Raw genomic sequence first — 131381 nt, 5'->3', positions numbered from 1 at the left:
TTCAATCACTGTTTAATCAGAAGACATGAATAGGGCTCATACAAACTGTGCCTTAAGTAAAAAGATTAAGCCGGTAGCCCAGTAATAGTATATTCAAATAATTCTTTACAAGACATTTGGAAGAAGCAAGAGCTCTCCTAGCTTTTCCACACTATTAGTCTTTAAAATTATTATTAGAGAAAAGCTGTTGCAAAGTTGAAATATTCTGGGATCTCTTTAGGAATCTCTGGAGCTAAAAGCATAGTCACAGTTTAAACTGATAGCAAGCGGGCTGTCAGACTCAGAAGTATACCAGACTCATAGCTTCTGTGGCTCTTCTGCATAAACACAACGAAAGCTGGATCGCGCTGTCACACCTGTAAAATGACTGCTTATGAATTCCTGTTATAATAAGGATGTGCAAATAAGCAGTATCAATTTTAGGCAAGTTACATATCTATTACCTTTTGGAAACAGAGTCTCTGCTACAGCTGAATATTGCATGCAGCACTGGACTCACTAAAATTTCTGTGATCTTCTGGCTACTTTGAGCAGGTTCAGACTCAAAGCTAAAAGCAGAAAATGTTAGGATAAATACAGAAACCTCTGCACTGTCTCTGTTTTACCAGAGAATCCCCATGCTCAGAAGCAACTTTTCCAGGCTGGAAACGTAGGGAAAAATCTTGGTCCCACTGCAGTGAATATTACACTGACATTGGCAAGTCCAGAACATTCACCTCCCATTTAGCTGATGGAAAACATCACAAAGTAATTTTTCTTCCTACGACAGTCAGGATCACAACATGTAGTTGCTCAGCAAATCTCAAGCAATTATCTCAAGGTTCTATGTCTGACAGAAGGCTGGATTTCTGAAGGAAAATAGCATATTTTAGACATGAAGTGTCTTGGTTATCAGCAAGAATTTGCTGTTGGGATTTGGAGGATGCCAAAAAGCATATATGCCATGCATGAATCCTGATCACTACAGACAAGAACTGTTCCTGAGACACCTAATACTTATTTACTGAATTCATATATTCAAATCTGATAGGCAAAAAGCAAAGCCTGACCCTTCAGCTTCAGATAACAGAAAATGCCAGCATCATTCAGCTATGAGCAATCATAGGAAACAGAAATACTGCCAGACTTGTTTTTGTTGTTATCCAATGCCAAGAGATGCCACACATACAATATCACCACAGCACGACATGTATTGATGATCCCCCCATTCATTCCAACATTCCTCTCTAAACAGCAAAACCTTTCAGTTTGGGAAGGTATATATTAAAGGCTGGCCAAAACACTTCCTAATGCCATAGTTGCCCTTGCATGTAACTCAGAAGAGTTACAAGTCCAGTCACATATATCTTCTGATAAGCTTCATTACATTCTAACACAATAACGCTCATCCACATCAGATTCAGTACGACTTTTTGCATAATAGCTGGTCAGAACATTATCTTTTTACTGAAAAATGTATTTTTTTCTGTTTTAAAAAGTGTTTCTCATTTAATTGAAAAGGAACCTATCTCCTTGGTCAGCTCTGACAGGAATCCTTCTTATGCAAGCCAGAAGCACCTCTTAACTGGAGAAGCATCTCAAGCAAAGAGACAAAAGCTCTTAGTACGAAAGTCACTTGTTCTGCCACCCCCACACCCCCCACCCCAGTCTCTTACACCCCTTCTTAGTATCTCACACTTTTATAGCATCTTGACTTCTCTGGAGGGGAAGTTGTGCTCCAGCACTGTGCTGCAGCTGAGACTGTGTGTCTCTGAACATATCCCCAGATCAATAATTTGGTAGTTGAGACAGCAGAGAGTGGGAAAAAAATGAAGTTTGATTTCCACCGGTCAGTCCTTTCAAAAAGGTTGAATGTAGCAGTTTCTCAGGTCTCACCTGCTGTTCTTCTGTGTCTGATTAGAGGCGTGTCATCTGCCCCGCAGCCCTATTGTCAGGGCAGCTAGGCTGTCTCTATTTTATCAGTGTCCCAGAGGAGAGGTGATCCAACACATCACAGATTTCTTTCGAAGAGCTAACATAAGGACCCCAAGCTGGTCAGCCCAAACTAGCTTCCAGCTTGCATGCAGCAAGTTTTGAGGCTGCAACCCACTCTTCCTCCTCAAAGGCCCTGCTGTGCTTGTTCCAGCACATGACACATTTACACATGCAATTAGGGGCAGGAAGAGGTGGGTGAAGGGAAAAGGGAAAGAAGGCAGCCAAAAGCATGCTTCCTCTGCCAGGCCAACTCTTCGGGTCCATTCCCACCCACACCTGTGCATGCCTGAGAGGCACTTGGGAAAGACACGGTTGTGAAGTGAGTCACAGAATTAGGGTCAGAGGGTAGACCGGTGTAGGCTGTTGTGGTGAGTGTCTGCTACAGACTGCCTGATTAGGAAGAAGAAGTAGATGAGGCCTTCTTCAGATAACTGTAAGGAGTCTCACATTTGCAGGACCTGGTCCGCGTGGAGGACTTTAACCATCCCAGATTCTGCTGGAGGGCCAATACAGCAGGGCACATGCAATCCAGGAGGTTTCTGACATGAATTGATGGTAACCCCCCGACAAAGGGGATCAAGGAACCAACAAGAAGAGATTGTCTGCTAGACCTCACACTTACAAACAAGGAGGAACTGATCAGGGATGTGAAGGTCTGTACAACTTTGGCATCAATGACTACAAGGTGGTAGAGCTCAGGTTTCTGAGAGAAGGGCACAAGGCAAATAGCAAGGCAAACAGCAAAATCACAACCTTGAACTTCAATGGTACACAGACCTGGAGAGAAGAGGGGTCCAGAAGAGCTGGTTGATTTTCAAGGATCACCTCACTCAAACTAATTTCCTGAGTAGCAGGAAATGAAGCGTGAATGAACAAGGAGTTCCTGACTTAACTAAAATGATAGGCACACAGTAGGTGGAAGCAGGGACTGGTGACCCAGAAGCAATATAGAAACACTGTCTGAGCATGCAGGAATGGTGTTAGGAAAGCCAAGACCCATCTGGAGTTGAATCTGACACAGGACCTGAAAGGCAACAAGAAAGACTTCTGCAAGTACATCAGCAGCAAAAGGAAGACTAGGGAAACTGTGGGCCCACTGCTGAATGGCGCAGAGATCTGGTGACAAAGAAGAACATGGAACAGGCCAAGGTACTCAATGCCTTCTTTGCCTCACTCTTACTGGTAAGACCTGCCTTCAGCAATCCCAGGTCCCTGGGAGACCAGAGGAAGAGTGTGGAGCCAGGAAAACTTGCCCTCCATGGAAGAGGATCAGGTTAAGGAACATTTACACAAATGGGACATACACAAACTTATGGGCCCCGATCAGACACAGCCACGAGTGCTGAGGGAGCTCACAGATGTTACTGAGAGGTCACTCTCTATCTTTGAAAGGTCGTGGTGATCAGGGAAGGTTCCTGAGGGCTGGAAGAAAGCAAATGTCACTCCCATCTTCAAGAAGAGCAAGAAGGAGGATCTGGGGAACCACACCTTGATCCCTAGGAAGGTTAAGGAGCAAACAATCCTGGCAACCGTTTGCAAACATAGTAACTACAAGAAGATAATGGGGAGCAGTCAACATGGATTTACAAAGAGGAAATAATACCTGACCAACCTGATATAGTCTTCTACAATGGAATTACAAGTTTGGTGAACAAGGGGAAGGCAGTGAATATTGTTTACTTTGACTTTAGCAAGGCTTTCAACACTTTGCCATAACACCCTCATGGACAAACTGAGGTGTACAGGCTGGAAAAGTGGGCTGTAAGGTAGATTGAACACTGGCTGAACTAATGGACTGAAAGAGTTGTGATCAGCAGCACAAAGTCCAGCTGGAGACCAGTCACTAGTGGAGTACCCCATGGGTTAATACTGGGGCCAATACTGTTTCATTACTGACCTGGGCACTGGGACAGAGTGGATCCTCAGTAAGTCTGCAGAGTTTGCAAAACTGAGAGGAGTGGTTGATACATCAGAGGGTCATGCTGCCATTTAGAGGGACCTCAGCAGGCTGGAGAAATGGCCTGACAGGAACCTTATGAAGTTCAGCAAAGGGAAACGCCACGTCCTGCTCCTGGGATAGATCACCAAGCTGAACATGAGCCAGCAATGTGGCCTTGTGGCAAGGAAGGCCAACAGCCTCCTGGGCTGCATTTGGCAGAGGGTCATCAGCAGATCGAGGGAGGTGATCCTTCCCCTCTACTCAGCACTGGTGAGGCCACAGCTGGAGTGCTGAGTCCAGTTCTGGGCTCCCCAGGACACAAGAGACATGGACATACTGGAACAAGGCCAATGAAAGACCAGAAAGGTGATTAAAGTATTGGAGCATGTGGGGAGAGGCTGAGCAACTCGGCACTGCTCAGCATGGAGAAGAGAAGGCTCAGGGGGATTTTACCAAAGTGTACAAATACATTAGGGTGGGAAGTAATGAGGAGGGAGACAGGCTTTTCTCAGTGGTGCCCAGTGACAGGAAGAGAAGGAAAGCCCACTAGCTGAAATGCAGGAAACCTTGTTTAAACAGAGAAAAAAACTTTTTATGGTAAGGATTTTCAAACAGTTCAGAGATCTTATGGAGTCGCCATCCTTGGAGATGTTCAAAACCCGACTAGACACAGCCCTGGGCAACCTGCTCTAGGTGATCCTACTTTGAGAGGGGGTTTGAACCAGATGATCCCCAGATGTCCCTTCCCACCTCAGCCATCCTGTGATTCTGGGAATTGTTTGCCAGTAGCAGGCAACTTGCAGCAAATCTTTTCCCAGAAAGAACAGTAAAATCCCTTTCCTTGCTCATCTTCTGTATACAAATGCATAAAGAGACCAATACTTGGAGAAAGATCAGGCATGTAAAAAAGCTGCAAAATTACTTAATGTGCTCTCCAAGTACAATTACATGGCAAGAAGGACATAAAGCATACTATTCTCACTTGTGAAAAGAGACATTCAGATTCCGATTTTGGCTCCAAACTTCAGATAAACTGGGTGCTAGTAACTTAGTAATTGAACTATGGCAAGCTGTTCACAGAACATGAGTTTTCTTTTGCTCCATGCTATGAAATTTTCCACAGCAGTCTAAGCAAGTTCCTTATACAAATCAGGCAAAGGCCCTCTTAGGTCAACCTGAGTCTTATCCACCCAGGAAAGTGCCTCAAGCAAGAAGCCGAAGACTGTGCTGGGAAGGAGGAGGAGGAATGAGAGCATTTTCTCCGTTTTCTTCCATCATTGTGAAATCCCAGGCTTGAAAATCTCCAGTTAAATAAAAATAGTGCAGTTCCGCTAAAAAAATCTGGGTTTGAGACTTTCCAGGGGAAAAAAAAGGTTTATTAATAATTTTTTCTTCAGAACAAAGTACTTTAACTGACAAGCGGGGAAAACCAGTGTTGAATCAGTCCCTGTGTTTTTCCTTTACTTCTTTGATACATTTACCTCACTAAGCAGAATGTTTAGCTCAGATTTGTTTTGTTTGGGGATATCTACAACTTACAAAATTAGGCCCATAAAAATGATTCTAGCTCATTAGTTGCAGATAAGCATTAGGCATTCTTTTGTGGGAACAAGAATCAGAATGCCTATACTTGGAAAAAATTCCCACTAAAACCAGATGGTAAAAAATTGCCTTCCAGTATCATCAGAGCTAACATGCCAAGTTCCCAAAACTTTGCTTTTGGTATTTATATAGTCTTATGAATGCAAATCTTAGGCAGCAAAGAGCTTTCATCTGATCTTATGGTTGTACCTTAAAACACACTGCACTATCCTATCTATAAGAGTGCATACACTAAGTTTTGTAGCATTGTCTTTCAGTAAGTATACTCCCTTGTAACTGCAACAACCTAAGACCACTACCTAGGCAAATCTTATAGTCAGCAGGAATAAGAACAGGAATAAATGTCTTCCAAAAATGTTTCTAAACAATTTTTGCACAAAGAAAATTTCAACTATTTAGCAGGCTCTGGCTAGACTTGACTAACAAATTCAGAAAGGGTTAGATATAGTTGGAAATTTTTTATATAAGAAGAATGATCATTAGACAAAAAATAAGATCTGCAAAAAAACCCAAACAACCACCAGATTTGTTTTCAATTAATTCTTTTTCTTTAATTCCCCCTTCCAAAAGGATTAAAATGATATACTTGAAAGACTTTTTGTGGAAAAAAAGTCCTATTGTTAACTGTGTCATATTTAGCATGGGTATGAGAAAGTCTTTTATTTCCCACCAAAAACATCTTTGCAAAAAATAAATAATTTGAAACTTAAAAAAAACCAAACACCACAAACAAGGAAAAGGAGCGGGTTGTTTAATTCTTCTTTCATTTGGAGCATAGGGAAAGGTAGGCTAGAGCATACATACTCTAGTATATACCACTAGTTTTGTGCTGTGACACACTGCCACTGTAAAAAGGGATTCAGGAGACCTGGTTAGCCCTTCTGAAGTATCCTGCTACCAGGTAAGTTTCAACCCCTGTTAAAAGAAACTGAACTGTCCCTATCCACTGGAGTGGCCAGACGGAGTGATCAGGCATTTACACACCCAAAGTACCTATCAGCAAGGCTGTCTAGGAAAGCATTGGTTTCAGGGGAAACATAGTTTTTTAGGTTTTTCTTTCCCTCAGAAAGTGCCATCTTGACTAAACTGAGACACTGGAAGGTGGTGGAAGCTTCAATGGGAAAAGTAGCTCTGCTTCAGATAATAGCAATTTTTGGTCAGAGTGAAGGAAGGACCTGTTGGTTCCAGAAGAACAAACAGCCTCCTGGTGGTTAGCACGTCTGAGCTCACCCTGCCACATAGACACCAAGCAGCAGACCACAGTGCCATTTTGCCAATGACTAGGGACTCTTATAAAGGATTTTTGAAGGGTTTTTACATCTTTTAAGATTGTTATGATCCCTTCCAGAGTGTTTCCTTTGACTTCAGTCTTTTCTTCTCGTTTAATGTTTCTGAGCACTGATGGCAAACACTGTAAGCCACTTTAATGGCTTTTGTTAATGTTCATTGTCTTTACTTCATCAGATGCCTTCCCCACAAGCCCTGGCATCTGTTGCCTAATACCTCCAAACAGAACAGGAGGAGACTGCACTGCATTCCAGTGAAAAATGGGTAGGCTGGAAATAAACCTTTGTTACTTTTACTACTAGCTGATTGTTAGTTAAAAATAATGTACAAGTAGAAGAGTTGCTCACTTATTTTAAAGCAAATTCAGTTTTCATAGCCAGAATCATGATGCTTCACGCATCATGAGCAGCTTCATCAAATCATTTGTAAAACAAAGAATGTAATAGGAAAAGATGACAGAACAGTGTAATTGATTCAATCTGTATCACTCATTTGAGTTTCTGGAACTGTACTTTTCCATGTCCTTAAAGCAAAGATTGGGGTTTCCCCTATGCATTTGGACTTTTCCTATTTCTTACATATTACTAGGAAAGACAGTAATAAAACTAACTGCAAAAGGTATCCCTAGCACAAAGCATGACTTCATGAGAAGTTCTTGCCATTAAGTCCAGCTTCATTCTCAGAGTTAACACTCCCAGCACAGAACCAGGAAACTCAAACTGCTTTTCCACTTTTCTTCATTTATTTTTGAAGTGTTCTAAAATAAATCTAAAATAAATCTATTATTTCACAAGAGAGAATACAGCTTAATCCTGTGTTTATATATATATACACACACACACACATAAATATCACACACATATATATATATATCTCCTAGTCAGGGTATCATCACCTGACACACATTTTTAAGCACCCATTCCACTCTTCCCTCACTTCAGTGTAAGAAAGTCTTTCAAAAGAGCCAGAAGGGCTCTGATCACATACTCTAAGGTAGTCTTGAATCCTTGAAGCATTGGCACTGATCAGAAACAAAGACAAGGAGCTTTCACATTACAGAAAACAGATAAATAGAAAAGTATGATACAAGACCAATGTTTGCTCAGCCAACTAAGTTCTTTCACACATACTCAATCCTAAAACCTATGTGCAATGCAGTGATCACTTATTCTAGTTGGAAGATCACCACTCACCCCATTCCACACACCAAAAAATTATGGTCTGGGTTTGGTTTTGTAGAAACAGTCCTAACTTCTGTTTGTTCAGTGTGGACCTCATCCATGGGATGACAAAGCATAGTCGGCTCTAGTTTTGGCCCTTCCTGCTAGACGACACCAAGTTGGGGGGAAGGGTCAACCTGCTTGAGGGTAGGGAGGCTCTACAAAGAGATCTGGACAGGCTGGATCGATGGGCTGAGGCCAATCGTATGAAGTTCAACGAGGCCAAGTGCCGGGTCCTGCACTTCGGTCATGGCAACCCCATGCAGCGCTACAGGCTTGGGGAAGAGTGGCTGGAAAGCTGCCTGGCAGAGAAAGACCTGGGTGTGCTGGTTGGCAGCCGGCTGAACATGAGCCAGCAGGGTGCCCAGGTGGCCAAGAAGGCCAACGGCATCCTGGCCTGCATCAGAAATAGTGTGGCCAGCAGGAACAGGGAGGTGGTTGTTCCCCTGTACTGGGCACCGGTGAGGCCGCACCTCGAGTGCTGTGCTCAGTTTTGGGCCCCTCACTACAGGAAAGACATTGAGTTGCTGGAGCGTGTCCAGAGAAGGGCAACCAAGTTGCTGAGGGGCCTGGAGCACAAGTCTTATGAGGAGTGGCTGAGGGAGCTGGGGCTGTTCAGTCTAGAAGAGAGGAGGCTGAGGGGAGACTTTATCGCTCTCTACAACTACCTGAAAGGGGGTTGTAGCGAGGTGGGTGTTGGTCTCTTCTGTCAGGTGGCTGGAGAGAGGACAAGAGGAAATGGCCTCAAGCTGAGGCAAGGGAGATTTAGGTTAGATATTAGGAAAAATTTCTGTACTGAGAGGGTTGTCAAACGTTGGAATGGGCTACCCAGGGCAGTGGTTGAGTCAGCATCCCTGGAGATATTCAAAAAGCGAGTGGACAGGGTGCTTAAGGAGGACATGGTTTAGTGGGCATGGTTAACGGTTGGACTCAATGATCTTGAAGGTCTTTTCCAACCTAAATGATTCTATGATTCTATGATTCTATGTTTTTGTGGCCCATTTTTAAAAGTGTCTGGTAAGGGAGACTTCACAGTCTCCCATGGCAGAGTTTGTGTTCTACCAGGCTCATAAATATGTTACTGTTAGAAAGTTTTTCCTGAAGTCTTCCTGACCTGTCCCAGATGGCTCCCCAAAATGAATTATCCCCTTCCTCTTTGCAACAGCCTTGAAATAATAGATAAAATGCTGTTATATCCCCTCCTACTTCTACCTCCAAGCTAAAGAACTCCTTTTTCAATATTTTTCATTCCTTCTTTTTAGGTGGTATTTTCTCTAGGCCCCCCAACCCTTCATTTTTCTGCATCTTGGACTTTGCCTTTTAGTCAGTCTTCTCAAAGTTGTGGCCATGACCTCTGCAGCCCACGGGCACAGATCTGTGGCTTCTCCCTCTCTGCTCATGCAGCTGGACCCCTCAAGTGGCCAGGGCAGCATACAGGGTCCTGAGCTCAACAAGGAGCCTGCTGGGGCACAAACACACAAACCTCTGATATCAGTCAGCTATGGTCTCACCACAAGATACAGAATGTAGTTTCTATCAATCTTTAGTATTTCTCTAACCCACCTATAATTTCAGTGTGGCAGCTTGAAGACTCCCATTTATTGCTAAATTTATTGCACTTCTATCACCCACCACACCAGAATGATTTGAGCTTTCAGGAGATGTACACTGCAAGTTGTACATTGCTCTGCAAGTAATTGGATATAATTCACCTTTGAGCCATCACGATATTGCATGGAGAAGTGGTATGCTAGACTTCAGGTCATTCTTTCTGAACAATTCTCCCAGTGAGATCTTCTTTCAAGAGAAATTTCACATTGTACTTAACAGTTTGCTCTCAAATATGCTTGACACAGCTGTGAATTTTACCACTTCAAGAAGATCTCTCAATTTTCCAGGACTTCCTCAAAAACCGAGTTAGTCATTATCCACAGACTTCTTTGTGTTCTTCCTGGAAAAAAAAAAAAATTATGAAAGGTATCATGGGGAACAAAATTAATTTTCATAGGTCTCACACCAGCTGGGCATGCAGAATCACACAGATAGAAGAAAGAATTTCAATCCATAATGAAAACTCTTTCAGAATGTTTTGAAAAACATCACTGCACATGGGGAAAAGTGTGTGTTTTTACCAATCACTTCACAAACATTGGTTAGGTTTCTGAAGCATGTACTCATACTTTTCCTGACCTGAACCACTAACAAAAGCAAAGCCACAATGTAGGACATGCACCTTCTTGTTGTCATCCATTTAAGAAATAACCAGGCATACACAAAGCTTTTGAAGATGCCAGGGAGCAGGAGCTGCCATCTCTACAGATGCAAAATTTTAGTTCTGGAGTTAGTCACCTTCAGTCAATTGCTCTTTTCATTTTACATTTTTCACACTACATCCATTCAGTCTCCTTATGCACTATACAATCCTTGTTACACCGGTGCTGCTCCTTAACCAGGCACAAATTCAGAAAAAGTTCTGCTTGCTTTTTTATTCTGCTTATAAAAACTAGAATCTCTCTGCAGTCACTGGTGGCTTTGGAAACAGGTAGTTTTATAGATTTTCCTCTCTTTCATCAAAAGCTTTTTTCCCCATGTTTAACAGAGAGCATTAAAAGAGACAGTGGGTTATAAATGTTAGTACCTCATGCACTGAACAAATTGCCATGCCTCCCAGCAGTTACACTGCTGACAGATAAACGCTGTGCAGTGCTCAGAGAACAGGCAGAACAGGTGCCTATGGCCCCACCAAACAAGCCCATTTTCTCTGAACAGCAAGGCATTTTAAAACTTTTCTTTTTTTAAATCCCTGCCTAAACGAGCAGTTAACTCACAGGCCCCGTTGGGCTGCTTTTTCCTTCTGTATCCATTATGTCTCAAGAGCTACTCCATGCCAATACTACCAGTGAGACAACTCAACTCTGCAGTCAGCAGTGTCTTCTGTTCCTTACCCAAATGAAATATGAAGGGCATGCCAACATCCAAATCACCCCGTTTACCAACTATGCACACAATACAGCCTAGCTGCCTCTGCGTACTGCTGTTCTGCCAGGGCTGGGGAAGCTCCTGAAGTGTAGGAGATGGGAAGCGCCACAAGAAAACCTGACCATTCTCAGCAGGGATCTGGTACAGTCTCCGTACAATTGCAAAAGGCATCATTTGAAGATGCTTGCACAAAGGACAAATTAATTGTGAAACAGGCCCAGCTCAGTGGTCCACAACCTCAAGCCAGCAAATCAGTTCATAAATGACAATTCTCTCTAGAAGCTTCATTGTTCTGGCATTTTGCCCACAGAAAGTAATGGTAGACATAAAGTACCAAGAAACAGGGAAGAGGCTGGGAGTGGAGTTACAAGCAACTTCTTTCTTCTTGTAGGGAATTTTCTATACCTTTGATCTTTACCGTGCCTTTTCTAGTTCTGCTGCATAGTTCTGGGGATGCGGAGACCAGAACCACAAATAGTACCAATATATTGTGGAACCGCACAGCGAAATAATTAATTCTCTATTTCATTTTTTCTTTTTGATTGCTGCTAAACACGAAAGAGGAATGACCATTAGGACTACCAAACTCCTTTCTTGAGCTGTGATAGCTAGCTAGGTGGTCCTCAATGTGTTTGTATAATTGCTTACTCCTTACTTCACACTCAAAGTCAAATTTGTCTTCCAGTACCATGATACCCATTCATACCTCTTCAGAGCCAGTTTTATTCTCACCATTTACCATTTCCAAATAAAATGACAAAAGATTTATTTTGTTTGTCTCTTCTCTCCGAGTCCCCTCCCAGGTTTAACCTATTTATGAAGGGTGTGGAAATATCCTGTCCTCCTCACCTACCAGTCAAAATTCCACTCCCATGAAACCATCCTGTACTTCACTGATTAGCTCAGTACCAGTATTTTACCAGATATGTCTGTCGCAGTCTAGGGTCACATCTACCTCCTTCGTACCACTACTAGAAACACATTATGCATCCTCTTCCACAGAGGGAAAGATGTGGATTTATTCCCAAGAAGTGAGGTCCCAGCTGCCACCCATGCACTGCCATCACCAGGCTGGTAGCAATACCTGCCATAGCTTGCTTTCTTTCTCTACATTAAACTGCAGGCTGGTTTTAGACGGTTAAAATTTACTAAGGCCACTGTCCATAATGACATGTCTCTCTAAATCAAATTTGAAAACTTACAACAAACACTCATTAGTTCAACCCCAGCAAAGTCTCTCTTTTGAAACCGTCCTTTCCTGCTCGCCTAAATGATTTTTCACCAAATAACGTATGTTTTATCCTTGTGATTTTTCCTCATTTCTTTGGAGCTTATAGCTGTTTTCTTAGAAGAGGTGTTCTTCACACACGCTTTCACATCTGTCTTTGCTGACCAGGAAATATCCTTCCCCATCCGTAGCTGAGTCACAACTGCTCTCACACCAAGTCCATCAGCCCTTCAAAAGACTTTACTTTACACCAAGGCTTAAGACATTCAGTTTTCTCCCTCAAGCTCTTTACTTAAATAATCAAGGGTTTCTGTTGTCTCATTTACTTTGTCCAGCTTCTTAAAAGGACAGGTACAATCTTGCATTTTTTTTGCATATTTTGCATTTTTTTTTCAGTTGGCACATTTTTGTACTTTAAAGCCAGGTATGAAGAATATACATCTCTTCAGCCTTCTCCCTCACATTCCTTTGTTAAAACTTTTTATTGGCTGTAGTATCTTGACTTTATAGGACTTGCATCAAACCACAGGAAAAAACTATAAAGAACCCTCCTTCCATGACCTTCCTCCAGGGCAGCTCTGACAGAGCTCCCAGATCTTCTTCATGGCATCAGGCTTAGAGGCATTTGCTGCCTGAAGATTCCTTAATATATGGAGTCTAATTCCCTGTGATTTAAGGGAGCATTTCTTATGTCTCATATGATATTTTTGTTAGCCCTGAGGTCTTGCAGGATGCTTGGAAAGCTGCTTCAAGGTTTTTCTCACAAGTGGCAGTTTCTGGAGCTCTAAGAGGTTCTTGATACTTCAGTGATTCCAGGCACAGTGCCATAGGGAAACACTACAGGGCACTAAAGGGAACCTGCCACACACCTACATTAAACCATGTAATACATTTCAGCAAAACTAATCCCATCTGAATTATATCTCCTCCCAGGTATTTCCATATCTGTTCTTGAAGAATTACTTACTCAGTTTTGGGGGGAGAGGAGGATGGTGAGGCAAAATAGAGAATAGCTTAACATTGGGTTTTGTCTCCTCGACATATGTCTTTAGCCACCTCAGCTAATTCTCCTTTACATAGCGGCCTCATTCCATACTCCGGTTTCTCTGCCAGAGTAAATTATTTGCAATTCCCCAACCTAAAGGAAAATTCTGCTCACAGAACGTCCTTGTTGCATCCTGCACCTGGCTGAGGCCATGCACATCCTACATGTGGCAGACAAGGCTTTGCATCCCACTGCCTGGTGGTTACACACTTTGAACTAAGTCCCTGTCTACAAAACTTTTTAGAGCTCTGAGAAAGTCTGCCCAAATGTGCGAGTAGTTGTGCACAACTGCCACATTTCTCGCTATCAGCCAACAGATCTTGCTTCTCTGTGTAGAAAAAGCTTAGTACCTATCGCTCTGAAAAGTGACATTATCCCTTTACCGTATGACAGGTTGAAGCAAAAGCCAAGGTCAACACAATTGCCAGCACTCACACTTTGCTGGTCGTTATCTTTATCAGATAGTTTAAAAAATGTATGCATTACTGGCCCCTACAGATCTTGCCTTGTCCCAGGATTGTAAACACTGTGATGACACCAAGCTTAGTTAACTAAAAATGGTTGGATTTGCAATATTCCCCCAGCACCTCATAACTTCTGAAATATATGGGAATCAAACTAGCTCAGAATCACTTAGCAATATCACTGTTAAACAGTCTTGGTGTACAGTGCATGTCCAAATCCTTCTGGTTGTTTACAGGGCAGCAACCACTTGTTCCAAAGCAAAGATAAAAGAGATACCTCCATAAGCCACTAATACTTACAAAGGCTGTATCTCACAGTGCTACACAGTGTCCGTATTCAAAAAATTATGTATTTTCTGACTACCAGTGAAAAACTGAAGCTGGACTGCAGACAAATATCAAAACCAGTTACCTATTGCTATATGAGAATACAACCGTACTTCTTGGTGTTTAATTTCCTTTTCTGAAACTACCTTTCTAACTAAATTTGTTGTTTGAACTGAATTTAGATATGCTGTTCACAAAAAGCAAGTTGGAAACTCACAGCTGAGATGTGTTTAATAGCTAAGAAACAGTTTTTGTTTCAGGTCAAAGTATAACCAGTTTATGAGGTGGTGAAGAAACGAGGAACAAATCCATCTCCTCTACCTTCACTAATCAAATCTCAACTTTGCTAACAAATATTCAAAGACTCAAAGAAACCATTTTCTAAGCTGTCACAAGCAGCAAGACATTATATATACATATATATTCAAAGCCACTGCAAAAATAACAAATTAAATTGGCCCTTCTACTGACCTCAGGAGCACTAAACACACGCCCCCAAGAATCATTTAAATTTTTGTAGATTGTGAGATTTTAAAAGAGCAAACTCCAGGTTTTCATTCTTTGCCTAATGCATTGAGAGACTGAGAAATAATGCACTCTAGCTTTTGGCGCGAGCTCAATGGATAGCAGCCTACTTAAATTCAATCTACGGTTGTCCTGTAATTCCCTGAACCCCCGGAACCGACATTCCAATCGCGGCGATGCCGCAACGCGCGACAAACAATCCGCAAGCGTAGAGGATACGCGAGACGCATAGCTGTTCCAAAGCTCCATCGCTTCCACGTCCCCATCACAGATCCAACGCATCTGACGATGGGGCGGTGAGTGCCCCCTGACCCCTCCGCAGCAGGAGCGCCTGCAGAGCGACCACCAGGCCGGCGGCAGCGGACCTAGAGCCGGCGGGGCGAGGGAGAGCGTTCCCGGCCAGGGACACCCCCGCGGCTCGGGGCTCCTCTCCGTCAGGTGCGTACGCCCGGTGAGTGCTCTGGCAGCCAGAGCCCCGTCCCGAAGTGTTCGGCGTTGGAACAGCCCGCCCCTCCAACAAGCCAGTTAGCGGGACGCGCCGCCGCTCGACCTGAGTAACTGGCGCTCCCCCGCAGGTTTGCGGGGCGGCGACGGCAGAGGAGGAGAAGGGGAGGGAGCTACTCGGGGAGGGCCGGTCCCCGCGCCGCGGAGCCCCTCGCAAGCACCTGAACCCTGCCAGTCCCGGCGCCCAACGCCCGGTTCCCTCCCGGCCCCCGCTCTCCGGGCCGGGGAGCCGGGCAGCCCCCACCGCGGCACCCCGCCGCCTCCGCCGGGGAGCCGGCAGCCGCCTCCCCGCCCTGCCGAGCGGCTCCCCGCGGCCGCCCCCGGGCCCCCTCCGGCCCCCGGCCCCCTCGGGGCCCCGCCGGGTCCCCTCCGCGCCCGCTCCTGGCCCCCCACCCGTCCTCTGACCTCAGCGAGGTAGAGCCCGGGTGCGGCGCGGCCAGGCGGCACGCCGAGTCCTCCGAAGTGCGGCGGGAGAGGGAGACAGCAACGTCCCGCGGCGGCAGCCCGAGCAAGGGCTGGCCAGCTAGAGCCGCCTGAGGTCCCAGCTCTTCCCAAACTGCCGGGGTGTTTTGCCCCTAGACCCACGCGATGTGGCACACGCAGCAGAGAGCTGTAGCCGTCCCTCTCTCACTGGGAAAAATCTCAACCCTGGACTCCACAGCACTGGGGTAAAAAAAAAAAAAAACAAAAACAAACAAACAAACAAAAAAAAACCCAAAACGTTACCTTCACCATAAAAACTGGTGTGTTCTCAGTACTTCTTAAAAGCCCATCCCTAAAAACCTTCTTCCGCATACAGAGAGGCAAAGAGGCAGCCTATCTGATTATAAGAACCGAGGCAGATCTAAAGCACACTTGATTCAGACTTTGGCTCTCCCTGTTGCCACAAAGGGCTCTGGGGCTCCCCGCACCTCAAGCCTGTTGCAGTGGAACCAGGGCTGCTTCACAGCCTCTGCAGGGACCCAAGTCTCCACAGGCACCTGAGCAGAAGTACCCTGGGGTCTGCTGGAGCCAACCTCTTCTAGCCTTCCCAGCCTCCACAGGAGGCCACCAGGTCAAATACAAGAAAGCTGTAAAAGTAGTGCACACACATCCGCACCCACATCTGGCACCAAGCACGGCTGGATTTGTCACACTTTCAGCTCAAGCCAAACCCAAAATGTCTCTGCAAATAGAAACTGCCCCCGAAACGGCAATGCGCGGGCACTGAGGCAGAGGACGGTGGAGGGTGGCATGTCAGCAACGCCACCAACCACACAGCATCATTTCTGAGCATCCTCTAAGCCACAATTCACAAGGACTGAGCTGAAATTCTTGCTCCTAATTAGCCATATAGTTCCAAGAAATTAAAAAAAAAAATCAATTTTAAAAAGCCCCTCTACCTAAAACCATTCTTATGCAGATTTTTGTACAAAAAAATGCAACTATTTTCTTTAGAGTTCACTTTTTTTCCCATCAAAATATGATAGTGAAACAGAGGAGGATGCAAATCAAAGCCTTCTCTCCATTCTTTATTTTTCCTCCATTGAGATATGCATTTATATTAATTCATTCCCATTCCTACAAAGCAAGAAGTCACATAGACTGTTGATGTTACAAGCATAATTACAGGGTAGTATACAATTCCCAAATACAAGCACATCTCCCAGAAAGCTTAAAGCTATTTTTCAAAGCTAATACACACCTGGAAACTGTTCTGACTTGACCAACTCTATCAACTGGCCTCCAAAATATCACCAGTCTCTGAACTTCAGCTTGCAGATCTGCAAGCACTCTTTAGCTGCTGTTCATAGAATACAAGCATGCTAAATATTTAATTTCTGTACCTCCACACTGGTTGTTACCAGAGCCTCTCCAGATTCCCTGATCTCCAAGACTACTTCTCCTTACCTCAGTAACCCTTTATACTTGCTCCTGCCACAGAGGGGCGTGTAGCTTCCTCCTCAACCACTGCAGCTGCAGCAGTCACTACTCTCCTCTCCATATCAAACTTCAGCAGGCAGAAGGTGAAATTCGGCTGCTCAGGTTGTATTTGAATAGCTGTTCCTCATCCCTTCATGAAATGAAGGAGGACCGGATGGAAATACCTGTATGGCAATAGGCCATCCTTGCTATCCGTAACGAGTTTATCAGTGGTTACTGAACACTGGCCTGCGCAGCATTAAGAGGAGGCAATGGAAACCCTGATGCCATGGGTGTTTTTCTCAGCATTGGGTTCCACATGAGTTTAAAGCTGATGCAAAGCAGTACAGCTGCAGAGCTGCCCCATCTCGTGGGGAAGCAAGCCTATTCAGAGAATTCAGGCCATTGAAAAACCTGTAAGAGCAACTAGATCATCTCCCTGGAACAGCTCATTGAGAGCAGGACCACAGCAGCCTTGGCTCTGCTTGGGTTGCTGGACAACCACATCCTTTCTAGTGAAACTGCTTCAGGTGGTCCCTGCTCATTGCACAACAGAAAAAAGGCAGAGTCCTTTTAACCTTGCTTAATTAATGCTGTGATTTATCACAGAGATCCGCAAAAGTTATCTTGTACAACTAGAAAAAGAAGCCAATGGCTTCAGGAGTGTATAGAGGGTTTAAGCCAGCTTTGCCAGTATCCAAGGCATTTGTGGAATAACAGCCAGAGCGGAGGGCAGGCGCCTCCTCCCTTCACACTCCTCCAAGAGCCACAAAGAGCGCTCTCAGAGCTGATCCTTGGCAGCACACACCTCAGTTTTGCACTTTCAAGCACAGAGAAATGCTGTTTCACAAACAGAGACTGATGCTGTACCCATTTAAAGATCTACCATTGGCTTCATTAAATGCAGAGTTAGGAGGTTACTGCACTCCGGTTTCTATCAGGAGTAATTCAATTGAAGTCAATGGTATTTCATGTGAATAAAACAGATGCGAGACTCAAATCAAGCACATGGCATTCAAACATTGCTATTTATTTGTCACCTTTGCACAGTTTTACTTCTTGAAATGCAATTTGGAAGGCCATACAAATAACCTGAATATCGTTTAAGTCATTTCCTTGAAAGTAAAATATCTAAAATTAGCCACTGTGAGAACAAGTCTTTTTACTGTAATGTTGCTGTAGCCAACAAACACCCTGAACTTCTGGGACAGCAATCTAGAGAAAAAGAAGTTAGATTCTGTTTTTTAAAGCCCTTTGGGAGATAAAGGAGACTATAACTTCTTAGTAAGTTTTAACCAGTTAACAAACCATTGCTATTTAAAAAAATTGTGATGTGCTCCAAAGAATGAGGCCATGGACCCACACTAGATCCCTCAGAGTAGCCTGTGTCAAAGGACAACTACATCATATCATGATGGACAAGGGCTGAGTATGTTTGATAAATGGAAGAACAAGATTATATTTATTGCTGGTTCTTAGGTAATGTGGGAGGAAAAATGCTGCAGGCAGATCTGGCAGGAGCCAGACTAACCCTGTTTTCCAGTTAGCCATGGATGACCTTAGTTTCTTGTAAAATAAATGGTACTTTTTCCTATGTTTGTAGATAATTACTTACATAACTGACTTTCCCATTGGCATAACTTGAGGTTTCGTTTTCTTACTGACTTCCACTTGACTCATGCAGTGCTAATAGGATCAAAGTCTCCTACCCACATGTTCCGCAGTATTCAAGAATAAAATGGTATACGTCATGGAAGATGTGTATGGTTTATAGTCTTGTGTGATCTCTCTCATTTGACACGTTTACATTTTTCAAATGTAAAATCAAGCTTAAAAAAAAAAAAAAAAAACCAAACCAGAAACAGAAACCAAAAGAATGGGATATATCCACATTATTTCTACTGTTAAAATGTATTAATGTAACTGTCACTTTATTCTCATCATCCACCTTTGCTGCATGCCTTGATGTTCCATGAGGACATTACTGGGACAGTCTTTCATTTACTTGAATGATTTTACCATAGTTTTCACCAGCTGAGGATCTGTCTCTGCCAAATGCAGCAAATGAGTAGACATTTGGCATCTGAAGTGATGATTTTTGGATATGAATTAAGTAGACTATAGTAAATGACAATTCATTGCTCAAGATATAGCAAAAATGATACTGTATTTATTCCCTTTGAGGCACCTCAGTGATCCTAAAGTCAGGGATCTGAATTATCATTTCTAGACTTTCCTCCTGTGCCCCAACCACACACATAATGTGAAAGATAGCAACGTCAGGTAGGGATTGGCAGATTTCCCTCAGGAATATATGCTAGATATATCGCTAAATATTTTAGCAACTGCTGGGGTAAATATTTTGAATTTTTTTAGGTGCCCAGTGAAAGGTAGATGAGATGCAAGCAAACAAATCCTACACAGAGAAATACACACTCCTTGTGCAGAATGAGTATAATAAAAGCACTTTTCCAGACTAACTGCCAAATTCTGTCGGTAAAGTTCTGGAATAAAAACAACAGTTGCTGGACTACTCTGTCAGTAAATATAAGCAATTCTGTGGGGTTTTTTTTGCTTTATTGTGTGGATAAAATTAAAGCATTCTCTTGATCCCGAACATTAGGTTCCATGGCTTTCTAATTCTTCTTTTAGCAAACTTAAATGGATAAAATAAGAGCTTGAATATACACATTTCCCAGGTATGAGAATCAGTTTTTTCTTATAAACTTACCGGTTTTGAAAGCACTATGCCATCAAATTTAAGGTACCACATCGTCTCAGGAGACACATCTGGGGTTACAGAAGTGAATACAATTTTATGGCGGTACTAGAAAGAGCATGTATTGAGTATTTAAATAGTCAGTGCTCTTTATTTATCAGGCTCTTAATGTCATTCTTCAACTACCCATTTTACCGGACTTACACGTATGAACACAATGTGAAATGAGACCTACTGGTTCCTTGGACATCAGGGGTTACATACCTCCATATCCATATACACATTCTCCACGAGAACCAAGAACGAAGGCTGGTATCATCATCACAGGCATTCATTCAAAATGTGTTAATTTTAAGCTCAATATTTATTCATATATAGAGAAGTTCTTGTTTAAAGACTGCAACACAACATTGTTCAAAGTGGAATGAAAAGACCTATAGATACTCACTCATCCACTCTGAGTAATAAGTATCCTTCCCAGTGAGACAAAATGCCCTTCTTATCACAGAAGAGGGTTGTGTATTACAACAAATTCTGCAGTGAATAATTTGGCATGGATCTTTCAACAGTGCTCATCATTTTTTTCTTGATTGGAATAATTGAAAAGCTGCTGAAACATACAGTTGAGAAACTGAAGATTTGGGGGTACTACAAATAAATTTAGGAAGCTAGATTTTCAAAGCACCATTTAAGCATCTAAAGATGAAGAGAGGGGCCTGATAGATTGTCGTGGTTTAACCCCAGCCAGCAACTAAGCACCACGCAGCCGCTCACTCACTCCCCCCCACCCAGTGGGATGGGGGAGAAAATCGGGAAAAAGATGCAAAACCCACGGGTTGAGATAAGAACAGTTTAATAGAACAGAAAAGAAGAAACGAATAATGGTAATGATAACTCTAATGAAATGACAACAGCAATAATGAAAGGACTGGAACGTACAAATGATGCGCAGTGCAATTGCTCACCACCCGCCGACCGACACCCAGTTAGTCCCCAAGCGGCGATTCCCCGCCCCCACTTCCCAGTTCCTATACTGGATATGACATCCCATGGTATGGAATACCCCATTGGCCAGTTTGGGTCAGGTGCCCTGGCTGTGTCCTGTGCCAACTTCTTGTGCCCCTCCAGCTTTCTGGCTGGCTGGGCATGAGAAGCTGAAAAATCCTTGACTTTAGACTAAACACTACTTAGCAACAACTGAAAACATCAGTGTTATCAACATTCTTCTCATACTGAACTCAAAACATAGCACCATACCAGCTACTAGGAAGACAGTTAACTCTATCCCAGCTGAAACGAGGACATAGATTTTAAAAAAAAACAAAAAACAAAAGCCCCTGAAAAGATAAAGCACCAGATATGCATTGGAAGAAATGGAATATGTGTGCCTACAAAACGTATTTTTAAAAACTGTTCTTCTGTATCAGTATGTACCAACATAGTTTGGAAATATGACCACACATTCAGCAATAACTTTTAAACAGCACAATCTAGAAGGGTATTAATGAGAAAATGGATTATGACCTCAAAAGTATTTTCTGCAGTGGTTCATAAGGCTAAATATTTTGTCAATATAAAATATTGCAATAAAATTTCATTGGGCACTTCGTCAGAAGTTGCCCTGTTTTGTTGCTGAACACACTTGTAAAAATCCGCCAATTAGAAGTGTAATATTTGTGCAAGGTAGCACTAATATCATAAAAGACATCTGTTTTGTTATAATATAGTTAAAATGTAAGAAATAAGACAGACCAACGATGAATTTTTTCATGCAAAAGATGTTAGGTAAGAAGGTGAAAGGACTCCATAAATCTAAACATTCTTTATTAGGAAAATTATTTACTGTGAGGTAAACTAAAGCTACAACTAAGGCCAACCTGCAGTCACATACACAGAAAAGTGTAACCTCTTCGCTCAGTTTTTATGAAGACTCCAACATCTTTTAAAAATTTGTTAAAACAATTTGTTTAAGAATTGTGCGCACTCTTATTTGAAATTGTACTTAATCTTAATCTAAACAGAAATCTTAATCTAAACAGAACTTCGTACATATAAAATAGGAATGATTTAAGAAAAAAAGATTCATCATGCACCATTTCTGATCATTAAAATGTAATTTTAAAAATCCAAATAACCTAAGTATCGATGAATAAGTAAATTAATATTATGGCCCTAAATGCATCTGTGAATCTAGGCCTACCACTCCCATTGAATTCAGCTGTGGGCAGCCAGACTAAATAGAGCTTATCTTCCTGGAGAGCAAAAGATTCATCAGCTTCAGTGTAAATACTATCCTAATCAGACTGGTTTAATAATTACCAGCTACCACAAATGAACATTCCTGGAAAAAACTATGAAGAAGCTTGAATCCAAAACAAAATTAAAGTTGCTCATTGAAGCCAAGTTTAACATCACAGTCCTTCTTCATCGTGGGATTTTGACTCCACTGCTGCTTGTACTGTTGAATTTGAGATGTTTTGGTGTAGCTAATAGCAGTGGGACTTTGATCTGCTCACGCAGGACTAGTGGCCTCTGATCCAAGGTTCTTTTCCTGCAACACAACTCTCATTTTAGAGCGGTGTTCCTCCAACAGGTCTTGCTCTATCCCTCCCTTAGGCTGGGGGGGGGGCTGTCTAATAGGAAGCAGAGCCTTAGATACAGCTGTTCCTATGCTGGGTGGTTTTGGCCTTCAAAACCATCCCTGTCCTTGAATGGCTTTAAAGGAATGGTACAACACTGCTAAGGCAAACCGAGCCTGTCTGCTTTTGACATCAGTATTCCAGCTGCTTTTATTGCTGAATCTCTTCCCACTGCTTTTTTGGATCCCAGGAGGAATTAGCATTGCACAGCTTCCTCTTAAGTGCTGAACCATATGATGCAGTGCAATACAGTTTGCTACTGTTGTTTGAATCAGGGGCTACCACTTTTTTCCATTTCCTGACCACTCTTCTCAGTAAGACCTCTAGGTTTACTAGATACATCTCATGACTCTCTTCCTTCAAAAAAAAAAAAAAAATCTCTGTTATCCTGTGATTATTTGTGCCCAGCCTTACTCCCCAACAAGCAGGTGATATCCCTTTTCTGCTCCTAACAACAATTCTTGTTTCTTTAAATACGTATGGTCAGTAGCCCAGGTTTGCTCCAGGACTCAGAAATTTCTCAGTGTACATAACTGGTATTTCCAGTCAAATATTGCTGTTTATTATGACTGTGGGAATTGCCCTGCAAATGGCTCAACAATCCAGGTGAAAATGAATTGGTCAGTCTTGTAAAAACATTAATTGAAAAAATACCAGTTGAATGGCTGACAGCTGCCACCTGCAGCATGCATCTCTTGGCTAGGCTAATCACATCATTCAACTTAATTGTAACTTCTAACATCCTCACTCAATACAGGGTAGCTTTTTTTCTTCTTAGGGTAGCTGTAGTAACCAATTTGTGTTTTGGTACTTCACATATCCTTTGTCTTGTTGCTTGTAGACCAGACATTTTTGCTTCTAGCTTTCATATCACTTCCAAGTGTGTGTGTATATATATATACACATGCCACTCCATAATGACTTCTTGGTCATACTGGCTGTGCTCTGCCTTTTTGGGTTCCTTCAATTTGAATCCATGTATCTGTCCTGTGTTAGTGAATGCTATAACTTTGAGCCAGTATCTGAACATCAACAGCCCATCATTTGGAAGTACTTCTCCAATGTCAGAACTGTTGCTGTCAATAGCATGGTATCTAGGATCTTATGTCCCACAGACTATACTGTCTTTAGTGGGGAATGCCATGCCCATATTTGCACACGGGTATCAGATCTCAGCTTAATCTTATGTTTCATTTGTAGGTTGTTTTTTGTCATTTGAGTCTCATTCTGCAGCCACAGTACAAATCAAAGCCCAGCATTTGGCCTTTACACTAGCATTTAGGATATTAATTCTAGCAATAATGTTTCATTTCTCAAATAATTTCTCTCTCTCTTCTAATAAACCTTGACTTTCTTTTCTCACGTTTAGCTCCCATGGACAGCTCTGTTCATACAAGATTAGTTTTTGCTTGCATTCTTGTGCAATTTCCTAGAGATTGAGGATGCATTCTTCATACATGTCTGTTCTTCTTACGTATGCCTTTGCCTATTACCATACTCTTCCTACTAGGTAGGAATCCCGTCAGCACAAGTGCTGCATAGCGTTTCATTTACTGCATATTCTGGGTCCAAAGTTAAAGGATACTGCAAAACCAGCATCATCTTATTGTTAAAAGGATAATTTCTTTTCATCTGTTTCTGATACAGATTAGCATACAGTGTCCTCTCCTTTTATGTCCTTCCAGGACCTTGGCAACTGTCTAAAATCTCCACAGAAGGATTCAACAAAATACCAATTTCTGGCAAGGTAATAATATGCAGCTGAAATACACTCCTCCCTCCAAAAAATAGAACCTTCAAAGAGAACTGGGTTTCCTAGGAACCTATATAATGTCATTGACACTTTTGACCTGAACAATTAGCATTCAGGAAATTTGATTGATTTTCACTGATGATTAAATTGAAGTAATACTTTGGTGGAATGCTAGTGGTTTACCAAGGGAAAAAAAAAAAAAAAAGAAGAAGAAAGAGAAAGAAAAATCAGGGAGACCTTTCTTTGCCCTCTGCATGTAATAAAGACAGAATACCAGGAACCCAGAAAGTCACCACCTCCCCTGGTTCTCAATCTGCCCCTTCACCTTTTGAAGTTCTGCCAAAAACCTGCTTGCCTCAGATTTTTGTCTGGGCCACAATACAAATACTTCTTCTTCAGTAACTTTTAGGTTTGTTTTGCCAGCTTCATTTTGTCCTTATGGAAGACAGCCATCATGAGCAGCAATTTTAAAAAGATTGTGTTGTGTGATTATCCATCAACCATTGCTGGAAGCCATCTAATCTTCAGCTTCATATTCTCTAAAGCAGCATAAAGGATAATAGAGATTTAGTCTCCAAAACAACTAAAATCCTGAGGCCTTCTGTAATAGGACACAAGTTAAATGTATACAAGTGGATTAGCTTCTGAAAAGCGCTATCAGCATTTTCTTCAAGTTTTGCTAGAAATGGCCACCAGAGCTATCAGCCACCACTGTTCTTTCCTGATATTTCTACAGGAATCCAAGGGAGAGGGAGCCCAAAGCTTTTATGCTCCTCTCCTGTTCCCATCCAAGTTGAGGAATGGTGGTTATATCTTTATTTCTTCCATTCTGATAACAAAGTGGGAATGGGTGATTTCAAATAGTAAATCTATAGCACCTTTCAGATACCATTTTCCACCCTTTTCTCTTCTTAGGACCCCAAGTGCAACCACTGCTCAGACTTCTCATTTCCTATCACTTCCACTTAGATTCAGTATCAGGACACTAATGTTTCAAAAAAAATGCAGAATAAATTTAGTTGGGATTAAATATTTATTTGTTTCCCCCCAGACCCTTTTTACTTGTCTGGTGACAGCTTGCCTTACCTTACCAAACACACTAAAATGAGAATTTTAGAACTTGTTTTAAGAGGGTTATAATCACTATGCCATATATGTCATACAAGAAACAAAAATTACTCTGAACTAAAAATATACTGTTTTATCTAAAACATATCACAGTACCGTGCCTTTACAAAAATTAACACCAAGTATAAACAATTATAATCAAATATGAAATAAGAACTGACAAAAGCCAGTTCTGTTTCAGGAATCATATGTTATTAGCTGTACGTCTGTACATTCTTAGTAGTATAACATTTAATAAATTTAAAAACAAATGCAAAAATGTGCTTCTAGAAAAAGGCAATTGGGGATTAAAATTACAGTTTAATTAAAGGATCTATTTGTCTATTTTATAATTTATGCTCAGAATATGTTCTTTTTTGTGCTTTGTTATAATCTTGCACAGTCAAGAATTTTCCTATGAAAATTCTTGATTGCAACAACAAACCATTTTTCCTCAAAAATCTTATAAACACTATGGCTGATTTTTTCAGAGAACCTTGTCTGTTTACAAAGTTACATCCCCATACAACATGAAGAAAAGCAGTGTAAGCTAGTGAAACATTAAAAATACTTGACTATAATGAAGATGTTTTTAATATCAGCCTCCTTCTTGTACCTTGACTAAAACAAGTGTTATTAGTAATGTTTTACCACTTAAAGCATGGATTGGAACCATGAAAAAATTAAAAATTATACCAAAAATGAAGAATTATAAGCAGAAAAAAACCCCGAAGATATTAGGGAGAGAAAAAGAAAATTGCTGGAGGCAGGGGAATGATCATGTCTGTTTATTAGTCCAAAACCTAAAGATTTTATTCTGTTTTTACTCAGACAAATCTCCCCTTGACTTCGACAAAATTTGAACTCAAAAGGACTTGGGGATTTTTGTCCTTGCTGCTTAAAGAAATATGGCAAACTTCATTTCATAGACACAAAGACTCTATTAATCAGTAGTATCCAGTGTCAAACCGCGGTAGTGTGTCAAACAGTTGGTTTTGTACTCTTCATGCACAAAAGCAGCATTTTGAAATGAAGATATTGACTTTTTTTCTCCTCAGCCAGTAGCCAGTGCCCACTGCAGTGCTGTCAATGTTGGATCTATTTCTCATTTCAGTGTCTTGGAAACATTGCATAGGTCAATGCATCCATCATACAGCTACTGCCTAAATAACCCCATGCTGGAATTGTATTATCATTCTTAAGTAGCCATACCTGACTAAACACCCCTGATGAGAATAATTACCTATTTAACAAACTTAACTATCTACAGCAGCATATAGGATTTTTACCAAGATAGTTGATGCAGGGCATTCATAATGAGCAGGACCAAATATACTTGCAGGAGACAATTGTATTTGGTAACCTGCTCTGATTAACAATATGGAGAGCACAGTCCCCTTTTCATTTGCCACCAGACAGCACAGGACCATAGCTCTTTGAGCAAGCAGAGGTTTCTGGACTGCTGTTCTATCTGCTCCTGAGGATGCTAAAGTTGTTGTGTTGGTCCCACAGCTGGCTCTGGGATTGTTTCATGTGATCAATGAACGAGCAGGTGTTTGGGCTCTTGTTCCCATACTCTTCTTCCAGAGTTGCTTGGCACTGCAGGGCTTCCGCAAGGCTGGCACCTCCCTGTCACTCGGTGTCCTTGCTCACACTGAGATACAGAGCACTGACATCTCAGGCAAAGCATCAACTCACAGAAAGGCTGCTAGTTTCAAACCTATACACTTAAATTTAACAAGTTTTCCTTGTAAAGTTTCTGTTCAAGACAAAAAAAAAATATATATATATATATATGCATGCCATGAAGCTGCTCTTTCACAGCTGCCCCTGATTTCCACCAATACCTAGCAGCCAAAGTGAGGAAGATGGCAGTGCAGTGAAGAAGATTTCCATTACATACCTGCCCTTACACTGTCATTCTTATGCATACATTCTCATTTGTCTTGTGTAACAGAAGCATATCACTGTGCAAAGCCCTTCACTGAAAGGGGTTCAAACTTCCCATTTTTAATGGGAAGTTCTCAATGCTAAGAAAATTAATGTATTTTCATGGCAATCTTCATCAATGTCAAGTTTCACACCCTCAGAAAGGATATTGTAAAATCCTAAAAATACCTAAGTCTTCAGAAAAATTCTAGCCAGTAGCCAGTTTCATAACATACTGAGCAAAACTATAGTATTGCCTTGGACAGAAGAAATCTTTTCTGAGGGTTATGTTCAGCACCCACTCATGTTTTCTGAACTCTGGCTTGCAGAGGAAAAAAACCTCTTACCTAGTAGGAAAAAATGCAGTGACAACTAACAATAAAATATTACCTATCTCCTTGTAAACTTTTATGGCTGTGTTATTGAAAAAGTTCTACATATTACTCTAAAAATACATATATTTCTAAATGGCATTTCAATAAGTTCAAGAAACATTCTCCTCTAATTTGCATCTATAAAAGAATAATTAAATTTAATAGTGTTTTTAGTGTAGCTGAGGATACAATTCATCCAGAATGCTTAGGGCTTCTTTGACCTACAGATGAAGAGAGTGGATTTGAAAAGCAGCCAGAAACAGAACATGAACCTTTAAGGCAGTGACATCTCCCCTCTGTGGTCTGGAGAATAAAAACTATGATCCTTAAGGACAGATACAGATGTTAAGAAGAAAAATGGTATTAGCTGCGATTCCTGAGCCTTGTCTCCTTAACTCGACTGATGCGCTCAGTCGGTTCTGTCACAGCAGGAAAACTTTCTGGGGCAGTCTTTCCTCATAGGCCTCCCACTGTTCCTCCCAAGCAGAGCCAGAAGTGCTCTGAGCTGCCACTGCCCTTTCCTTTCTCCAGCAGCTCCCTTCAGCTGCCCGCGGCTTTGCAATAGGGAGGGATTTTGTATTGTTTTGTTTTATTTTAAACTTGTCTTATGGCTGCAGAGCTTTTGGCACACTCGGATCGTGTTTTTCAGCGTTTCCCTGGCACCATGAGAGCCAGCAGTGCATATTACAAAAAGCTGAGTCTCAAAGTATCATCTGGGTCTAAGAGCTCAGGCTTGAGCTGCAACAGCAAACATCATTAATACCACCCTGGGTGTCAGCAACTAGAAGTGGAGCCCATGTCCCAGGCACATTCTTGTCTCTCCCTCTGGCATGCCCGTGACAGTAGCATCTGCAGGGAGAGGGGGGGAAGCTGGGCATATCGCCTGATGGTTTCTTCACAAGGATAGGAAGAAAGAAACGTGTTGCCTGTGAATTTCAAGAAGTATTTATTTTCTTGGTCAGAAGTGACTGTTACTTTCTCTGCAACCTCCTCGACATACAGAAATATCTCCTTCATCCTAGGGCTTCTAAATACCTAGGGATCATGAGGCACCTGTTTAAAGACTATCACTAACTTATTTCCTTCAGTAAGTAAAAATCTACAGTTACAGTCTTTTTTTTTTTTTTTTGAGCAGAATTTTCATTGTCCTGGAGGAAACAAGGCAAGGAACTATGCCACTATTACCAGCAGGAGAACACCACATCTATTCTAACTTAAGAGGAAAACCCAGAAAAATAACATTTGCAAGCATCATCTGAATTGATTTATACACTGCTATAGTCTATAAGCAACATTTTTTAAACCATGTTAATTTTTTACTTTTTCAGCTACCACTAAAGCAATTAGCAGAACTCATTAGCCGTGTGACATTTTACAAATTAATGATTTACTCCTGTAAACTGATAGAAATGAATAGTAAATAAATCTTGATTTAAATGGGATCCGGAAATCACTCAGTCCTGGAATACATTTAATCAGCATTCATGGTTTTAAAAACAGAAGTGTTGAAAAAATTATTATCTTCCATTCCAGTCTAGTTTTTACTCTATGGAATTAATTTTGTTCATGAAATTATTCAAGGGTAATTTTGAAAAGACAGCAAACATTAAGATTTCAAGTGACTGAAATAATAGCAATGTGCATATGAGGAAAGGCTGAACTTCCCTCAGTGGATTTCCATTACTGCAGACATCTTTATATTTTAATATACTCAGACATAATCCCTTATCTCACTGGAGTAAGACTAGAATAAGTGAAAAGCATCCATTGCAATTCAGAGACCTGACTTTTGATACCTGGGCTAGATGACACTTTAGTATAGACAGCTCTGTATCACAGTACATACTGAATTAGATGAGCTTTAAAATTAAATCTTTTGAGTAAAGTTGGAAGTCTGGCTTTATGTTTCGTGATTATCTTTGGGAACAAAGTTGAAGAGAAATTCTGTCCACATTAATCTGAGCATAGCCATGATTGTACCACATATGATTCCATTCTCCTCCAAGCAGTCTCACTGGCAGGGTGACTGCTTTCAGTAAGGCAGCCGTACTTGGATTTCACAACTGAAAAATAATAGAAGTGTTAATTTTGTGGTTTAGTCAGTGGAGGAAAAGCTTGCTTTATTTCAGTAAGAAAGCTTTGGTATATTACTGAGCTTCCTCACATTATGTAGTTATTGTGATTTCAGGTTTAAATAATGAAAACCATCAAAAAAAATTTTTTTTCATTATCATACTATTTATACACTATCCTCCTCCTTCCCAAGGCACTGGTATTTTCCACTCACTCTAGCACTTTGACAGAATGTTTCTCACAACCCAAAATAATTTATTATATTTATCTTTTTATCTTAACAAACATGCTATACATAAATGGCTCTGTTACACATGGAAAGAGTATCTATTTGATAACAGCTCAAAATGCAACCTACGCAGCGGGACCCACACAGGCCATGGGTATTGAGTATTATTTCTACTGAACAGGAACTCTGTCAACAAATCCGAACACTGAAAGTGAAAATTCTTCTATTTTTATATTGACAACTTGTGTGTTCCTTCTGAAGCAACACACAGTGTAAGTAACTGCCAAAGAATAGTTACTTTGAACTTCTGTATTCTGCTGCTGAACTTAGCAAAATGCTATCTCAAAAGTGAAATCGAAGTGAGGTTGAGTTTGTTTCATGAAACAGTATCACTTCCTAATACTAAGAACTTCTCCCAAACATCAAGAAATTGCACTCATAGACATAGTTTAGGGACTTCCCTGTCCTGAGGGAAGACATTTAATTCCAGGAGGAGTCCCAAGCTACTTAGTAAACAAAGCTAGGACCGAAATTTTTAAAAGCATATTAACCAAGGAACACATAACCCTCACTATGGAAAAGCTGATGTTTCAAGGCACAGGTCACTAGAGAATTTGCATCTGAGCAAAACCTAGTCATAGTCAAAACTGAAAGTGAATTGGTGCTCATTTCCTTCGTTAGCTTCAAGTCTTGAATCCTTAGAGTCAATAATATTTATCTATGACCTATGACATGAAGGATAATAAAGAATCCTACTTGGCTTTCTGTGTAAGGACTCAGTGGGAGAGACATAGATCTCCAACATTTCTATTGATAAGTTTCTAATTATAGAACTGAGCTCTCCCTACATTCACACACACACACACACACCCCCCTTCTTTTACCTGAAGTTTTGAATGATACTGAAATGATGTTAGGAGTTGTTGAAATCTGTTCTGGTAGAGGCAAGGCTGCTGCAGCTCCACGTTCTCAGCTTCAGCCAGTAGTGAGAGTGAGCACGTTTTCCCAATAGGCACACACACAGATACATGCATATAATACACCTTACGCATAGGCAGCCCCACAGATCAAAACAGAAAGAAAACGCAGCAGTCGCACAAACACAAATGGCTTATCAGGATGAAGGTCTGCTAGTGGGAAACACATACAGTGTGGATCCCTGCAGCAGCTGGCCTCACGTGCTCAGGATGCCCGGGAGCTGGCCCCTGGATCCCAGGTCTCCCCAGCTGCTGATGCATGAACAATTACAAGCCCTGAGGCCCACAGCTCCACTCCACTTGTTGATGCAGACCCCCTCGCTCCCAGCTACACACACACCCTCAGAAGGATGCTATAGATACTCCAGCAAGTGCCTTTAGACCCTTGGTTTACCCAGTAGCTGGCCCCAGATCCCTTGGTCTCCTCCCCAGCTACAGGCATCTAGGCAAATGAGCACCCAATGCCCGCAGCCCTACTCCAGCTGCTGGTACACAGGAGCCCTCTTGCTCACACCAACACACATATAGACACACACTCACTCCGAGGATCCCTCCAGTGACTGGCCTTAGATGCTCAGTCTACCCGGCAGCTGACCCTTAGATCTTCTTATCTCCAGCTGCTTTGCGTACAGAGACAGACACATGTGGATGGGTCTCTTGGTCGACCTCCACACCCCACGGTCTCCACAGTAGTGGGACCTCCTGGTCCCTTCAGTAGCCAACTCCTCAGTTGTCTCACCCACAGAGGTTGACTGAGAGATCCTAGATCCCACAGTCTCGCCTGTAGCTGCCTGGGACCTCCTGGCACCTCCAGTATCCGGCTCTGAGAAGAAAACAAAAAGCGACATCCACTTACTGCTGAGACGGAACAGACATTTAGAAGCAGAAAGCACTAGATGGCAGCAGTGCCCAACTCGTTCAATTTGGATACAAAAGGAGAGCAGTCACCTATATTCAGCAATACGATTTCTATGTATTTCCCACGGCACCTGAGACAGGAATTCAATACTACAGACAAGGTAGATAAAGCTCACAAAGCTGTTGATAAAATGCTCAGTGAATACAGTAGGCAATAGCAGAATCAAGCAATCTTCCAACTTGCCACTGGCGTAAGAAAAGACATGAGGAGTAGTATGTGACAGAACCACTAACTATATTTCTCAGTATCAGAGAGAAAAGTACTGCATAACTGGAGAGGTATACAATGCTCCTGTCTCATCTCCCACCTCCCACTTCCAGGGGGTTGGGCAATGCCACCCCATTCCCCTCTGCTTGCTGCACCACTGCCCTAGTGCTGCTGGAGGGAGAAACACCCCACCCTGCCAAGGACTGGCAATCTCTTCTCTGCAATTAGTGGCAACAGTTAGTGATTAATTCAGACAAGGCTTAAGCTTCAGGTAGTTGAAGGAGAGCTGGTAACATCATAAGATCCAGAAAAAAAGCGTGGTTGTGGCCCGTTCCCCTCCCCCTTCAATGATTCAGATAAAATCACTGTCTAGACATGCAGGTCTCTAACCTGCATGAGTTCCCTTGTGCTACCTGATCACTAGGTGTGATTAAAAGGCATGGCCTGGTGATGGGCAGTGCTGCTGTCCTCTAGGCACCAGCAAATATGAGGGACACAGCCCGGGTCACCTCGTGAGACACAGGATGCAGACCCCCAGCACCAGCGGTTAGTGGCTGTCCTGCAAGGGGATAGCGAAGGCTGCGCTCAAACCTAAGCTTAGATCACACATTAATGCAGATTTAATTTCACATTAAAAAAACCTGATGACCACCACCCAGAAATGAAGCCGTACAGTGCGGCTGATTAACAAAAACACCTTCCCTGTGCTCAGGCAATGGCCGAGAAGGTCTGAGAAGAAGCCCACCTGCTGAAGAAGACCCCTTTGAAGGCGGCTCCTCTTCTTTGCAAAATCCCTCCCCTCGGCCCATCCCCGCCCCAGGCCAGACAGGCACCGCAGCCAGCCCCTCGGCAGTACCCAGGGTGGTCACCATCGCTTCCTCCACCTTTGCCCTCCACGACTGTTAGCAGAAAAGCCTCTCGGATGGGGGGGAGTGGGTTAACGGCCATGCAGCCTCAACTGGGGCAGTCCCAGCGCCCCCCCCCCCCCCCCCCCCCACGGCCACCACTGGCCCTCAGCCGCCAGGGACATGGCGCCTGGGCCCTGGCGGGTGCTGGTGGCTGAGCTCTGTCTGTAGCTCTGTTTGTGGGGCCACAGGGGAGGCTTGGGTTGCAGCCACACACGGCTGGCGTACTCCACATGTTTTGGCAAAGATGGCAAGAGGCACCCACATGAGGTCCCACAGCACCTCTGAGGGGCACGGCCCCCGGGTGGGGGGGAGCCAAAGGCGGCTGTGTACCTGGGGAAGGACATTTTCATCAATCTGGATGCTTTTAAGAGCAGCCTCTTCCTGCTCTCCATCCCAGAAGAACTTGAAGCCAAGGAAGCCTCACCTTCAGCACCATCAGTGCATTCACCTTTGTGCACAAGGACAGGGTTTCAATGGTGGTCAACAGCCAGGGCTATGTGTATTTCAGGAGCCTCAACAGGTGGGTGCCATCAGCAGGAGTCACAGCCCCTGTGTCCAAAGTCTCAAACACCCACTGCTGCTATGTGGGAGAAGACCCCCAGTGCAAGGACCTCAGCTGGACCCTTTTTGCTTATGACACCAGGCACTCGGTCTTCGACAGCCACATCTTCCTTTCACAGGATGGTTCTTACACTGTTACACCTGTTGAGACTAGTACAAGAGAGCAAGGAGTGCTGCTCGGGGTCTACAATCTCATTTCCTCTGCTGTGACTGGCCTGTTAATCGACGAAGCGGAGAGGATGGGGCAGGGAAGGCAGCACAGACCTATTTCAGACACAATGGTACCAAAAAGTCGTACGTCCAACCATAGCTCTGCCACTTTCCACCTGCTGCCCAAAGGCCTTGCTAAGCTTTGACGTATGCAGACTCTTGCCTTGAGGGGTTTCACCATCCTCTGGACAACAGATGCTTTGCTTATATCTGCCAAAAATGGCTTGATCATGGAAGAAGTGACTGTCATGCCCTTGGAGACTTTTCAAAGCACTACCTTCCCTGACAGCAGTTTCTTACTTGTGACTGCTAGCAGCTCCCAGATTACAGCCTTGACCCAGGACAGACACCTTTTCTATGGCAGCATCGGCCGGGTCACTAGCATAGTGCACATTGCCAAGGATGAGAGCATAGATTTGAAAAATACAGGGATGCTGTGTGAAGAAAGAGGGTGGCTGACCTTACTCAGCTCTGTGATTAGCAATTTCACCCAGCCTTATGACTTCAATAAATGCAAGCCCAACTTGCAGTTAACAGTCTGGAGAACTCGGCAGTTCTGCACTGTGGAGATCCTCATGGGAGACTTCTAGAACAAGATCTATTATGAAAGTCCAACTTTGAAGGCCATATTTGTGCCCAAGCCAGGCAAAAGGTCCACTCCCTTGGTGACACTGAACAACGCCCATGTGCTGGCTTTCAGTGCGTATGTAACAGAAGTGGGATTTACATATGATGGAAACACCAAATACCTCTTGCATATAGTTCTGAAGCAGCAGTATTTCTCTGAATTTGCAGACAGACTTCTGTGACAGCGTACATGATGGACAGATGTCTACTGTCACTGTGGATATCCCTGACAACCCAGTCAGTTGTATTGATGTGGCTCCCCTGACTGCACTTGTTGCAGTGTCCTGCCCACCTACAAAATATATCAGAATTGTAAAAAAAATGTAACTGCATGTGACAAAGGCCTCATTCAAGAAGCAGGACTGAGAAATAATTTCAGTTATACAATCAGCCATAACATACGAGACGCACACTTTCTTGCCAGAAAAGATATACAGCAGGACAATCTACAGATCAAATATAACTTTACGAATCTGGGATGTCCTCTTCTGGTACATCATAAAAATCCTTGGGTGCCAGTTTTTAAGTTATGGGAAAACAATAGATTTCAGGAGCATGTCCCTATTGTTCTACTTGAAATAAACTGCATAACTATGATTATCTTTTGACTGTGCATGATGCCAACTGCATCTCTCAACCTCAAAGCTGGACTTTGCTGGAGGAACACAGTCTCCAGATCCAAATATTGCATGGACCAGAAGCAACTACATGAGCTGTAAGGATAGGAATGGACCTGAATTAATGTGGCCCTCAGTCAAGTATCAGGTTCTTGATGGAGACAAAAATAAGATCACTTTCCCTCCCTATAATGGTCTATATATCTTCAAAACCAGTGTAGTGGATACATTTTACAGTTACTGTGATTTATCCGTAACCTTCTCAGTACATGTCTATGGTGCTTTTCCCACGAACTACCTACATTCTGGGGCATCACTGACAGCCTCTCTGACTTTGCTCTTGATTTTTACAAGATACTCCCTATCTCATTTATCACTCTAAAAATTCAGATGCAGAAGTTAAAGTATTTTGAGTGCAATTTTTCAAAGTCTCTGGGAAATCTAACTAGAGAAGTTGCCTTTTATTTCAGAAATTTTTGTTGTTACAAAAATGCAATGGAGAAACTAGGAAACTAGCTCAATGTCTTTTTTTCTAATTAGAAAGTTAAAGTTTTATTATTTTGAAATTGAAAGAGATAATTTTAGATTTTTTTCCTCATCTTTCATAGTGAATTTTTCACTGACCCTATGCAGCTAGCCCTACTTGTTTCACTGTAGAGATAGTCTAAAAGTCTTTCCAGTACAAGTGCATGATTTCAGAAACATGGCAGCTTTTAAATTTAATTTTAGGAAACAGCTTTTAAATTAAGTGGACTTCAGAGGATTTCTTACTAATTAGTATCAATTCAGGCTGTGTGACAAAGACCAATTATCTTCAAACTTGAAGTTGTAACCAACTCCTACAGAGAGCATAGCTTTTCACTCCTGCCGAGTATCAAGAGAATACTACCCGTCTTAACTGTACTGTGAAAGCCCAGCATTATGTAGAATTCTAAATCCATTGTATGGATGGACTTCTTATGTATTTAAAGTAATTCGGTAGACATTTTTCTAATAGGACAGTAATAGTCAATTAAAATTAAACGAACCACAATAGTAAGAAAATGGCCATTTTGTCTACAAGTTAGTTTATAGCAAAAGCAGTATTAATTGTTGTCTATTTCAGACAACTACTTTAGAATCCTGTCAATTTGCAAAGTATATGACTTTTATGTATTTATTGCTAGTTAAGGCCTTATTCCATTACACAGAATTTTTAAACAGGATTTAAATAACGTAGTTTAAGATAGAGACATTAAAGATGAGTTTCTGTCATAAGTAATTCAAACTTTAATTTAAAGCTAAGATTATTTTTTCTGTTTCAATGCATAGAAGGGTTTAGTTTACAGGATGAGGTGACAAGTTCTGAAAACTCCACAGCTGTATCAGTATAACCAGTCCTTCTAAGAAATCTTTAGAATAAAGTACACGATTCAAGGGGAATACTGCATTTAGTATGATTGCTACTATTTTTGAGAAGGTAGATGGGGATTGATACTCAAGACCAGAAAAGGCACAAGATCTTGCTATAACATCATAGTCACCTCCTAGAACAGTAAGAATAATCAAAGAAATCTCCCTTCAGGTAAATATTTTAACTGAAGCACAAAATGGAGCCTCTTTGTGAAACTTACAAAGGAGATTCTGGCCATTCCTTCTGCTACACTAGTGGCCAGTCTAATTGCAAGTGAGTCATTAAAACCAGTCTTTGCTTGCCCACAAAATAATTAAAGGTTTCATCTCCTCTAGTAACCACCAACTATAATTACTCCAGAATTTGTGGTTAAGAGTCTGAACAACAAATTAAAAGGAGCTTCAAGACGCAGGCAGACTTTTAAGCATTTTTTGCAAATAGGTTTTGCCTGCTGTGTGCCAGGGCTTTCTCCTGTGCTGCTCTGCTCCATTTCTTCCTTCTTGTCTGGTTCCAAACTACGAGATCCCATCCCTCTTCTTCCCACAATTTCTCTAAACCTGCCCCTTCCTTTTCAACCCTCCTGCCCAGCTTGCATACCTTCACTCAGTTTGCCTGAATGACAACAACCATCTTTTAAAAAGCCAGATTTTGGTCCTCTTGGTTCAAAAAAGCAAGGTCATTCAAAAGTTGAGGTCATTCCCTTGGTAATCACTCTGCCTGCAGGCACCATCTGGCCATCATCCTTATTTTTCATTACAGTGAAGGCCCCCAGTTTTCACCTGGAAAGCTCTGTCCAACTCCAATCCTCTCTTCCTCCTTCCCTTCCCAGTGGCTGAGTTTCCTACTGCTCTTTCATAAGACATACTCAGCCCATTCCCTCTGAGCACTTTCTACATTCCCCCTAACTCCTCATGACAGGCAGCTTTCTCAGCACCCTTGTCAGATAGCATCATGCAGAACTCAAGGCAACTTAAGCTGAATTTTTGTACCATTCAGCCATCTAGTCACTTCTATTACCTCCATGTGGCATTCTTCTCTAATATTCTTAAGCAGCTTTAATTATAAGTACTTTAGAAGTGTGACAGTTCATACAAGCAGAACACCACTAGATACCGCCCCAAGTCACATGTACTAGTAAATGTATACAAGTTCTGTAAGCAAACTACAAATATAAGGAGTATTAGTCATCCTACTTCAATGTGCACATGAAAACTAACCAAGGAAGATTATTTTTGCTGTTTTATAGAAAAGAGAAACAGAACAGGCTAACTGAATTACTAGAGCAAGTGGAAGAATAGCAAGTAAATAAACAATTTAGCTGCCATACTATGTTATTTATACAATGGATTCAAATATTAGAATTCACTCTCAAACTTAGGGAAGAGATGTAAAGTGTAGAAGTCACCAGCTGCACAGATTGGTATTCTCTCCATTCACAAACTATGTCTTCATAAATATTGCATGCTTTCTATATCACATTCACAGCCTACTGAAGACACTATAAAGCCTTATTACTCCAGATTTGCACTGCACAAAACAGTAATCTGCCAATGCAGCATTTCACCAATTTTTGGCAAAGAAGCCTAGAACCACCTGAATTCCCATAGCACAGGATGGACCAGTGCATGCCCTTAAGTCAGAAATTGAGGGCAGAATTCATCTCTCTTTAGGAGCAAGTTTAGCAATACATACATAAGTCACTAACAGTTAAGGCCTTATTCCATTACACAGAATGTTTAAACAGGATTTTTTGTGTATCTAGACATGGATTTTTTTTTTTTTGTACATATACCAAGTATTCCAACCCAGAATGAAACTGGGCATTTTGCTTCTCACCAAAAAACCCTAATGGTTTTATGTTACAGAAGTAGTAAAAAAATGAAAATTCATTAGATTGCTAAAACCAACAAAGATCCCCTGGATCTAGTCATTTCTGAGGGCTTGTTCTAGCCATCTCAAAGTAAGATGCAATATTTTGATCTACTCTGAGCTGTAGCATTGCTGTGACAGATACATTAGGATGCTCTTGTGCCTTACAGCAGGTTCACAGGATTCTTCTGAAGGAATATTGCTCTGCAAGTAACAGTTTCAGCCTTTGCAGAGATACTTACTTGCTCAATAGCAAGACAAGTTTCATTTCAATACAACTGTTTTTCATCATCTCTGTGGGTCCATACATCAGCACACATTTTTCCATGTGAGAATTCATTAAGGAGCCAGGTTTAGCTCTACCTCCATGCTAGCTCCTCACCTAAGCAATCACATAATAAACTTCTGTTCTGACATGCCAATGACTACATTTTGAACAGCTCCATGCTTTTTACACAGCATAATGTGCATCATGAGCAACACACCAGTGCCAATTTGGAAATAAAGCATGTTAATGGTTAAAAAATAGTCATTCCTTGGACACAGGATGACAGCATTCTTCTGTAGCAGTATGCTAAGCTTTAGAAGTTAGTGTGACAGATACTGCTTTTCAGTAACTTGTCTTAGAATATGACAAGTTAAAGACTTCAGTACTTTTGTAATCACCACCTAAGGAAAGAAAATAAAGGAGAGGTTTCACTTAATTGTGAAGAGAAAGCAAAAGTTTGATTTGTTTGGGGTGGATTTTTCTATCTACATGATACTGGGTCTACAGCAAAATTAAAGTCTGGCTTATTATTATAATAGGGTTGACAGCCTATCCTGCTGAGCTTTGCCTTGTCAAGAACTCTTTGGGAATACTTGTTATATGTACAAAAAAAAAATCCATGTCTAGATACACAGACATAGAAAAGCATCTCAAAACTGCATCATTGAAGAGGCTGCTGATTTTATCCATGCTGAACAAAAGAAAACACTACTCTAGCTCTTTTAGCTTCTTTCCACATCATTAGCTCACCATAACCCTATAAACATTCTCAGAAACATGAAGAAGGGTAGTCTCAATACAGTATTTCCTTCAAGCCAAGCTACATAATGTATCTTAGCACAGTTTTTACCTAGATTAGCACTAACGGAAATGGCAAATGTTGGTTTACTTAATCTGAAAGTTAGGATCACTGACAAGTAACATACCAGTCACCAGGACAGCACAGCCTGGTAGTTTTGTACTGTTAGGCAAACCTGCTCTTTACAAGAGTGCAATTTCCAAATCACAGGTGATACTATTTCTTACCAGTTTCTTCTGGCAGGCTGAAAAAAAAAAAAAAAAAAAAAAAAGCAGTTAAACTTCCAACCCATATCTCACAAAACTCTTGTGGAAACATCCTCTATCAGAATAAGGTGATTTGTGTCACTTGAGTATTTGAAGAAGTCTAAAAAATACACCAACTGTGACTTAGAAAATTGTGGTCTACAGCTGGATAGCTGAATGGCATCAATAATGACTTCTTTCCCTAAAAGAGTGCAAAGATGAAAAGAGGACTGATGACTTAGTGTAAGGCTACAATGCCAACAATCATTTAGAAAGAATAGTCTTCCAATCTGCCCAACAGCAGAAAAAAGCCCTCACCCCCAGAAGCAATATATTTGTTAGATAATACTCAAGTATTCTCTTGATAAATCAATATGATCCACAGTCATGTTATGACTACAAAAGGTCTTGTGCTGTGAATCAGTTCTAAGACTTCTCAGGAAGTTTTAAGACTGGGAGACAGTCATACAGTTGTACTACATACAAGTAAAATTGGAAACCTTGTCTAAAAAGAAAAACAGGCATCTAAAGGCAGATATACTGTTTCCTAAGTCAATGTCCTATGAAGGAATTACCTTCAGCCACAAGATACAGCAGACTGTCAGAAGTCTTAGGTTTCTTCAGGCGCTCAATTTCCCTTGCACTCAGCTAACCCATCATAAACCATAACTCCTAACTCTTAGCTGGTTTTGCTGCACTTGATTGCATCACACAGCCTTGCCTACATTCAGCAGCTATTATTCAAATTAAAAATCCCCAGCTAATAGCAAGTAACTGAGATATCCCAGACAGCTGAATTCTGGGGGTTGTACCTGGGAACACTGGATAAGAACTCAAAAGGCAAATATAGCAGCTGCTACAAGCTTCAATGTACACCAACACTATACGTGGCAACAGGACAGGAACTTCACCTGAGCAAAGAGGGCCAGAATGAAGACAGTACAGAATATATATACAAGTATCAGCACCTGTCGATTGCTACAGCTGTATAAAAAGGAAGGAAAAAAGGCCACAAGTCCATACAGTGAATATGGTGTATGTTTTATTCTATTTACAGTACATTTGTTATAAATATAATACATTTCTTGAAAATCTTGAGTAGCTTTTTTTTTTTTAAAACAGATCAATTGTTATAGTTACATAATAAAGCAAGTGACAATTTAAATGACAATCTCATGGTTGTGAAATAGTGCATTCTGTGTTGAGATGAATGAGAAAATACTCAAACTGGTTGAAGGAATTATTTCTGAAACACCTTAGGTGGGACTTGTATGTAAACCTTGAAACATCACCAGTTTCCATAAACATGAAAACTCAAACCAAAATTTTAAAACTGAAGAACTGAGAAACAGAAATGGATTTGAGACACCTTATTGAACTTCACAGTAAGGTTGGGATTTATCATGACTAATGGCTTCAGACAGGAAAAAAGCCAATGAGGGTTTCTTCCTGAACCATATCCTAATACAGCCACAAATATTAACACACCATGCTGGAAGTTGTAGCAGCAGTCAAGCTGCATTTTTGACAGGGCATAGGACATACAAATATGTTCAGATTTGGAGTTAAAGAGTATTTTGTGTTATGAATATCTTAATTACCAGAGAAGAAATACATTATAAAAGGATAAACGTATTTTCAGTCCAACGTGCGTTGCATTGAGAAACAAATTGACAAGTCATCTGAATATTTTACTATTTTCTTTCCTACACAATCTTTAGTAACAAGTTAGATGTTTGAGGTGCTATTTCCAAAAACTGCAGCAAAATGTCAACCAGCAATATAAGAAAAGAATCCCATTTATTTTGTCTTTTAGTGTGATATTTTTCAGGAAGTGGTCAGATATTATTGATAATAATCAGTGCAGGCATGGAGTTCTGCTGACTTGTTTCAAACAAAGTAACTTGGTCCGCTAGCTTGGCAAATACTCTGGGTGTTCCGAGATTATAGACACCTGTATGAACGAAGCAAGCTTTCAGCTGCAAGCTACAGACCTCCTGGCTTTTAAGTTGAAGCTTGTACTGTGTTTGCCCGAGCCAGGTAAAAGATCCATGGATTTCTAGTGCTTCTGGGCTGAAAAAGAAGGCAAAGTTATTTCTCTGTATTCGAAGCATACATACCAGTTTACATGATTCCCTCAACCACAAGTTTTCCCCAAGATTTCAGAATGCATTATGTGTCCATCACTGTCCCCTTACAAAGAGATGCTTGTTTATGCTTTCCAAAAACTTCTTTTCAAAAGCCAGGAATTGGAAACTTAAGTTACTATTCTGGCAGTCTTTGGACGTGATAGTGCCCACCATCAGTCATCTTTGATGACTTAAAGCTACTGAGTCTTTTTTACTGCCTGCAATAATTTCCCTTAAGTCACTGCCTTCCCCAAATGCATCATGCTTGCTTTGTTTCCCACATCACCACCCTTATCTTTAAGAGATTAAGGTTCTTCTAGCAAGACAAAGCTAGACTTTGAAAGGATAACAGCTGCCATCATAGATAAAGACAGAACTGCACTTAACATTTTATCAAGATGCTAAATGCAGCTTCAAAAAAAAAAAAAAAGGTCATGTCTATGTCCTCTTTCCTACTACATCTACATCCACATACACACCCATCCCCACAAACATACACACATTGAGACAGAGTACCTAAGGTACCCTTGGGTATCTTCATGGATCCCTATGTTCACCCATTAGCTCAATTTAACTCTGGGTCCTTACTTCTTGACAAACACTTTTTAGTGTTCTTTGACTCACACTTAACACACTCCTTTACAGCAGCTCTCCCCCTTGGCTCAGATGAATCAGTACAAAAGTTTAAAACATTTCTTTGGTTCCCAATATACCTTAAACTATATACAGAATATTAATCATACATATATGTATAATGAATTTCAGTATATTCCTAGCTTTTTATATAATGGACACGTAACTCTTAACAATAGACATAGTAACAAGATCCTAATTGTCACAGGTTTTGGAATCCCTACATAAGGCATTCTTGGGCCTGTCCCATGAACTAAAGTTAAATCAGAGTGCATGTCACAGAAGTAGTCAATGTGGACATACACTGCTTTAGAGACATTGAATTAATATATTGGTTTGGGGGTGGGAGGTGTGTTTCATTTTTTTGTTTGCTTTTAGGACATTTCAAGGCACTTGACTACACTATCCTTTCAAAGACATGTCTTACAACACCGTAACAACTTACAACAAAGCATGACCATCTTGTGAAAACACACCAGATCAGTGAATAGCTTCCTAATCTCAACTGATAAATAAAACAGACTTAAGTCTTCTGTTCTCTATTTCTGAACCTGTGTGTTAAGCCCTGGCCTTTTACTTTCTTACTTTTCTGGACAGACTGTTGGCAAGAAGCAAGTGTTCCCCATGACTAAGCCTACCTCAATGTCTTCACAATCTGCCTTCCCCCTCCTGCCATTCAGTCAGGGATCCCACAGAGTCTATTTTGTGGTAAGCAGACCAAGTAGCATTATGTCTACTGGGGGGGGCAGGGGTGAGCTGGTATCACCCGAAATACGAGTTAACAGATGTGGAAAAATTAACAATGGTGTATCATGGTACAGAATTCTCTCTCCCACAGAATCCTTAGTAAAACTTTTAGAAACAATTAACAAAACTTTTCCTCAGTGCTAATATTTTCATACATAATACTACAGTTCTAAGCAAAAAGCCAGTCATAAGAATCAACTGATAAACCGAGGTGAAGTCTTAAAAACACCTAAGGTTCAATGACATCTTATACTAAGCTAAATTGCACAAGGAAATACTTCTTTAAACTTCAAAAGTTTTCTACAAATTACTTGATATTTTAAAAATGAAAACCCCACAACATATGTTTAATAAAATAAGGTTGCTGAAGTTCATATTTCACTAGTTCAAAAGCACTTCCACTTTCCTAGAAAAGATCTGCAGAGTTTAACTATTTAAGAGCCACAGTTCAAGGTCCTGTCTTAGCAACCGTCAGAAGCAAAGTAAAACTGAGCACTGACTGAAGACTCCCATTTGACTGTATGAAGCCTTTACTTTATCATCTTCCATTCTATGAAAGAAGCCCCTGTTGAAAAAAATCATGTTCTAGATACTCAATACAGTTAAAAGATTACAACACTCCCCAAAACTAGGAAGCAGTCTCAAAAAATACAGTTTTATTAATATTCACATGTTACCTTGTTGTTTTATGTCGCAAATCAATCATTACATCTACAACAGCCTGGGAACAATTGGAAAGTAGGAGAGTGACAGGTACCAGACAGAGGCTGCAAAGAGAAATAGTTCCATAGTAAAGGAAAAAAGTCTTACTCTGGATAGTCTTAATTATACTCTTCAATAATAAAAATAAATTTCAAGTAATATAAAATTAACATGTAGTTATCTATTATGCAACAGTCAGTGTACATAGCAATGTAATCATTTACATTGACTAGAGTTTCCTATAATAAAAGCTATTAATTGAGGCAAACAGCATTGGCTCAATTGAGCCAGATGAAGTTACCACCTTCCTTCATCCAGCTGAGAAAGACTAGTAAAATCATTAATAATACCTAGTTTACAGGAAATCTACTGTTATGACAAGAGACATTTCAGAATGGGATAACATGGTCCACTATGCTACTCTCTGAACCACTTTTTAGTGCGTTTTGTCTAGATACTTTTCTTCTGCACTGTCTCCTGTAGAGGAATTGCTGGCATCTGGCCTGAAGTTTTAGCCAGAACAGTGCCCAAATGGAACAGAAAGCACATACACATTTGGTGTTAATTTAAGCCTTTACCCTGAATAAAACTAATACAGTTAGTCGATATTCTGCTTGCTCACCATTAGTATGATTGTTTTTATAAGAAATGCTGCAGCATGAAAGACCCCAATATATCCACAGGCAGGTACACAAACTACTGCAGTTGAAACAGCTCTATGTATGCAACAAATGATTTCTGTCACTGGAATTCCTTGCCATTGCTTAACAGTTTAAATATCCTAAACTTGACTAGCAAGAAAAGAACAATTAGCAACTAAAATGCGTAAGATATGAACTTGTTACCGGAATAATGCATGCTTTGTAACTGTCATTAAAACATGCCACCTTATAAAATGTTTAAATATTAGATTTTTATTAAGAAAGAAATCCCTTTCTTTTGGCCACTTACTTATATTAACCAAAATTCTAGAAAAAAGTATAACACAGTAGAGTTCTCAGATAAAACAACACAAACCTAACTAGGTAGCTTTATGTTTCAAGTACAATTCACTTCATACCTGGAAATGAATCCAGAGGGCTTTGTTGAGATCATTTTAATTTGAAAGACTCATGGCTTTCACAGGCCCCAATTAATTCACTCTAGCAGTCTGGTTTTTGACAGAGGTTAATTCTGATATTCTTCCAGGAGACAAGCCCCAGTGATCTAAACTGTTACCACCTTTCATTCCAACACAAATCAGAACCATGTGCAGCTAATCTTGGCAAGTCAGATGTAGATATGCAGTTCTTTTGACTTAAGAAGTACCACTTACTTTCTGTCTACCTCCTCAAAGTAGTCACACTGTTTACTCTGACACCAAAAATAAACACAAAGCCAGCAGAGTAATTATTTTTCTTGCAGTAAGTTTAATAACTTTACTAGTTAACATTAAAACTGTCAACTGTGGTATTACAGCCTGTTTCTCTACATGAAACTTCCATTTTACCTATACAATTCTGAAGCAGTGAGTTTAACAATTGCGCAAGATTTCACCCTTGCACACCAGACTTTGTATCGTAACCCACATAGCATCTCTCAACATTATTTATGCCAAATTAAAAATATTTCAAAAGTTTCTAAAGAAAACATTGCACGAACCTTTTTTGATGAAAAGAATGATTGAAAGACTCTGGATAATGAAGACTTGTCTTGATAAGATTAGAAAGCTGCTCTGGTGTTGGTCTTGCAGGTACTGGTGTGTTTTCTGGTCGAAAAAACTTTAAGAGAACCATTTCTGGTAATTCCTGAAACACAAATTCAGAGTGACATTTAAAATATTGACATAAGGTACTGTGCAACACAACACAAGAAATCCAGTCACAGAAGCTATAATTTTCCATTACAAACTATAACTCCAGGGAATTAAGTCTACAGCATCACGAAGCTTACAGTTTTTTCCAATATGTTTTTATTTAAGTGTGCTAGAGGAGGAACTGATATGATTTATCCATTACCATCTTTTGAGACAGAGACTTCACAGCTGCCTGTGAAAACACTACCTATGCAAGTTTCACAAAGGCATGCCATTGTTGCAGTGGTTTGTTAGTGTTTGGTTTGGTTTTGTTTCTAAGAAAAAGGGACAGCATTTAAACAGTTCCCTATTCAGCAGCTGCACCTAAAAAAAAAATTCCATCACCTGCCCTGGGAAGTTCAAAACAGGAAAGCCAATAGCCAAGTTTCCCAAAACAGATCCAAAGTAAAGCAAACAGAAGTTTATAGGAACACGCTAACAATGACAGAAGGATTTAATAATGCAGCATATCTCAAAAATTGTATGCTAAGCTCTTGCAGATATGAAAGTTACCTTTGTACCCAGCTGAAAGCCCAAGACAAGCACTGACACACTACTTGGGATTCATCCTAACCCTGTGGGCAGAATCAATCTCTGAAGCAGAATAAGTCAGATGGTACAGAAAGATGCAACACCAAACGAGGCAATCAGGCTGCATTTGATCCAGCATTACAGCACTACTGTAACTCTGTCCAACATCATCATCTAATTTGTTTTGCAAACAGGATTTATTTGGGAAGAGGCTGCCTTTCATTATTCCCCTATGAATCTATTCTGCAAGAAGTCCACCTTAAAAGAAAAAAAAAAAAAAAAGAATTTGCAGCAATAAGTATGACTGACTACTAAAAGCAAGTGAAAGAAGATTTTTTAAAAGCCACCAATAAGTCAGTACAGCATAAGAAAGTAATACTATTTGTTTAAGGGTGGTAGATTGTACCTTCTAAGTTGAAAAGAAATACTATAGGCAACAAAACCTGACTCAAAATAACAAACACTGGGAGTGTGAATGTCTCAGCCACTGTTTGCCTGTGCTGGTAATACCAGGATGACATCAAATGTTTTATCAAGCTTTCGATTCTTTCTTCTTGAAAAGAAAGGGGGTGGGGTGCATTTAAAGTAATTTGAGAAGGGAAAAAAAAAAAGATATTTCACAGTAACAATGAAATATATTTTAAGTGATGAATTAATTTGGTATTTCCACCCTACCCTATGGGTATCTAACTTGATGAAAACTGACAGCATGAAACACACTGGCCTCCAAAAGATGAGATTATAGGTTTTCATTTAAATTAATCTTTCCCCTCAAATTACAGTCCAACCAATTATTCAATGCCCTCTTCAACCACATCTCAATATCCTACACACTGTAGTTTGCCCTAGCGTCAATTACCTGTTCCAAGTCCTCCCAATCAGAATTCCTGAGTATTTTTTTAAAACCCTACAAAAGACAAATACGAAGGTTTATCTCTACAAACAGACAAGAACATCATGAAATGCAGCAGGAACATTTACTGGTAAAAGCACAGCGTGCCATTAATATTTCAAACCTTTAGTTCTAGTATTATACCCCTACTGAAGGACTGGAAAGCAGTAAGATTAACCATTTACCACCACAGAGCTAAAAATTCCAGCCAGCCTCTGGGTACCAGATTCAGAAAAGATGTCTGTGTCTCCAAGTTCAGCTGCTCAAAGTCTACGGTTTTTTGTAATTGTGTACCTAGAACAAAGGCTAAGACATGTCATTTTTGTATGCGATTCTCTCACATAATGCTTCAGGAGAGAATTAAGCACTTCCGAATGGTAACCAAGAAGATGTATATACAGATCAGGGAGCTACCTAGAGATAGCTAATAAGAAATGCTAGGTTTAAGGATGCATTAAACTCCTGCCCTACTCTGTAGCTTAGGAAATTGGATCAAGGCTACAAAAAAAGACACCCATACCTACTTGGGCACCTGTACCCTCCCTCCAAGAATATGCACCAAGCAGATAGCAGCCTCAAGACTTTTGGTTGTTTACACTTAGAAACAAAGCAAAACAAACCAAGAATTAAACAGGTGGTATTTTGTTGCTGAACTGCTAGAATACCAGCCCGAATGGAGTATTGCCTTTATAAAGGCAAAAAGAGAAGTTCTGACACCTGAAGTCTGCTTGTTGACCCATGATGGCTCCTCACAAAGTCTCCAGAAGTGCCACAGGCTCCAATAGAGAGCAAGCACCATATACTGCACACAAGAAGGCCACAACAATGGTAAATGTACTCCCTTTAAAAAATGGTTAAGGTGTAATTTGAAGGTCTCATCCATACATACTGGTAGAGGTACAGATAAGCTTGACTGAAAGACTTCATCATAAGAACAGTTTGGAAAAACTGTATGGGGTGGTGGGGGGGTGCTTTTTGTTATTGTTTTACATTTTATAGCTGCATTAAGCTTTTTGGTTTTTTACTAGAAACTTACAACAGACAGTAGCACCAGAACCGCACTGCTCCCACAGTTACCTTCCAACACCTACAAACTGTGCAGTTGGTGCTAGGAAAGATGCTTCTATTTTTAGAAAGCTTTCTGCTACCCCAAACCATCTACAAAGGCCAGCTTCAAAGAAAGATACTTAAAACTAGACACAAGCCTGCTCTTCCAAGTAGAATTATCTCAACATATTCACTTATTCAGTAGTTACAAAAAAGCAAAGTCCTTTAGAGTCTGATGTTTTGCTACTTTGAAACAAAGTTACATGGTAACCCTACTTATACTTCTGAAACTGCGTATTAGACATTCACACTGGTTTTAGGTATCTCCTGAAACCGTACTAAGCTAAAAGTTAGAAAATTCAACATTTACACCATTCAAAGCATCTTTTGCATTATCTGATAGATGCAATAGACAGGTCTGTCCATAATACATTCTTTAATCTCTTAGAATGCACTTTCAAATTGAAAAGTTCTTCCTTTCTATCACATGGATGAAAGTGATAGTATCTTCACACGCAGTTATTTTAAAGGATTTTTCTACGTAATATCAGACAACTTAAAGTTTTCAATTTCTAAAACAATCTTATCAATGACTGGGTCAATGTGCTCTTAAACACACCATAAAATGTTAACCACTGCAATTTGATGTGCAAGTTGTATGGAAATTCAGCATATTTGCCCGATAAATCACAAGTTACACATAGCCAAAAGGATTATTAACATGCTCGGTCAAGTATGAGGGACCAATATGCACAGCACAGAAGAAAACCTAGACAGTAAACTCTTGAACAACACTAAGTTTAAGTGAAAGCAGAATACATGGAAGCAATAGAAGAAGAGTGAGACAAAGTGAGATCTTAGGTGATGTGTCTTTCTCCCTTTCCCGTCTTAGATCAGAGAACTCCCATTTTAAAACCTCAGTTTTAAGTTGGTTTCCTTCACCATGTGACTCATCTATATTCATTCTAGCTCCTAACTATAGAAATGACAACTCCAGGAACAGCATTTTACTAAGACACCAGTGATAATGCATTTGAAAACACAAATATCAGCAGCTTTGCAGTCCATCAATGGATAAAGCAACAGATGTAGTTTTTCAGCTATTTGGAATATTTCATTCATAACAATATCATAAGCCAGTCCTCCCAAATTGGTACAGTAAGTGGTACATTAATTGATACAACAGGGTGGAGAATGTACACTTCAGCTCTTGTTTACCCTTAAGAATTTTGCTTTCCTTCCACCAATCTGGTTTAAAGAAAGTCTTAAATCCATTCCAACAATCTGTGTTTGATTCAAGTATCCCTTCCCATGCGTTCTGTAAAAAAAAATTCTGAACTAGCACAAGATGTCACTTCCACTAATTCACTGTTAGGAAAAATAAAAGTTATTTAAACCTTACCCACTCCTACCTTTCAGAAATTCCTACTTCCAACCAAACTGTTGCTGCCTCACCAAGCTGCATCTAGATTACGAAGCAGTGTTACTAAAAATTATCATGTCCGAAGTGAAACACTGCCAAAAAGTCTGCATCCATGCTGTATGCATTTTATGGATTTTACTTTGGGCTAGCACTGGTCTAATCCACAAGACGGATTGAGCAGCCCCGAAGCACATCACATGCAGTCCTGGAGCACATCCAGATTAAATCTGCCTGGAAGGTATCCACTTAGCACATTACAAGACCACTTCACAGTGAAAACAGAGGGCTGTAAATGGAGATGGTATCTTAAAAAAAGGTACACCTGAAGTAAAACACACTCATAGACGCTTTCTCATCCAGACTTCAGTCAAAACTAAGTTTACGCTCACATGCTAATGTGTTTCAGACATATGGGTGCACTATACCCAGCACGCCAGCAAGCCCAAGTAACAAGCCTCTACTAGACTGCTTCTCACCTTCCACTATGAAGTCTTTGCCAATCAGAAGTGTGGCAAATGCCCCGGCTCCACACTACTACCTCCATCCCGCCATATCACACAGTGCTTTTCCTTTGGAGTTTTTGGATTGAGTTCACCAGATCAGAAAAATATGGGAGACAGCAATAAGAAATAATATCGATCAACAGCCCTGACTGTGAATGGATGTTTAAAGTATTTGAAGTTTTTGTCCCTTTACTAAGTTAAGGTAGAGAGGTCAAGAACAAGAGACAGAATAGCTGTATTTTGGATGCAATCATAAGCTGACCTTCAGTTAAAACAACCCGATTCCTGAAAGCAAGTTTCAGAAGAGAAACAGAACCCATAGCAGTATTGTTGTCAAAAAAAGAATGGCCATTACTTACAAATACTCAGCTAATTTTTATTAGTGAGGCTTTTACTACTTGGACTCAAACACCTACTGCCAACACATCTGTTCAGACCTATTCACTTTACTAACACCTTATGTGATTTATTCTTCACATATTGTTGCTAGTGACTATAACGTATCAACTTTGTGGCTCCTTTTGTGTTTCTGATTCAAAGAAATAAACTATATTTAGCATTTTTTCCCTACCTTTAGCAAAAGGCCATTTTTTTCAAAAATACAAGTGAGAAAGGATTATTCAGAGAGCTTTCTGTATGAAACAAAGAAATATTTAACTGAGTCAATATTCTTTAAGTGTTCCTTCAAGCATACTATGTGTTATGATTCCAAACTTCTAGAACATAAAGATGTAAGTAGTTCATCACATCACCTGACAAGTCTACATCCAGTAAGCTATACTCAAAAGCAATGCTATTTAGTTAAACACATAAAAAACCCTGCAGTGTAAACAACAACAAAACCCCCTATATTCAATGACAGAAAACCAGTAAGTGTCAAAATCATAGTTATCATTGTCTTGGTTAGAAAAGTTTAGAATTTATAATTCTATTTTTAACAGACATGGGAAGGAAGCACATGCATTTGAGCATCCAAGTAAAATTTGTATAGAATTTTACTGTTTTCTTTCTTTTTATGCTAGTACACACAGGAATTTTACCCAGAAAAATATTTTAGGCCTCCCCCAAGCCCCACTGGTGTTCTATAGAAACCAGAGGTTTTATCTTGATTTTATCAAATTCTGTGGCAAGTTATGCTACTGCAATACAGGAATAATCACATCCTGGTGTCTGTTCCACATCCCTGTTGTATGCATTACATGTTCCACAATGAACCAAGCAGAAGTAACCACCTGTCCCTGCATCTCAGTCAGCAGTCTAACATCTTAGCTTAGACATACAATAAAGGTTACTTTACATCAGTGCACCTAACTACCAATCTACCAGCAACTGCTGGAAGAACTTCAGAAACATAAAGGTGCCAATGAATACAGATCTACTGCTCTTGTACTACAGTGCTTTACTGCAGCTTTGTTTCCCTGAAAAGTTCTAGAAGCTTCTATAAATCCAAACTAAACCCTTAAAAGCTGGCAAAGAATTAGTCTGAGATATACTATAATTGACAAAGCAGCAGAAGCAACCAGTACATAGAATTTAACTAAAATATAAAGCAAGCTATCTTGATTTGTTCAGTGTAGTTATTTGATGAAGTCAGGTAAGATTTGAGACTTTCCTTAGAGGGCTAAAAAAAATTAAAATAAAAGGGGTGCAGAGAGAAATAATCTTTGTGTTTTCTTCATGTCTATTGTGAGACTGTTCTTGGTTGGGGATGGCTGTATAGCCAGACAGACATAAATTCCTTTGCTGGCTGCAACAGCATGAAGCAGAAGCAGTTCAAGTCAAGAAGAAAGTCGCTGAAGAGGAGCAACAAATAGAACACAGCAAGAAATGCAGGGAGTGGACTCTTACATCCTAGGTGACACCCTGTTCAGAATCTGCAAATAAATTTATTTTTTCAGATCTGAGCAGCCCTCTATCATTTAAGAACGGGTAACCAATATGCATTGGTAAAAAGCACGCATCTCCATCTCCCTCTGCTGTCTAGACCACAGAAAACAACTAACTTCTATACTGTCAGCACAAGACATTCAGGAACAGTCTAAAGTTTCCAACCCTGTTTATGACTTAGAGAATAAATACAGATTACAAGACAAAACTATTTGAATGTTACATTGTAAGTCTCAAAACTATATACTGAAAACATTAAGTTAGAAGTAATGTTTGGGTTTGAGATTCCCCCCCCCCACAGCTTTTCACTGCTTGTCTAACTTTAATGCAAGAAAAAGATCATTCAAAGATGATATGCAATCCTTAATCTATTAAGTATATTATTTTCTCTACCTAGCTTCATTTAATCCTATTTTGGGGATTCTCTTAATTCTTAAATGTGGAATGAACGAAGTAAACTGCTACAAAGTCTCAAATCATGTAATTTGTTATACCTCACCTCCCATCTCAGAGGGGTTTACAATCCTCACAGTATAAAGTGCAAATTAAAAAAAAAAAAAAAAAAAAGTAGTATGTAAGCATATGAAATTTCTCAATCCTTAGCAGTCCTGAGATTACAGGCTCTTAAAATCCAAGTTAAATCTGGACTTTGGTTACCACGAGGACACAGAACTTACACATTTATTAAAAACAACCACCGTTACTCTTATACCAGATTTCAACTGCATCACAATGCAGATGCATCTTTGCTTCCAACCAAGGTACAGAATACTTCAACAGAAGTATGTTCCTTACACTGAAGAAAGTGAATAGAATAATCAATGTAGCATCTATCTGAACATAGTTGTAATAATAATAATAGTTGATGAGAAACAGGTTATAGACAAAGAATGCTAATAGTAGCATGTATTCCTCAAAACAAATTGAGGGTACATCTGGATCCCCCTTGTTGCTGGTGCCAGAATTAGTTTTTTAGTTTGTAACTGAACTTGATGCAGACAACTAGAGTTCCAGTGCAATCAACAAGAAATGTTAATTTCTACCCCTAGCATTATTCAGTCATTTGTTTATTTTAGGATGCAGATGTGATTCATTCCTACCTCTTCTCTTCCCACCCATTTGCTAGAATCAGACTTCAGTGACATCAGAAGTAGAAGTCCATAGTGTTTTCTCTCCTAACTTTAGATGTCTATAGTGTGACCTACTGTTCTACATACACCTTAAGACAGGAAAGATAATACCAGAGTGGGCAGTTGTCATTAGATTAATACAGCCTAGTATGGCTCAGCACAACTCGAGTCCACATGTGCAAAGGCTTTTTCTGGGGCGGTGGGGGGGGGGGGGGGGGGGGGGGGGTGATGTGTGGCATGTGTTAAGTGAAAAAGTCATCTTCAGACATTGGAACTTAACATTTTCCTATTTTTCACCAATGAACACCAGCCAGTTTAGCTCAAACTACATGCCCCTTTCGACCTATTCCCATCTATTTCACAGCACAAAGAAGTAAATGGAAAAATCATCTTAATGATGTAAAAATACTTAAAGGCTTATGAACCAAAGCCAAGTGCACAGCTTCAGAGTAATTCACTACTTGCGTTATAGCATGATATTTATAGGAAGACACATTTGACCTATAATTTTGTCAAGAAAACAATAACGTATAGTACTATTTTCTGTAACTTTGAGTAAGAGCTCACTAAAAGCTATATACGATGTTTGTAACATTGCTAAAAACATAATGAGAATGGCACCCAAGCAAGAAGGAACAGCAATGTACTGCTCAGCAGAAAACTAAACAAGTACAAGACTTTTCTTTTTTATTTTGCACATTAGTCTTTACACACAAATTGCATATAGCATAGATGTTTTTACAGAAACTTATCTATAGCTTCCATAGCTGTTACTGATTCATGTACCAGGAGACATCCACCAGTTTCTTACAGATGCTATTTTATTTGAACAATCAGACAGGCTATAAACTTCAAAGTGAAATAATATGCTATTAATTGATCAATTCCAATGGAGCTCTCAATGTCTTTTTAACTGCTCCAGCATTTCTGCTGTTCTAACATTTTACACTACAGGTTGTCACTTTAAAGTTGCACATAGTAGTAGAAATTGTAAAATTGATTTTGTAACACTCAAAAATAATACCACCATTTTACTATGAACTTTGTTATGAAATAATCATTAACTTTGACTTAATACCATTAATAAGCTCCTAGTTCTACCCTGAAATACCACAGAACAGTTTACAGCAACAACAGCATAGCAGTATACTTGTATATTGCTTTTCTCATCTTTAAACTGAGCCTAGCTATTTCAATATAGATGACTTATCAAAATTGAAGTCTGAATCATTTAGTAATAACACGTATCTGATGTTAGATTCTACAGAAGCACCCAAAGTGACTCCACTTATTTACAAGAAAACACATCAAGTCTATTTCGGGAAAGAAGCAATTGTAAACGAAAACTTCACACTAGATTACCTGCTTCTGAGGAAAGGAAAAAGCCTCCTTCCCAACTGTATTAAGGGCAACATGATGCTGGCCCTCCAAAATAAGCTGCTTGTTGTCTTCCACAACGTATGCCTACAGAATATAATAGAAAGACATTAGCAGACCAGAAACAATCATAAGCTTCATAACACAGAATTACTGACTTTCCTCCTGACTTAAGTGGAAGATGTTGTACTGTTCAAAACCTAAAGGCTAGCTTGACATGTATTTATTTTATGTGTATGTTTTTAATTTTGCAAGCACAGACAACCACTGAAGTTTAGACTGCCAATTTCCACTACTTAATATTCGCATTCTGGTAAATGAGATCCTCTTCCTCAAAGCAGACTGGGTCACTCTTACAGTTCTGATAAAAGCAAGCATTAACAAATCTCTTGGTTTGAGACTTCAGAATTTTCTCTTTAAAGAGAACTTACAAGAACTGTGTGCATCCAGAGTAATTGTTTTGGGTTTGTGTGGCAGGGTTTTGGGAGCAGGGGAGGGGCTGCAGGGGTGGCTCCTGTGAGAAGCTGCTAGAACCTCCCCCAGCTCCAAGTCGGACCCACCTCTGGCCAAGGCCGAGCCCATCAGTGACAGTGGTAGTGCCTCTGGGATAACAGATTTAAGAAGGGAAACCTGCAGCGGAGTAGGGGATTGGAATGTGAGAGGAACCCCTCTGCAGATACTCAGGTCAGCAAAGGAGGGGGAGGAGGTGCCCCAGAGGAGGGGATGCCCCTGCAGCCCGTGGTGAGACAGCAGGCTGTCCCCCTGCAGCCCACGGAGGTGAGCAGAGGAGTAGATGCCCACCTGCAGCCCGGGGAGGACCCCACACTGGAGCAGGTGGATGCCCCCAAAGATGGCCGTGACTATGGGAAAGCCCGCGCTGGAGCAGTCTGTGCCTGAAGGACTGCAGCCCATGGGAAGGGCCCACGCTGGAGCAGTTCGTGAAGGACTGCAGCCCATGGGAAGGAACCATGTTGGAGAAGCTCATGGAGAACTGTCTCCTGTGGGAGGGAACCCATGCTGGAGCAGGGGAAGAGTGAGGAGTCCTCCCCCTGAGGAGGAAGGAGCAGCAGAGACATGTGATGAGCTGACCACAACCCCCATCCCCTGTCCCCCTGTGCTGCTGGGGGGAGAAGGTAGAGAAAACCAGGAGTGGAGTTGAGCCCAGGAAGGAAGGAAGGTTGGGGGGAAGGTGTTCTAAGGTTTTCATTTGATTGGTAATAAGTTAAATTGATTTTGTTTTTTCCCCAAGTTGAGCCTGTCTTTTGCCTGTGACCATAAGTGGTGTGTGATCCCTCCCTGTCCTTGTCTTGAGCCACAAGCTTTTCTTTGTATTTTCTCCTCATCATCCCACCGGGCAGGGGAAGGAGTGAACAAGCAACTTTGTGGTGCTTTGTTGCTGGCTGGGCTTAAACCACAACAGTAATGTAAAACCACTTAAGCATACTTATTACAGTAACAGCTATTAAGACTGTCTTTGCTTCTTGACACCGTTTTAGTTCATTTGCAAGTTTTCAGAAAAAAAAAATTCATCCACAAATTTTGTATGAGTATGCTTTAAAGTTCAGGATGCCATTTTAAATTATTTTCTAATAGTTATATTTCATGGCCAAATTACTACAAAGGCCACAACCATACATACCTTCCACAGTACAACAATGTTCAAATCAACTTCACTGCATTGTTGTATCAATCTGACTGTCTCATCAAATGATTGTTTTGCAGCCCTTTGAGATGCATGAGCATGAGATTGCACATGTGTTCTTTTAAATTCAGAGGATAAGCTTTGAAAAAAAAAGTCTGCACAAGGACTGGCTGAACTTATTATCTGCAAGAAAAAAAAGCAAGAAAGAGTGCTCTCAGAACAGAATGCAAGCTGACACAAGTTAGTCTAACAGAGCTCATCACTGTAGGATTTCAGTTCCATTATCTTGCTTTGCTTCCCTTTGCAAACCTACAGGATGCCACACATCCTGGTTTCCATGCTTGTCCTGTTAGAGATCAGCCCTACCTAATGAGCTGTCTAAGGTAACATAGGGAAACAGAGCAATAGATTATTGGCCTCAAACTACAAATACCAAACTTGGAAATAAGGTCTTCGATTATTACCAAACAGCCTACTGTGATAAATTAAGTGTAGTGGAGAGAGCCGAAGTGTCCAACTAACTCACAGACTAACTCACATGCAAATCATTATTGCTTATTAATATTCCCCTCATGTTAGCTAGAATTATTTATCAAAGTTAGGAACATACATTTTGCTAGCAATAGCAAAGATAATAGATTGCACAGCATATTCCCCATGTATAACTGGCACAGCCAGAAGTACTGTGCTGTTTGTCACCATTTGTGCTGAGCTTTTTCAACACCAAAAGCTTGATAAGGAAGCAGTGGTTTTAAGACTGACAGCAATGATACTTGAAGACAGGAAGCCTAGTTTCTTACTTATCTTGCTAACCCCTCTTTCAAAAATGTTAGCCTTTCCAGAACATGCTGTTGCAGAGCTGCTAATGGTTGCATTAGTAGAATACTCATACCCAGGGAGACAATCTGCTTTTGGAGTAACTGTCTAGAAGGGAGGGCCCCATCCCCCCATTAGAGAATATTTTCTTACAAGAAGGCTGAAGTTCATGCAGCTCATCCAACTTTAAAAATGCAAACAGGGATCATCTACCTCAGATTTTTAGTCCTAACTTCAATTTATATGCCTATAAAATGAAATAGCAGTCAGTAAGTTTTCTCTGGCTTTTAAGAGCTGGATACATATATGGAAAATGTACACTCAGCATAAAACAAGCAATCTGACATCCAGCTAATTAAATCCACTATGCTAATGTAGATTTCTGATCTGATGCAAGAGGCCTACTTTCCTCAGGTTTGGGGAAAGCATTTGCTGTACCAAGATCATTTGCTAAAAGGATTCTTCTTCAGACGATACCTGTATACTTAAAGAGACTGAGACCATAGTAGTCTAGAATGTTAAACTTTTTAAAGAAAAATCAAAAGAAACAGAATCCTTGAACTGACTGCAACCTACATTAGTAGTTTTGAAATTCTGGAAACTAAAGGTTTCCAGATTATTTTTAGAATAAGCTGTAATTAGAATTTTTAACTTATCTTAGTAAAAATACAATTAAGAAAAAACAATAGAACAAGAATCTGACATCCACAGATCTCTACTGGAAAACTAGAGGGCTGGGAAATATGCAGAAGAACTGCTCTGAAGAGTTGGAAAGGAAGGAAGAACATTAGGCAAAGAAGTTAGCATCACAATGTGCTCCCAAAGTAGTTCAGCTGTGGAGTTGGGAACATAAAATACCCGACTATCCACTAGCCTATGCTACCTTACCTTCTCTTTTTTCCAAAGAGAGCTGACCTAGAAGACCAGTAGTTTTTGGCATGCAAAACTCAACTTCCCAACTATGAAAGCACTATTCCCATTTTTAAATTTTAAAAAAAGGCTTTCAGTGGGATACTTGCACATGACAGGGACACCTTGCACAAGACAAAATATGCAGTTGTATGCATTCACCTACCTGTTCATTTCCAAAGACAATGTCTGCAAATGTGTAATTTTCTAAGGGATAAAAAGAGAGGGCATTGTTTCAGCATCATGAGAAGTCACAACTTCAGCATACAGCATCCAAATAGTAACAAAAAGTTAACCACATTCAGGACAGAACCTACCTTCTGAGTTTTTGCACCTTACTGCTTTAAAGCATAACTTCGCTCGCTCTCTGCTAGCGAGTTTAGTATCTGAAAGAAAAAGGTTACAAGATTTTTTTCCCCCTCAACACAATCAGAGTCCCTCCTCATTAGCCAAAAGTCAGCCTTTAAACTTCACAAATAAGAAACACTGATGATACTCAAGAAGCATAACTAATCAAACAGAGCAACTGCATGGTAGTAAAGAAGATGCATTTTCTGCTGACCCCTTCCATCTACTTCTAGAGCAGGAAGTGAGCCATAATACATAAAGGAGATACAGAGAAAGAAGGAAGGAACAGAAGACAAAAGATTCAGTTTATCTGACTGGTTCACCCTCAATATTAATACAAGAGGAATACATGTCTAGACTAATTTTTAAATACATAAAATGTCAGCATACAAGTAAAAATAACATTTGTTAGATACAGCAACAGCACTTTTTTTTTTGCCTGGGATAGTTAGCCTCTTCAAAAATTAGCAGCTTATATTAGCTAAGGCAGGATACAGCACTAGCAATTCTGGTATATTTCTAGTAATTGAATAGAGCATTTGTCAAATATTCTGTTGATCAGTTAAATTTAACACTGATGTAAATAACTAGAAGTAAAGAAACTCAAACATATTTCTTGTGAGGCAAGTTATCAGCCAACCCAGACATGGATTTCTCTACATCACAGAAATAATCTATCTGTATGTTAAACAGATTTTTAAAATTAATGAAGTCTGAAAGTTATCTGTCAATATATTTTTCTTGAAACACTAACAAAAGAAGGGCTGTAGTATGTTTGAAAGGGATATGAAGTTTTTAGAAAGTAATTATTCTGAAAGCCAAATTCAACTCCTTCTAAGATTCTTTTAACTGTTCTTCTCAGGCAGAAGCTAGACTTGCCATCCTTTTGGTGATAAAAGATACACACCTTTGTCTTCAGAGATTTTAACAGATTTTTGAAGCTTCCAGTGCTTGCTATTACTTGAAACTTGCACTATATGAAATTCTTTAACACCAGTCTCACTCTAAGGAAGAAACAAAAATTATGTCAAATAAGACCAGTCACAATTGTGATGTTCTACATCACATAGTAAGTGTTCATTGTAAGGTGGCACTTTTAGAATCTTAATTTAACTCATTATTCACACCATCCGTAATACAGTACTAAGAAACAAGAAGAGATTTAATACCCACTGTAACATAAAACAACAGTGCCAGCTCACAGCAACTTCCAGTTCCAGTGAACAAAGCCACACGAAAAGGAAACAAAGATCCCCCAGAAAAATACCTGCAAGCTAGTATTTTAGATTAAGGTGACTACTATAAAACCTAGGCTTTTAACTCCAATGCAGAACACTGTCCGCAAGACCACTTAGTTTCCAAGATCACTTTAGGAACATTGCTAGGTCATAAATCCCAAAAATACAAGCTTTTTTTTTTTTTTTTTTTTAATCTATACACAATGAAAAGTAGCTTTTGGGGTTGGTTTCCTTTCTTGGAAAGAGTGAGGTGGTAGTGGAAAATTAAGTCTCACACAATGTTATCTGTTAACTTGGTAAGTACTTTATAAAACATTCCTTCCTCCTCAAAGAAGGAGGGGACAATATTCACTTTAGTAGCTAAAGAAACGATGGAGTATACACACCTTTAAAACAAAATGACAAATCAGCTCAGTGATCCCACTACCAGCTAAGTGTCTAGGAATTCTATAAACAGAGGATTCGATTACCTTGCTTTGTAGTTGAAAAAATGGGAGCAGCTTTACCAAAAAATGAGTAAATTTAAACTAGCATGGTATGATAAACTGAAATATTTGCATCTGCTTTGCTAAGTCAACAGATCACAACAGACATATCTGTATTTGGATTATATTTACAAAAATGTCTTTTAGAGTTTGGTAATAAATGTAAACATAGAAGCCTCCTTCAAGTTGGAAATTAAATTTTGACTTCACATTACCACTAATTCTACCAGTATTTTCACTGAAACGTTGCAGGGGGCACAGGTCGTCTAATTCAGAATTACCTTGAAAATTGTGATCATCAAGAACATTCATGAATTTGGAATAAATCTTCCTAAAAGAAAAAAGACTCTACACTACAGTACTGGAATTTGCTTAGGATAGAGATGATTTATAGCAGACTTCCAGAGAGTTGAGATATAACTTAATGTTAGTACGCTCTTTCCAACATTAACTGGAATGATCAAATACACAAGGTTTACTTAGCATTTACAAAGTAGTTGTAAAAAAGCCTGTCACTTAAGTCTTGGTTCTGCTGGTGACACCTACACATCTACTAAGCTTTAGAATAGATTATTAAAAATAAGAACTTACAGTATTGATATTTTCTACATCCACAAACACCAACATATTGTCCCCTCTGCCTTCTTCATCTTCAAGTGCATTACTTCTGCAGACAGTAGCTCGAATATGCAGAGACCGGCTAGTACAAATAACTGCAGTGTGCCTTAATACTCTATGACTAGGAAGGAGGGGGAAAAAGAAGAAAAGACATTCTGAACAACCAGGACTGCTGTCCAGAACCTGTCATCAAGAAGTTTAGCTTTTATGTTTGTCATCAACATTAAGGCCATTAGACAATTTACTTCTTTCAACCAAAGATACACTTTTCTTTTTAGCTTCCTATCAAGACTATATTATTTTTAACAATCATGCTGCATGGATAGGTGCTGTTCAAACATGCAGTCTCTTAGCCAGTTTGAAACACTGGAGAAAAAGGTTCACATGTCACCATGACAAAAAATACATCAGAAATATTTCTGATGTAAGGTAACTGGCCCAGTGAAAGCAAACAGGCATGTATCGGTACAGGGATATCATTATGCTATTTAATGCCACCCGACGCTTTGGAAATTTGAGGGTTTGAGTAAATAAACCATAAAAGGCCCACTAGTTAGTCACATCTCCTGCATAAATGTTTACTAAAAAGCATTTAGACAGAATACCACTGCATTCAACAAATTCCCCTGAACTGAGAATCTTGAAAGTTTACTTCTAGAACCGTCACTACTCTGCCTTTTTCCAGACACACGCAACCTCCAGGCCAGCAAGCCCTTTGTAAAAGTTATCTTCCTGTTTTTCTAAAGATGAGTAGACTTCCATTCTTGGACACCATCGAAACACATGAGTTTTTTCCCCACACAGAAGCTTTGTGTTACCATAACTTCCACTTGGAAACATTAGACATGTAAAAATTTGATATGCATTACCTACTAAATACGCCGAAACTTCATGCAATATTTGTTTTAGGAGGGAAAATAATCTGTTTCCTAAACTCTACTTCACATAATGTCAAAATCTACAGAATAAACTTAACAGTTTTGCACTTAATCTTCAGACAGATATACAGATGTCTATATAGCTTTCAATTGGCACAAATTAAATAATTTTTTAAAATTTAAAAGCTATACTCAGTCTACAAAGAGTACTGTTAAACAAGATCACATCGCTACAGTTCCCCTGGAAACTTCAGTACAGTAGGGAACAAATATATTCGTCAAACATTGACTTTGCAGCTCTGAAACACCTCAGTTTCTGAATACTACAAACTCACAAGAAATAAATTCTGTTCTTAAGAAAAAAAAAGAGGAAGAAAAAAAATAACTACATTGTAGGGGGACAAATTCACTACACCTACAGACTAGCTTAAAGCCAAATGAAAAGTTAACTTTGGCGTTTCAGAAGCTACAAAAAAATCTAAACAAAGGGTGCATTTGCATGGCTTAATTTGATTTCAAGAATCTACTGCTGATCTGCTCTCTTGACCACCTTCAAGTTACTCTGCCTTTTGTTTACGTTGCGGAGCAGTCTCACAGCACATGAACTTGGTTTCTTTCTCAGAACTAGCCAGGAAAACAAGCTCCAGCCACAAGCAGACATTCAGTCCATGTGACTAGAGCTCATCTGAAGTAGCCCTGCTCCCCACCATCATCCTGAATATGTACAGTATAGAGAGAAGCTGTGCTGGTTTTGGCTGCAACAGTTCTTCACAGTAGCTGGTAAGGGGCTACATTTTGGATTTGTTCTGAAAACAGTGTTGATAATTCAGGGATGTTTTTGTTACTGCTGAGCAGTGCCTACACAGCATCAAGGCCTTCTCTGCTTCTCACCCCACCCCACCAGCGAGGAGGCTGGGTGGGCACAAGGGCTTGGGAGGCGACACAGCTGGGACAGCTGACCCCAACTGACCAAAGGGGTATTCCAGACCATAGGACGTCATGCTCAGCATATAAAGCTGGGGGAAGAAGGAGGAAGGGGGGGGACATTCAGAGTGATGGCATTTGTCTTCCCAAGTAACCATTATGCATGATGGAGCCCTGCTTTCCTGGAGATGCCTGCAGATGGGAAGTAGTGAATGAATTCCCTGTTTTGCTTTGCTTGCGTGCGCAGCTTTTGCTTTACCTATTAAACTGTCCTTATCTCAACGCACTCAGAAGTGGGTTTTCTCACTTTTACCCTTCCAATTCTCTCCACCATCCCACTGCAGGGGGAGTGAGTGAGCAGCTGTGTGGTGCTTAGTTGCCGGCTGGGGTTAAACCACAACACCAGGTCCCCAGCCCTGATTACAGATCCACTCCTCCTAGTCTGCACTGCTTCTCAAGGTGGGCACAGACACATCCTCCAGACAAACAAATCCAGCACACCCAGCTCCATAATAAATTTCTCTCCCAGAAAATTAAATAGTAACATTTATTAAGTCTGTGGTCAGTACTCTTAGTGGGCTAAAAACTTAAACTAGATAAAGCCTGTTGCAACTTTTTCTCAGCTCTAGCTATGAGCTCTAACAGCTATAAAGTAGCAATGTAATAACAATATTTGCAGAACAGTAAAAGAGGTGGGTAAAGAGACACTCTTCATTTCTGATTGTGGCTGTTCGCTAGATAAGTACACTAAGGCTTCCTGAAGGCTGATCTCTTCACTTTGTGAACAAAGGCCTATTCACCCCAGAATCTTTGCAGAACAGGTCTCAAAAAAGTTCTCCTGAGCCTTCTCAGCCTCAGACATGGGTGGGACTTGGGAATGAGTGACATACAAAGTTAACTTGCTACCTTTCAAGTAAAGTTTAAAGAAACCACTATTTCTTAGCTTGTGGTGTCAAACTTGACTGTCCACTGTCTCAAGATGGTCCAAAAAGAAACTATAAAACAGCATGGAAGTCAAACCTGGTATTTAACCCCTCCAAAGAGAATAACTTTCACCATAACACAATTACTAACCGAATTTTAATTAAGAACAAAACCTTTTTTTCGAAGTAGACAAGACTTCGTTCTATAACATGCAGAAACAAATGAAGTAATTTTTCCCCCTATGCCTCAGAAAGATGTGCTTCCAGAGAAACTAAATACAGAGTTTGTATTAAGAGGATACCATCAACCCTCCTTCCATCAAATTATTTTGATAATTGCCACTTTGATGGAAGCAGTATAGGCTATATAGTTTCATATGGAAATTAGATCTTATAGTAGAAAAAAATTATTGCTTAGAATAGCAGATAACAGGACACTTCTACATCACAGCAATTGAGAGAAATTCAGTAAGATTCACATTGATGCTTACAATGTTTATAATGCGTCTAATAAGCATGACAGAAAAAGGTAGATAAAAACTTACCACATTTTTGAGTGTCTTTTAATACTTTCATAGTAAAACAAAAAGTTAATTTCATGAACACCTTCTTCATCCGGTCCCCGTAACCACATTGGGAGCTGCACTGAAGCCCCAGGAAGAAGAACAGCATCAGGAAGTGGGACATGTATTACTTCAGGCTGACCTCCTGTGCCAACCCCAAAGTCTACAGAAGAAGCTGAAGATAGCAGTGCTGTACGCACAGAGGTAGGATCTGTCACAACAGTCTTGTAAGCACTACAGTTTTCAGAAGCTGAAGGACTTAGTGGTGTCAGAACAGCAGTATTTCCACCAAAAGTAAAAAATTCTGGATGCTTGGACACAACCTTCAGTGCAGTAAGAGGACACTTGCTTACGTTCACAAATTCTACATATGCTTTTCTGATTTCTCCACAAAGAAGCCCTGTAGGAAAGTTTATGAAGAACACCTGTATGGGACAGAACAGGAGAAAAGAAAGACCTGAACATTTAGCCAAGTTACAAATGCACATGAAAACAACCACCAACATATTTAAAACTATATTGCTCTCTACAGCTTCCTGATGAGGGGTGGAGAGGGAGGCGCTGATCTCTTCTCCCTGGTAGCCAGTGACAGGACACATGGGTGGGAATGGTTCAAAGCCGCACCAGAGGAGGTTTAGACTGGACATTAGGAAACACTTCTTTACCAAGAGAGTGGCCAAACACTGGAACAGGCTTCCTAAAGAGGTGGTCAATGCCCCAAGCCTGTCAGTGTTTAAGAGGCATTTGGACAATGCCCTTAATAACATGCTTTAACTTTTGGTCACCCTGAATTGGTCAGGTAGTTGGACTAGATGATCACTGTAGATCCCTTTCAACTGAAATATTCTATTCTATAGAGTGTTGTCATTAACCATTTTAATAACCCTACTAAGGAAAATCACTGTGTTTTAGTTAACCAACTTGAACTATTCTAGATGAATGGCAAGCAAACAGAAAAAAGCTTCTTTGCCTGTTCCCCTTCACTTCGAAATCTGTCTACAAAGCTGTTGCCAACTAAAATTCATAATAATTTCATAACAATTTCAGAAGGATATCAATTTGGAGCCTTCACGTTTCACTTGAAAAAAACCACAGAAGTTTGGCAACGACAGATCAGAAATTAACTGGAAAGATTTAGGCATTAACAAAGTCTATGACTTCATTGTTAGAATTACATTTATAAGCTCTGGATTCAGCTATTTGCTCAAAACTGCCAATAGAAAGTAGCCACATACCTCCAACAAAGGCATTTCTTCTGTAATAATGGGATCTAATCGTCGATCAGGTCCGTATTTAATAGATGTTTTTTCCTCTTTTGTGTTATTAAGTCGAGGCCCTTGGATTTCTAAATCTTGTCGTCCTCGTACAGATAATCCATTGGAGACAAACTTTCCTGAAATGATTTTTAAGAAGTATGATTTTCTTTTTTAAGTAATTCCTAACTTTTTTCTGAGAAGTGATCCAAAGCTCCCTATCCAATCTCAAAAATCATTTTGATTTTTCCATTATTGGGCACACGCAGTGTTCATTGATCAAGCAGCATCACTGACAAAGAACTTATTCAAAGCTTACTGTCACACATTACACATTGCTATTGTGAGTTCAGACAGCCAGTTATCCATTGTTGTGGACTTACTCTGCCCTTTAACAGTTTGACTACAGGGAGGGGGGTGGTGCATGGAGCATGAGGGTGATGTATTTATTTCGTCTCCCCATTTCTGCAAAGCTGGAAAAGTCACCCAAAACATTTTTGTTTCCTTCAAAAACAGGCCACCCCCTCCAAATGTTTTTTATTCCAAAGGTTTCCAGTTTGTAGATAGCTAAACAAGCTTCATTATTTCTTTTACAACTCTTTTAAACATGTGCTTTAATCCCCATTTCCTCCAACAACTAAGTTTTCCCTGTGAGAGACAGTTTCAGATGAATGACTCAACAAAACAGATCAAGTAACATGCAATTAATAAGCCATTTATATGTTAATACAAAGGAAAGCGAACCAAAATAAAGTCAAGATGCTAAAAAAAAATTATATCAGCCAAATTTAAATTTGGGAATCTATGCAAAGAAATTCAGTGCAACATTTAGACAAAAGTTGAAAACTAACAAGAGAAAAGACCCAGAAGAAAAATGAATGGCAAAAGAGTCAGTGAAAGTTGTTATAGATTCAACATGGCATAGATGGATTATTTAAATTTTTTGTTTAATGGTTTCAGAATTTCCACATATTTAAAAGGAAAAGTATGGGTTTGGCAGAGGTTACTTCCTTTATCATGGGATTCCTTCCTACAGGTGCCAATTCATTTTTTTTTTTCCTGTGCCAGTGGTTTCCCTTATTTCTGCATCCTTACCTGAGGGAAGGCCTTGCATCATGATAATCAAACATTAAACACTAGAAGCCATGTCTCCCCCCTTCCAGAGACACACAACTTAGGGGAATAATACACTTACCTGTCTGTAATCCAATAGAAGGATCTATCCCATCTAATGTGACAGCACCCTGAACAGTGCCAAGATTATAAACGACTCCCAGAATATGTAGCTCCCCTGTTTGATGGGGAAAGAGCTTTAGTCTTGCCTGTGGAAATACGTTAAATTTTTGTTGTTGTTGCTACTAGAAAAAAAATGTATTATTACATTTAAATGTCCAATTGCTAAAGATACTCACAGCTAAGTTTACTTTATAGTTGTGTCAGATGTAACTGCACACAATAATTACAAGTCATTTACTGGATTTAATTTCATATACACAGAATTTATCAAGCCAGTCCACAGCTGAGATGCTCATTACATTAGGAAAGAATCCTAAATTGTAACAAAAATGAACTTTAACACAGGAAGAATCACAGAACAGTTGAAGTTGGAAAGGACCTCTGGAGGTCATTTGTCCAACTTGCCTGCTCAAGTAGGGCCATCTAGAGCCAGCTGCCTAGGACCATGTCCAAATAGCTTTTACTATCTCCAAGGATGGAGACTCCACAATCTCTCTGGGCAGCCTGTGCTCAGTCACCATAGCAGTAAAAAAAAAAAAAAAAAACAACCCAAAAAAACCCAAACCAAAACAACCCCCCCCCCCCAAAAAAACACCACCACACCAAAACACCACATGCAACTGTTTCCTGATGTTCAGATGGAGCCTCCTATGTTTCAGTTTGTGCTCACTGCCTCTTGTCCTGTCACATCCTCCCTTCAGATATTTACACACATTAATGAGATTCAGAAGTTCCAGCACTTCATATGAGTAATGTCTTCTGTAAGTTTAGCACTAAGTTTAGATCATAACAAGTCTGAACTCCAACCTAAAGTTCAACACTGTAAAGACTATTTTTAAAACAAACTATAATACTTACCACTTTTGTCTCCTCACTATTAATTAAAAATTCTGCTATTGCTTCAGCTCCTATCATATCATCATCGCATGCTCCCTGAGAAGAAGAAACAGCTTTTCAGATACTATTACTCCTAGGCAGAAAAAGTGCCATAAATATTACCTCCCCCACCTTTCCTAAAGTATTCAAGAAAAAAAGCACACAAATTTCAAACTGCAGACAGTTAGGACCAGCAGGTGCTCTATGCCCAGCTTCTCAGACTTTCTGAATTAAAGCAGCTAGAGAGCTCAGTAAACATTTACTTAAGAGAGAAATTTAAGATTTAACACTATAAATTGGAACCACTCCCAATCAATTTCACTGATACTCACAGAAGTATTTACCATATCATTAAAGTAGCAGTTCAGACCAGAACAGAAGGGAATGCGTATGGTAATCCTTGAAACTTATTTATATGAAGCCATGTTTATAACTCTGGCAAACACTTACAGCACCTTTAGAGATCACTATGTTCCAAATGCTTTTGGCCAGGAAACCAAAGTAAGGAATTTACTGTAATATTCAGTATCAGAACATGTTAAAACCTTAAAAATATGAATGAGAACAGTCCTTCAGAGGGAAGTTTTGGCAGTATCAGTTGATGTGTTAAATTAAACTGTAGTAAGTAGTTCATCTAAAGTATTCAAAATGTTAATTTTTAATACAATAAATTTTCATTCTTCTAATCGAGATACAAAGATGTGCCTATGTCATATCAGCACAGTTTTTCAGAACATACATTTCACTACGTACTCAAGATGTAGTGACATTCCAAGCTCAAGTAAGAAAAAGGTATTTGATAATGTAACTATTGACACTGCAAGTCATTTCTGCTGGTCAAGGCTAGCGTTACTCAAAATAGACATACTACACATACAATGAAATGTTGGAAGTATTCTGCTTTGCATTAAGCTGTACAATACTCACTACAGTACATTTGTTAACTTGGCTGCTTTGTGCCCTATGGATCTAAGAGAATTTAAACAATGCATAAAGAAATTCTGTAGCTACTTTTTTTTTGGCCTTTTTTTTAAATTTACATTTAAACCAGCTGTTTTCATGCCACAGAATTTTGAAGACTTAATATATACTCCATAACTGTAACTGTTTGGTTTGGTTTGAAAAAGGATGATGTTTTCCTTACCAGCTCTTTTGTTTCTCCATCATGCTTTGCATTGAAGTCTTTAGGTTGAAACTTCCACAGCAATGAAAGGTCAGTCAAAAGAAGTGGAACTTTCAGAGGGTTTCGGAAGGACACTTCTACAGTTACTGGTTCTATTAAAAAAATGCAAGAAAATAATGACAACAGGCTATCCCAACCACAATCTGAAGGTTCACTTAAAGAATTCTTGTGCTAACAACTTGCACAAGAACATTCGTTTAAATCTACAGTAACACAGGAAATATTGTACAAATTTATCTAACTCACTTTATTTCTGAAATGTATAAATCTTAACTTTACCTTCTATCACAGCAAGTGGAAATCTGGAGTTATCTGAGTAGCGATTTAAACAGAACTGTGTTGGTTGAAAGTTTGAAGGTATTATTCCTTTATTTATCACAGAAACAACCTGCTCCTCAAGTTCCTTCCACTGTTGTGATGATTCCGAGTCATATTCCTGATCCAGACTTACATGTGTAGCTGCCTGCTTTTCACCTAGCATGAGTAAGACAATCTTAGAAGATAGAACAGTGGCATGCAACAGTTGCAACAGAGGGCTGCACTGGCAATTAGGTAAGTTGTTAAAATATTTTAAGTTCTCAGACACTGTCATTTTTATGTTACAATTGATTTAAGTCAGTGAATTGCAAGACATTTGGAAATACACACATGGAAGACAATGCTGAGGATAATTTGAGTATACTTCTATTTGCAAATTGTGGAATTTTAAGATTTTAGCATGCTACATGGTATACTCAGCTTACAGATTATTTTTACTTTATGACAGACTACAGCTTCACAGTACAGCCCTGGTCCACTCAGCTTACTTTACATTCACAAATCACAGTGTTACAAACATTTCATCCAAGAGGAAAAGTTAACTGTAAAGCTAATTTCTAGCATTGGTACTAGTGTCTAGCATTTGCTAAAGCATTAATTATCCCTTTCATTAAGTTCATTACAAACTTGCATTGAAGTTTTCCAGCTATGAAAAATAGTGGAAGTCAGCACATCCGCATACGCAGCTTTCATATTTATGCAAGAAGTCTGAAAACATCAAGTGAGTAGATACTAAGCTTAAGCTTTTCTTTTGAAGTCTTCTTAAATAAGTTACCTTGTCACATTAGTTTTACATAATGAAAGATTTTTTTTAAATGACAAATTCTTGCATATATTTTGGTTCCATAAATAAGGGACTTCAATCTGTTTACATAAAATTTTCTAACCTTCTGCTGGTCTTCGATCATGCCCAAAGAAAACACGGGTTGCTGAGCTGTTAATGTATGGTAAAGGAAGCTGTGGTAAGGGACCATCAGGTGATAGCTGGGTTACGTTCTGAAGCAAAGAAGGAAAACAGAGTGTCATACCATTATGCAAATACAGAATGTCCATGCTGTACATTACCAATGACTGAATGATAAGGAAGCCAAGTTATAAGCACTCAATGTTTGAACAGGTAGTATTTTTAAGATGAAACGAATAATTTCAATTAACTGTTTTGATAGTTTCTTCTGCTTTGACAGTGTGAAGTAGTATTTTTTCTTCACTAAGATTTTAAAGTTCATTAAATCTTTATGGAAAAAGAATAATGATTTTAATCCAGCACTCTAATCACTATTGTGGCTGCATGGCTGTTAACAAGCTTTATTTGATGCAAAGCTTGACTCTCTAACTCACAATTTGATAAACCACATTCACTACACCACCACCATTACACAAGACTCTCACCACAGCTGAGCTGTGCAGTCTCAGGTAAGTTCTACCATAACTTAGCAAACACCACAGCAATTCTGTTTACAAGCTTTAAAAGACAGCAACTAACTACACAGCTGCAAGTTGTGTGGCAATATCAGCACTAAACATCCCAGAATGTAAATGGTATACTACAACCCAGGATCACTCACTAACTTATAGCCAACTCAGAGTCACTTGATCTATAAAAACCCATATTAAAGAATAATATTCACTACAACATGGATGGGGAGTACTTTATAGTACCAGAAAAGATGACAGCACTACCTACTCTTTACTAAATGTTTATTATCAAAAGCCTCAAAAATTGCTATAAATTGATCAAAACAAAACAGGTCCACCTCCTCTAAAAGAACTGAGCTATCACAAGCTGCAATTCAGCCATGACCTTCAAAAGGAAGAGTTCATCTTCTGTAATAAAAAACACACACACAGAGTCACACTAATACCCATCACTGGAAGTACTCTTAATACATATATGAGATACAGCATATTTGTTTTTTTGAAGCCTAAAGTAAAAAATGAATGCATCAACTACACAAAAAACCAATCCTGGAACAAAGCAGATATGACAGAAAATCATTTAATGACTTAATAGAAAATTACTGGTAATAAAATTACTTATTATTCAAGGAATAAAGAAAATGAAAAGTCATTTACCTTATAAACATAAAGATATTCTCTTAAAAAAGCTCCTTGCTGAGCTGGAGGTTGTTTACTATCATTGATCAAAATATGCCTGAAGGCAGACACAGCATTGTCAAGCTGACGAAGCGTAAAGGACTGGCGACCAATAGTGAAGTTAATGTGGTCTTCTGCAAGAGACCAGCCTTTCCCTTTGTAAATCTGCATGGCTTGGCAGTAACAACGTAAGGCATGTTTTTTCTGCAAGAAAAAACCACCAAGTTAACTTCTCAAATAATCCCATTAACCACTCGTTGTAATTGTAATATTAGGAAGATTGAACAGTAAGTCAGAAAAGTTACTGAAGTTTCTACCACCACCCCCACTATGCTAAGTGGAATGTTTGCAGAACTACACCTCATAGCATCTGATCAACATTAATGTAAGCACAGAAGTGTTGGTTCCTACAGTACAGAGCCTAGCCTGCAGATTAAGTGCATGTTTTCAAAGACTAGTGTAACAGGCAGTAAGTTAAAAAAAGCAAGTAACAAGAGAATACTACTTTTAAAAGCGTTCTGTGTTGCTTTAGGACTGACTGCTAAAGTTCTACTGCCAAGCCTTAGGATATAGGCTAGATTCAACACATTTCATTTCAATTCTGTAACTGAACTTTCAGTGTGACACTTCCAGTCAATTGGTGTTCAGTAGACACACTTGGGACAAAATCCGTGCCAAGCAAACCAACAAAACAGCCCTACAGTACATACAAGACAAAATTACCAATCACATCAGCCTCTGGGAGACAGATGCCCTGCTCCCAATCAGCTCCACAGTTCCTTTCCTGTGGATACATCAGGACCTGGGCATTCAATCCCAAGTCTAGGTACTGAACATCTGCATAGGCATTCACTGTACAGACAAGTCTCAGCTTCTAAAAAAATGGAACAGCATTCCCTTATTTACAGCAGTAATGGGAAAAATCTAAGATATGTTCAAATTGGTATGGTGATGACAGAGTACAAGTAATAAGTCCTTAACATCAGCAGATACTACTGGGACTTTAAAATACGTATTACAGTATGCAGCTGAGCAGCCTGGCTGACTTCTCTTCAGTAGCATTTAATATTTTGATGCCTCAAAGGATGTGGGGAAAAAAAAAAAAAAACCCACACACCTACATTTACTGTAACACTGAAAAAGCATTCCTTGGAAACCAGAATCCATGTAAGAATTAGACACAGATGACGAGAGAGTTGTTACATGAAGACAGAAGTCAAAGCTTTATAAAATGCATGCACTTTTCCAGGCAAAGGAATGAGAAATAAAGAATAAATAAAAAACCTCTGATCAATAGCTCCCTGTCAGTAGTGTATTGTCATAACAATAGACAGGGAAGCTACTGCATGAAGAAAACCAAGGAGAGGGGGGGAAATACTCCTACTATTCCTCACATCTGTGATTTTAATAACAGAAGTCAAGAATACAACAATACTTTCTTGGTCCTTACCAGGATGATAAAAACAAGATTGGGTGGGGTAGGAGAACAACCCCTCCCAAGACCACAGGGTTTTGTTTCAAATAGAATTCTGATGCCAGGGTTCTCCTGTATTATTGATTTGCAATAGAAATAAATTTGTATCACAGGTTTGCAGCTTATCAGTAAACTTAAATTGACTGTATTCAAGGACAGCCCCATAACTGAACTCAGATGGCTAACCTCAGCAAGAATCAAGCACAATCTATATTTAGAGTCTATCCCACAACTGAGGCAGAAATAAAGCACACAAGTTGTGTCAAACAAACTTTGAGTTTATTTACCACAGTTAGAGCTACCTGCACAGGAATGTGACTGGTAGTAAAAACAATCTGATTTGTATTGGTTTAATTGCTACTTAAGTCTAAGCAGCCATAAAGAGATACTTTAGTTTGTCTTGTAGTAACTGTTCATACCCTGCACCTCCACTAAAAAGCATTTGATTAAGTCACCAGGAAAAACAGATATCTAAATTTTGCTATTACTCTAATAAATTTAGAGTTTAACAAACCCCTAACTCCTGCAACTCACTTGAGATAAAAATACTCCTTTACCCAAATAAAAAGCCTTGTATTTCACAGTCCATAAAATCGAGACCCAGAAATTAAAAACACAAATCACTTAAGTTTCAAGTCAGTCATCTTCAGCATTACTTCAAATACAGAAGTAAAAGACTAAGCTGATCAATGCAGAAGTCATGGTCAGAAGATCACAGAGCTCAATACTTCTGACTAACACAAAAGTGTCAGAAGCCAAGCATCTTTTTCCAGACTAATGACACATTTAACATGTTTTTCAGAGTAAGTATCAAATACCAAACATATTTTCCATGCAGAAAGGTAATACTTACCTGGCCTGCTTTACTAAACCTATGGCCAGCCAATATCATATGAAATGCAAACTTTCTAACCATGGGACTTTTCATGTTTATAAAGCAATGGGCTGCCTGCTCCAACAGAAGTGCACTGCGAAGATCTGAATCCTGTTTAAAAGTAAAAAGAAGAATTAGCCTCAAAGTTGAAAACAAACAAAGATAACAGTGGCCTTGTTTTAATGCTGAGGGACAGTAGGCTGTAACAGTGCTGTGAAGCTGAAGATTTTTATATACAAACATAATATATATATGTGTGCATACAAAAGAAAATAAGACTACAAGTATTTTTCACTTCGTTACATGTAGTGTTCAATACCAAACACGCTGGTGTTTTTTTCCAGTGAAGAGATTTATGTATCAACCTGTTTCACAGTATGAGTGACAGAAGAAATATTTTCTGCTTTTTCAGTTACTCAGGCTACAGTTTCTAACACTTACTATAACCTCTGAAGTACTCTGCTACCTTTTCCCCTCCCTCCCCCTGCAAATATTAAGGCTAGAAACAAACAAAAAGCTTTAACAGGATGAAGGAAAAATAGAGGGAGCAGTGGAACTTAGTGAATTTCTATCACAAGAACAAGAACGATTTCTCAATAATGTACAATTTCTTATTATTACTCCCTGCTCTTCTCATGCCAAAACACAACTATATTACTTTAACCAATCAGAACAGAATCTACTTGATTTTACCACAGTTGAACTCCATGCTATCAGTGATGTCGAAGTATGTGTCTGGACTACAAATATACTCTGAGACACTTATACAGTATCCTATGAAGATTTTCCTTGTAACTGCCAAAAGGCACCACAAGCATACTACATATAATTGTAAGTCGTAAAATGATTGTGCAGAGCCAGTAGTATTTACATTTCTTGTTTAAATAATTTATACTGCTCACATAAATTTTGGTAGCAAGCTTAAGTTGAAAGGGCAAGAATGAAGCTACAAAGACACTTGAGAACGAAACTTACAGAACTAAGCAAATTTATTCCATGCTTAATCTGTCCCAGGAAAAGTCTCAGAAGCATCACATTTGGTGCAGCTGGCCACAAAGCCAGAACTAACTGCCAGTTAGACTTTCCTCCAAGCTACATAGAAGATTCTATACTATTACTGGTATTACATTTGTTTCACTTTTCAAGCAAGACACTTTCTGGGCTGTTAGAAGCTAATTCCATGCCTAATTTCCACCAATTAATATTACAGAAGTGTTCAGACTAGGTTTCACTTACAGTAAGATTCTAATGATTCATAACAGCTGAGCTACAGTAATGCCTTAGTTACTTAAGAGAACTTCTGATCATATGCAGGATAGTATCCATTATGGCTCTGGCAAACCATGCTAATACTTTTAACCCATGAGATCTTAAACTGAAATTATGCCATACAAGAGCTAAGCAGAAGTCTTAAGTCAAAAATTAGTTATAAAGCCAAAGATAACAAATGCACATTTAAAGAAATCAAGCAAGTCACTTGACTAGAACAGAGTTTTTTTCACTTCATGCTTTATACTGGCTGATTTGCTACCTTTGTCTAGAAAATATCATCGGACAAGAATTAGAATGTAACCTAGAAGTGCTTGGGTAAGTAAACAAATGGGGGGAGGGCAAGAGTGGGAAAATCTAAGTGTTTTACCTCACTGGTTAAACGAATCAGAAGAGCAGCTGCCTCTGAATATTTGCTTTGACTTTTTAAGATTTCAGCACTAAGCAGCACACAGCGTTCAGCCAGAACCATGTTCCTAAAGCAAAAACATAAGTATATTAATAAATATTTATCAAATAAACCATAGCAAACTTTTCACCTCAAATCTGAGACATTTTCTCCATATCACATCAGACTGATGTTCTGTTGCTTATCCTTTGTAAAGTAAAATACATGAAAGTTCATTCCCCTGCAAGACAACCACATACAGATTGACACATTAAGTGTCCTATCCTACTATAACAGCAGCTTCTCAAAAGTCAAAGCTAGAAAGCATTTTTGAAGACAGTATTGTATTTATAGAAATACCAACTAAAATGATCCACCTAAATGATCTGATAAACAAGAAGTCCAACAGCCAGAAACAGTTATGCTGGGTTGACCTTGGTGGGTACCAGGTGCCCACCAAGCTGCTCTATCACACCCCCTCCTCAGCAAGACAGTGGGAGAAAGTTAGATTTAAAAGCTCACATGCTGAGATAAAGACAGGGAGATCACTCACCAATTAGTCACGGGCAAAACAGACTTAGTTTGGAGAAGATTAAACTAATTTATTGCCAATTAATAACAGAACAGGCTAGTAATATATAAAAGCAAAACTAAAACACCTTCCCTTGACTCCTGCTTCTTTCCAGGCTCAGCTTCATTCCCAACTCTTCTACATCCTCCCCCCCGCAAGCAGGGCAAATGGACAGGGAAAAGGATTTGCAGTCAGTTCATAACATTTCATCTCTGCTGCTCCTTCCTCCTCATGCTCTTCCCCTGCTCTGGCATGGGGTCTCTCCCACAGATACAGTTCATCAAGAATTGCTCCAGTATGGGTGCCTTCCATGGGGTACAGTCCTTCAGGAACAGACTGTTCCCAGTGTGGGCTCCCCACGGGTTACAGCTCCTGCCAGGAACCTGCTCTGGCATAGACTTTCCACAGACTGCAGCTTCCCTCAGGGCACATCCACCTGCTCTGGCACTGGGACCTCCACAGGCTACAGTGTGGATCCCTGCTCCACTGTGGCCCTCCATGGACTGCAGGGGGACAACCTGCTTCACCATGGTCGTCTCCACAGGCTGCAGGGAAGCACCTCCTTGCTCTCCTCCCTCATTGACCTTGGTGTCTGCAGGGCTGTTTCTCTCATTTTCTCACTCTCACAGCTACTGCGCAGTGATTTTTACCCTTTAAGTATGTTATCAGAGAGGCACCACCAGCATTGCTGACAGGCTCAATTTTGGACAGCAGCACATCCATTTTGGAGCTGGGCGAAAACTGGCTCTGTCCAACACAGGCAGCTCCTGCTGTCTTCTCACAGAAGACGACCTGCAGCCACCCCACTACCAAAATCTTACCAGGTAAATCCAATACACAAGTTTAATAAGCACTCTGTTAAGAACGGCACAGATCCCCTTCCATGTTATCCTAGATTAATTAACATACCTTACTCTAAAGAGTTACCATCATTCTGTGATCTTTTAGTCAGCTGCCACTATCACTGTGCAGGGGAAGAAAGTTAAGCCACTAGGTCTTTCAACTTTCATTGGATCAGTACCGAAGTAAACAACATACTTGCAGATATCTCGATAGGTCTGAATTGCTGTTTCCATATAATGAGCAGGATATGGTCTAGGAGCTCCAGGCTGAAGAAAAGCTGATACTGCTGCCATTTCCTACAAGAGAAATTGACTACTGACACTGTAGTATTTTCAACAAATTATAAAGCTCAAAATGCTGAGAAACACGTTTCAACAGCTACTAGTTCAAGATCTTCATCTAATCAGTTACTGGCATATAAAAGCATACCCAACACACTGTGACTGATAAAAGGTTTAATACAATAGCCTATTTATGGCTCTGCTTGTAATTAACCAGACAACAGCAAGAGAATTATACACACTCACAGAAGTGTTTTCAGTTGATGGTACCCCTGACAATATACAGAAACATTGATTCAGTACTGCTTTACAAGTCCAAGAGATAATTTCCTATTGCAGGAACAGTCTTTCTGATAAAGCAGCACTACCATCTATTTTAAGATGAGGACTGTTTTCTAAGTTTTGCTTAAATGAAGTTACATTCTCAGCTTCTAAGGAAACTCTAGTAAACACGCACTCTGAAATTTTACTTCTTTCCTTATGGGGTGAAGATAGGATAGCAAAGTTTTTCTGCAGTAAGTAAAGGCTAAGACTTGTAGGTTGCAAAAATTCATAATTAAGAGCTCCACAAACCGTTCATTAAGAAACTAAGGTAACTTTTCCAGTTATCCAAATGCAGAGCCACTGTCTGCAAAACTGTACTGCAAAAATAAACATTTATGTAAATGTTTTACATCAAGATGGGACAGTGTACAAGAACTCTTCCACAGCTCCACAGTTTCAAATTTTATCAAGTTAACCAGACTAAAGTCTACAAAACATAGCTTCTAAAAATTGTTAAAACAAACTTCTTGTTTTTCCCCAGTGTTCCCATTTATCTTGAAAATTATTTTAGTCACATATACCTTCAATCTCAAGAGAAATTAATGAATGAGTATGTGTTTACAGTGAAATTCAGCAGTGACATACTCAAACTATATCCCTCAACAGTCTTAAAAAAAAAAAGTGGTACAATACCATATCTATAGTGACATAGTCTTGACCTCCTGTCAAATAAGTATTTTGCTAAAGTCTAGAAGAGAAACTATAAAATTATTTCACACCTCTTTGAGTTATCAGACCAAAAGTTTAAAGATCCATTTTGCTGGAGGTTGCATTCTAGGTATTGTCCTTTCCTTATTTCACATTTTAAGAATTAACTCTTCAATTTTTATTCACACCTTTATTCCCTTCATAAAACAGCAGCCAACAGATGCGAGAACACTTTAGGATTTGCTAAAGATATGCAGCAAATTTGGCAAGACCCTTATAAATTTGGAGGTGGAGGGAAGAGATCACATTGTTACCTTCAGACAAATATTAGAGATTATTAGGAAAGTTCACAAAATATTTATGTTATGTGAAGTACCAACCAGTGCTCCAGCTGCATAAAGCATTGCCTGATCATTTAAGAAGTCTTTCTTTGCTGTATGGTAACAGCTATATGCAAGTTCATAGTGTTGCACCAAAAAGCACAAGTCTGCCATTTTCCGGATTTGAAGCTCTGGTGCTTCTGGTGGATACCTATAAATACAAATATTTAAATTCAAAGTCATAATTTTAATAAATAGAGCAAGACATGCTCTATAAAGTTGTCCCTTCTCATCTTAATTTTTATTCACAAAGTAGGAATAAAAACTGCATTGCTTCAGCCTTACCCAAAAAACAGCTAGGAAGAGCGAAGCTGCTTCCTTTCTGCCGCACATAACTTGGTTTCGCACCCTACTTTCTGATTAACAAGATTCACTGTTCCACTAACATTCAAAGCAAGCATTCCTCTTAGCCAAGAAATACTGAAAAAAGTATGCAGCTATCACAAACTGCTCAGTAAGATTAACTGTTAGAGCTAAACAGAGCTGTATGAGAATGAAAAAAATAAAGACTTTGACTGTTCACCTAGCTGTAGTTACTTCTCTCCATTTCTCCTGAAAGAAAAATCCCACTAAAAAAACTATGCCTTATGCCAAAACACTGGGCAAATTCCTCTTCTCTGCAAGCATCAGTCTAACTTCCAGTTAATCAAATATATATGAATCACCTCAGTGAAGATCAAATACATTTTCACAAACATTTGTTAGTCAAACTTTGTAGGAAGCAAACCATGCTTACAAGTTCAATGCAGAAAGCCAAAATTAACAACATTTTGATTATTAATCCAAAGACACACAACCCACGAATTTAAAGCGGTATGTAATGTCAGGGACATTAACTTTGGTTAGGTAATGTCCAAGAACTCTGTGCTTAAGATAAGACGGTTGAAGAGAGTGCTTTTCATGATTATACATCCTCATTCATAGAGGGAAATTACAAAGCATGCAGAATGAATATTCTGGTAAAATTTAAAAGCTGGTTTTAGTGTAAGATACAGGTGCAAAAGGTATGAAATTCCCCTTAATTTAGCTCTCACTTATAAAAGCAGTATACTACATAGTTACATAAAAAAACACCTATACATGGGGTTTGGCTTAAAAAAAGAAAAGAAATAGCTTGTACTAATTTAAAAAAATCCCTTATGGTAGACCATAACTTCTTTTTATTACTATTACTCTTAAAAATGTACATTCTTTGTAACTTAGAAAGCTTCACTGTAAGTATAGCAGGAAGATGGCTCTGTAAACACTTTCTTTTAACCCTTTTTTCTTTAAGTTCTGCTACTCCTTTATTGTACATGTTTAGGCATAGCACTTTTCATGATTTTTCCAATTAACGTCTTTTACAATATTGCTGATGTAGTTCACTTTGCAGAACACCATCAAACACAGGCTTTCCCTTCACCTCCCTCCCCCCCCAAAAAAGGTACATTTTCAGTTTAGATCTAAACATAAGACTGAAATTACTTACAGCAAACCAGAGGTATTCTTCAGTTCATTAATACTTTTCTCTGGAACCTTGCTGCCGCTAAACCATTTTTTAGTAGCGGAAAACAGTGATCGACTCAAGCCTTTCCTGGATATTAACTGCAAAAAGACACTAAATTAGAGCACTACATTGCAAGAGATACACTAATATAAACCAATATAAAAACCCAAGCTTCATTAAGGCTTACTAGATTATTTTTCCCATAAAACAGAAATAAATAAAAACAACAAAATAACCAAAAGCACACTTCTTTAGAATGAATCACTGACACTGAGAAGTTGCAATTCATTTGTTTATTCTATTTCAGACAGCCGAGGTTCACTATTGCTGTAAGCTGCAGACATCTCAATCCTAAAAACTGAAACATTTGATGTATCTGTTTGAAATCCAACATAATGTCTTAATTTCTGGTATTAGTCCAATCTAAAATCTAGACCAAGTACATACTTCAAGAGAGAATATTCTCCCCATCACCACCCACATAAAGCATTACCATGTTGTGAACAGTGATTTCAAGTGTCAAGGGTACCAGTCATACCTGCAAGCAAGGTTACACAACTCTATTCTTTTAGATAATTTCCACTAACGAGGAAACTTCCACAGGGAATTACCATTTCCAAGATCTAAGGCAAACTACATCTCTTTTTAAAGCTAGTTTTAAAAACCATAACATCATGCTTTTCTTACCGTGACTAGGAATGTAGTACTACATTCCTAATGGTAAGCCTGTTTGCTACACTTTATGTATGCACTTTTTTTTGTTTCTTCATAAAACTTTCCAAACGTAAACATGGTCAGCATATACAAACTCCCACAAGTCAATTCAGGGAGAGAGTCCTCCTTACAGGATATGATTCTTAGTATCAAAACCCCTCATACTTAAAACTATAACCTGAATAGACAATTCAATCAAAATACAGAGTTCAGATAACAGACTGATACTTGCGTCCAAGTCTAATACTAAATACAGTAATTTGATTGTATTAATGTAAGTCAATCCATCTCTCCAGCTGTTTAAGACCATATAAAAGTGAAACACTTATAAAAGAAAGGACCTTACTGTGATGGAAATAACTTTAACACATGTCCTTGACTTAACATGGGCATGATATTAACTATCACACTTCAAAAAAATCCTAGTTTGAGAGAAGAATATTCAGTTGCAAAAAGTGCTGAGATCAAAACAGAATTGCATGATTTAGGGTGTCCATGCACTTCTCCCCTGTCAAGAAGTAGCAACTGAAGTATGCAGCTTTTTTGCAGACAATTATTGATGAAAATACATTTCTTAACTCTAGCTGTGCGTTCTAAAGTTGAAACACAAAAGGTACATTTTGTTCCCCATGCCAGAATTGTCCAGAAGCATAAAATATTAAGATTTTAGGAACAAGGACAGATATCGCTGATAACAGTTCAGACAGGCTTTCACCAAGAAGCCACCTTGCACTGAAGCTCTGTTGATACAAATTGGGTTTTGTTTTTTTAAAAGACAAATTGAGCTAAAATGATAACTTCAGCTATTTCTCTTAAATTTACTTACAGTTTTCAATAAGATCATCAAATCATTAAGATGCAGAAGGAAGTAATAATTTCAAAACAGATTTTTGGATAACTAGATTTATACCCCAACTGTTTTTTTCTTATTACGGCACAAAGTGTTTTTAAGAGTAAACTGACCTGATCATTAAGTTGCCGAATTGTCTTCTCTATATGTGGCAAAAGTCCCCTAAATGTGAATTCCTGTATGAACTGTCTAATTCGATCGTGATCTGTGAGTGTTAAACAAGCACCATGAGGCGTTCCAGAATTTGATTTCTTTGAGTCTTGCAATGATGCAGTAGCCTTCACGTAATCAGTGCTATCCAAACTGCCGCTGGGATGATCCAGTTGAAGGGGGTGAGTCTTAAAGTTATTTGACAGGCCATCTAATGAAATTTGAAACAAAAACCCCAATAAGTATAAAGTTACTTAAACATTTTGGGTTTTAAGTGTCATTTTTATTAAGCTACTTTAAAGTTTTCCTTAATCAGAACTCTGTTAAGCAAAGCTATTCACAAGTTATTCTGCACTACAGATCAATGCAGAGCAGACAGCAGGAGAGCACTACCCGAGTGTTACATCACTCCTGAAATTCTTCAGAAAGCTCAGGGAATCTCAGGACCTACAACATGGCTAAATATGTATGGTTTTGGTTCTCAACTACAGTGCAAAGAAACCCCATGTACACTGACTAGTATCAGCAACATCGAAGGAAAAGTATGAAAACATTAAAATCAAAGTCAAATATTCATGAAACATGGAAACGCAGCAATTACGACAACAGCTCCATTAGATCTATACACTCTTTTCTGTTTATGTTTTAAGGTTGAAAAAAAACAAACTAATTTTCCATGTCCTTCCCAGCAATCACGATGTAAAAAAACATCCTCTGAAGTCCTCTTAGTTCAGTGAGAAGGGCTGCTGACCACTATCGCATCTAGCTTTCTGAACTAGACGGAGACACCATTTCACTCCAAGACTTACATAGTTCTCTTATTATTTCCTTTTTATATAAGAAAATCAGCTTGCTTTATCTGGCCCTAACTAGCACTGAGCAAAGCTGAACTGTGAAAGCAAATCCTTAATGGATTAATTACTCATGAAGTATAAAGCTGGGTACGTAAAGTTCAAACAGCAGCTTGCAGACTACATCCGGGCTGTAGGGCCCTAGAAAGCCACTTTTTCAGGCAACTGCAGGCTCTCCTATATACGCTAGGTCTTCCCGTGCCTTTCAAGTCATGTATGAAGGATCTGGGCTGAATCAGGCCAGACAGCATGGGGTACCTCCACTTCTTCCCTATCTGATGATGCTTCTCATCTGAATCCTACACAGCTGCTTAAAAAAAAAATTTAAAAGGCCATGCATTAATTTGCACTCAATTTCATTTACTGTCTTCTGCCATCCGTGAGCTCAATTGCGAGGCAAGTTCTTCCAGCCAATCTACAAAGTAAGTCACTACTCATTTCCAGATTTAAAACCAAAAACAATGACAAAAAACCCTCAGCTTCCAAGCTAGAGCACACTAACCAGAATTTTTATTATCATAAAAATTAACCATTTAATCCTATGTTGTTATCTTTTATTAATTGTCAGAGTTTGCAGACAATATGCTTAATCTTACAAAAGATGAGCCCAATATATCAATAGCCATCTCATTAAGGATACATCTACCAATTACCACCAATCCAGTAGATCAGCACCACAGCATTTTGCTTCACGGACACCAGGTTACATTATCTTTGAGCATTTAGAAAATTAGTACTTTGAATTCCCTAACAGACCACTCAAGTGATTACTGTCCAAGACATGAGACAGCTGTATAAATGCCATCACATCAATGTTTTGATAGAAGTTATAAAAATACCTTTAATTTCACTGTCTAAGCCATCTGATATCAAGTGATCAGTATTCTTGTTTGAAATGACAGTATAAGGACAATCTTCATAGCAATCCTGCCAGAAAAAAAAGGAAAAAAAGGTGAGAATTTTAAGAATAGTAGAGCACACACATAAGTCAGTCAACAGTAGTTGTTAACTTTGCTAACAGTTAACTGAATTATTAAGAAAGCATGTTTGTTCATATATATTAATTTCTTAAGTAGTTTGTGATGCTTTAAGAACTTGTCCTATTGTAAAGATGAAAGTTATATTCACCAAATGAAGCAAGTATCTTCTGGCTTGCTCAAATAGCTTTACTGTCAACTAAGGCAAGCAACTCCAACGCTTACAGCAGTGAAAATATGCTCCCTAAAGCAATTCTTGAACAAGCTTATAAAAAAAAAAGTCATCTATGTTGAACAGTTGGCATGGGACAGAAAAAAAGAAAAAATTTAATTAGTTTATGGTGGAACATTACTTACTGGTCCTCTTGGCTTACAGAATACGAGATGTTTTGACTTTCCAGTGCCAGCTACATTTGGTAAAGAACTATGATTCCACAAACAAACCTTTTAATCAGATGCAGTTAAAACTGCAGGTCAGTCAAAAGCAAACTCAAGAAGGAATATTTTTGGTCCTGAAGCCAAAAATACGGACATTTATTGCAAACTGAACTCAAGAGCTAACACACACTATCATTTGCCATCTTAGCAGATGACAGACCAGACTGGGCTGCAAGTTACCAGAAAAACCACACATACTCCCACAAAACAACACACCCACACTGTTTAGTGAAATACAGAAGACCTAGACAAAAAACCCACTAACATTAAGAGTGAAGAAAATTAATCAAAATGAAGGTAGAAAGTTACTATGAATAGGACACTTCTGAGGTTACTTGCTCTTGTCAGTGCATAAAGCACAACTCTATTCTTTCAGTCAGTCTATTTCAGTCTAGTATTTCAGTGCTCCTTACTGTCAATTTAAGTAGCACAGACGACAGTTTTTTAAGAAGAATCATCTTATACCCTCACAAAAAGTCATAGCTATGTCAGAAGCCTGTCTATTAGCCCATTCTGTAAAAACACATAGATAATACTAAGGCAAAATTTAACACAACTAAAACAGGCTTTCATATGCACCTTATATATTGTTTTTAGAATACTATAATACCTGGTTTTGGATAGTGTTTTTCTGAAGGTACTGACTCCAAGGATCTGGTATCTGTTCATCCGTTCCTCTGTTAGACACCCGAGAATTTATTTTCAGCAAATAGCAACCCTGAGTTCCATACCTCTGCTTCATCTCTTCATAAATGGAGTCAGCTCTGAAAAAATAAATTGTCTTGATATCAAACCAATTCTATTCTAAGTGTGTACGGCAACAAACTATTTTAGACTATTATCCATAGGGATTAAAAGGAAAATTCTCCTATTTTTAAAGCAGTCCTTTATGCAAGAGTGAAACTGAGAATCTTTGAGAATTAGTTCAGCGAGCCAGCAAAGAAAGCATCTACCCCAAGAAGCTAGGACTGATTCCTTTCATTTTATATGAACACAAGTAGAAGATCTAAAAATAATACTTAAGGAAATCTGCATTGATAATAGTCAGCATACTAGTTAATGGATCCTGTAGTATGTCTAATCTCACTAGAATTTATAAATGCAAACATTTCAGTCAAAGAGTTCATCTGTAAGTTCACTGAATGCAGAAGACCCACCTTTGTTCTTCTCCTGTGCTTACGTCGTGCAGTAACACATAGTATTTGAGCGTGTTTGGTATAAACCACTTGGGATATAAGTATTCACTACTATGCTGAATTCGATGTTGCTCTTGAGACAGCTTCAGAAATTGCTCCACAGGCTCTGGTTCACTAGAAGAAACTACAAGCATACCTGAATTCACGTTAAGGACGCTTACCAAAAGAACCCAGGAACAACCACTGATCATATCATAAAATAGGAAGTGTATGAAATAAGATAGATAAGTACAATGTTTAAGCCTGTAAAACACACCACCACAAAAGTACGTGCAATCAGAATTTGGTCTTAGTCTTGATAAAAGCACTATTTAAACGGTCAGTCAATTAACATCTGTAACATGAGATGAACAGGAGTTTGCTCCAGTTCTGACACTGAATCCAAATTTAAGCTGATACTTAATAGCTAATAGTTCATTTAAGATTTTAGATACAGACCAACTGTTCACATATGAAACATATTATTGCAATTCACCCCCAGCGTACTTTAGTCTTCAATTTCCAAGAAGAGTTGGGACTTTAAGGTATCACCTGAGCAACAGTAACAGCCAGTATTCATAAACACAGCAACATCTTCTCAGTAAAAAGCAGAAGCGTTCAGATTTTTACCTCAATGCAACTACACAATCATTAAGGAATATCCTGCTCTGCTACATCTATCCACCAAATTGATGACATTAATTCAGAGAAGCCAGAAATCAAGTTCTACTTTAAATGTTACTAAAATTCAGAAGTCAAAGGCCAGAATCAATATTTTACCAAGTTAATTCTGCACAAGTGGTTCTCTCTAATGGCTACTAACATACCTGTTTCACCATACTGAAATTATAAAGTACAGTAAAGAGTTAGAAACAGAGTAGGTGTTATGAAACCTGCAGCATTATAATTATTGTAAAGCTAAACAGCAGCTACCTCATGAAACAGTGCATATTTTTATTTTCCCTGTAGACAAGCAAATCAGGCCTAAGTTTTGGTAAAAGAAGTGAAAGCATTTAGGCATCTTTCCAGACTGCTTTTTGTCCAAAATAGCTCAAAGTTCACCAATTTTCCAAAACACGCCCCCCAACCTCCCCCCTCCATCTGCTAGGAAAAGCTATAAAAAGCAGCAGGTGCATCCCAAACACACAAGCCTCCGTTGTACATAAGGGACAGTCAACAGATACCTGAAGAGCTACAACAGAAAGCAGTTTAGGATGAGGCAGTCTACTTTACAGGTATTAACTTATGAGTTGTTTGACACAAAAAAGTGTGTTTTAAAAAAAAAAAAAGAAAGAAAAAAGAAAAACAACACACTAACCACAAATAAAACCCTGACCCCCTTATGAAATGAGTCTGTATAGTTAGACATATTGAAAAAAAGATGGCAAAAAGAGTTATTGCAAAATTTTAAAGTCTCCTACATTACATTTCTGCAGCTAGCTCTAACAGCAGTCACTAGAGAGGTCTGTAACACTCAAAGGATACATGCAACATAGTGGTTTAAGAATTCATGATCTGATGCAGGCATGGACTGAAGAAAGCACTCTCTGTAAGACTCAAACCAAGGAGTAGTAGCTGGAATACACAATAAGATAGGACAAATTAGAATATTCAGTGAAACTTGTCTTTACTCATTTATGAAAAGGAAATATGAAAGACTACACCTGAAAGCGAGGCTTGCTAACTCTGACAAGGTTTGCATGGCAAGGGAAAGAAGGAGGAACAGTCTAAGGAGAAAGCATCTAAAATACACACAAGAAACAGTAACACTTTCAATCAAATCCTGTGAAACTGAATAGTATTTTAAGCATAAGATATCCTCAATATCCTGAACTTCCTCAATATTGTAGGCTCACATGTATTCAGTCCTTGTCAGGGTAACTACTCCTTATCACCCATTTAAACACACATGGGAAAGAGAAAACAAATAAAAATTCTTCTAACAGTCATTGAATTTGCCTTGGCTAGCGATATAAGAATTGACCAAGACGCAAAATTAATTTTTGAGTATGTAGAGGACCTAAGGATTACCAGAACCCTATCCTGCCAGTTTGTCTAAAGCTTTTGCAAGTGTTATGACTTGGCTTGACAGTAGTCCCCTTCCTCTGCCCTGCTAAAATAAACAGTTCAGCTGTCAGCTGGCAAAGCAGAGATCCAAAGAGCTAAAAGCTCAGTTCTGAGTTGTGCCATTAATGCCTTTTAATGTTAACCTGCAATGTTCAAATGCCTTTACAATAGGGATCTCATTTTCCTAAGAGTAACAAATCAAGTATGTCTGGGACATCCAAAGAACATGTGAACTTAAAAATCTTGTCTGTTTCTCTCCACTCCAACTATCAGTCAAGCAATGAAGTATTATTTCTGTTTTATGCCATCTCAATTCTGCAACTCCTTCCCTTGAGTGGAAATAAGGCCCCAGAGCAAAATCAGTCCATTTCCAGTAACCTGGTTTCACACTGGAACTAGCTGGAATCCAGTGTAAACTCACCTGCAAACTAGAAAACAATAACTAGTACAGAAAAACATGCAGTATAAGGAATCCTGAAGGTATTTATTTTCTTTATATGGCCCCAAGAAAACACATTCCTTGATTTAACTAACATAAGAATTTCTAACACTTTGTAAACTTCCCCTGCCTTCTCCCCCCCCCCCCCCCCAAAAAAAAAAACCCACCACCTTGATTTCTTAGCTGACTTTAAGAAATTGCGTTTCATTCTTATGTTGGAATTATCTTCTAGTGCATTAAGTTAATGCATTTTGTTTAATCCTACATTGTCAGGCCATCTTACATCAGCTTCATCCACACAGAAGTCAGATATAGTCACACTTTATAGCAGAACTCATCCTAGAAGTCAGCACATCTCACTCACATAAAGATCAATAGGAAGCAAACTTCTAGCTTTTGACTATAGCCTTTCTAGCATCTGCTCTGAGCACTCATCTAGGGTATAAAAAGCTCTTGGCTTTATTAAGTTCTACATGTAAATATGCCAACTATTTAAATTGAGGAAAATACAGCTTATTAAAAACAAACTATGAGAAAGTGACTCATATGCATATTTTTCACAAGGACAACACAGCCTTATAGTAACTCAGGTTCAAACCAAACAATACTAAACTAAAGGCAGAAATGTCAACTGCATATTAGTTTCAAGCTCTGTTTTCAGCTTTCCATTTCTGTTTTACAGCTGAACCACAGCAAAAAAAAGTTTTTTAAAATCTGACACAGCTACAAAGAGGGAAGTACTACTTTGTTTTGTGGGGTGTTTCCCTCCCCCCTCCCCCCGCTTTCTCATTCAGCCTATTAAGAACCTTGGAAGCAGCTACAAAAGCAAGTGGATTCCCTCTACACAACCACAACATATATTAACAGTATTCACTCAAGAGCATTTACAGGGCTGTAATCATTTATAGTAGATATTTAAAATAATAAACATGCACCATATTCAAAACAAAAACAATATTTGAAAAAATTTTCACAGACATAACATTTCATAACACACTATAGCAGTGCATAGCAACACTGTGTCATTTAGGTACAGAAACCTGTATGTTTTGTATTTTTCCAGTAACATGTTTCCAGTATACTAAACAAGCAGGACTGAAGTTTAGGCAAACTTGTTAATGTGTTCAGAAATTGTTAACAAAAAAAAAAAAAGATAAGTAATACTCATACATAACAGCTTAAGAATGAGAAGTCTACTTCATGAAGTTTTGTACTTTTTAGCTACCTGACTGACCAAGATGAATTTCACAGATACTGGTACTCAAGCACATTCAGAAAAGAAGGCATTTACCAGCAGCCGAACAGACACTACCGAAAGGATAGCTCTTACTAACCAAAGGCATAAACTCTGTTAATATCTAAAACTGAAAACAATAAAAATCTGGCTCGGACCACAACACAGAGCTTCACTCTAAGTTGAGAGGTCAATAAGCAATGTGTTTTGGTAGCAATAAGTCTTATAAAACTAGGTCAAAACATATTAGAAAGCTTTTTGCTTTTTTTTTTTTTTTTTTTTTTTTTTTTTTTGAGAGTCATACTCCAGAAAGAATGTCAATATAGCAGAGGTATATGTGCTTTAAGTACAGTCAGCAATTCAGTTCCAATTTCAAAAGCACTACTATCCCCTGAGAAGGAACTTCTATAGAGAAGCAGAAAGTATTTACATTTGAAATACAGAACAGTGACAGTATACAGTTCCACAGAATCAAACAAGACAGTGCTTCTGCAGCATCAGGTCATTTCCCACCACCACTCTGAGCTTATGGACTATATGGAAAGACCAAATGATTTCGATTAACAGGAGTAGAAAAGTGACTAAAAGAAAATTAAACAACCATCACCAACAATTTTTCATTTAGGGGGAAAAAAAAATGGAGGAACACACATCTACGCCAAGAGAAGTGCTAAACAGTTGTAGCAGATGATAAGGAAAGGTGGATGGGGCACATGGAAAAGGAATAAAGGGCAATTTGGCAAATTGGCACCAACCACAAAAAATACCTGAATAAAACGTGGATGTGTTCAGTTCCATCAGTGTCTCTTTCCAATTACTGTACCAAGGAACACTAGCTTTAACTGAGCGATCTGATAGAAAAAACATGGTATTATTATACTAAAAAGGGTCAGGTGCAAACACACTATTGGCTTTTATGCTCTGGTAGCATGAAGCAGAAAATCCATAACATGCAGGCCCATCAGGGACTGAAGACATTTGATTCCAGCTAACCTTAATCATGAACATTTCAGGCTCCTCCACACTCCACAGTGTACTTTAATAGAATTCAATATTCATTTCTGGTTCAGCCCAAATTCTGGGCTTGAATAAAAATGTAAATCTATAAAGTAGTAAAGATTTTAGTTATATTTAGATATTATTTCTATTTTTCTAGTTGGAAGATACTATAAATGTAAGACACTAATTTCTGAGATCTCCCAGCCTGTAGTACTACAGTTAAAGTAACTGAAGATGTTCGCTGCTGAAAGTGGTTACCCCAACATTCTCCCTTATGTCCATCATATTCCTGCATTGCTGCATGCCAGCACCAGCATTATGCAGCCCTGAACAAACATAGCCAGGGAAGTGATCCGATCCAGCTGAAAACTTATTTGAGAGGGAAAAAAAAAAAAAAGTCTTTAGTGGGATCACTTTTCTTCACTCTCCACATGCACCAGTACATGGGAGAAACAGGCATGGCTGAACATAAGCATCCTTCCAGCAATCAACCAGGTCTCTCAGTACAAGATGATTATGAAAGTATGAGACTATTAAACAACACGTGTAACAAAGAAGGATGACAAACAATTCAACCAATTCACCACAGCAGTTCCAAAACTTCTCTAAAAAAAAAAAAGAGCATTATCGTGATCCCAGTTGCCAGAAACACTCATACATGAGCTTCTTAAACAATGTTTGTGTCTTCCTTCAAAATGGACTGCACTTGATCATCATTAAAGATTAAGGAAATATGTTTTAATATTGCTACCCTAGAAAACTAATCCACCAAAAGAAAGAGCTAATTACAAAACAGATTAGAGTATTTCACATTTCCATGCCAAAAGATTATTTTTTGTTGCCACAAATGAATGCTTCCATTGGTTTTCAATAAAACGCTCTAACAAAGTCGGAAAAAATAAGTTTCTTAGTAAATACTCATAGTTTTCCAATTAGAAAAGGAACTCTACCTGACAAGCTAGGGACTACCTCACATCCTCCTACAATGTAATGGGATCCAAGTTTCATCAAGAACACTGCCAGTGTTTTGTGCTGAAGCCCTAAAATGGAGTACCACAAAACTACAAAGTTGTTACATGATTTTGTCCTTCTGTATGATCTTAAACAACTTACACATCTCTCTGTCACATAAGCATACAGCCAATCTGAATGGAAATAAGAACCTAATCACTGAGAGACAGAAGATAGTCAAGTATGGTAATTTGTACATCTGAGACTCCAGCAGCAAATAAAGAAAACAAAAGGAGATTTATTTGCTTCTACAACTACAAAGCATGGCTTGATATAGCCACTATTTTTCTTCCCTTCTTCCAACACCTCACTTCTAAATTGAGATCATCAGAAATCTTATGGAAAAGTCTCTTCATTGAAATCATTCTGCTTTCTTAGGGTCTTCCAGTCTCTAGAATTGAAGCAGACTTTCCCTCCAAAAAAAATTTCACAAAAAAAAATGGCAATTCACGAATTTCACAGATAAATGAGGCCACAGAAACTAAGAAAGGGTGCAGTTTCCAATAGCTCTCAAAAGTTAGAATTTCCAGGGTCAAGTCTTTTCCTTTACTATCAATATTTCACATCAAGTTGAGGATGTGCTTGTAAATTAGGTATTAAAGATGTAGAATTATTCAAGTTTTTCATCATCAACATAAAAAAAAAAAATCAACATACTATGACAACATCAGTTACTAATCCTCATGAAGTTTTGTCAGTCTTTTGCTATAGCAGAGCCAAATTCCTCACTGCATGCTGAACTTTAAGTACAATAAATCACTCACGTTTAAACAGGGCAATGCATACATGCTTTGAATTAAGTATGTACTCAAAGGCTTTAATGGATTAGGGTCTTAATTGGGAGGAGTTTAATCTTCTCAGCTCTCAAGATCAGGTCTCATTTAGTATTATTCACAAGGCCTTATCCCTTGGAGATCTAAAAAAACATTTTTAGAATATTCTAGCCATTTTGACAGCAAAATATGAAGCACTGCGTTTCATGGCAAAACAAAAAAAAAAAAAAGGACAAGGAATCGCAAACCTTTCCTCAAAACCTTTTTTCCTTAAACTTTTTATGACAACTTTATGAACTCTATGCATTAAGTAATAAGTAAAAATAAAGGATGTCAGGAAGACTAACTTCAACATAAAGCTGCACATTAGTACTAACATTATAAATATTTTCTGATATTTATTCAGCCAAGTATAACAAATCAGTATATCGGTTTTGTAACAAGAAAACCTCTCTCATCTGATGAGCTATTAACACAACCAAATCATGAGTATTTTCTACATTAAAATAATGTGATCATGTAACACAAGTTCAGAAGAATCATAACATTAGGAAATATTAAATTAAGAATTACTAAGTTTAGCAACTTTTTTAGCATTATATAAAACCAAAACTATTTGATAAATGTGAAGTTTCAGTAAAAACAATGACTCAAAACTGATCAACTCTCAGAGTAATTTTAATACATGCCATGAAGTTGAAATCAAGGTTAGAAACCTTACAGTAAATTCCAGTTTAAGTTATGAAAAATACAATATCATTACATACCACTAATGTTGAGATCATAATCTCCAGCTGTGATCACATTAGCTACTAGTCCTTCAGCAGGCTGACTGACAGATACAACATCATTCAAAAGTTTTCGAATGGCACCAGGCTGAGGTGGGTGAGTAATAATGTTGTTGACAGCAATCTTCAAATTTTTAATTATGTGAAGCTGATTATTAGGATCTCTCATGTGAACTAAAAAAGAAAAAAAAAGTCTTTGTTGAGGAGTATAACAGAGTTAAAATAGTTACCATAAATTAGTATTTCTCCAACAGATTTTTCTTTGTCTTTAAAGATTACTTTCTCAGTCCATAACACTTGAGTATCAAAAATGGAGTGGGAGGAAGGCAAGAACAAAAAATTACTTTATGTTCAACATTAGGTTCATCTACGCAGACTGATGAAAACATAGCATAGGATCTTAGCTTAGGAGAATATCCAGAGTAAAAGTACTCAAAATGCATGCCCTGCACAGCTGCACTCCCTTCCTTGTGGAACATACTCAACTTGCACAGAAAGCCTATAGTAACCACATATGGAATTCACATAACATCTCACATTCCAAGGAGTCACCAGTTTCCAAGAAAATCCCAGTACAGGATAATAGCATTCAAGAAACTTGACAGGGATAGCATAGTATTAGTTCATGCAAAATGAACATATGGTTTCATTTTTAATACTAAAGTGTGATTATCTTAAGTTTGTTTGGTTTTTTTTAAGAAATGGTTTTAGAAGTCCCCTGTTTTCTAAACAGCATCATACAACTGATTTATCTTAAAAGTGTTTTATTGAAGTTACATTTCTTGAGTGACAAACTTTTGGTTAAAATTAATCAATTAAAAATAAAGTAAACGTTAGTAACACCAGCATTCCTGATTCACTTTTAAATGCTTGTTTAAAAACCAGAAAAAGTCTTATGAGTATTAAACACTGATTTCAGAATCACGCATGAGAATTTTGCCTGACAAATAGTGGATTATTGCATGCAGCCTCAAAAAAAAAAATCCCAACAATGCAGTGGAAGTGTCCTTGGACCTAGTGTTTATGACAGCATTTAAGTTGGTGGTGTGGAGGTTGCTTATTTAGAAAAAGTGAAGTAGACTGTTGCCAATGAAAGCAATATTCCAAAAAAAGAAACAGATTCATTATTAAAATGAGCTTTTAAAAGGGTGATACCAGCCTTATGTTATTAGCACACAGTAACTTACGCTGTTTTGGCTTTGTATGACTTATCCAAAAAAATATTTCCCCCCCCGTTAAGACCAACTTCTCCAAGAAAGCCATCAGACAGAAAATACCACCAAAGAAAGAGTCCCAAGCCCATGCAAAGGGGTCAATACCAAACCTAAAGGACATGGTGGCAAAGTCCAGCAAGATGATTAATGAACAATGGTATTTAACTGAAAGTTAAAGTTGAAATTCCATGTAACTGTGACAGCTATGTGTAGGATGCCCTTATTTTCTCTATGTTTAACAGGCAAATATCACTTTTTTCTTTAATGGTAAGTGATTGCTTTTATTCCCCAAGTTTCTGCTTTTGTTTTGTTTTGGTGGTTTTGTTGTTTTTCAAAAAAAGTCTCAGTCTCCTGAAAAGCAAAAAAAATTATTAGTCACAGGAAAACTAAGGGGTTTTTTTTTTTTACACTTACGTGTACTGGCCTACCTTTCTACTTAAGATCTAGGTCTATGATCTTTTCACTAAAATTTGATTGGGCTGAAATCTCTTTTGTATCTTACAAAGTTACATTTTACCACAAGCAATAATTTGAGCTTCACACAACTTGTAAATGCAGAGCTCCTTTTGTAGGATCTTTGTGAAACTTGCTCCCTCAAGCCATCGGTTTTTAAAAAAAAGTATTCATGACATTTTCAACAGACACTACAATTTTTGGTCTGCTCTGATTTTTCACATCGTTTTCCCTATTTCAAATCACAAGCACCACCACACAAGCCAGACTGTAAGTGCAGGCAGGGCACATTGAGTGTGTGTCTACCCAAGACACCTGGCGCTACCACGTGCCCCACAGTACAGCCCTCGACTCCTTTGCATTTTATTTTCACAAATCACTGTATAGCATATAAAGGGCAGCACAAAGGAAAATTCTTGTTCTCCTCATCTTGCAACTAACCACAAAATTCACACTGTGAAGTTCTGAAACTGAGTCTTCAGTCCCCTCCAGCCTGGAGAGCACTCCACACCTTTTCCACAAGCCTCTTCAGAAGTCGCAACTACTAGCCCAAGTCAGATCACACTAGATGTGTTTACAGTCCATCTTAGCTGTTAAAGATTTCTATCGCAGTTCAAGTCTGGACTGGCATAGTTCTACCCTCCTCAGTCACACCTTCACTCCCAACCTTTAGCCAACATCTAAGCTCATGGAAAAACACAGTGAAGCAGTTTAGAGAACTGATCCTGCTCAAAACAACCTAAAAATCTGTGGGGGTTTTTTCAGCTGCAAGTTTCAGATTGACCTGGTTCATCATAAGGCTGTATCAACACAGAGGAGGGCAATTGTGCTGGCTAAACTTAACTCAGCCAGTTCAGCATTTCTACCAGAAAGCTGAAGGGGGGAGGGTTTTTTTTTTCCCCATCTTATCATATAGGTAAATTATCAACCCTACTGCCACATGATTACTGAAAAGATCAAATGTAAAGGAAGAGGGAGGGACTAACAACTAAGAAACCAGTTTGCCTTTACCAGTGCAGCTGTAACACTAAAACACATCCTTGGTGTCTCTCCTAAAATATAACTAACAGCCATAATAATGAAGAGCAAACACATTTCCATACAGGATGCAGATGACATTTCTGGCATGTGTGCCATGCTAAGGACTGACATAAAGGACACCCCTGGAACCCCACAAAGCTCTTGCCTTAATCCCCAATAAAAAATCTGTAGTGTTATACATTTCCTTCAAGTGTTCATAAGATCCATTTCAGAAAGCATTTTGCCAGAAGTTCTAATATATACTACTACTACTCACAAGATCTTTCTCATCAGAAGTTGAGCATATTCAGATGTTGATTAAGGTACTCATGAACAAGGAATTCCTAACATCAAACCAACCTCATTAAATAAATGCAGTGTTCCCATTATACCTTCTCGCTTTCAGCATATATTTAAGGCTTAGAATCAGATACAGTTATCAGAAGCTCCCACCCCACCCCCCACCCCCTTTTTTTTTTTAAGACATAAACCACTTTGGTTAAGATAGCCTTGGTTACTCTTAAAAGTGACACTTGCCAGTTGAAGTGTATGCTGTAATTCTCCCTCCCAAGACAGTATTAGTTCAGAAAGTTATTTTTAAAAATTCTTAAAAGCAGGATGATATTTTAAAGAAAACTGACCTATACAATATATACATGTGTCTAATTAGGCATCAATTGTTACCAACAAACACCATAGTTAAGAAATACATCGTGTACGTTTGTGGGGTTCTACCTGAAATTAGATATACTCTTGTCTCCTTGGACCGAAAAACCACAAGAAGCATGAGTTTTAACACTACTGGAAGAATCAAGCAGTGGTCTGGGGCTTCACATCTCTGTTGACACATGAAGGACGAGTGATACATGCACAGCAGAAAGCTCAGCTTTGTTTTCTGTGTATCAAAACTGTTTGGCACATAAATTGGTAGATTCATTTCATAACCACACTGCTTCTCTAAGCAAGAAAGCTGATAAACACACAGCCTTCAGCGGGCTCTTAAGCTACGTAAATCCTAAACTTCAGAGAAAAATCTGTATTGTAACAAGGACTCTAAAAATGCAGTAGCAAACCAGTGACTGAGCTCTTCAAATTACAGAAGAGGTCAGGAAGTAACACATGTACTTCAAAGTTTTGCACAAGTACAAGGGACAGCTTACTTCTAAAGAGATTAAATACTGATCAACCCATTTTTACATTACAAATTCAATTAAATAGCCACTAAGTAAAGACAGGAGTATTAATAAAAAAAGGACAGCATTTTATGCAGCAAAACACACAGTTGTGGAGGTATGTGCATGTATACACATTCTGCAGTACCATGATTAGATCATTAATCATGCCTCTCGTCCTCTTAATTGGACATGAAAAGCACCATGGAAAAGTTTTACTGCTAAGTCTGGTCAAACCTATTAAGGTAGAGCAATTTAAAAACTTATCCTATGTTTCCAGGCCTTGTGCACAGGATACAGGTAACAGTGTCACTATGCAACAGTGTTTGTACAGACTCCAACAAGCAGGTTTCCCTGCCACAGAGCTCCAGAAATTCTGGAGCTAGAGAAATTGCTTACCGTTATACAAACTCATGGGAAGTGTTATGCCACTGAACTACTCTTCTGCCTGAAGGAAATGCCTAGTACTGCTTTCCCTTCCCTCATGCATGCTGGCTTTCACCATAAGAAGTTACACACAGCATGCAGTAATGTTTTTTCCATGAAGCTAGAAGAGGAAGTCACACTTGGAGTGAAGAACTGCAGTCAGGCTTGTGGCCTGTTTAATCAGAATACACAGAGAGTAGTGCAGCCACAAAACCCACTGTACCAAGCTTCAGCTTCTTGGTTATCTGACCCTCGGGTCAGGTTTTGAACAGGATGGTTCAGGCTGTCAGAGTTAGCCAGCCTACACAGAACAGCAAGGATGCCCCTTCTCAAAAATTCATTGCAATGGCCACAGCTGCAAAATTAGGAAATTAAAACTCTATCATAGGGATTTAGATACAGTTCATGAGGGCGTTCATTTATACATTACGTGACAGAGCTTGCAGAAGACCAATTACAGAAACATCAAATATCAATACGAAACTATGAAAATCAAACAGTAGAGCTTTCCTTCACAAGTTTTTAGACAAGTGCAGAAATCCAGCCAGTGTCAGCCTCTCAAGTAATAAGCTCAAAGTCTTACGTTACATCAAGGGAGGGAGTCTAGTCTTTAGCCATAACTAACTCCTTTATTAAAAGAGAATGAAGACTAGTTTGGTTTATAAGCACGGACATACTACCAAGGTCTGCATTTACACCAGGAACACTGATGATAATTCAGGTTTGCAAGTTCCTTAACTGTTACAATAGTTGGAACAATAATAGTTACAACTAAGTGACAACAGAATTAAGTATTCTTCACAGTGAATGCTTCATTTTGAATAGTCTCCCTTGTTTTGTTTACTAGATGCATTTTGAAATCCTTTCACCGAAGAACCTAAAGAGATATTTAAGTAACTTCAGAACTCCAAGGATGTGAGCTTCTGCATTTATTATTTTTACCTCTGCTGCATTCTCACATAGCTCACAAATGTCGCTAAACAAAGGGAAAAACATCTATAAACAAGTTCTGGTTACAGTTATTAAGACTTGCCACAGAATTAAGGCAGATTTTTAACATGCACTAGCTTTTAAATTGGTGTCGTTTTTTAAATAGCAATGCAGAAATCTAACTCAAGTGACAGTACAAGCTTCATCTTCTCGCACTGTTTCCTCAACACATGACATGAAGAGACTGAAGTCTGAGCTAAGGGTCTGTCAGAAACCAAATCTGACAAATGTCACTGCATTGTTATCCTGATGAGCAGTTCTATTCCAACTGCTGTCCTGCATACTATTCTGATGAGCAGTGGCTTGAAAAGCATAGCTCAGTTAAATTAAAAAAAAAAAAAATCCAGACAGTAAGCTAAAACATTACAGTAGAAGAATCCTATTGTTTCTCTTAAGTGGTCAATTTCAAGTTTTGCCACTACCCTACATGTTCATTTCACCTATTCCACATAACCAGCTCAATTCCCACCTTCTCTTTGCACAGGTCCTACTCACAGAAACATCAACAAAAAAGTATATACAATGAAACTACAGGTGAGAAAAAGCAAAGACTTGCAACTGAAATTAGAATTAATGTTTCTGAAAGACTGACCATACTTTCAACGACTGGTTACTTTAGTAACAGCCCTACCACAAGCGTGAAGTCCAAGATCGACAGCAAGAGTCAGGTACAAGTATTGGCCAGATAACAGTAAAGTCGTTTTAAAGAAAGAAAAAAATCCGTTTGGAAGAGCTAGATCTACAGGCACCTTTCCCTTCAGCCGCGCGCTCTGTGATGTCTCCAGGAGAAGCCCAACTTCCAGGATTCCACAGAGAAGAACAGAGCGAATGAAATTAGACTGAACAGCCACCTGGGGCAACCCCGGCAAACGCGTGCCTCCGCAGAGCCTCTCACAGCTCCAGGGAACGCCCGGCCCAGCGGCCGCGGCCCCGGGGAAGGGGTCTCGCCTCCCGCCCCCGCTCGGCTCAGCCTCGCCGGGCAGCAGGGCAGAGGAGGGGCGGCGGCGGCCGCTCCGGCCGGGCGGGACGCCTCGCCCCCCGGGCGGAAGGGAAGGGGACGGGGGACGCCGCCTTCCCCGCCCCGTGTAAACAAGCCGCCCGCCCCGCTCCGCTCCCGGCACCGACCTTCCGAGGTGAGGCGGCAGAAGGGCTTCACCAGCTCGGCGAAGCTCAGGCTGTTCTTGCGGGTGAGCCTCTCCGCCTCCTCGCTGCACAGCGCGGCCACCAAGGGCACGAACGAGTCCTGGATGAACTCCTGCACCGACTGCACGCACTGGGCCATCGCCGCCGCCGCCGCCCGGGGGCCCGAACCGGCCCCGCCACCTTCCTCCGCTCTTCTCCGCCCGGCCCCGCCGGCTTCCCCACCCCGTCCGTCCGCCCGCCCGCCGACACTACTGCTACTGCTGCTGCTGCTGCTGCCGCCGCCTCCCGCTCACGGCCGCCTAGCTCCGACGCCGCGGCCAACGGACGGCTCAGCGACCGGCCAGGGCCGCCATGTTGCGCCTCAGCCGAGCCCCTCGGGTAGCGCCCGCTCCCGGCGGCCCCCGCGCTCGCTCATGTGATTGGCCGAAAGGGGCGGGGCGGGGCGGGGCGCCCACGGGCGGAAGCGGCCGAGAAGGGGGAGGAAGTTGGTTGGGGGCAGGCCGGGGGCCGGGGGTCCGCGCCGTCGCTCGGGGCTCAGCGCCCGCGGTGCCCGCCGGGCAGGCCGCTCGCCTCGCCTCGTCCGCAGCTGCTGCCGCCGCCGCCGCCGCCGTGGCGGGGCAGCCGGGGCCGGCTTTTCGTCCGGCGGAGGCACTGCTTGTTGAAGGAGGTGCGGGAGGAGGCGGGAAGTTGGATCAGCCAGGGTTTTGCAGAGCCGTGCTAGGCGGCGGGCGTCCGGGGCGGGGGTTGGTGCAGACTAACACACGCACACACACACACAGAGAGAAAAACAGTTCTGGAGTTTTTATTTAAAAAAAAAAAAAAAGCTAGCGTGGTTAAAAAGTAAAGAGTTGTTTGGGGTTTCTCTGGCGGACCTGTCACTGCTCAGTCGTCTGCACGAAATGAAAATCATGCAGAATAGCTTCGTGTTCAAGATTCGCCTATTAAAGCGTGACGTTCTACAAAGCCCGGCTTTTGCGTTTGTAATCAGAGTAAGGAAGTGACATGCGAGGAAGACAGCTGTGATGATCAGTGACAATTAAGAGCGAATCATTTTGAGTATGTTCTTTACAAATACAGAGTACTGGTGTAGGGTTGGGTTTTAACATGCTGTCGGGGACACTCCTTAGGACACGGCTTGTAAACATCCCCAAAAAGCCCTTATGTCTTTGGAAATCAAGGCTTAACAGGACTATAATAGAGCATGATTTCAACAGTAAGGTTTGGAAATCATTAGCCAACTTCTGAGTATTTGGCAGGCCTGTCAGAAGCAGGAAGTTTTTACAAATTACTGAAGTGAGCCAGGTAAGTACAGGAGACAGCTTATTCCGAGGGAAGACTTAAAACATGAGATCATTCCTTCCTAAATGCAAATATCAGAGGCAGAGATGCTAGTATCGCTTAGATTCCATGGGAGATCACATGTTATTTTTCAGATGCATGATTTACAAAGGCATAAGAAGCCAAGCCTCGTTATTTCTGTTTTCTTTATGTGCAACTAATTTCCACGGTAAATCCTCATGTATAAGAACATTAAAAAAAAAAAAGTAAAAGGAAGATGAGGGTATTTTTATAGTTGATATTACAGGATTAATACATCCTAATCGAAAACCAAATAGAACTCAGAAAAATAGTATCTAATTGTCTTCCCTAACAAATTCAGTAATTGGGAAATTAGTGTTAACTCATTCATCTACATCAGTTGGGTCAGCAACTTCCTCTGTGAATGAAAAATTAATTATTAATTCAATGTAGGCATTAAGAAAAAAACTAATAGGCCATACAACTCACTAATTTTCAGGACTGAGTCCTGGGAGTGTTATCCAAAAGCTACTAAATATTGCAGAAAAAAAATATTTTGGCTTTGATAGATTTTTAGAACAAGGTGAAGGCCAACATTCTGCAAATATTTAGGGCTTATCCACATTTGGAAATTCCCCAGAGCTATTCCAAAATAAAGTTTTCACAGATACTTTAAAGTACGACCTCCACACGGGCGCTTTCTTCAGAACAGTACACGAATTACAACTTTTAGATTGAAGTGAATCAGAAATCCCAATCCGGTTCACGCATGACTTGACATTAGAATTATTTTAAAATTCTGATCATTATTATGTCTTTCTGGCAGAGATTCAAATTTCGCGTGGCTCTTAGCAATCATGTAGCCATTACAGAATGAGAAATCGTTCATTTTTATTGTAAATGCCTTGGGGTTTTTTAATTAGAGCAGCTCTGCATTCTAAACCTACGTTTGTGTGCTCAAAATTTATCCTCTGTGTATGAAAACATGCACACGTATTCTTTTTACCCAGTATTAGGAATTTGGTCCTTAGAATTTCTGTCTCTCATTACCTTCTCTCCCAGTATGACACTGTCCAAAGGACTGGTTCTGTCATGCTGGTTTCCTATAGCTCTGCCGTCTCATGGCCTTGCTGTCCTACGACAAGGTAATGTTTCCCCATGACTGAGAACCTTTGATGCAGCCTCTGACTTGCCTGCCCTACTAAGGAGCGATAAACAACCCCATCTTCAATGAACACAGTAGCTCAGGGTATATCCCAGATCTCTTGCTAAAAGTGGTGTAGTCAAAGAGGATTCAAATAATACTATCTTTATTTACAAGGCAGAAGGCACGTTAGAAGGAATATAATATATCCTTGCTAATTACTTGTATCATTCCCAAGCCTGGCAATGTGTGCACAAAGTTTTGCTTTTGAAGTCTGACAGTGTACAAGTACATAGGACACATAGCGGACAGAAGTACAAAGGGATAATACAAAGTCATGAATCCATGCTTCAGCCATCTGAATTATTTAACTGAAAATACTGTTTTTTACAGAGGAAGGGATGGCTCAAAAGAAAAAGCAGGTGAACAGAAGTGAGATTGTGTAGTATGGGTGGGTCAGGGGAGGCCTAGTTGGAGGGAATAGATGAGGAGAACAAATTGTCATAAAGTGTCTTGAATAGACCAGAACAAAAACATCACTGAGACGGAAAAACATGTCCACTGTTTCAACTGTATAAAAACCAGAACATGATTGTAAAATTTGGACTTGCAAGTGCTTAGCCTCTACCGCTCTGCTGCATCTTGCTGCTTCCAGGAGTTCTTTTTCACTCCCTCAGGCTGGAAGCTTCCTGAACTTACAAGTTCTGTGATTCCTTTATGCAAATCACCGAGCCAGAGAGCGGGAGCTTTCTGCTGAACTGAGCTGCTGCTGAGGAAGTTTATTTGAAAGGGTTTTTTCACCTGTTAATAAAATAATATTTGTATTATAATGTAGGTTTAAGACAGAGGAAAAAGAATATAGAATTGCAAATGCTGCAATCTGAAGTTGAATCCAATGCTATCATTTGCAGTTATTCCAATATTGAACGTGCCTGTTTCCCTGTTAGTTACAGGTTAAACTATATCCTTGAAAGTTTACATCGTAGACTACCAGCTCCCTAGAAACTTCAAGGGCACATGGTTTTTTGCTCAGTTCAAGCTTCTGCAGAGTTACGGAAGTGGTGTTTTGCACAGCAATTCAATCCAGCATAAATTGATGTGAGATTTTAAGATTTAGCTAAAATCACACAAGAAGCTACATATTGGTGGGGGGAGTGGGTTGGTTGAGGTTTTTTTAATAAACCACACTGATACACAAACAAATCATTGCAAGTTAGGTACCAGTGTAGATTTACAGCCAGTTAGCTGTCATGTGGTAACTCCTCAAGATTAATCCAGAACCCTGATTTCTCAGCTTTTGGATTTGCTTATGGCCTTCACAAGCCTCCTGGACAATGTGATTGTGTTAGCTGTGCTGCACCAGCATCACTGGTATGGAAGAAGAATTGCTGCCAGAGTGAGGCTGTGGTGTCTGAGGCTGTGGTCCCTGCAGTCTGCCGTGCACAAGTAACCCTCTGAGTTTCACTGCCTTCCATAGATCAGGAAAAGCTCTTGAAATGCCCTTCTGCAGCTTGCAAGATGAACAAAAAACAACACACACGGACAAAAGAAAGAGCTCATCCTGTGCTGAATCAACACATGTTTTCCCAAAACACAACCAAAAAAAACAATTCTGAAGGAAGATTTTACACAGCAAGGCAGTAATAACTGTGCCAGGTGCCTCAAGTGTGTACCAAGCCTGTATGTACCAAGCCCACGGTGGCTGGAACACGGCCCATGCAATCCTCTGACTCGCTGGCTGAAGCAGAAGGTCCGATCTGAAGCTGCAAGGGTTAAACAGTAAGGTTTGCCCACCCATGCCTCAGTGTGTGTCATAAAGAGGAGTAGATGGTAGTAGATGGTCAATCCCCAGCTCTTTTGAATCAATGGGACACTCTCCTTGCCAGCTCGGGGATCTCAATGCCTTTGGTGGGCATGCGAGGGGAATGCGAGGTCAGGTCATGCAGTTCTTCCAGGAATGATAATACAGCTCCTCCTGTGAACAACTCCCAGTACCTAGAGAGAGCTAGGAAGAGCTGGTAGCTCTTGATGATCCTGCTCTGAGTGGGAATTCCGAGGTAATACTTCTGTAGAACCTCTCTTTTGTTCCTCCTAGAAGCAGCCATCTACCACTCCCCCGACTCAGCCCAGGATTAACAGCAATCTTTCATTCTTTGCCGGTATTGCACTAAAGTGCTTAAGTTAAGAGGCTCTTTTTACTAACAGATGTAAATCTAAAAAGACTCAATAAGAATCAATGTAAGTTTTTCATATAAATATGAGGCCATATTATTCATATATTATATTATATAGGCTATTATATTCATATAAATAACAAGAGAGAGAGCAGTAGAAGGAAGGAAGGAAAGCAAGCGGATCCAAACTCAGCACCTTGGCTCCACTCACCACAAAATTTAGGGACAGGTATAATTCTTCTCACTTTCCTCATAAGAAAAAGTGAAGCATGCTCGCTCACTCTCTCACACACACCCTCTCTCTCACACTTCCCTTCTCTTTTCCTGATGATCTCAAGAGATTTCTACCTTAAATCAAATTAAATCAGTCATCCTCACTGTACATTTCTTTAAATTGTAGTTGGATAATCTTCCAGATTCTGGGGGGCTCTTTGTCAGAGGAATTCCTGGGGATGTTGCCCCCGCTTGATGAAACTGAGTCACTAAATTAAAAAAGGACTGACTAACAAACTGATTCTTAATGTGTAGGCAGCATTTGAACTAATTTCCCCAAACCAGTTTCATTTTTGCAGTCTTAGTCACATGCAAAAGCCCTACACATAATGTGGCCCTATATCAATGTCTATACTGGATAATGTGGCTTAGTATATGGGTAGCACGCAGCTTCAAGTCGTAGTTGTAGGCTTCAAAACCAAGTAGGTACGTGTCACGTGGATGCGAGGCAAGTTCTGGTTACAGTATATGTACACAGAAATGTAGACGAATAACTGAAAGTATGAACTAAAACCAGTTAATTAAAACCAGTTCCTTAGGTTCCACTCTGATTTCACTGAGCTCAGCTGTCAGAGTGATGTTAAATTTAAGCAATCTACAGAAAAAAAGAAAAAAATAAATCACCGGGACAATAGAGAACTTAAATGTGGAGACAGCTGGGGATGTGAAAATGCATTGTCAAGTGGATTTGTGATTTCAGAACTTTTCATGACGTAATCATGAACATACTACATCTGTTCCCCTGAGGTGGATTCACACGAAAAGCCTCTCAATTAAAGAAAAAAAAAAAGCTTTTCCTTGCTATGCCATGAAAACAAACACTACTTTCTCTCTAACATAAAGCGCTCTTTTTTATACCGTGCTATATAGCAAAACACTAAATAGATCCTGATCCAAAGCTACCTTTTCAGTTTAGTTTGCAAAAAATTTACAGTAAATTAGACCATACAGTGCCATGTATGAAAACCAACCTTCCTACCAGTGACTGCAAGGCGCGTGGCGAGCACACCCCACCAGCACGCTGCACGACGCTGGGGCTCACGCCGCCGCCGCCGCCGATGACAAGGATGCCAGCCGGGGCCGATGCCCCCTGCCGCCCCGGCCTGCTGGCACAGACAGCAGCAGGGCGGGATTGGGAAGCTGTCATGTCCTCGAGTTACTTTAAATGTAGTCGGGTTTGATTGTGGTTTAAGAGCAGATGCAATATTTCTAGCATATGGATTTTTGTTACTTGTGTCCTCAGAGAAGCTGCAAGTTACCTGCACAAGCTGTGTTGTTAAAAGACCTGAGATACTGAATTTACAAATTCTTGCTACTCAGTTACATTTTAATATTTTGAGTCAAACGGCAACGTGCTTAATGCAGAGGGACTTGCAAAGACATCTTAATACTAAATTTTTCTCATCTTTTTTTCTTAAAAGGGAATCGTGGCACACCATTGTTGTATGTAATGATTTTCTCTTCTGCTTTTCAACATATTTAAGTAATTACTCGTGGAGACAGAAGGATGAAAGTGAGCTAAACAATAGATTCTCATTTAGCAATCAGTATTTTTCTGGTTCACAAAGAATATTTTCCCCAGGTTTTTAGTTACATAAATAAAGTGCTACATAGTGCAAAGTCACACAATAATAATAAAGTGCCTTGGGATGATAACATCAGAGTTTTCCATTGTTCACCACATATTACTCCAGGGGATAAAATCAATCTGAGATTTCCTGTCTTTCCTATGATAAGAATCGCCTCTCTGTCTTTCCACAAACAGATTTCTTTTACCACATTTAAGAGACCAAGCAAAGCAATAAGACTAAATAAACTTTTCCTCATCATTTAAAGAAATTCAGTCTTGGAATCAACAGTGCAGATTTTCACTGCAAAAGGTATTTCAGTGCATTAGAAACAACTAAGCAGCCATAGAAAGGCCATCTCAAGCTTGCTAGAATTTAACAGTTGCAATAGTCAAGTACATGCAATTCATCTATCACACCACAGTCTGATTGAGTAGAAAGATTTTTTTAAAACTGCCTTTACTGTATGCAAAAAGGTGTGAGAAGTAATATTTCCAAACCAGCATTTTGTTATTTGGGTTCTAATGAACAGAATTTGCAGTATTCCTAGAAAGTACCCTGTTTAGACTCTCTGTGACTGTACATTATCACAGTTGGCAAAAAAAACCCTGAAGAGCAGGAGAAAAGCAAAAAAGAAATACTACTAGAGGTATTTTTTTACTAATGGCACAATCAAAAATTCTCTTGCAAAAGGTTTCTTCAAGTTACATGTTCCTTTCATTCTGTGTGTCTGTAGAATTTAGGGAAAGATGAAACAGTCCAAATAGCATGTAAAACCTATGAGTTTTACTCAGTTTAATAATTCTTTCAACCCTAGTGCTCACTGAATAAGATCAGCAATAAAAATAACTACTGGGCATTTCTATTTATCTTAGGAGCCATCATGTGGATGTCTACTTACAGAATAGTTTCACAAGTAATTGAAGCCAACTTAAGCCTCAATTACTGGCAAAAAAAAGCAGTTCCACCATCCCCAGTTGCTCTCCACCTTGTGCTATCACATTGTACCTCCATAAGTCTTTCTCAAGTGGACCCATATTCACCTGCAGCAATGAACTAACCCATCTGAAAATTAACCCTATTTTTAAGAAGTAGTCCAGCTTACCACTTGGCCAAAGCTGCAGAAACAGGAGAAAGGGGCCATGGCTCTGGGCAGGATATGGGACCAGCCCTTTCAAAGGAATCCTGGGCTGTGAGTGACCTCAGCCATCTGCAAAACCACCCAGGAGGTGATGAAATTTTTACATTCAGTAATTCGATTTAATTCAGAAAGGTATTTTACATTACAGCATAGGTTACACAGCAAAAGCATGATGTTGCCAAGTCAAACAGAACCTTTTTTAAAATTAAACATTCCAGCTTACTTCAGACAAAGGTTCCCCCCCCCCCCCCCCCCCCAAAATGCCAGTTGGTAGATTTCAAAATTTCAGCTTTTGTTCCAGTTTAAGGTGAAATAAATTAATGAGGTCATTTCTTGAGGAACAGAAATTACCTGTCAGATCTACGCATACTGTACTTCATCAAAGTCATCATATACTTCTCAGCTGAGACTGGCAAAGAGGTGTAGTGCCTCTAATCTGAGAGTGGTCTGTGCGGCTACACCCTTTTAAAATAATTTAAAGGCTTTGTGATAGCTCGCTTCCCCTGTCCCTCCTGCTCATGCTACCCCTTTTTGCTCTGGTTCACTTTGCAAAAGCCTAGCCTTGTGGAGTGAGCTGTCTAGATCCCTCAGCTAGCCACCAACTCAGGGCTGCCGGTCCCTTTCTGGGGGAATTTTTTTCAGGGGAAAATGCAGTGTAAGTACACAGAAAATTGAACATGCACACAAGCATGCATTCTCACGTGGGAAAAAAAAAAGAAAAAGAAAACCGATTTACTCGTTACAAATAATTTCTACTTCAAATTGATCAGGAAAGCAGCGCATGTTACTGGTTAGGCGATACTACCTGAAAAAGCAATAGAAAAATCTAAGAAGCTAAGCCAGAAGACATGAGTTACTAGCTTGCAGAGAAACACTGTGGGAAAATATTTGGTGGCCTTCTATGGTGCGGTTACAGCATTGGTGGATAAGGGAAGAGCAACTGACGTCATCTACCTGGACTTGTGCAAAGCATTTGACACGAACCTCATGATATCCTTGTCTCTAAATCAGAGAGATATGGATTTGACAGACGGACCACTCGGTGGATAAGGAATTGGCTGGATGGTCAAACTCAAAGAGTTGTGGTCAATGGCTCGATGTCTGAGTGGAGACCAGTAACAAGTGGTGTTCCTCAGAGGTCAGTATTGGGACTGGCGCTTTTTAACAGCTTTGCTGGCAACATGGACAGTGGGATTGAGTGCACCCTCAGCACGTTTGCCACCAACACCAAGCTGTGTGGTGCAGTCAACACACTGGAAGGAAGGGATGCCATCCAGAGGGACCTTGACAGTCTTGAGAGGTGGGCCCGCACGAACCTCATGAAGTTCAACAAGGCCAAGTGCAAGGTCCTGCACATTGGTTGGGGCAAGCCCAAGCACAAATACAGGCTGGGCAATGAGTGGATTGAGAGCAGCCCTGCAGAGAAGAACTTGGGGGTGTTGGTTGATGAGAAGCTCAACACGATCTGGCAACATGTGCTCACAGCCCAGAAAGCCAGATTATTCTGGGCTGCATCAAAAGAAGCATGACCAGCAGGTCAAGCAGGTGATTCTCACCCTCTACTCTGCTCTTGTGAGACCCCACCTGGAGTACTGCGTTCAGCTCTGGGGCCCCCAATATAACAAGGACATGGACCCATTCGAGCAAGTCCAGAGGAGGGTCACAAAGATGATCAGAGGGCTGGAGCACCTCTCCTATGAAGACAGGCTGAGAGAGCTGGGGCTGTTGAGCCTGGAGAAGAGAAGTCTCCAGGGAGACCTTATAGCAACCTTCCAGTACCTAAAGAAGGTAAAGGGCCTACAAGAAACCTGGAGAGGGACTTTTTACAAGGGCATGTAGTGGTAGGACAAGGGGTGATGGCTTTAAACTGAACGGGGGTAGATTTATGTTAGATGTAAGGAAGAAGTTCTTTACTGTGAGGGTGGTGAGGCACTGGAACAGGTTGCCCAGAGAGGTTGTGGATGCCCCATCCCTGGAAGTGTTCCAGGCCAGGTTGGATGGGGCTTTGAGCAACCTGGTCTAGTGGAAGGTGTCCCTGCCCATGGCAGGTGGGTTGGAACTAGATGATCTTTAAGGTCCCTTCCCACTCAAACCATTCTGTGATTCTAGGATTTGAAAAAAACACACCGGTCTACAAAGCTGGACCTGGAAGTGCAATACTGCAGGGAAAAAGTATTGGACCTGAATTTCGGTTAGATGAAGAGGACAGAGCAAATAGTCTGAGGGTAAGTGAAGGATAGACAGGAGGGAAGGTCCTTGTGGCTGCAATGGGATAGTCGGTGAATCTGTTTGGAAGCCACAGCTACAGATAGGATTGGAGCTGGAGGCAATTATGAGGAACAGGGAAATCAAAATACCAAGGAAGTTTTTTAGAATTATTTGGCTTTAAATAGATTATTTTCCTATATGTTGATAACAAAAAATAAATTTCAGGCACTGTTTTTTCTCATTGCTGCTTTTCCATCAAAGAAGCATGGAAGCTAAGTAATTTCATAAATTAACAAAAAGATTTAAAACCTTCTCTTGAAATGCTAACCATTAAAGATATCTGTGCTTATATGGCTTATCTTTTTAGCTGAATTCACAAGGGTTTTCCCTGGGGGAACTCTATAGTCGCTCAAAGTTTCATGGCAACACATGCTGTCACCAGGCAGCATGTGTCTACTTCAATTGACCTTACCCAATTACTTAATTTCATGGCTCACTCTAACAAAGGTTAAGACATTAAGGTTTTAGAAAGCTATACCGAATAATATCATTGTCAGAGATTACTCTCTCATATAATAGTCTCATTAAAATCAGGTAAATAGATGAAGGGTCATCATGTAAGGAAGCTCACTGAAATTGAAATTCACATTTGAAGGCAACAGCACTGCTGCCTGACATATGTGCATGCTCTAGTGTCTGCCCTCTGGGAGTGGGAAATACTTGCCTCTTTTTGACTTGCATAAATGACAGGAAACTCATACACGGAAATCCTCTACAATCTTAGCATTAATTAGGAAAAGGGAACGAGGAGGAAAGGCAGCTCGGTGTGCTCTTTTTAGGGCAGTCAACAAACATCCGTTGTGCTTCAGCATGTATTTTCAATTGTAAAACCGTGGCTTATGCGTGGGTGGGAAAATGCTCTGTGGTTCAGCAGCAGCATTGATTATATTCACGCTCAGGTTACACCAGGGGAAATGTATCCCAGAGCCTCTGCTCAGGAGCCGTCGCCCTGTGTCTCATCCCCTTCGATTATCCCCATCTCCTTAATGCAATTTTGTGCAGATTATCTGTGGGCATGGGTTATCTGAAGTATGCAATGCCTTTATTGAAGGGGCAGTGAAGCCACATTAAGGGCTGAAAAGGAAAAACTGTTCCCTGGTTTTATCATGTTACAATGTTCCCAGCTCTTCTCTCTCAAGGTTATGCTTGTATCCCTTCAACACAGACTGTGTTCTGTAAATACCATGGCTTAGGTAGCCCTTGCTGTTGTCAGCAGAGCTAATAAAACCAGCTAGCTGCAATAATTATCCTCATTTTCAACTTTTACTGTCATTATCCCCATCAGAATTCATCTGCCTTCATTGATAGGAATGCTACTAGGGAGGCGCACACTGCTTCTCCACCCTGCTGCTAGGTTGTGTTCAGCCACTAGTTACTCTTCCAGAGTATAGTACATGTTTTTTTTCCCTGAATATATGAGATTGCACTCAACTTTTTAGGATTCACTTTCTTTGAATGGGTCCAATTTATCCTGGAATCCACATTGCGCTATGCGATGTCCGTTGCCATCATGATTTATCACTTCATCTGTGCTTTTGGCATCTGCAAATACAGTTTTTTGGTGGTTTTATATTTGTTTCCAGATTATTCATAAAAATACTACCTAAGGTCAGGTATGTATGGTTTTGATGCTACTTTGTCATACAGCATTTCTTATCTCCTGTGTATCTTATTCATATTATATAATGTTAATTAGTTTTAGTTTGAAGGCCATGAAAGACTAAGTGAAATACCCTACAGAAGTGTATTACATCAGCACAGTTACAAAACCCAATTATATTTGTAAGTTCATCAGAGTACAACATGAGTTCAGCTTGCCAAGTCCTATTTCTAAAACTGTGTTAGTGAGCATCAATATACTTTTATTGACTGAACTTCATCTTTTACGTTTTATAACTGATGAGGTCAACCAAGTCATTTGAGTCCAGCACTGGAGGACTTCCATTGTATGCTCAGAATTATTAACAATAATTAACAGCAAGGCAGAACACTCCTCAGCCAACTCTTCTAGGATTATTGGGTGAAGGTTCTCTCCGCCTTCCTTTTAGAATATTTATTCCTAATTAATGTGGTTTAATACTTACATTGTCATTATGGGCTGGCAAATTCTCCAATACCCTGATCAGATATAAATACATCCTTTTGTTCCTTACCAAATATTGTAGCTAGCGAACTGTTGAACACTTCTTTGCACCATTAGCGCTCTCCTACCAATCTCATACTGAGTCTTAGCTGCTGTTTTACCTTCTTTTGTTTATACTTTAGATTTTCTTCTATTGTCCCTAGTTTTACTAGGCTTGAATTTTCTTTGGCTTCATTTGCTAATTTTTATTGACATATTTGTGATTGCTATCTACTTCTAAGTATTGTCTTTCCTTCCTTTTCCAGAAAGGGGTTTTAATAAAATTGTTTATTTAAATATTTAAAATATTGTGGAACACTTACCATGTAATGAAGTCTTCTGATACACTTCCTGATTTTCATTAATAATGTTAAGTTTCTCCTCTAATATGTTCTCAGATTTTCTTATCTCAACTAATTTTTTTTTCTAGGAAACTAATCAGGCAGGTGTAGACAATTTATCTGTATGTGTGTATCTAAGTAAATACATACACATCTGTAAATGCCTACTCAGCCATAAACAAGTGCACATGTAATAGATCTTGGCTGAGTCTGTACTCTGTCTGCCCTTATTTGATGTAATTGGTTGTGAGCACTGATCTTCATGCCACCACAAGCTTCCAGCCCTGTGATCCTTCCAGCCCTTCCCACCATGGTCTGGTCTCTGTGTGTGCCACCTACTCGGAACTGGAAAATTATCGTCGGTAAATTCCTAAAATTTCTAATGCAGTTTTACTGCTGTCTGCATGAGACTTCCATTCTCCATACATCAGTGATGATGATGATGCCATTTGTATTTTCACATGTTACTGACAGGCACTTAACGGCTTATTTGGGGTTTTTTTAATGCTTTTTTTAAAAAGCATTTTACTTTTATCCTTCATGGTTTAATGTTTTCCATACATTATTCATACTTACATTAAGTCAGATTTTAAATGACACTGTGATTTACCAGACGAAAAAACCTACAGTTTTAGTCCCTGATTGATTTTCTTTTATAACATTTATGCTTAAATATCTTATGGTGGCTAATGACATTTTATCACATTATTTTATTAATGCAATGATATGCAAAGAAATTAAATTTGGGTATAACTGAAACCTAAATCTTAACCAAATGACACCAAATATAATGTAGCAATAGGCAAAATCAGAGTTCAGCCAGTGGCATGCTATTACTATTTTCCTCATGATTTATTTGATACTAAAGAAAACCAGTAACTGACAGAAGAAATTCATTGACTTGATTCTGACTGACAAGATTTCACATATGCTGGAACATGCAGTTTCTGTAACAATGCATACTGCTGTCCTAATTCTTGTGGGTTTTACCTAAGATGAGATATAATTCTTCTTAGATTTGCTTTCATTATTCATCAGTGGGGTAGCATATGAGTAAATAGTAAGCACAGGAAATATTGCTGTCCTTATGTTGTCATTACTTATTTGATTTGGCATCAATAACATGACTGTAAAGCTGTTTATATGAGATAATCATCACTGCAGTTTGGGCCTAGAACATGGTGATATCTTCCTCCAAAACCAAATCTGTCATGGAAATTTCCAAGAAAATCACTTTGAAAGGAGATTACTAGTTCTACTGCAGGCCAGATGCAGACTGAAAGATCTCGAACTTGCTGATGCTTTCATCTTGGAGTTGCCAAACCTACTGCATTTCCCTTTTTATTTCTTACTCAGAAGTGGGTCATACTTGACTTTGCTTCTGTAAAAATATTAAGTTACAGAAAATACATTGGATACTGAAAAATATATACATATATTGAGACATGCCCAGATACTAGTTTTTCTGATTCTATATTCAGATTTCCTCAATATTAAAGAAAAAAGTAATAATCTGTCATAATAAAAAATACACTGCCCAAAAGACAGAGAAAGCTATTCCAACTGTACCTAATAGAGCAGATACAACTTTTAGCCAAATGAGAAAAACGTAGACAGATCCCAATTCACTTATGTGCATTACTAAATGTAACGTAAAGTTTCCAGTACTTGTAGAAATAAGTGGGGATACAACCTTTGTTCTTTGGGTGTTCACATACTTGGGAACACCTAGAAGGAATCTGCTTTTATTTTTATTCATGACAGACAAAAATAACGCCATGGTTGCTTTGGTAGGTTGCTTTGACAGCTGCATTAAGGCCACTGTGTGACGTTTGTACATGCCCAACTCCGTCCAGGATTCTCCCTTGGCCTCAGCAGTCATTTCCACTGTGGGCAGAGAAGCTCCGTGCATGGGGATGCATGATGTGAGAGAACACGTCAAACAAAACCACAGCTTTGCTTCCACAGCTCAGCAGTCCTTGGGCACCTTAACTTCCACTAAAATTAACCTACGTTTGTGTCCATTGCCAACACAAGGACATGCCTTGTGCCTTTTGTTGCCCTGTGTTATTTGCCATAGACACCCCCATCGCAGCTATCATCAGAGTACTGGGGGAAGAAGTAAAAGGCTGATAACAGGTAAAACAGAGAATCAAAATAGAGAGAGCAAAAGAAATTTCTCCCAAATATCTATTGTCATTACTTATAATTTTTAGCCGTTATGTCCTTCCCTATTTTCTTTGACAGTGGTAGTTGACGGTCCATCATGCTGGCACAATGAATGTGGGCATTGCGGTCCACATCTGAGAAAATGCCATCTCCAGTGCTAATGGAAATTTATTTTAAAAAGTATTCGTTGACTGGATTACCTGCTTCAAGATAACCTACCGCTACTTTAAGTGCCTTGTCAGTTACATCTGTGCACAACAGTCACCCGCCTTGGTAGTAAAAACGGCATCACCGCCAGCTTTCTAACTTCTCTTAAAAATACTAGTATTTCCTAAGCATGCATCACAGGGAGTCACAACAAATACACTGTTATTACCTGATTTTGACGCTCTTCAGGCTTTGAAAAACTCAATGTCACGCCTACCTCCCGGATACTTAAGACCTTAGTCCCCTCCCCACCCGCCACCCCCCGGGGAGGTAAAACTCTGTGGAGAAGAAGGGGTTGCCGCCGCTCCCCCAGGTCGCAGCCCCGGCGCTAAGGCGGGCCGTAGGCGCCGCGGGGTTCCCTCTCCGTGCCGGGCCGAGGGCGTCCCGCCGGCCGGGGCCGGGGCCGGCGCTGGCCGGCGGCACCATGGGCTCGGCGCAGGGCGGCCGGGCGGCGGCAGCCGGCCCCGGCCCCGGGGCAGCCGGCCCCGGCCCCGGGGCAGCCAGCCTCGGCCTCCTTCGAGTGCGCCGTCTGCCTGGAGGTGCTGCACCGCCCCGTGCGGACGCCATGGGGACACGTGTAAGTGCCCGGGGCCGGCGGCGGACCCCCGCGGCGGAACCGGCCGGAGCCGCCCGCCAGCCCGGGCAAAGGGGCTTTCCGCTGCCCGGCCCCGGGCTGTCTGCCGCCGGCGGAGAGCTCCTGGGACGGAGGCAGGCGGGAGGTCGGGGTGTGGGGGTCTGGTAATGGGGGAGGTTTGGGGGGCGGGCACCCGGGGTTCGCGCGGGTGCGGGGAGTCCGCTTCGAACTGACTGAAAATAATCCATTTTCATCAGTGATTGACATGCAGGTAAGGGCGGAGCAGCAGCACTGGGTTCACGTGCCTCCGCAGGCGGTGGGCACAGGTAAAGCAGCTCCGGAGTTAGCCTGTTTAAGACTGAATTACCTTGAGTAAGTTGTGTCTGTTTCTCTGCTGACTGTACAGAGAAGTTGTGATATCTGTGCTCTGTTGTTTGTTTTTTTTTTTTTCTGTTAAATACTTAGAAATATGTCTCAATTCATCCCAGCTAAATTTGCTTAAGATGAGGATATGCCAGAAAATCAGTTTCGGGATAGCTGCTTTAGGATAAGGCCAGATATTCTGGACCACTTAAAAAAAAATCAACGTGTGAAACTAGCAGTTCGAGAGTGAGCGTGTGCTTCTGGTTCAAATTCCAAGCGGTTGTCTTCATCACAAATTTAGTGTGAGTTATAATAAGAGTATAGAGTCAGAGTGATCTATACAGGTGTAAAATGCAAGAACCATCTGCAGTGACTCCCTTTACAAATGTGGTATCTTTCTAGTGATAACAGCAGTCAGAAGTATGGCTGAAGCCAGCGTTTAGGAATAATTTTGGAAAAATAAAAAAAGAAAGGAGGGGGGGGGGAAAGGACAAAGGGCTTCCTAGCATGTTTCTGACCCCCTTCTTAGTTTTCAGGACCACTTGTTGGCCTCAGAAACTGTAGGCAACTTTGCAGAGTTCCTTCTTGTTATAGACGCTCATGACAAATTGGAGGAGCCAATTTGTATTAAATAAAAGATCGAATTTATTAGCAAGCGATAAAAGAGCAAAACAGCGCTGGGCGGCCAGGGAGACAGTGCTCCGCCACAAGCTCGCACCCAAACAGGGGAAGAGCCTCTTTATTTATACAGTCTTTTTAGTCCCTGATACGTGAAGGCTGGCTGGTATCTTTGGTATCTTGTGCCATCAGGTGTTAAGTGGTCGTAATTTGCCTTCTGGTGGTTGTTGGGATGAAGGCCGAAGTCTTCCTCAGCTGTTCTTTAGGTGACTCAAGTCCCATTCATGCTCTGTAAACGTTTCTCTACATATGCTAATCATCGGTACTCATGGTCTTAGATAAGTGAAGAATATCCCTACCTCCACATGCGATTTCATGAACAAAGTTAACCCGTTCATTACAATCCCCCCTTTTCTATTTTATCCTGATTTTGTTCATTAAATCGATCTAATACTTCTTTTGTCTGCCCGAGGATAGGATTAATTCCTTCATCCTCTATTTGTTTATATTGTTTTCGTAACAGCATTAAGTGTGCAGATTCTAAGCGCCCTTTAACAATAGCGATCAACTTATTAAAAATGCATGGCCCAAAAGTCAAAAATAAGATCAACAAGATAAGGGGTCCTGTAATAGTTGACAATAGGGTGGTTAACCAGGGTGAATAATTAAACATAGACTCATACTAGCTCTGTTGTGCTTCCCTGTTTTTCTAACCCCTCCCGTAGCTTGGCCATTGTATCTCTAACTACTCCAGTATGGTCAACATATACACAACACTCTTCCCGTAGGGCTGCACATAACCCCCCCTGCTGCATGAACATTAGGTCTAAGCCCCGTCTGTTTTGTAATACTACTTCTGATAAAGACCTAACAGACTGTTCTAGGGCTGTCATGGCTTTTTCTATCCTAGCCAAATCCTCGTCGACTGCTATTCTTAAGGATTGAAATTCTTGATTTTGTTGTATGAGGGAGGTTATTCCTGTACCAGCTCCAGCAGCTCCGACTGCTATGAGGGTTGCTACCGTGAGGGCTGTCAAGGGTTCACGTTTTTTGTATGTGATGGGCCTGAGTAGTTTGATAGTTATAAATAAAATCTTCGGGATGGTAAATAAGCTTAGGTATTACAGTTACTTGTAAGATAGTAGTAGTCTGTACAATATTGTTATTATCATCTTCCTCTGTTACGACTGAATTTGGTCTTACACCAGAGGGTTTATTTGGCACCACCTCTTTCCTTATCGTAATTATTCCCCCTTAATCTGCGCCTGGTTTTCAAAGTCTGACTCTCCATGTTCTCTCGGTTAACCAAGCAGGATCTTTCGGGTTGGTTGCATTAATATAAACATATGGGCAATTTCCACTCCATAGTCCTGTTTGGCTTCCATCCCAACCATGTGAAGCAGGTGTACATCCATGAGGCCCCCACCTTACAGATAGGAATTTATCTGGACCTCCCCTAGGAATCCAATCAGAAGCTATAGTTTTGCAACCCCAATAAGCATAATAGTAAGAGTCGGGATGGTTGCAATACCCCTTTCCAGGGTTAGAACTGGGACAAAACTAAAAGCCTAAGTTATGTAGACATGGGTTCCTGGGTATGATTTGACATAAGGATTGATTAAAGCTTGGGGCCCCGGCAGCAATTACTTGCTGTAGTATCTTTTGATCCTCCCACCTATAAAGCGTCTATTTGTAAGGTTGGTGGGGGTTCCCTTTGTCTTGGGTTGTCTCCATTAGCATTAGTAACAGTCCTATCATTCAAGTGCTTAATCTCAAGTTTGAGAAAAGTGGTGTCCCTTTACCCTTGGACAGGTATTCCAAGGGTGCTGATAATCATTTTGATTTTTGTCTTCATCCCTGGTGAGAGATGGGAGACTTTGGGGAAGCTCTGAGGATGTTTTATTTGGGAGTAATAAGTCAAGAGGCTCTGTGAGCCTTCTCTGGAGGTAGTTCATCAACCTTAATCCCCACAGCAGTACGTCTCTGCCCTCTTCTCTGCCTACTCTGTTGTTTAGAGCAGCGAGGTATACTATCTTCTCAGCAGCAGTCGTATTCTTCAGGGGAACCTCCTTTATATTTACTTTGTTTTGACTTATATGCGTCCCAGTTTGTATCCTTCACTTCCCAAGCTCCCCACCCCACTCTGACCACTGTTCGTCTGCGGGATACTTGCACTATTTCAGTCTTCGTTGGGCATAACTCATTTACATAAAGACAACACCTCTCAGGGTTTATGCCTTTAGCAAAAATATCCCACCATTCTTTGGAGTCTTTTATAATTTTTCCAGTTGATATTCCCATACATAATGCTTGCTTAATTAATTCCTGTTCGTAATTATAACATTCGTGGCAAATGTCACTAGGGGAATACCCATAGGAGCAATGTGTCCACCACTTTTCTCTACAAAGTTTACACCTGTAACATATAAAGATAACATATACAGTGAGGATTTTTACAAAAGACAGTCTCACTCCTCCACTTTTCTTCGGAGCTTGATTTTCAAGCTGTCAGGGTCTTTGGTCACCTCTCAATGAGAACTCCGAATTGGTCCTTTGATCCTGCTTGCATGAGTCTATCCTCGTTCTGTAGTTCGGACAGCAGTTTCTGTGGTAAGTAAAACAAGAAAGGGCCCCTCCCACCTAGGAGTGAGAGAGGATTTTTTCCAGGCTCTTATTAATACCATATCACCTGGCTTTACTGAATTTCAGGGGTTGTTTTTCTTTGGTGTCCCTTAACATGTACCACAGTTATTCGCTTGGGCCCTCTTATTGCTTGTCTTGACTTCTTTTTCCCTGTTATTACTCGAGATGACCCATCAGCGAATAACTTTTCTCCCTCTCTCAATTTTACTTCTTCCAGATCTAGCCTAATTTTTGTTTGTTCTTCAATGGTCTGAAGGCAATTATGTGTTAATTCTTCTTCAGGACCCCCATACAAAAATTGCGCCGGATTTTTTAAGTTCGTTGTTCCGATCTCCAGTTTAGGGGAATGGATTAGGATCCCCTTATATTTTAAAAGCCTAGCATCGGTGATCCATTTTTCAGCCTTTTGTTGGAGAACTCCTCGAATATTATGGGAGAACACCCTTAATTCACTTCTAAACGTTATCTTATTTGCTTCTTCCACTATCAGGGTTACAGCAACAACTGCTTGTAAACAGGGTCTACTGACGGGGTCTAATAATTTGGAAATATACCCTACAGGTTTCTTTTTCCCTGTCCACTCCTGGGTTAAAACTCCGTATGCTGTCCCCTCCTCAGTGGCCACAAATAAATAAAAGGGTCTCCTCACATCAGGCAGACTCAAGACAGGGGCGTTAACTAGATCAGCCTTGAGACTCTCTAATCTCTCTTCATCCTCCGGGGTCCATTTAAGCAACTCATCCATAGTTAACTTTTGATACAAAAATCGTGCTTTCGCACTAAAGTTTTCAATCTACTGTCTACAATACCCAAATAGCCCCAACAATTGTCTAATCTGTTGTTTACTCCTCGGGGCTTTCAGTGATAAAATTCCATTTACTCGTTCGGGGTCTAACTTCTTAGTCCCCTTGCTTATCCAGTGTCCTAAATATTTCACCTCCTTTTCCACAAACTGTAGTTTTGGCCGTGATACCTTGAGGCCTTGAAGGCCCAAGAAATTTAACAACCGTATGCTTTCTTTTCTGACTGTTTCTTGATTTTCTCCTGCTAACAATAAGTCATCCACATACTGTATTAGTACGACCCCATCCTGCAGTTGGTATTCCCATAGAACCCGTTCTAGGGCTTGTCCAAATAAGTTTGGGGATTCTGTAAACTCCTGGGGGAGTACAGTCCACCTTAACTGCTGTTTCCTATGAGTGTCTGGGTCTTCCCACTCGAAGGCAAAATAATCTCTACATTCCTCCTTTAGAGGGCATGACTAGAATGCATCCTTAAGATCTATTACGCTATACCATTGGTTCTCGGGTCCCAATTGACTCAGCAGGGTGTGTGGGTTTGCCACTACCGGGAACCGGTTGACAGTCCATTTATTGATTTCCCTTAGGTCATGCACCAACCGATAGCTACCATCGGATTTTTTTTTACTGGTAAAATCGGGGTATTAAAAGGGGACATGCAGGGTTCGAGTACCCTCTTTCCCAATAGTCTTTTAATCTCAGGTTTTAGTCCCCTTCTCCCTTCATTAGATAAGGGATATTGTTTAACTCTCACTGGAATCTCTGGGTTCTTAATAACCACCTCAAATGGTTCAATCAAGCCATTCCATTGGGGTCTCATCTTTTTCCTGTGAGCCGGATCCTGATTATTCCAGTTTGGCCGATTTAAGGGCCATTTTTGATCCGTCGCTGGGCCAGCCTGATGTTGCTGGTCCCACAGTCTCATCCCAGCCCCCCTAATCTTGTCCCTTTCTTCTACGGTAAATAATATGCCCAGGATAGACTGTAATTCATCCCACGTGTACAAATTCAGTCCCAAGAATTGATCCAACCTTTTGGCTACCCCCAGGGGATCATCTAACAGATTCCCCATTTCCTTCTTAAATTTTCTTACATCCCCTGTATTAAGGGGGACTGCCACATACCCCATTCCCGGTCCCCCCTGTTCATCCTCACCAGGCACCAACATTTCCCGAAGAAGGAACAATCTTTCCTTTCTTCGTATTATTTTATTACGTACAGACCTTCTGGGAGGGGGTGCCGGGGCTGAGGAATTAGGTTCCGAATCTGACCCTTCCTGGGCCTGGGCTATTTCCTGGCCTTGGAGTGGGTCCTGAGGAGGAGGGGCCTGAGGGGCATAGGGAGGGGGCCAAAGGGGGTCCTCATCATCTTTTCGAGGTTTATCTGGTCTGTTTTCTCTTAAGGCAAAGAGGAATGACATTTCCCAGGATTGGGAAATCCATAAGGCAGCATATTCACTTTCCTCTGGGCTGGCTGGTGGTCTCTTATTGTTTACCCATATATTTAATTGTTGACACACCCAATCCTCAGAGGACCCGAACACAGGCGAGAGTATATGAGGATTGCTGAGAGGTTTTCCACCCCAAATCTCAATACAATAACTAATCTTTTTCCTTAGATCTATCCTTTCTCCTTGGTGAACTGTCTCAATATCTTAACATCAGGCTTAGGGGACTGTCCGGGGGTATGTCTGGTAACTTATTTCCCTTCCCCATCCCCATGGGTCCAGAGGGCTTGCTTTTCCTCTGTCCCATCTTCCGAGGTGCCCTTATCCACACACACACTCACTTCCCCTCGGTCGTGACTCGCTCCCTTGCGGGCTCCGAGAACTGCACTACTGGAGGGTCCGCACTCGTGTGATCTCAGAGAGACCTCTCACACAATCGCACCTCGGGATAACCACCCCAACCAAACGGCTCACGCTTTATATACTCACCCGCTCCCGGGGTCTTCGTTTGGTCTTCGTGCACAAAATTTAAGGGGTCCTGCAGGTTCTTTTGCTCAGTTATCATAATTTAGAGGGGTTCGTGGGTCCAGGGTATGGCGGCGGCACCTCTTCAAGACGGGGCTATCCGGGGATAGGGCGCCTCCCCGCTTGAAAGGGTCCGCACTAAAGAACCTGGATCCGAGTCACGGCACCAAGTTTGTTATAGACGCTCGTGACAAATTGGAGGAGCCAATTTGTATTAAATAAAAGATCGAATTTATTAGCAAGCGATAAAAGAGCAAAACAGCGCTGGGCGGCCAGGGAGACAGTGCTCCGCCACAAGCTCGCACCCAAACAGGGGAAGAGCCTCTTTATTTATACAGTCTTTTTAGTCCCTGATACGTGAAGGCTGGCTGGTATCTTTGGTATCTTGTGCCATCAGGTGTTAAGTGGTCGTAATTTGCCTTCTGGTGGTTGTTGGGATGAAGGCCGAAGTCTTCCTCAGCTGTTCTTTAGGTGACTCAAGTCCCATTCATGCTCTGTAAACGTTTCTCTACATATGCTAATCATCGGTACTCATGGTCTTAGATAAGTGAAGAATATCCCTACCTCCACATGCGATTTCATGAACAAAGTTAACCCGTTCATTACACTTCTCAACAGAAATCCAGCTAAGCAACTGTGCGTTTTCTACTATTCACCTGGCAAGGCTTGTTTTTATTATTTATTCCAAGTCACAGTTCATGGAAAATGATGGGCTCCTGAGCTGAGTTGTATACATGTATGTATGTCTAAAAATGCAACTGTTTTACAGCACCCTCAGTGTCTTCAAGAACTAATGTATTGGCTTTTGTTGCATTTGAGGTGTTATGCAGCCTCTAATTAGAGACTTGAGGTAGTTGTTTGGACCCTAAATGGAAGGGGAAAAAAGTAGGGCTTTCGCAATGTTTATATGTCAGTTCAATATCCCGAGATGATTAGGATTTATTTCATCTACCTGAACTCTTTTAAGTTGTATATGTTTGTTTTACCTGTTTAGGTATGGACTGAGCAAATAAAGCAGAGTGATAAATTGAGTTAAGGGGAGGGGGGTTGTTGTTGAACCTGAAATTCTTGCAAATTGTTTTTATAGTCAATAGAACGAATCACTGACTAATAGCAAAAGACTTTGAATACAATGCATGGGTGTAGTTGTACTTCACCAATCCTTGTATCTTTTATATTATCTCTTTTTTTTTTTTTTTTTTCCCCCTGCTACTGAGAGTTTTAGGGGGAGGGTGAACAAACTCGCAAAGGGCAATCTGATTTTATGTTTTGTGACATTAAAAGTGGAAAGCTCTCAGACAGCACATGTGAACCTTGTATGGGGTTATTTATAGGAGACTCTTCTGTTTGTCAGAGAAACAAAGAAACCTTTTCAACTCTGTCTAAAGTACAGGAATAATCTAAATTAAACCTGCCTGAGGGCAAACTGTGTGTAACAATTCAGAGTTTATTCTTAGACAAGGAGCATGTTGGGTCTTGGCTGTACTCTCTTTGCACTTAGTGTAATCATTTATACTTCTGTGAAGTAACTGCAAAATACCACCTTCTGTCAGATTTAGGCTTTGATTGTATTTTACATGGCTCCGTGGAGCTATATATGAAGAAGGCTTCCAAAGAAGACGTTACATCTTAAGTCCTCCTATAGGTTGATCACAGGCTGTTAAGTATGTTAGAAATGCTGTTGGAGGGTGCACTGGCAGGCTTGGCAAGTTGTTTCACAGTGGCTTAAGAGGGTTTTGCCTCAGCTTCCAACTCTACTCCTCTGCTGGAGTTGCTATCTGCATAGCAGAGCTGGTGGGGGTAATGTGGACTCGTGGCTTAGCAGCTCTGGTGCAAAGGCTAACATTTTAGCAGCTGGGAAAGCGGGTGAGAAGGAGAAGTATCTGAGAGATAAGCACATGACACCTTCTGCTGGGCTGGAGAGTTGGGAGAGGAGACAGAAGGAAAGGTGGGTAATCAACAGAGGGGCAGCACAGGAGGGTGCAAGTGTTAACATCCAAAATTGGCACAGCATGACCACCAGTACTAGCTGGTTTGACCACAGTCATTTATGGTTTCAGGTGCCTCTCTTCTAAAAGCTACTGCATTTAAATCCAGGCAGAACTGGCAAAAGAGTGGTTTATTTAAGTGAAATTTTGCATTCATGCAGCTGGGATTGCAGACACAAGTTTGCTCCTGACACTTCTGCTGCAGGGCTGTGAGACTTAGCAGAAGGCCACAAATACAAAGTTATTGTAGAGGAGCAAGGATTCTTGCCACCTCCTCATCCTTATGTGTTTGCTGTCTGTATGCTCACCCAGGCTGAGCAATGTGCTCACTGCCGGTTGCAGTCTGGCACAACAGCTTCTAGCTCTTCCAAAGCCGGAGGGGCTGTCAGTCAGTCAGTGTGCATCCTTTCTTTTGTCCTTCCTTGCAGCCCCAGGCTGTCACTCTACCTTTCAGACCCGTATCTTGACAAGATGGGGAGCAATAATCTGATGCAAAGAAAGGCCCTCTTCTGTCCTATTAGCACTGGGACTTTGCAGTGCTGCTTGGATAGTGAAGGGTAGTAATGTTTTGCATCTCTACAGGAAGATTCACCAAAGCTTACCCATCATAGCCATAACTGACAAAAAGCTTTCAAAAGCAGCTGCAGTGACTACTAATCCAATCTGCTTTTATTACTAAAACCAGAGAAGTGAAGCAGCTAAGACACTCCCAGAAGTACGTATGCCTTTACCTAATCCAAACCCTGAGATGGCCACATCAGAGCACCACTTACCACACAACAGCCTAATGCTTCCCCCACGACTGCTGTCTAAAACCTTCACAGTGTAATTCTCCAACTCCTGACTTCATCACCTATTGGAGAAATTCCCTCATTTTAACAACTGGGATGGTTGTCACTCATAGGAGCAGCATGGAGTATTCTTCTGTTTATGGGCTCAGGAAGACTTACAGTGAGCTATCAGTATGCATATTTGTGACGTTGTCCAGCAGCAACACTACAAATATGAAATAATCTTTGCTGAGATGGCAGGTATTGAAATCATGGACTGCAGGCTTTGCCTGGCCCACAGGGGATGGGATCCTCACTTCTGCTCTGAAATGGGTCCTCACAGTCACATGTGTTTCAGTGCTACCAGGAAGCTCAGCTTGTCTGTTTTCAGTGCTCAGCTTAACACAGGTAGGGCTGCAGGAACAATACCCACAATCTTAACAGTATATCCTAAGAACAACAAATATCCTGCAATGTTACACCAGAGATGTGATGTGGTGCAAAATTTTGATTCTTTTTTATATACGCTGCCTTATTTGAAGCGTGTTTTGGGGGGGATGATCACATTTGTTTTTGTTTCTTTCTATGTATAGATTCTGTCATTCCTGTATTTCTGCAAGTTTAAAGAATAATGCGTGGACATGCCCTTACTGCCGTGCTTATCTTCCTTCTGAAGGAATTCCAGCCACTGATATTGCTAAGAAGATGGAGAGCACATACCGAAACTGCACAGAATGTGAAATGCAGGTTTGCAGCCTTGAACACTAACTACTAAATAATTCCAGAGATGTATCCATGCACGAGAACTAACACTATTATGATGCCTTTTTAAGGGCATGTCTAAACAGAGAAACTCTACCAGCATGATGATGGAAGAATAAATTTTTGTGATTTATCAAGTTCCATATCTAAAAAAGCTCTAAAACAGTGCCATTGCAAATATTAAGCTCAAACCTAAACCTGTGGGAGCTGAATCTTCTTGACTTCCTATGTTGGCTTTGGCTGCAGAAAGGACAAATCACTTTTTTCTTTTTTTTTTTTTTATATACTATGATTGTCTAATGATAAAAATCCTGGCCACAGTTGCATCTGTTAAAATACAGGAAAGATATATATTTTTTTTTTTTTTAAAACACCCTACCCCCTTCTTTGGTAAAGCTACCTAAACTGAGCTTTTTTTTCTTAAATCTAAATAAAGCCTTTGAAACATCACTTACTCACATGCAAACAAAGTTTTAAATGCTACTGTTTGAACTGGAACATGTTAATCACTTAATCATGTTTCATCAAAACAAGGTACAGAGCAAAAGGTAAACAGGACTTTGTGGTGGAGGACAGGGCATATATCAATAGGAAATACAGTTAACCAAGATTGAATTAATATATGTTTACTTGAAAATTCGTATAAAACCACAAGTATTTTCTCCCATGTTTGTCAATATTTACTCTGTGCCTCTTTCTGTATAATGCTCTTCAGTCCTGCTCTCCCCTTATATTTTTATACCTGTGTTGTTTTGTGGGAGGAGATTGTACAGCTTAGATCTGACTCCCTGTTATTTTTTCTCTGAACAGACTCGCATCTGGCTTTTATAATTTCTCCTGTCTTGCTTACTGCAAAAGAGTACCCTTAAATCTTTCTTGTCTAGCAGCAGCAGTATGAAAATGCCATAAAATGTAAACAAGCAAGTAAATGTGTGAACTTCAGAAAGACTGCTATTTCAGGGTTGTGGGGAATTACAGAGAATATAAGAAAAGCAGCAAAAAAGTTTTTTGTTATTAACACTTTTGGTTCTTTACCTTTTTGCTGTGGATTTTCTATTTGGGAAAGATCTGCTTAAAACTAACAAGGAAATGCACGAACCACAAAACCTTGATATTAACAGTAGCTAAATATTGAATTTAATTTCAATATTTGTTTTAAATTGGGTTTTGCAGAAGGAACCTAATTGTAACAGATATGTTAAGAAGTACTGAGCTATGTATGTCTTAGCTAGGGTTCTCAATACTTAGTAGAGCTTAAGTACTGCTTCTTGCTGTTCAGTGGCAGAGCACAAGAAGTGACCTGATTATGGATATTTGCAGGGGTTTATAATCTTTCTTATGGCTGCAGAAAGTGTTGGGTGTATTTCTTGTGTAAAGCCATCAGTGAGGCCACTAAGGTATGTTGAAAAGGAGAGTGCATTTAATGCATTATAGCATCAAGATACCTTTGTATGTTGTTTCTGATATTTGGCAGACTACCCTTGGCAAGTGCTCCTGCAGTGTCTCAGTCACGCCAACGCATGGATTACTGTGTTAGTATAAACCTAATTGCATTTGCAGTTTCCACTGGGGGAGTGGAAATTGCAATTAAGTGACTGTGGCACGAGCAGGTTTCATTCTGCTGCATCTGCAGTCAGGATGATCATTTGTAGTGGAGCCATGGCACAGACATCTGGGACAGGGTTATATTAAATTTCGTCACTAAGATTCACCAGAACCAGTCATCAGTGTTTAAAGGTTAAGAATATAGAATAACCTTAATACTAATGTGTCTGCACTGTTTCCGTGCAAATAATATTTTAATATCTCAACTTGGTGATTTTATAGAATTTCGTATTCTTTCTCGTCATAGAAAATACTTCATGACTGTGTTTCACCAGGTTTGTCATTGAGAAGTTCTGAGTTAAAGGAAATAGGACAGCCAGTAGCAGCAGCAATATAAAACTCAATTCTTATCCTTATTGAATCTATAAAAAAGTTTTGCTGATGACTTCACTGAGATCAGAATCGGGCCCTCGTGTTGGAGTATTTTTGTTTTTAACAGAGTTGGTCTATATTTTTGCCGTTAAAAACAGAGCAAGATATGAACTGGGATGGTCCCCCTCACCAAACTAGAAATGTTTCCCTTTTGCATCCCAAACTTCATTCCAAAATATTAAGTGCCAATGTGAGGGACAAATAAAATCACCACGAATCAATAATTATTTCACTCAAATTGACTTTACTCTCTTAAGCTGAATTTTGTTATTATAAAATGTGTTAAAGCAATACTGAAGCAGTAACAAAATGCTTGAGGAACTGAGCCAGTAGTTGAAGGAGAAGCATATTCTTCCCTAGGTATAGCCACAATGTTGTAATAAGGCTTTGAAATAGAAAATATTCAGAGTGATCTATTAGCGTGGATGTGTCATGGTATAAAACATAACAAGCTGCTGCTTCTCATTGCTTAGGTATGTCTGAGTGAAATGAGGGCTCATTAAAAACCTGTGAAAAATATATAGAAAAATATGGACCTGTACAGGAGTTTGGAGATGCTGTAACAAGATAGACCTCAGTGTTGATGACATTGTAGAAACACTTCTGAGTTTGTTATCCCAACATAGCAATTGTTATCCCAACATAGCAAAGTCAAACTGGCAGAAGAATTCTCTGATTTTTTTTTTTTTTTCTTTTTTTCCTAATTGGAACTTGTTTCTGTTTCACAGAATTCAACATGAATCCTTTACTAATATTTTAAAATCATAATACTCAAATAGTACTTAAAATGGGTGCTCATTATTTTTTTTGTGTATGACTAGAAAATAATAGATTTTACTTGCAGTTAATATGATTTTGATAGAATTTAGCTCCATGTGACCTGTTTTGTAGAAGCAACCGTATCTTGACAAGTCAGCAGTTTTTGCTATTTTTCTTGGGGGAGAATTATATTTACTTTCAAATAAGACTCCTTGAAAATGTTGGTTATTTACCGAATGAATAAGACTAATAATAATCTAAATGCAATTGCCTCTCTTCTAATAATTTGTTCTTCAGAAATAGTTTTGCATTAAGAAGACTGTCAGCTTTTCTTATTTATATACTTGCAGTATTTAGAGAGAATATATATATTTACAGAATGTGTGTTACATGTCAAAATTTCAAATTCTTTGCCCCTTTCATTCTCTTTCAGGGAAGGACCTGTTAGAGCAATTGATTAGGTGTGTACCAATTCTAGAATGACTGAGGTCTTGAAGTCCAATGGCCTTTAGTTTTGTCCATTAATGATTAGGAGCTATTTTGATATCATTATTAAAATGCTTTTTTATTTAGGTAATTTAAAGTCCCTATACTCTTTGCTATTTGAATTCCTAAATGACACATTATTCAGGTTGCTTGTTCAGAAGACTTAACTCCTTATCAGTTATTGTTCTTCTGATGCTCAGAAAAACTTGAACATTTATCTACACACAACTGAAAATCACACTGACCTGAAAACAGTGTCTCCACCATGCAACAAGACCATACTCTGTACTGAAAACTAAGTAGGAATCCTCTGTGAGGAAGTGTCAATACTTAATGATGGCTCCTGAGAATTGGTAATTTGGTCACGCATGGTCCAAGTGTATCACAGCAATTAAGTGATGCTTTTATCAAATGTCTATAGTTGTAGCGTTCAGTATTTTCATCTGTTCTTCTCTAAGGTCATAGTTATGTTAAGAGTGCTTTTCTGGATCAATATCCTGACATGCTGGCACAGTTCTGTGCAGTGCTTGCAGTGTCCATTAGCAAGGCTGACCTTTTGCCAGCATAGCATACATTGCACCCAGGTACATGTCATACACCCATGCCACATTTTAGCTATGGCAAAAGAAGCTACTAATGATATCTGGCCAAAGAAATCTAAATACTTCTTTTATTGCTTCTAGTACTAAAAATGTATCAGTCATATCTGCATTCACTAACAATATACTAACTCTTATTCCCAGATATTCCTGTCCTTATTGCCAGTGCGAAGTAGATGAGGATGAGCTAATGGACCACTGTCTCGCTTACCACAGATCGGAAAGGAGAGCAGTGGTAATGTACATAAGTATATATTTTACTGAATTCACATGTTAAACTGATTAATTCTAGCAAGCATTACTGATAGAAGATAATAGACAAAGAGAAAATATATTAATTGTTTAATTGGTTTTGACAGTGGAGGAAAGACATACCTATATTCATTCCCGCTAACCATCTCTCACAGACAAGCATGTATGCACATAATATTTAAAATATTAGCACTCCTATCATTGTGAGTGCTGGCAGGAGCACTGAAAATGGTGTAGGAAGTCTTATGATGGATACAACAAACAGTTACTTACAGCCAAGCCAATGAGCATTATTAGGTTCAGTGACTTGCCTGCTTTTAAATCCCACATGTGCTATCTCTACTGCCCTAACTCAGATTTATGTGCAGCATTTGCTGTGTATTCTCATCTGGGTTCTGAGGTTATAATTTGAGAACTGCTTATATGTGGCCTTATATAGGAGTCTGTCATAGTGGGGTTTTTAATTTTTATTTTTGAAGTTACGATAACTTCACCAAAAAATACATAAAGCTTCATTCTGAAGGTCCACGGAAGCTGTGAGGTCTTACTGTGACCCTGTTTGTAGGACTGAGGTCCATAGGGTGTAGCCTCAGATCCTGACAAGCATAACTTATTCCCTGACTGTTATTTGCCAAGGCATTTTAGACTGTGATTCTTGCATCTCACAGAAGAGGTGTTTTCAAGAGGTTACAGACTGAAGGACTTGTAGACAAATCAACCAACACTGCCGTTTCCCGCAGCGAGTGGGATGGGGGAAACCCGCTCCATTCTCTTTTGCATTGCAGGTTAGTTTTCACCACTTTAACCATGATCATATTAGTAAGTTACCATGGAGCCAGAGCTCCGAGTAAGTTAAAGGAAGCATTCACTCAGAGTGTATACAGTGTTCACCTTTATCTGAGTTAATGCTTTAATATATAATATTTTGCCAATTTTCTATTTTTCAGATTAGACTCGGTATTTACTTTGGTCAACTGAAATGATTGTCAATAATTTTTATGACACCTATCAGTCTATAAGCTCTTATTTTTTCACTCGGCAAATTAATAGCTGTATTGTGTAGCTTCTAGGGCAGAGTTAAGCCTTAAACTTAGAAAATTATTAAATCCTTTGCTCAATTCGGAGTTGCATATACAAGCTGATCCTGAGAGACTTGTGAGCAATATGCATTGTACAGCCTCTGTTGCACACTTCTTTGAAACCTAATGTAAAAAACAATATTCAGAACTGTTTGCCTACAAACAATGTAAAAAGTATAAGCAGGGAAATGAAATGTGATCTTTTATGTCATGCTGGATTCATAGCTGCTTTAGCTGGTTTATAAACTGTAGACACCACATTGTTAATACAAAGCAAAGAGGGAGAACATGCTGAGAGGTACACTTCATTGTTTGCTACTGACACACTGACCCTTCCCTTTAATTCTGAAATAACTTTGGAGTAACTGTTTCAGGATTTCAGGAGTACCTGAAAAAGTGATTCGACACAGCTGTTTCAACCTTTTTATTTTAGACTTAGAATAAACACATCGGACTTCTAGTTCTAAGAAAGGCATAGGATTTTTGGTGTGTTGTATCATAATGTTCACTACCATAACATGTCATAAAGCTGTTTTTAGTCTACGCATAGTATATTCACACATGGTGTATTCCATGATAATCACTTTTTTAGCATACACACAGCGTTCTCATGATATTGCTTGAAGAAGTAAATGTTGCAGCAACTGCAACTTTTACATTATACAGAGAACCCACAGGAAGTAATTCAGCTTTTCTTTTGATGAAGTGTTTCAGGCACTTCTGTTGTAAGCACACAGATGAATTAATTTGTTATTGATGACCAGAGAAATCCTGTGTGTTTCCTGTAGCACTTTATCATCCAAACAGTGGCTAGGATGATAAACAAATTGATTATTTGTTATTAGTTTATTTTTTGAATGATAAAAAAATGGATACATAAATTGTTTGGATGATAAACACATTTTTTATTGGATAAAACAAATGCTTTTGCCTGACTTCTCTTGTAGCTAGTAGGAGAGAATATCTTAACCATCAGACCTACATAGGTTGACAGTCCTTGGAATGTCTGCAGACACGAATTACACAGCAGGGATTAGCATAACTGACAGTTGATCTGAGAGTGCTCTGTGCCTAGCAGTATTTGTCTTGCTAAAATAATCATAGAATAGTTTGAGTTGGAAGGGACCTTAAAGATTATCTAGTTCCAACCCACCTGCCATGGGCAGGGACACCTTCCACTAGACCAGGTTGCTCAAAGCCCCATCCAACCTGGCCTGGAACACTTCCAGGGATGGGGCATCCGTGACCTCTCTGGGCAACCTGTTCCAGTGCCTCACCACACTCACAGTAAAGAACTTCTTCCTTACATCTAACATAAATCTACCCTCGTTCAGTTGAAAGCCATCACCCCTTGTCCTACCACTACATGCCCTTGTAAAAAGTCCCTCTCCAGGTTTCTTGTAGGCCCTTTACCTTCTTTAGGTACTGGAAGGTTGCTATAAGGTCTCCCCGGAGACTTCTCTTCTCCAGGCTCAACAGCCCCAGCTCTCTCAGCCTGTCTTCATAGGAGAGGTGCTCCAGCCCTCTGATCATCTTTGTGACCCTCCTCTGGACTTGCTCGAATGGGTCCATGTCCTTGTTATGTTGGGGGCCCCAGAGCTGAACGCAGTACTCCAGGTGGGGTCTCACAAGAGCAGAGTAAAGGGTGAGAATCACCTGCTTGACCTGCTGGTCATGCTTCTTTTGATGCAGCCCAGAATAATCTGGCTTTCTGGGCTGTGAGCACATGTTGCCAGATCGTGTTGAGCTTCTCATCAACCAACACCCCCAAGTTCTTCTCTGCAGGGCTGCTCTCAATCCACTCATTGCCCAGCCTGTATTTGTGCTTGGGCTTGCCCCAACCAATGTGCAGGACCTTGCACTTGGCCTTGTTGAACTTCATGAGGTTCGTGCGGGCCCACCTCTCAAGCCTGTCAAGGTCCCTCTGGATGGCATCCCTTCCTTCCAGTGTGTTGACTGCACCACACAGCTTGGTGTTGGTGGCAAACGTGCTGAGGGTGCACTCAATCCCACTGTCCATGTTGCCAGCAAAGCTGTTAAAAAGCGCCAGTCCCAATACTGACCTCTGAGGAACACCACTTGTTACTGGTCTCCACTCAGACATCGAGCCATTGACCACAACTCTTTGAGTTTGACCATCCAGCCAATTCCTTATCCACCGAGTGGTCCATCTGTCAAATCCATATCTCTCTGATTTAGAGACAAGGATATCATGAGGTTCGTGTCAAATGCTTTGCACAAGTCCAGGTAGATGACGTCAGTTGCTCTTCCCTTATCCACCAATGCTGTAACCCTGTCGTAGAAGGCCACCAAGTTTGTCGGGCATGATTTACCCTTTGTGAAGCTATGTTGGCTGTCACCAATCACCTCCTTGTTTTCCATGTGCTTTAGCATAGTTTCCAGGAGGATCCATTTGGAATGCCAGCTGGCCATAACATATCCCCTTATTTCACATTTCTGTTTTTTTAAACACTGACAATATTTCTTCTGTAAGACCTCCAAGATGAAAATTGAATACTTCCTTCCATTTATTTATAGTGGTGTTCAATTAGTTGTTTAACACCTGGGAGAGATCCAAGCTATTTCAGCAGAAATTTTATAAGGCATCTTCAACTCAGACATACACTCAATTGTGAAGACTAGTAATGACTTGATTTCTTTATGTGTATCTTCCGCACCTTTTACAATCAAGAAGTGATGAAAAGAACTGAGCAGATAACTGCACCATGAAGTCACAAAGTGTGGCAGATGCGTACAGAAACAACATAGTCTGGTACTCAGAGGTGCCAACTTACAGATTCTGTCCTCAGTTTTGTTGCTGTCTAATGGTGGGACAAGGGAAAGGTACTAACTTCTTAACAAGTATTGTGCATCTGACTCATGTTTATAAATGACTTGGAGATCCTCAAATGAAAGCGTACGTACTTTAAATGGAAGTTGTTTCAGCAACCCTTTTTTATTCTATAAGAACCTAAGATGACACAGTTGTACTTCTGAAAGGTGCTGCAGCTGTCTGCTGTCTGAGTGGGCTGTAAAATAAAAAATGCAGCACA

The 131381-nt window shown here is 40.0% G+C and overlaps 3 protein-coding genes across 6 annotated transcripts; 2 read left to right on the top strand and 1 right to left on the bottom strand.

Annotated features, from left to right (window-relative positions):
- Positions 1-34420: 34420 nt before the first annotated feature.
- On the top strand, positions 34421-35227 carry LOC115340054 (cation channel sperm-associated protein subunit delta-like). Its single transcript, XM_030010846.2, is given in 3 exon segments — positions 34421-34549; positions 34552-34740; positions 34874-35227. Coding segments are annotated over 3 exon segments (663 nt in total). The 5' UTR covers positions 34421-34429.
- A 5221-nt stretch (positions 35228-40448) lies between these two features.
- Positions 40449-98352, bottom strand: TRAPPC8 (trafficking protein particle complex subunit 8). Of its 4 annotated transcripts, XM_030011870.2 has the most exons (31): positions 97963-98352; positions 91542-91736; positions 88759-88842; positions 85737-85826; positions 84234-84408; positions 83687-83840; positions 82501-82588; positions 80774-81021; positions 79079-79194; positions 77611-77761; positions 76173-76273; positions 74546-74651; positions 72886-73017; positions 70538-70762; positions 69352-69460; positions 68426-68620; positions 68108-68238; positions 66946-67020; positions 66047-66173; positions 64834-64991; positions 63581-64023; positions 60284-60431; positions 58877-58973; positions 57939-58007; positions 57788-57828; positions 55894-56079; positions 54240-54341; positions 46855-46902; positions 45272-45417; positions 43606-43695; positions 40449-41492 (listed from the first exon to the last, which is right to left on the bottom strand). In XM_030011870.2, the coding sequence occupies exons 1-31, from the start codon at positions 98117-98119 to the stop codon at positions 41258-41260; spliced, it is 4422 nt and encodes a 1473-aa protein (XP_029867730.1). In that variant the 5' UTR covers positions 98120-98352; the 3' UTR covers positions 40449-41257. The 4 variants fall into 4 exon arrangements, with proteins under 4 accessions (XP_029867730.1, XP_029867733.1, XP_029867732.1 ...); XM_030011873.2 differs by lacking the exon at positions 88759-88842; XM_030011872.2 differs by lacking the exon at positions 46855-46902 and having other exon boundaries at positions 97963-98350.
- A 13736-nt stretch (positions 98353-112088) lies between these two features.
- RNF125 (ring finger protein 125) lies at positions 112089-130971 on the top strand. Its single transcript, XM_041122829.1, is given in 7 exon segments — positions 112089-112100; positions 113187-113263; positions 123008-123161; positions 125627-125651; positions 125654-125732; positions 127142-127232; positions 130867-130971. Coding segments are annotated over 7 exon segments (543 nt in total).
- Positions 130972-131381: the final 410 nt, after the last annotated feature.

Source organism: Aquila chrysaetos, chromosome 4, assembly GCF_900496995.4.
Source record: "Aquila chrysaetos chrysaetos chromosome 4, bAquChr1.4, whole genome shotgun sequence".
Lineage (NCBI taxonomy): Eukaryota > Metazoa > Chordata > Aves > Accipitriformes > Accipitridae > Aquila > Aquila chrysaetos.
The sequence above is the reverse complement of the archived record's forward strand: the minus strand, read 5'-3'. Positions and strand labels throughout refer to the sequence as shown.

What these genes read in the sequence shown, in the direction of transcription:
- TRAPPC8 (XM_030011870.2), bottom strand. Translation starts at nt 98,119, where the DNA reads ATGGCCCAGTGCGTGCAGTCGGTGCAGGAGTTCATCCAGGACTCGTTC. An exon ending in CTTAAACCACTATGTTGCAT is followed by an intron (nt 84,409 to 85,736) that starts GTATCCTTTGAG and finishes ACGTGAATTCAG; the next exon opens with GTATGCTTGTAGTTTCTTCT. An exon ending in GGTTTAGTAAAGCAGGCCAG is followed by an intron (nt 70,763 to 72,885) that starts GTAAGTATTACC and finishes TTTTTCTTGCAG; the next exon opens with AAAAAACATGCCTTACGTTG.